The 144,179-nt window shown below is 37.6% G+C and overlaps 1 protein-coding gene and 1 pseudogene across 1 annotated transcript; one reads left to right on the forward strand and one right to left on the reverse strand.

The window, feature by feature from the left end:
• Nucleotides 1-5,295, reverse strand: part of LOC100729529 (matrin-3-like) — a 10,408-nt pseudogene extending 5,113 nt beyond the window's left edge.
• Nucleotides 5,296-12,161: 6,866 nt separating this feature from the next.
• Nucleotides 12,162-101,656, forward strand: Npffr2 (neuropeptide FF receptor 2). The gene is made up of 4 exons (XM_003467532.5): nucleotides 12,162-12,314; nucleotides 83,077-83,411; nucleotides 86,955-87,054; nucleotides 96,141-101,656. Exons 2-4 carry the CDS (start codon nucleotides 83,084-83,086, stop codon nucleotides 96,868-96,870), a joined length of 1,158 nt encoding a protein of 385 aa, XP_003467580.1. The 5' UTR covers nucleotides 12,162-12,314; nucleotides 83,077-83,083; the 3' UTR covers nucleotides 96,871-101,656.
• Nucleotides 101,657-144,179: the final 42,523 nt, after the last annotated feature.

A 144,179-nucleotide genomic window follows, 5' to 3' on the forward strand; every position in this document is an offset into this window, starting at 1 on the left:
TTGTCAGCATAAAAACAAGAAGTAGAGAGGAGAGTAGTATTGTGGGTTCTCCTAACTGTTGTTGTTTGGAGCCATTGATTCTCCTGGAGAACCTTGTCATGCTAGTTCCCCTGATATGAACTCAGCTGTTATCCTTGGAGGAGTTCAGGACCTTGTGCTGTGAATGGCTGCAGTTCACTTTGGGGGAGCTTTAGTCCTTACTTTGAGCATTGCTTCCTGACCCTGGAGAGGAAGGTATGTATATTCAGTCTCCAGGAGAAGCTTGTCATGCTGGCTACCATCTACTTGGCTGTTCTCATCATTGGAGGAGCTCAGGACCTCATCATCACTGAGAATGCCTGTGGTACTTTTCAGGGGAGCCCTAGCCTTTTGGGCATTGCTTCTTGGCTCCAGTACAGAAGATTTGGCCAGCTCTCAGATCCATCACCCCACTGGCTCAGACTTTCTAGCTTCACCACTGACTTTTGGGCCTTCCCAGTGCAGATCTGTGAAACAGACTTGCCTGAGTCATCATTGTGGGCCCTAGGTTTTCAGTTGAACTCATCTGGGATCTTAGCTGGATATCCTAGGTCTTTAGTGTGTGAGCAGATTTCCTGCATTTTCTTTATTTGGAGCCACTGATTCTCCTGAAGAGCTTGTCATGCTGGCTCCCCTGAGTCGCTGAGTGACCATTACAAACAATAGTATAAATTATGTGTCTTGTATGTAATTGTTCTCCTTGCAACCCCCTAACTATAACAAATGTTTAGGAAAGAAAGACTATAAAAATAATATTTCATATATAATATATTTTATATTATATCAAGCACAGTGTGTACAACTGATCATTGTTATTGGCCTTGCCACTTGTTAGTCATCTTACCCATTTCCACACTGTGCTCTTTAGAAGGAAGTCACCATGGGCAGTTTCAGAGATGTGGGCTCTCTATTGACTTCACATCTCTGTCTTGTCTCTCTATAGAATTCAATGTAGTGCTACTTAATCATACAATAGCAGTCTGCACTACATTTATTTGTGACCACATTGGCTATCAGGTGCTCTTTTGGTGTAATGTAAGTGAACTACAACAGGCTTGTGGCTACAGTAGTTTTGCACTGAAGAAAGTCAATCTATTTCTAGACACACAATCTAATCAAAACGGATCAATATGATATTGTTCAATAATTCTTTTTTTCTAATTAATTTTGAAATTTCTCAAGATAATAAATGCATCCAATATGTGGTAAATTCTTCAGATTTATATACAGAGTAACTTTTAAAAAGACATTAATAGATAATTTGGAATGAGGTCAGTATTCTAATAAAACACTTGCTTTAACACTAGATCAGATAGAAGGATATTTCTAAATGAATTTATTGTTTTCAGGGGTGCCATTTATAGAATTAGATATAAGTTGATTAAAAATACATTACTTAAAGAAAATGTTAAAATAACCTAATTAAAATTTCATTCACATTTAAACTTCTTATCACCTACATCCATTGTTGGAATGTTCAAAGAGATAAGTATTGGCAAATTATTCCTTCAAAATCATTTAAACCTGAAAACCAGGTTTCAAATTTATATACAAAGTAACTTTTTAAAAAGACATTAATAGATAATTTGCCTATTTCCAGACATTGTTTGTGGCCACAATAAGTAATGCTGAACAAAGCTCTTCTGGCTTTAAATTACAATAAATCACAACACAGCACATGTAGGTGATCTTTTTAAAATAATATAAATCTTATTTTAGTCTTCTAAGAAAACATCTTTGGTGATTATAACAAAATAGTTTTTAAATTTCAGAAAATTAGACATTTACTTTGTAATAAACTCAGATGTGTAACCTATCTTGCTTTTAAAATGGAAGTTGATTCAAATATCTTTTTGTCTTCCACATTTTAAAAGAATAAAGTGGAGCTTAAATATTTATCAGTCAGCAATTTGGAAGACCATTATGAAGACTAATGGAATGTTATTTACACTTTAATGACGAACATTTTATCCAAATAAAAGTAGTCTGCATTTTACATCCCTTAAAGCTAGTGGTGGAGAACATTATTCATTCCTGAAATTATAAAATTATTTTCCCTAAGTTCCTAAGGGAAGAGGTTCATAGACTCAAGAGAGAAATATAAAAAAAGGGAAAATAATGACATCTATCTATCATAACTAAAACCACCAATGATGAATCAGAAAATTAACAGCTACATTTAAATTTGATAGAACTGCAGGAGGGCGGGTGAAAAGATAAGAAGTATGAAATATAAATGACCTTTATTTTAAGAATGCGAGGAGAGACCCCCGAGCCCCTGGGGTGCGGCATCTCCCCCCGGGGTCAGCGATCTCTCCGTGGAACACGTGGAGTGGAGGCATACATGTAGCTTAGGTTAGGGGTGGTGCTTGAGGGGCATTAGGGATGCACAGGTAACCCATTGGCATTCATTTGGCACCAGAGGTAAATTCCAAGGGCTGGGGGAGATGGAAATCCTTGCTTCCGTCTGAGGCTTTACTGGCTATAGTGTCTGGCCTGGGCCAAAACTCTTTCATATCCCATCTTATGATTATTATAATTAGGAAAGGGGGTGGAGATTTCTTTTTTTACTGATTCCTACTGGAAGGGGGCACTGTACTGGGGTCTAGGGGAGTCAATGGGATGACAGTTGATGCCCATGTAGAAGCTGGTGCCAAGTGTTCTAGCCAGGACAACTTTATCACTGGTGAATGCACATATTAGACTGGAAAAATAAAGAGACAAGATATTATGAGGAGGCATGCACTGTCATATTTAAGGACCCAGGTGAGGTAGAAGGAAAGGTACCTTTGATTTAGATATGTCATTTTATCAAGACCATGTTGAGGTAGAAACATTTCCACGGTAAGGCAGAATTGTGAAAAATAAATGTGGGGTTAGGAGAAGTGAAGTTATGAGAGGTGACTACTCCCCCATCTGAAAGGGTAAAAGTTAAGATGGTAGGTAGGTAAGGATTGTCTCTGGTATGCATAACATTGGAGTCTTTAGGAAATACTGTTAAGAGTCCTGCTATAAGAAGAATAAGAAACCAGAAACTGAATTGGATAACAAAACATGACAGCCTGAGAGTTGTGGCTTTGGGGCCTTTGCAAGGCAGAGATGAGTAGGCAACAGGATGGTTAGATCTAAAGCTGGAAGGGCACCACTTAGCCTGAGTGATGTGAAACCAGGATGGCAGTCTAGCAACTTTGATCACTGTTGAGGTTGCTAAGCATATCAGGTATGGGTCACTTTAACCTGGTTGTAGTCATTGGAATGATTTGCTGTAATAAGACTTTAGTAAGTATATCATCAGTTCTCCTGGTTGTAGGAAAGACTTTATGTATCCTGAAAAAGTACAAACAAAGGTGAGAAGGCAAAATTTATCTGTCAGTCTTGACCAGGGTTGTCTGAGAAATTGATGAATAATAAAGGAAAGGGGTGATATATCTATATCCCTGAGGAGAGGCTTACTAGTGATAATAGGGGTAAGCTGTTGAGGCCTCAGTGTCTGGGTCAGCCTGTAAAAATACAAGGGAATAAAAAGAATTTTTAAGATTTAGGGCTGTAGAGTGAGTGGTGGAGGGAAGATTTGGCACCTGGGTGGATTGGGAAGAAGCAGTCTGGGACCTGCAGGAAATAGGCCCTGTTTGTAAATGGCATAGGTTGACCCTCAACATCCCCTTAGAGAGATTGAGGGCTTACTATAGCAGCCTAAAAACTCAGGAGGAACTTTGTACATATGGTCTCTATGTCCACAAGTACAGAGAATGTCTTACCTGAGACTTTTAGTGGGACTTGGGACCCTGAGACAGACACCTTAAAGTGGGCTGCTGTTGGTCCTGAGCCCTGTCAGTCTTCAGCAGCAAGTTTCAGCAATGAATCTGGCAGTGTTGGCATTTCCTGTTAGGGCTAGAAATTAGGATGGCTTACCCACTCTCTGGTGGCTAGGATAGCCAGTAGCCCTGGGGTAAGATCCCAAAGGAATGCCAGGATGGGGCACTCTCTTGCTCAATGTCTTCTGCTGCATTTTGAGGCATGGTCCATGGGGGGACCCAGGCAGCTCCACCTTGTGCCAGTTTACCTGTCTCAGAACTCCAAGTGTCACTGTTATCTCTGTTGTTTAAAATATGAAAAGCCATATCAAGAAGGTCTCTGTGGAGTTTGAGGGTCAAGTTTTGCCTTTTTGTTTGGAATTTGGACTTCAGTAGAAGGTATCTGTAGAATTAAGTAAGTATGCAGGAGTCAAATATAATCAACAGGGTATTTATAATTTTAGTAATGGCTTCTCATAAGGACAGGTCCAGAGAATTTTAGGAACTGACATGTCATTTATGTCATGTATAAGTATCTCTTTATGTTGTTAAAATGTCTAATGCCATCTGATTTTTGGAGGATGGCCTGTTTAATTTTTACCTTTTTAATTAGGAGAGAAATCAGCTATGGTGTCATTTAATATCAGTTGAGTATAGTTAATTATGGCTCAGTGGAGGGCTGAGCCAGGGCAGGCAGACAGGCTGGGAAAGGTTTAAGTTTGGCTTCTGCCACAGTGTTGGTCTTGTTGTTTTGTGTGTATCATATAACCCCTGTTTTGGAAAAGAGCTAGTAGTTCCCAGCAAATGGAATTTATAATTATTTTTTTAATTTTACCACCAGATCAGCAACTATGAATGGTCTTAGTCATATGAACTTTAGTTGAGGTATCTTATATAATGCTATGGAGATTAATAAAGGCTTTAATTGATAAACAAGGTGGATAAAATTACCAGGTGGCCACTTCCCCATCTATCAGCCAAAGTCTTGTCTATTGCTGGCGTATTTGTGGACCAAGAAATAGGATCTCTGAGCTGAGCCTTGAGCTGCTGTTTATCTGTGCTTGTGGTCAGAGCAGTGCTTGTGTTTGGGGGTGGAGACTGGTCCAGCACGCAGGCAGAGCATGCTCAGTGTGGGGTGGGACATGCAGAGGGAAGGTGGGGCAAGCACTGGGACTAGAACTGTCCCGGAAACACACGTAAGACAGGAGGCAGTGGTGGCAGGTGTGTGGCACATGGGGAGGCGGAGCTGGGAGGCAGAGCTGGGACACGACATGAAGCCTAGACCCTACATGCTGGGACCCTGCACCGGGCTGGGCTGCTCAAGGAGATGTGGCGGGTAGCTGGACCGACACAGAGCTGAGCTGCCACGTGGAGCCAGAACTGCTCGGAGTTGGGGCGTGCCATGAAAGCCTAAAGCAGCAGTATGTCCCAACACTGTTTGGGTGCACCTCCCCATCTCAGCGGGGAATGGGTCAGGACGCATGGTGGGGGCGGGGAGGAGGCTGCGAGGAAACAAAGGGATGCTGGCGGGAAAGGTCACACATTCCCAAAACAAAGGCTTAAAGATAGAGAGTTTTGTAAACTTGTCCTCAGTGTGATAAGCCATAGATAGGTATGGTTTTTTGGGGGTGGGGGGACAGGAAGTGGTCCCCAAGATAAAATTTGGTGTGGGGTCTGGCCCACGGAGTTATAGCCAATGAGGCAATGGACTGTGGTCTACTAAGTTTAAGTCATCACTTTTTACTTGTTTTAGACCAATCAGTATTTTGGTTCCAAAGCTCGTAACAATTGGCCATCACCAATATATATATAAGTGGATTTTTTCCATGGAGTTGGTAACAGCTCTGCCCATGAGAACTTAAAAAGCTCTGAAGGACATGAGCGTCTTCCAGTGTGGACACAGGTTGGCCCAGAAAACTCTGCCTTGGGCTATCTAAGGATGCAAAAATGTCACACAAACCCATGGAAAGGGGGAGAAAACCCGCCTGGGGCCTGGCCCAGCAGCAATCTCTGGGGATTGTTCACTGGGGGTAAATTGGGTCGGGGTTGTTTGTGAACCAGCAGCGACAAGTTTACAGCTCCCGAGTGTAGAAGTGAGGAATTAATGCAGGATGTAGTCCGGTACTGGTCCTGAACGGCAGGGGACTCAAATTGGGAGGGTCCCAGGAGTCTCTTGTCTATCATATGCCCAGGGAACCATATGATAGAAGTGTGGGGGCGGGCAGCTGAAAAGATAAGAAGTATGAAATATAAATGACCTTTAGTTTAAGAATGCGGGGAGAGACCCCCAGAGCCCCTGGGGTGTGGCATCTCCCCCCAGGGTCAATGATCTCTCCGTGGGACACATGGAGTGGAGGCATACATGTAGCTTAGGTTAGGGGTGGTGCCTGAGGGGTGTGAGGGATGCACAGGTAGCCCATTGGTATTCTTTTGGTGCCAGATGTAAATTCCTAGGGGTGGGGAAGATAGAGTCACAGGTAAATTCCTAGGGGTGGAGGAGATGGAGCTCCTTGGTTCTATCAAAATTATCTAGTGAACCAGGCAGTGTTACATGTCATAGGCACACAAGTTTTTAATAGTCACAAAAATATCGAGAAGACATTGTTGTTATCTCTAACAGATGAGGAACCCCATCACAGAATGCTTAGGGATTATCCAAGCTAATAATTATGGAAGTAGATTCAAATCCAGGTAGTCGGCTCCAGAGACACGTCCTTGATCATGTGGCTCTGCTGCTTCCTAAGATTTTACTTTTGTCCAAACAATTGTATACAATATTCATATCAATCTCTCTCTTCCAGTAGTTCTAAGCAGCCATTTTACGCCAATATAAATTCTGAGTGCTGGAGGTTCAAAAGTATTAAACTTGAACCCAGTTTCTTGGAGTTTTTCTTTAATGAGGGAAGCAGATCAACAGATACTAGAATGAGATGCAGTAAATGTTAATAGATGAAAGGATGAAGTGCTTAAGGGGTGTTGGAGACCACTATGAAATGGCTCTGAGAAGGATTTAAAATTGACTAGTTGGCATTCTGTGTTTATCTGTGAGTCTTTCTTACTCCTCGGCCCCTTTCCTGGAGAAGGGAGCTGATTCATAGTAAGTAAACCTCTATAAGTCACTGGTCCTGGCTGAAGCCTGCAGTTGCCTGTGAGGCCAGAGATACCTCAAAGGGCAAGATAAGGCCACAGCTGAAGACACCTTGGCTCCAACACTAATTAAGTAGATAGAGACTGCAGCTGAAGTAATCTCATTCCTGCAGTCGCACTCCTACCATGTCCTCATGATAAGACAGTGCTCCTGAATTGACATGATTCATTACTTGGAGACATCCTTGAAGTGATTCCCAAGGTCCTGCTCATTGCCTGTGCTTTCCTCAGTTTCCCCGCCCTTTGTTTTGGACCTAATAAAAATGGGTGGTCCAGAGAAGTCTTTGCTTTGGCCTCATAATCTCAAACTCAGGTAAAAGGTTTTGTCCCTCCTGGAGCCCTAAAATCATACCACTTGTCTTATTTTGTTTAAGCCTTCACTATACACTCATTTGGGAGATTGGGGATTTAGGGCAGGACCAATAAAGGGGCAGAAGAGAAGGGCTTTCTCCTTAGAGTAAATCCAGGACCACAGAGAGCAGATACTGATATCTGGCACTGAGTAAGCCTGGCACCTTTCCTTTTTTATTTTCTTTTTTAGTAGTACATGTTTGCAATACATAATGATTGCATTCATTGTGTGTCATTGGCACACGTACATGACACATTTTAATTCTTTTTACATTCCTTTCCCCACTTGCTTCTCTTGGTCCCATTTCTACTTGTGGAATATCTATCTCCCTGTTTCTCTTTATGTATCTTTTATTTTGCTTTTTAATTTATTTATGCTTTGGGTTTCTCATAAAAGGAAAAACATCATGTTTATGCTTGTATGTCTAATTAATTACAATTAAGATTTTGGTCTCAAAGTTCATCCAATGACTCTTCATAGCAGAATTTATCCTTCTTTATGGCACAACAGCACTCCACTGTATAAAAGCCTCATATTTTCTTTATCGATTCATCTGCTGATAGAAAGATAGCCCACTTTCAAGATTCAGTTGTTATCAACTGTGCTGCTAAAGACATGGATGTGTGCGAATCATTGTAATACAACATCTTTATTCTTTGTAGAAGATGCCTAGTAAGGGAATAGCTGGGTTGAACACATTTGAGGATGGAGCTCACATAGGTAGAGTGCAAAGCTCAAAGATAGACTGATGAGAGATGGGGATGCAGAGAGGTAGAAGACAAATCAGAAACTGCATTATATCTGAATCGTGCATTAAATATTTACACTCTGAAAGTAATATGCTTGAAATGTCTATTGTCTTTTGGTAAACCAGTCTGCTTCTGCTGTTTCTCTTTTGAAAATAGCATTGTAAAATACTTATTCACTGAGCAAGGCAGGAATATTTAAGATATTTCAAAACCTCTTTTGACATCTAATGGGTCTGAAAGCACATTGATTGTGTATCCTAATGACATATACAGCCTTCCAACCACCTATATTCCTCTCAATCTAGGCTGCTACTTATTTCATTGGACACGGTCCTCCTGCTCATTCTCCTTCTATTGTGCTACAGTTGTAGGAACCAACCATTCTAAAACACAAATTCATTTATGGCATTACCTTGCTGTGCTCCTGCCAGCTTGAATCACCACTGGCACACACCTGATGGGTCTGTGTTGAGAGCCATTGAAACTGGAAATTGAACAGGGGTGCAAGGCTGCTGCTTGGCTGGGGCAAGATAAGATAACAGCTGAAGACACCTGGCTGCAACTCCAATTAACTAAATAAAGACTGTAGCCGCAGGCATTTCACCCCTGTAGTGAATTGCATCGTGGAGATCTCCTAAACTGTTTCTCCTTGTTATCATAATTTGTTGCATGCAAAGTCCTTGAACCACTCCCAGGGTCTGTTCAGTTTCTTGTGTTATTTGAAAAAAAATAATAAATACAGGCTGCCCAGAGACATTCCTTGTCTTAGCCACCAGAGTCCTAGAACTCTGTAGAGGGTTTTGACCCTTCTAGAGCCCTAAAATTGTACCACTTATCTCACTTATTTAAGCCCTTGCTGAACATTTGTTCGGGAGATTGGGGCTCTAGGATAGGTCCCCGACAGATCTCTTCAATGCTGCCCAATGGGACAATCTTGCACATACCACTGGTGATTCAGGGCTGCCTGGCAGCCAGACATATGAATTGCAGCCTGCTACATACATGTTAAATCTTCAGTGGGTCCCTATGGCCCTCAGAAAGTGTCTGCAAATCTTGAGTACACTCAGATGTTTACCTTCTGTCTCAATCTGCTTTTCCAGGCTTTTTTCTCTGCTACTTTACATATACACACGAACACTGGCACCAGCTACAGTGAACTACTTACAGTTACTCTACTGTAGAAATATATTTCAGTGTCTGCCTCACCTAATCTAATTTCAAAGCTAAGCAGTGCAAAAGTTAGCTTGTGATTTTAGGGAAAGTTATTTATTCTCAGAGACTGCATATTTTCAGCTACATAAGAATATAAACATTAAAAATAGTGACCATTGAGTGAAAAGGTAAATGTTAAGTATTTTTTCTGATGTTTGCCAAACATTTAGAAAATATCATTTTATGACATATTTTTTTCTTCCCTCTATTCATTTAAATATGCTGTTGTGCTTGTTTGGAATAATTTTTCTCTGCCAGATTATTTCTTATATATACATCAATATTATTTGACACAACAAATGACCAAAGTGTTGCCTCTGAACTCCTAATGCTGAAAGGATCTTGTTAAACCTTTCCATAGAACCTCAATTTTAGCACAGCTTAGGGGGACATAACTGTTCATTTACCTACTTCTGCCTCCTGGGTGAGAAACATTCTTTGTCCTGACTGTGCTCTAGAATACATTAAATGCTCAGTAATTGTTTCTTGAATGACTAATATTGACTGTCATAAGATGCTGATTTATTGGCTTACCTGGTATCTCTTTGCCAATTTTTGCTAACTTTTCAGGGCTAGCAAAAATCAAATGTTCTATGCATTTATTTATTCATTCATTTACCAAGTATTTGAATAGATTCTATTACAGTTAAGCACTTTGCTAAGTTTCTATGATAAAAACAGCAACAATTGCACTTACTATTGTTGTTTATTTATTTGGGGGAGGGACCAAGAATTAACTCAGGGCCTCACACTTGATAAGATAGTGGCTCAAGGTAGTGGCTTGAGTGCTATCATATTTAAGCTAGCAATGAGACAGAAAGAAGTGCCATTAAAAAGCTAAGGGATAATGGGTTAGAAAGATGACCATGATCCTAGGTTCAGATGTGCTGAGCTTGAGGCGATACTGATGACCACTGGCAGCACTCAGCAAGAGTCTGCTCCTCAGGGGCTGGTGAGGTATATGAATGGGTCTTCCCCATACCCGAAACTGAGGCCAGTAATGGGGAGGAAGGCTGAGTAAGCTAGGCACCCCAGCACTGAACCTTAAGAAAGCACCTGTATTAAATGGTTGTTTTATTATAGGACACAGTGAGTCTATCAAGGAGACAAGAAAAAGAGTAACAAGAAATGCAGGGTAAGTAAACAACAAAAATACAGAAGACTGTCATGAAGCAGATGCCAAGAGAAGAAACCGTTTCAGGAAATGGAGTTCAAAAGTGCCAAGTGTAACATGGACTGTGAAATATCTCTTGTGTTTATCAGCATGGAAGACTCTGATGATCCTGGCAGTGCTGGATATGACAGTCAAGAGCCAGGCTCGGGCTGCATGAGCAATGTGCGAGGAGATGGAGGAAGGTGAACAGCAGAGATAGATCTTGGTTTGCAGCATGGGTGCTCCTGGGAAGAAATGATGTAAATATCCCACTTGCAGCATTGAAGCAAACAGAAATTCTCTGCTGTTCTTAGGGATGGAAGATTGAGTGTATTTAAAATCCAGGTCGAACAACTCATTCCGCTGCATTAGGAGAAACACACGGGACTGGGAGCTGAAATGTGGAGAGGCTGGGAGAAAGCTCCAGAGATCAAACTCAGGAGGAAGGCAGACTTTTACTGAATCCAGTCAAAACGCTTCGTTGAATGAAAAAGTGGGAATTGAAGCAGTCCGTGGGGGTGTTTAAGAAAAACACAGTGAGAGACAGGATGCTTCAGGCCTTCCCTAGTTCCATCTCATTTTTCCTGCATATAGATACATTGTAACATTTTCACTGAGGGTTGGGGGTCAGATCAGGATAGAGGTTCTTGTAGTACAGTTCTTCATAAGACATACAAGTCAGTTCACAGTTTAAACGATTATCATCTGATGAGATTCATGTTTAAAAATTTGTAATGAAAGTTCTGCAAGCTGGACATTACCTCACTCTCTCATAAAAATCCCTGCCACCCTTTCACCCATTCTGATGACTTTAAATGGTGGCGAGAGGATGTAAGGAGAGTGGCCCGTGCATGCTTTCTTACACCTGAATTGATGAATCTCAGAGTGTCTTTGTTTTCAAAGCTTTACTTCACACAACTGAAGCATACTCAGCCATTCCTACTGACGGTTACCGTGATTCATGGCTTTGCCTTCCCTGACTTTCTGTGCCTTTGGTAGCTTGATAAAGTCTGTTATCCCTACCTTGAATTTTAACCTGCTAAAGTCTTGGGAGATATTGTCCTTCTTTGATCCTCAACAAAGTCATAGTTCAAATTTAACACACACACACACCATGGGGGTCTAGCGGAGAGAACAGGAGAACCTGCAACTTTAATCTAAAACTAAGCAACCTTAATTTAAAAATTAAAAAAAGCTCTAGAGCTCTCTCTCACAGGTAGCCTTATCATCTGTTCCACATGTTCCAGTGATTTAGGCAGAGACACACAAGAGCGAGAGATGCATTTGGTTTTTCGAAATTACTTTCTCCTTAATACTGCCTCCCTGATGTTGGGCAAGTGAGCCGAACTTCAGGGCGGTGCGTGGGTGTGGATTGGAGACAGCTGGATAGAAAAAAGATAGACAGACAGACAGACAGGTGTATTTCTTTTCTTTTTGCACTACCAGGGATTGAAGTAGGACGCTCGCACTAAGCTGCATCTCCAGTCTCTATCATCTATCTATCTATCTATCTATCTATCATATCTGTCTCTATTATAATCTTGAGACAGGGTGCTATGAAATCGCTAAGTGGTGGAGGCTGGGTTGAACTGGCACAGCCTCGGGAGGGCATGCCTTCCAGGGTGCCCACCCACGTCTGTGCAGACCTCAGAGCGCTGAGCCCTGGAGTGCGCCCTGCCCTCCCCTCCCACGCGCCGCGCTGCGCGCCGGCTCTGAACCGAGCGCTGTGACTCAGAACGGAGCGCGGAGGGAGCGCCTCATTTGCTTCTGGGGCGCCTGGTCTGCTGCTGGGGCGCGCCTGGCTCCACTGCACACCCGTGACCTGCCGGCCAGGAGGGACGGAAGCGGAGGGTTGCTGGGAACCGTCCGCGGGCTTCTACGCCAGGCAGGTAGGTGCGCGGCTCGGTGGACCCCTGTCTTGCGGGGGCGCGGACCTAGGTCGTGGGATCCTGGGTCCTGGGTCCTGGGTCCTGGGTCCTGGGTCCTGGGTCCTGGGTCCTGGGTCCTGGGTCCTGGGTCCTGGTCCTGGGTCCTGGGTCCTGGGTCCTGGGTCCTGGGTCCTGGGTCCTGTGGCCTGGGGTCCCACGAGGACGGCGCCGCGCTCCGCAGACCTCCAACCTGGACTGCACCCTGCCAGCCCGGGCTCTTCCCGGCCATGTGGGCCCCCTGCCTGGCCGCCGCGCACCAGCTGCCCAGAAGCGCAGCTCAGCGCATTTCCTCTGGGGACAGAGGAGAACGTTGTCAGCTCTGTTTTGTTAGAAATACAACAGAAACGGAACGCATTCGTTTATTCCTCATCTTCTCCCAACTAGGCTGTAGATATGTGAAAGATGGTTTTTATTATAAAGAATATTAAAAATAGCATGTACTGCTTTTTTTTTTTTTTCCATATATAAGTATTCAGTTGTTCTGACCAGGTATCTGGATTTCTTTTACACAATCAAACCATTTTCAGTTGGTAACCAGGGAGGGGCGAGGGTGGTCATCTGTGGTTTGTAAACTAAAAAGCATGTTTCTGTTTTCAGCTGCAATCCTAATTAAACCAAAATACTTTGGGTAAAATTAATGATATTTTAAATTATGGCTAAATTTGCAAAGTTGCTATAAAATACAAATAATACCAATATTCACCAACAAAGTTGAGTGCAATTGTATTTTGAGTCCTAGGAATCTCATCTGCTCAAAGCTTCTTAAGGTTGATCATTCAGTTTAAGAGCAACTTCACCACTTACAGTGTGATCTGTAAAGATACATGTTAGTATCAAAATGGATAAAGTAATAACTTGAAATGTGTTTCATTGTTGCTTATATTAATGCGTTACTCATAAGGTGCTTTTTGCCCATAGGTTTTCCCTCAAACCCATATAATTCAACAAAATCTTTCTACCAGCCACTCTTGATGTCGACTGGCAACTTCGTCATCTATCTGCATATTTTCTGGCATTTTTGATAAATTTTATAAGTTACAAAGAATTTTAAAGTACATATCAGAAAAACACTGTTTGAATATCATGATTCTTTGACCATAGCTTTATTTTTGTTACACTAGTTACCAATGTTCTCTTTCACAGAGATCAAAAGCTGCAGAATGTTTAGGTATAAGTTAACCATAACCCAGTGATAGATTTAGTCCCAGAAAATTGATTCATTTGTGGCAGCTGTAATGGTTCTTGTGTGTGTGTGTGCGTACCTCTGTGATGTTCATAATCTTTTTCACTATATTGCATTATGGGTTTCCAAAGTAATCTGGTACAAACGATTAAGAGAACTTCATTCCCGAAGCTTCATATACTTAAAGATAATTGTTTTGCAACACACCACTCACATCAGTGGAGCAGTGGAATTGATTTGAGTGAACTCTATCATGCATACACAAAACTATTAGAAAACAGTTTCACATTCCTAAAACATACATTGTTAATAATATCAAAAAATTGTAGTCTTAAATGAACGAATTTTAAACTGTTAACCAAGCTGATTTTTCTTTCCTTTTTATTATTTCCCCTTTGATTTTAAATTCCAGTTTTATAGGATAAGCTGGCTTTTAAGTACGTTTTTCAGTTGCCTTGAAACTGAAAATTAAGAGTTCAAAACCTCCCTCACTCTGTTAGACTAACAGGCAACTGGAAACATCCTGCCCCAGCAGGGGCCTGCGGTGGTTACCACGGCAGAAGGCTGTCAGGAATGGCTGTTAGGGCCTTTGCAGTTTTGAAATATAAGACTCCCAGAAGTGAAGCAGTCCGGTTCTCTCCTGGCAGACCTCTGACTGACTCTCTGTCTTAGTTCAGACCTTAACCTCTCTGACTGTCTAAGACTGCTCCTTAAAGGGTGTTTTCGATATGACAGAATTTCCTAAATTTCCTGTTTCTACAGTAGAAAGGCAGAGAATCCAGAAGGAGCAGGCACAGAAGTTCCTGCCTTGACACTTGAGAGCCACTGCCCCAGACCAGGGCCTGAACCCCATGCCCTCCAGCTACCTGGAAAAGAGGCTAGTTCAAAATGAGAAGGGATCAGTCTGACTGTGCAGGATGGAGCATCAAATGAGGTTTCTGATTATGAGCAAAACTCAGGGTCCCTCCTGCATCTATTACCAGAAACCACTTTATAGCAGGGGCCAGGAAAAGAGAAGGTGAGAACCTCAAGCGTGTTTTGAAGCGTTATGATCTCAGCCATTGTAGAAGCACAAAAGATAAATGGATTTCAGTGCCACCCAAGACTGAGAAAACCTGCCATGTTCTAGTTCCCATGTCCAGCTAGGTCTGGCCTTTTGTTACAGCTAAGCAAACCATCTACATTGTAAAACGGTCGTTATGTAACAACACAGCCGGATGTCACCATACCAGTAATTCAGAGAAAGGAAGAAGACAGACAGACAGACAGACAGACAGATGGAAAGAAAGGCACTCTAAACCACCAGAAATACTGGTCCTCCTAAACTAATTGTTGTCACTAAAAATCTTAAAATTTCCAAATATTATGAAAGATTATTTGTTACTTATTTTCTTCTGAGACTATTGAAAAAGTCTCATTTGGGTGTCTTCCTGGAATTTGGGTTCCTTTGTGACAGTTGCAGACTAAATCACTTTCTGATTATTATTGAGACATAATACTCCACACCCGCAGTTTAAAGGATGAGTGATTTATTTTAGATCACAGTTTGTGGAGATGTCAGACCATAGTCAGCTGGCTCCAAGGCAAGGTGGCTTGGCAGAGGAGGAAGTCCATTTCAGGGTGGACAAGACGAAGAAAGGAATCAAGGAATGAGGAGGGAGATAAAAGCTCCAGACCACACCCACGGTGACTCACTTTTTCCTATCAGGCCCCCCTTTCACCATCGCACCCAATTTTAAACTCATCATAGACTAATCCAGCTTCACACGCTGATGATCCTGTCACTCCTTAAAAGCCCCACATGTGAGTACATGAGGCTTTGGGGGTATATCTAGACATAAAATGTAACAAGCGCCTTCTGTAATAACTGATTTTGTTCTCTAGAGGCCTCAGTTAATTAGGGTTTTCAGCACTCCAGCGGGTCCTCCAAGCATATTAGAACATTGCAGTTATGGATGCACGCACTGGATGTTTTCAGAATTTAGAAAGCATTGACCAAATTAAATAAAATAGTAATAGCTAAGCTATATTGAGCTGTAACTTCATGTACAATATCTCATGTAATCCTCATGATTTTAGAAATTGGATGCATTCACAGTCCCTATTTTGTTACTAGAAACTGAGTCTTAGAAATAATCTTCCCAAAATAAGTGTGTTTACTAGATTAAGGAATGAGAATAATGAATTTATGTATTCCTTCAGTGCACACACTTAAATTCCACTCTGCAGAGCTCCCAGTATGTGTTTACAAGAGTTTATAATCAAAGTACTTGTTATTGCACATTGCAAGCCTTTCCAAGAAAAAGCTGATAGCTAGGAAGAAAGAAAACTGTTGAAATATTTAATAAGCAGGAGAAACATTGTAACATTTCTTCAAGTGCTCCTACCTGGGTCCTGTAACAACAGACTTGTAGCCTGGAAGTTGGGTTTAGCCTGTATATATATTTTCATAACTCTGAGTGCAGATCATTTTTGTGATCTATCTCATGGTGGAAAAAAAAAATCAGTCCTGATCCGTGGTGCTGTTTTGTAGTCATTCCAGAAGAGTGTTAATTGTTGTTGTGTGGTGTTGATATTTTCTATGAGGTCATCAATTTGGAATGGTCACCTGTGATGGTTCTGATGGACTGGTCAGCAAGTTTAATCACAGTAATGGAACTTCATTGCAGAATGTTCCGTGGTTAATTAATGAGTAAGTTCTAAACTATTAACTAGTTAAGCTTTATCCAGCTGGCCAGTTAATCGACTAGACTCTAGCTGTTCAGTTTTCTTTCTTTTTTTTTTTTTTAGAGAATAAAACAAAACAATAAAATGAAATGAAACGAAACAATGAGAAGGAGCTTTTGTCTCAAAAGCAAGGCAGTAGAAAATCAACAATAGTTACTGTATTGCACTTGTTATACTCTGAAGTTGCTCAGACCACCAGATATAGGCATACAAACTCAACCAAACAATACAAGCAATAAATTGTCTTTTTTACTTCAGTTGCTATCATTTCAGGAATTTCAGGTGTGTGACTCTAATTTCTTTAGTGTCTATGCCTCCTGGACTTGTTCTGGGTGGGTTGGAAGTCTGAGATTCCACCTTGCTCCTTCGTCTTGACATTTTCCTGTGTTCCTGCGAATTAGCCTGTTGCTGAGTCCCAGGTCGGGGGATTGGGCTGGGCACCTGGGTTCCTGCAGTCCGAGGTTGCTGGGGTGGCGGAGAGGTATGCATGGCAGCTTACCAATGCTCCCTTGATGGCAACAGGGCCAGTGGCTTCTGCTCCTGGCCTGCCCCAGTGGGCTTATTGAGGTAGGGGGAACAGGGCTTCTTTTCTGCACTTAAGTTTTCCTGAAAATGCTGTCTAACGTTGGCTGGATTCTCAGAACTTGATGTGCTTTTGAGAGTGCCTGATTCACAAATAACTTTTGTTTTGTTCGAATTAACTCTACTAAATTTAATTGTTCTAAGGAATTTTCCTTGGAACATTGGATTATTTAGGAGAAACCTAACATTGCTTCAATTTAGCCTCACAAAAATGCCAGTTACATTGGATTGTGGTTGATATTCCAATTTAACCCTAAGAAATTAAAGCAAGTAAGAAAAGGATTTCAAATGAAGAGCTTACACCTGGTTTATGATTCTTGTGTCCAGGTGAGTGGGAGGTGTCTGATGCATGCTGCTGTTCCTCTCAAGGCCCTCTCAGATACACCCTCCTCGATAAATGTAACCATCATCAAAACAGAAGCTTCCTGTGTTCTCAAGATCTGTCTTAGACTCACCGTCTTCCCTTAGAATAGGGGATCTGACTGTAAGTCTGTAAAGGATCTCATTTAGATTTCCGAAATCTAACTTTCCCATGCCAGCACTCGGGGCACCCTGGAGTTACACTGGATGTGGGCTCTGTCAGAATGGAGCTCCGTCTCATAGGACAGTGTTTCTAATAAGCTGGGTTCAGTGTTTCCTTTGTGCCCTTCCCATAATTTCTCATTCTTCTCTCCCGAATTTCCCATCTCCCTCAGGTTCATGAAGGGTGTTGTCCTCAGGTAGCCACTTCCATCAGTTATGTTGCAGGGCTTCGGGACTGGAAGTCTTTGGACAGAATCCTGCTTCATTGTGTTGTATACACTTTCTTTAACTGGAAAAGCTACCGTGAATAATTTCTCACTAAAGGGTGGGTTATACTTCTGAAACTAGCAGGCTGAGCTTGCTATGCATTCATGTACTACAGACCCTAACCTGAGTTATACCAAGTTTCTTGACTCTGAACTTGTCTTTCTTGGTATTTTAATTAACCAGCAATTTAAATCCATATTTTCTGCTTGAGTTAGGACCTGAGCTGAAGACTCTACGGTACCCAGAGCTGTGTGCGCTGAGTCCCCTTCCTTAGCTCGCTGGTCTTTTCCCCACCTGTCTCTTCCAGCCTTCAGTGGCCTCCCTCACTGCTGTTACAGTTTATGTGCCGGCTGTCTCCATGTCGGCTCATGCTTGGCCTCTGCCTTGAGATGAGTTCAGAGGTCCGGATCACCCATCTCCTCTGTGCCCCTGCTGCTCCTATGAGAGCCACCTTATGGCTGCTGCGGTCTTACACTGCTCTTTTTCTCTTTAAATCATGTTGCTCATCGACAAATGACAGTATTTCCCCAATCTTTGGGTGTTTGTTGATGTGCTGGCTTGAGAAGTATAAGGAGGAGATTGAGGGGGTCCCAAGTGGTCCTCCTGAGAAATACGTGGTAGTCTAAGACGAGTATCATCAATGACACTACTTCTACATGTCTGTAAGAAAATTTTATTTCCATTTTCCCATCAAGTTCTGCATCTTTTTGCAGGTCCAGGCAAATTGCCAAGCCTCAGACTCAGATGGTCCAGTTCCTCCTGTCTATTTTTTTTTTCTTTCTGTTTATTCTAGGGAAGACCAACTGATAGATATTTTTTCACACTCATAAAGAACAAATTGTGATAAAACTATTGACTATACTATTCTATATATTCAAGTTCCATAATATCTGAGCATGTCAATTTATAAGAATAATCTAGTCTGTCCAAACCCTTAGAAAGACTAAAATATAAAATGGTACATTTATTTTTGGTAAAATTAAATCTGTCCATTTCATTATGGTGATACCTTGATCCCCAGTTTTGGAAAAGACAATCATGTTTGGATTTGTGTGGGAAAGAGGGCATGGTCATGATTGTTACCTGATGCAGAATTTACAAACAAACAAAAGTTTGCTAAATATTTTCATTGGTTGGCAAACAAAAACAAGAATGGAGGTACCACGGTATTTTCATTGGCATGACAAATTTTCATCTTAAAATACTTTATTTTTAAAAGTAGATATTATGGAGCTTTGTATAAATACACTAAATAAACGTCTGAATCATTCCTTCTTCATTGCATGGCCTGGGTCTTCTCCACAACCGTGACACAATAACCCGATTAGCAACTGAGCTCTAGTTTTCTGAATCTTCTCATGCTTTGCAACCATTTGCACAGATGTGTACAAACATGATTACACACATTTTTGCAACCATTTTAAAAAATACACATTTTTTTACTTATTACTACATTGTGAAAGCCCTCTGTCAAGAATTGTAGATAAAATTCTATTTTAAATGATTGTGTACTATTCTATGATATTAATAGTATATTAATAGAATAGTAACACACAGTAATTTCCACCATTCCTACTTGATAAGAATTCACACTTTCCAACTTTTTAGTCCAATTTTGACACAGAAAAGGTTATGATAAATAAAAATGGTTATTTAAAAATTGTTGTTACTAATAATTTTTATTAGTCATTTTTCTTGTTACTGAGTCAAAATATCCAATACTCACAAGTTAAAGGAGGAAAGAGTTATTTCAGCACATAGTTGGTAAGAGGTTTCAGTCCATAGTCGGCTGGTTTCAAGGCAGTGAGACATGGCAGAGCATAACCAGCCCCCAGCAGGGTGAGCAGGAGGCCAGAAGCAGGAGGCTCCCCTTCCTCTTCGTATTCCACCAAGGCTACAAGCTTCCTGGCTCTCCCCCAGCCTGCCCTACAGGGAACATCTAGATGCAAACCATAAAGGAATTTTCTCAAAGTATAATGCATGTTGCAGTATTGCTTTTAAAGTATTATGAATGCTGATGTTTTTAACCAGATTTTGAAACTCTTCACATGAACATTGTATCTTTTTACTTTTAATTTTCATATTAACTTGAATGTCTTTAAGTACTTGTGAAGTCAGATATCCCTCATGCTTTTTCATTGTAATTGATGTGATTTTCCTACTCACATTCAACTTGCAGATTTTAGATTTTATTCAAATATGCTTTTTTTCAAGTAGTCTTACTCTTAAAGAATTAAACAGTGATACTTAATTTTAACATGAACTTAAAATTATATGGTATAAAATAATGGATCAATTTTCACATGTCGTAAATGTATTATTAAATATTTCTTTCTTCTCTCTGACTGAAATTTCACCTTTACTGCATATAACACTCCCCACATAGTGGGACCTCTGTCTGCAGTCATTCTGTCTCACTGCTGTATGCCTTCTTCTATGCCTCTGTCAAATTTCTTTGATTACTTTTGTCTCAGAGTATTTTCTTATATCTTACAAAAGTCTTATTAGTGTTCTTCACAAATCCTGTTTTTATTTGACTTAATTCTTCCTTTTGACTTTTTATCCTATTCCAAAGCAAATAATGTCATTTCTGTTGATTTTTCTTTTCACCAGATGAACCATTTGTCTATCCACATTTTAAATGCAATTATATTAAATTTATGTTTTAATATGGGGAGATTTATGTATTGATGTAAATTGACCCTCAAGGTATTAAAATATTTATTCTAAAATGTAATATGTCACATTTTCAGAACTTTAAAAAATTTTCAGTGGGATTTTATATTTTGCGTTATTTATATTCCCTTTCTTGTTAAATTTATTTGTATGTACTGTATATTTTTATTGTTGTTACTAATCTGTGAGAAAGGCTACTTTCTTTGTCTTTTTTTAATATTAACCTATTTTGATTCACCAATTAAACACTTACTGCAATAAATACTGGAGGCTACTTTTTAGAATATATTGTTATTTTAGAGTAAAATCATATTATCTAAAAGACAATTTCATCTCATCCTTGTAGTGTTTCTGTGGCTAGAGAATGCAACAGTCTTGCCATGCCATGCTCATTATAATCACAGAATCAAAAAATGAGTAATAATGCAGAATAATGAGACAAGTGACTATGACTACCAAAGTTTTGGCTATAGTATTAAAAAGTCTTACAAGTGTAGTTTACAGTATTTTGTTTTTGCTTTGAATAACCTTTTAAAATATTTTCCTTTATTCTTACGTATACTTTTTATGAAAAATACCATATTTTATTATCTATTAAGATGATCAGATAATATTGCTTAATTAGTTGATGTAACAGATTATGTTAATATTTTTTCTTGACATCTAATCACACTGCTATATAAATATATAATTTGTCCTTGATACAGCTTTTGATTTTCTTGATTATTTTATCTGTAACTTTGTTAAAAAGTCTGCCTTTGTATATTGCTACATTATATTTGATAATTTAAAAAGCCATCTTTGTATTCTCTGGATACATAAATGATATTGATTATATATTTATGCTCCCATTGTATTGCAAACTTTTTGTATAATACTTAAATTTACCTTAATAATTTAAAGAATTTTTTGTTTAGAATATTTTAAATAATTTTCAGGCTCCTTAAAGGTTACAATGCATTTGTCTTTTGAAATATCTAATTATCACTTAATCATTTCACATTTATTCCTCTAATTCTGAAAACTGTGGTTAAACTGAAAATATTGAATCATATATCCCTATATTGCAATTGTTGTCATAGGTATAAGTAATATTAAAATAAATTATAGTCAATCCTATCTATCTGTAAGTTCCACACACAGGGATTCAACCAACTACAGATCAAAAATATGCCTGTCCTGAACATGAACAGACCTTTCTCTTTATTCTTTAAGCAATCCAGTGTAATTAAAAATCATTTGCATTTTGTTAAGTATGATAAATAATCTAAAAATGACTTAAAGTGTACAGAAGGTTGTACAAAATCTGTGTGCAAACTAAACCATTTTATATTAAGAATAGGATCATTCGCAGGAATTGCTACCTACATGATATCTTGGAATGGATCAGCTGTAGATGTTTTATTCTAGGGTGATATGCAGGTGTTTCCATTTTTATTTTTAATTTTGTTCTATTAACTTTGTCTTTAATAAGGTTTAAGAAAAGTTGATGGTGTTTTCGACTATCTAACTTTCAAAAATACATTATTTATCGTTTCATAAATCTATTTTTATTATCTCTAATTTCTCCAATTTACTGATAATTTTTCAAATTTCAAGTAAATATTAAACATTTTTATTTTTGTCATTCCTACTAATTACATCTAAATATAAATAAATTGTCTTAAAATCTTTTTATAGTTTCTTGAATTGACATGCAAGTCTTTTCATTTTTTTCTAGAGTTTCAAATTTTATCTTTTTATATTTTACTGCATGAGCTTTTTTAGAAATGTGTTTGTTACTTTCCAAGTAGTAAGAATGTGTTGTTCATCTTTTAATTATTTTCAAATTTATTACCAAATGACCTTATTTATGAAAATTGATTTTTAAACTCAATAATCTTAAGCATTTAAATTAAAACAAGGTATATTTTTATATCCATAATCATCTAGAAAATTTTAGAAAATATGCAGATATATTCTTACTTAGTTTGATCGTTTTGAAGGCAATCTGATCTAGTAAAATTTAAATATATATGCTTAGTATATGTACAGGAGACTTGTGTAAGATGTTAAATACAATATTTTTATGGCTAAATACAGGAAATAATTAAGCCATTGAGTAATTAACACGTGGTATATATGATAAATACTGCAGTTAGGATGCAAAGAAGCTCACTTGCCTTTGTTAGATGAAATGGAATATCTCGGGATGGTTTAATTCCTGGTGTTTATAACACTTTGGGTACTTATTTATTCTCCCTTGATTGCAATTCTTTAAAGCTTGGCTAGTAATTCCTACCTCAAATGTTAAGATCTCAACAAATTACTCTCCATAAAGTATTTAGAACAATACTTCTGCCTGTCACACCGGAAGAACTCAGAAAGTGATAATGATATTATCATTTTTTAGAGAGTAAAAAGAATGAACTTAATCTAGCTGTTCAAAGTAAATCAATCGTTAGATCATTACTGGGTTCAGAAGTAAAAAGCTACATATTAAACATGTGTTATGGTAATTGAAACCAAACCCCCACAAATTATCAGATTATAATGACTATAAAAACATTAGAAGGGATAATTAAAAACAATAGAATGATCTGCACTAAATGCAAGATAATGCTTGTCTGATGCCAAAGGAAGAAAACATTAGGAGGCTTTATTTTGTTATATTTGTTTTACAAAAATCACCATCCTGAGACAAAAATGTTAGTATTTTGCAGGACATATTTCACATGTTATGACTTTTATAGTTAATTTTTTTTCAAAAATTCAAATTTAAAAATTTAAATTTAAACTGAAAAATGAAATAACATGTGAAAATGTTGTATCAAATGCAAAAAGGTTTCAGTGTATAATCAGCAGGTTCCAAGGCAGGATGATGTATTGAAGAGGGCGAGCAGTTCATGGCAGTGGAAGGAATCAAAAGCAACAAGAGAGAGCAGGACAAGTCTCTTTCTGTGCCTTAGAGTAATGCGGTCTTCCAGGATTAGGAAAGTGCCAACCCAGTCAGTGGGCTGATCCTGCAGCCAGCCACCTGCTCTCTCAGGTCCTCATGCATGCAGATTCCTTAATTGCCACTGACATTCCCTCCCAGCATGTGTGCATCCTCTGCCTGAATACAACCCATCCTCTAAGTTTTTATGTAATCTTTTCCAGCAGGCCTTCTTACTCTTCTCCTTTTTTATTACTAAATTTCTGATTACTTTTTACACTAGAGACACAATGTGTATTTATAAATATGATTCTTATTATTTCACTTATGAGGATAGTCTCAAGTTGCCTCCATTTGCCTATGAAGGCCTCAAGATCATTCTTTTCATAGCTGAGTAATATTCCATTGTATAAAAATACCACATCTTTGTCACCCACTTTGTGGTTGATGGACATCTTGATTCTTTTCCAAGATTTAGCTATTACAAATTATGTGGCTATGAACATGGGAGCACATATATCACTGTGATATGACCTTTTTAGCTTTGCTGGGGAAATACCCAGGAAGGGAATAGCTGGGTTGAATGGAACTTCCAATCCTAGTCTTCTGAGAAATCTCCATAGTGATTTCCACAGCGATTGCACCAGTCTGTTCTCCCACTAACAGTGGAGCAGTGTTCCTTTTTGCCTGCAGTCTCACCAACATTTGTTATCAGTTGATTTCTTGATGGCAGCTATTCTTTCCAGAGTGAGATGAAATCTCAGTGCTGAATTAATTTGCATTTCTCGAATGACCAATGATGGTGAACATTTCTTCATGTATTTATTTGCCATTTGTGTATCTTCATCTGAGAAATGTGTGTTCATCTCAGATGTCCATTTTTGGAAAGGCTCTTTGAATTTGGGGGGCTTGATGTTTCTAAATTCTTACATGTTCTGGGTATAAGTCCTTTGTCTGAGGGGTTGCTGGCTAAAATTCGTTCCCATCCTGTGGGTTTCCCATTCACTCTGTTGGTGATCTCTTTTGAAGGGCAGAAACTTGTCAATAATATGATATCCCAGTTGTTGACTCTTTGAAGTGTTTCCCGGGAAGTTTGCATTTTGTTCCTGAATTCTCTGCTTACCCCTGTGTCTCCAGGGAGGTCTACCTACCTTGTCTTCCATTAGATTTAGTGTTTATCTTTTGGTATTTGGATCTTTGATACATTTAGGCTTTAGTTTTGTGCACGGTGATAGGCATGCATCTAGTTTCAGTCTTCAGCATGTGAGAGCCAGTTATTCCAGCACCATTTATTAAAGAGGCTACCTTTCTTCTGGTGAACATGTTTAGCCCCTTTGTCAAATATCAGGTGGCTGAGTGTCTGTGTAGTTGTGCTTGCATCTTCTAATCTGTTCCATTGATCTTCAGGTCTATTACTTTGCCAGTACCATGCTGATTTTATCTCCGTTGCTTTGTAGTATATTTTCAAGTCAGGAATTGAGATGCCTCCTTGCCTTTGTTGCCCAGAATCGTGTTTGCTATTCTCGGTTTCTTCTGTTTCCACATGAATTTTAGGAGTGTTTTCTCTAGATCTGTGAGGTATGTTAATGGTATTTTGATTGGGATTGTGTTAAATCTGTGTAACAGTTTTGGGAGTATGGCCATTTTCACTATGTTGGTTCTTCCTAGCCAAGAGCAAGGAATATCCTTGCATTTTCTAATATCCTCTTCAATCTCTTTTTTTATTGTAGCATAATTTTCAGCATATAGGTCTTTTACATTCTTAGTTAGGTTCATTCCTTAGTATTTCACTTTTTAGATGCTATTTTGAAGGGCAATATTTCCATAATTTCTCTCTCGGTGAGTTTTTTGTTTGTGTACAGGTATGCTGTTGATTTTTGAGCATTGACTTTATATCCAGATACACTGTCGAATTTGTTTATTACCTGAAGTAGTCTTTTAATGGAGTTTTTTTGGGGGGGAGGTCTTCTATATAGAGTATAATGTCATATTCCCCCCTTTTCAGTACTTACTGCATGAAATTTGGTTTTTTTCTTTCTTTTTCTTTAATGAGGTTAGCTAGAGGTTTGTCAATTTTGTTTATTCTCTAAAAAAACCAGTTTTTTAAATTCAATCCTTTATATTGTGTTTTTAGTTTCAATAGCATTGATTTCTGCTCTGATATTTACAATTTCCTCTCTTCTATGAGCTTTGGGATTAACTTGCTCTTCTTTTTCTAGAAGCTTGAAATGAAGTATTAGGTTGTTTATTTGTGCTCATTCTGTTTTCTTGATATGACAATTTATTGCTATATATTTCCCTCTTAAGACTGCCTTCATTGCATCCAACAAGTTACAGTATGTTGTTTCCACATTTTCGTTGAATTGTAGGTATTGTTTTATTTCTTCTTTAATTTCACCTGTAGACCACTGGTTGTTCAAAAGGTTGTTATTTAATTTCCATGTTTTTATTCAAGTTTTGCCATTTCTTTTGCCATTAATTTCCAGTTTCAGTGCACTATGGTCAGATATTATGCATGGGATCATTTCAATAGCTTTGCAGTTACTTAAGAATGTTTTATGGGATAATATGTGGTCTATTTTGGAGAATGTCCCATGTGCAGCTGAGAAGAATGTGTATTCTGATGTGGTTGGGTGGAACACTCTGTAAACATCTACTAAGTCCAATTGCTCACAGGTATAAATCAGTTCTATTATTCCTTTGCTGACTTTTTGTCTGGTGGATCTGTTTATGACAATAGGCTGTTAAGGTCCCCTGTAATAACTGTGTTCTTGGGTATTTGGTTTTTCATGTCCATTAGTATCTGTCTTATATAGTAGGGTGCTCCCATATTTGGTGCATATATATTTATAATTGTTAGTTCTTCCTATTGAATTATTCCAGCTAACAAGTATATAATGACCTTCTTTATCTCTTATAATCATTTTAGGTTTGAAGTTCACGTTGTCTGCAAATAGAATACTTACCCTAGCTTTTTTCTGGGTTCCGATTGCATGGAATACTGTTTTCCATTGTTTGACTTTTAATCTGTGAGTTTCTTTTTGGGTCAGATGTGTTTCTTGTATAGAGCATATTGTGGGATCATGTTTCTTGATCTATTCTATTAACCTATTTCTTTCGATGGGTGAATTGAGGCCATTTATATTTATGGATATCACTGTTATGTACTGGCTTGGCTTTGCCATGTTATGTTCCGGTTGTTTGCTTTCTGCTTTTCTCCTTGTTTAATTGCTTGTCCTACCTGGTGATTTCTTTCTGTTGTTGTTCTGGGGACTGTGGTCATTTATATCTGTATCTCGTATTCCTTCAGTACTCTTTCTAGGGTTGGTTTGGTGCATGTGAATTTCTTCAGTTGTTCTTTTTCATGGGAGTATCTTGTTTCTCCATTAAATTTGAATGAAAGTTTTTCTGGATACATGAGTCTGGGTTTTCTTTCAGTGCTTGAAATATCTCACTCCAAGCTCATTTTGACTTGAGGGTTTGTGCTGAAAAGTCTGCTGTCATTCTAATGGGCTTTCCTTGATAGGTGAATTGTGTCTTTTCCCTAAAAGGTTTTAGTATTCTGTTTTTGTGGTGTATGTCTGAGACTTGAATTATTATATGTCTGGGTATAGGTTTATGTTGATTGTGACTGTTTGGCATTCTATATGCCTCACTTACCTGCCTATCAGTTTTTTCCCCATGTTTGTGAAATTTTCTTCCATTATTTCTGTGAAAATTTTGTTTATGTCATTTGCATTGACTCCTGCATCTTCACTAATACCTATTAATCTTATACTTTTTTCTTTTGGCATCATCTTGAAGCTGCTGGATTGTCACTTTGTGCTGCTTTTTTATTTAAAAAGTTTGTCCTTTAATGATTACTAATTGGGATCCTGTCCTCATGATCCAAACTCCTATCCTTAGCTTCATTTAAATGGTTTTACCAGCTTTGAATAGAATTTTTTGTTTCTTGGATGTCTCTTTGAGTTTGTTTCATGAATTCTGCTTGTTTTCTATATTGTTAGTTCAAGGTTTCAATCAGTTTCCCATGCTCCTGTGCTTTTTTATCTATTTCTTCTTTAGTTGCACTCCAGAACTCCTTTACTAAGGTTGCCATTTCTACCTTTTTTTTTTTTTTTTTTTTTTGGTCTTTTTTCATTTTTATCAGTACCGGGGATCGAACTCACGACCACCTGCTTGCAAGGTAGGTGCTTATGCCGCTGAGCTAAACCCCCAACCCCTTATTTCTACCTTTACATGGGAGAGTACATCTAATTTGATTTCCTCTATAGCTCATGGAGTTGTTTTTATTTCACTTGCTATCTTCTCAGAGATTTTCGGTGTTTTACTTTTGAATTCCTCTATTTCAGTGTCTCCTGTACTTGCTCCTGGTCACTAGATGTTTGAGACTGTATTTTGATTTTTTGTTTTCCCATTTCCCCCTTTCAAGTTAACATTTGGTCCTTCAATCCCAGTTGTGTCAACTGTTGGTAGTGTGTATCTTGGGGTCCTAATGTAAGGTTGATGTTTGTTCAACTGCTGGGTCCCACAGTGAATAGGTGGGCCAGTCACCTGACTTCCCACTGCAGGGCTGGTTGGTTGAGTTCTATGTTCCTCTCGTGCTGTCAAGCCTAGTGGTAATGATTTTAGTTCCTGCTACTACTTTATCTTCAGGTTATTCCAGGTCGCCAAATCTCCCTGTCTAAAGTATTTGTGTCGGATGAGGCCCTACTGTGTCCCTATTGTGTCCCATGTGTCTTGTAAGCCCTTTTGATTTTCACCTTATTGGCATAGTCCTCACCCTGCCTGAAGTGCAGGAAGGAGTCACCCACACTCTTGTCAGACTCATCAAGGTCTTACAGTTAGTTGGAGGGAGCTTTACTACTGGATTATCTACCCACTGTACACATGTATTTTAGGGGCTTGCTCACCACACTGACTGGAGCCTGCTGAGTTCTGTTTGGGGGTGAGGCAGTCACTGAATCTCCCTTCAACCCCCTGTGGTCCAAGGTTCTGGGAGAAAGGGTGGGAACTCTGGCTGGAGTTCCCTCATCCCACATGGTCATCTGTGGAATTGGTGGGAGTCACAGGAGAGGCCCACATCTCAGTGGGCGCTGTGTGCCTCTGGCTGGAGTTCCCGTGTGCCGCAAGGTGGTCTGTGTAGAAGGCGGAGTCGCAGGAGAGGCCCGAGTCCAGGCTGCCCTGTAGACCTCTAGCTGGAGTTCCAGGGTGCTACCTCACTCTTCCTGACATAAGCTCCCACACCGCCCGAATTCTCTAGTCATACGACTCCTCCTTATGATTACTTGCTTGGTATTTCTCTTTTATGTGGCCTTGTTAGCATGAGTATTGGGTTTATGTTTTCTGGGTTTTTTTTCCCACAGAGGAAGACATGGATTAGGTGGACAAATAAAAATAATAGAGATATGTGCTTGTTACTAATAGGTTTCACTAACGTTTACAATGTATAATTGCCTCTTTTTCATACACCTAAATTTGAAATTAGAGATAGATGCATTTAGGATAGATGTAGGCATAGAGAACTGGAAGATTGAAAATTCATAAAGCTCCTGCCAGAACTTGAGTTTCTGGAAGTTTTCAGAGGGTCAGGAAGTGGTGCGACAGGAGAACTGCCAGCTGCGACCCCAGCTTCGTGTCTCGGGAGTGTACACCCGGGGCATACAGAAGCTGCTGCTGGTCCCTGTCCACCCCTGCTGTCTGCTGTGGACAGCAGTGCTGGCCGCTCTTCACCTCCACCCCAGCTTCACCAGAGCACAGTCAGAGCTTTACCCAGAGCTTTGCTGGCTGACTAACTTCAAGGCAGTGGCTGAAAGGCATGAACATCCTGATGAGGATGAGAGCTGCATGGAGTTGAGTAATTGTGCACATGCACTTCCCAGACCTTGAGACAGGCAGTGCCTGGCTTCTGAATTGTTGTGACTGTCTCTCATGGAGATGCAAATGTGACCAGAATGTCACCAAATTTAGGAAACCTGCTGTTTACTGAATCTATCACTCATTCCTTGTGAATTAACTGTCTACCTTTGATATCCAATAATCTGAAGACCAATTATAAACTGAGCAACTATCAGCACAGCTTTAATATACTGGTAGAAGTGAAACCCAGTTTTAAAGAAAAGCATAATACATATTACCTATAAAAGTGAGGAGAAAGTACTAATGGTTAATATAGCCTTTCTGTGCCTGGTCGTACATCAAGCATTTCTCACTTCACTCAGTGTCCATCTGATGTCCATTCGACCTCCGTAAGAATGTTTACTCTTTGCTTCTTTTCTTTTTCATGCAGTTGATTGCTCTACACTTTTATGCTTGATGTGCCGCCTTGCTTCTCTTCAGTTGTACTACTGAACATGGTGTTAAGAACATTTTCCAACCTCAGAAATGCTTTCACTGTATGTTGAAACAAGCTTATATTCCACTTGAAAATGGCTAAATCACTTCAACTCTATAGTAATCTTTTTTCCTTTTCTTTTTTTTTTTGTGCCTGTTGAATGAGTGGCACTATAATCCCATGTAGCTAGATGAAATTTCAAATGTGTGTTCAGCAGAGCAACTGTTGGATGCTCTAGTAGTTGTACTTTTGCTTGGGAACTAGAAATCTAAACCAGAAGAGCCCAAAAAACGTGGACTGGAATAAAAAAATTTAAAATTTAAAAAAAGTCTAATGGGCAGTTGGGTTATTGTTAGGACTAGAGAAGAGAGCCACCACTGCTTTCATACCCATGTGCTATCCAGGTATGTTTATTCTGCTGTGGAAACAACAATATCAGTTACGTTTTGAAAAATCCTGAGCCTTTTATAGGACTGGAATCATTGAGTAACACGTGGCTTCTCAGTGAGCAAGTCTACTCCTCCATCCTTACATGTTCTGAGTAATTGAGTCCATAGAAGCAGTGAATCCCTGGGAATCATCTGATTGGGTTTTTTTCCTCTTGTCCTATAAAGTGCTTTTGGGTTGTCTTAGTTACCTTCCTGTTCTTGATCACCCACAACTTAGTAGAGGATAGGTTATTTTAGCTCACAGTTTTAGTTTATGGTCAGCTGGCCCCAAGGCAGGAACAGGATGGCAGAGGGAAGAAAGCATGCTCAACATGTGGCAGTAGAAAGCAGAGAGGATGGAGAAGCAGGGAAGGGACACTCCCTTCCCAATCCTGCCTGTGGCTACCTGCCTCTAACCTAAGCCCACCTCCTAACAGCAAGTCAGCTAAAAACTGCTGAGGAGTATGATGTCCCCAGGATCCAGTCACCTTCCAAACACACGGGAATTTGTAGGAGCTTTTATGTGGATCAAAAGCAAAATGAAACTGAGTAGTGCATTCGGTAAGTCTGTTGTTGGTAGGGCTGAAAAAGCATTGAGATTGGAGAGGCAAGTCCATAACAATGATGAGTGCATTTTTCAGGAACAAATTTACCACAGTGGAATTAACCAAATCAACCTTCACAAAAAGAAACTTGAAGCCATACATTATCTCCATGGATACTTAGGGTAGCTTAGGAAAAAGTCTGACTACCTGGAATATGTTGTGTTATATACTTGAGTACTGAGAGGCTTCATTTGCTAGCCATTCGTGTGCAATATAATTTCACAGTTAGTGGTACTTTTAGTTATTTGATCAGTATCCTTTTTTCCCCAGTCCTCCAATATTGCTGTAATAACAATTTCTGATTAATCATTACATAACTGTGTCATTGGCAGTGTCTCATGGCAGAAACTGTACAGCCGGATGTACTAACCAGTTCACTATCCACCAGGAAGGCTTTCTTCCTCTGAGCCCATTATGGCCTCCCTCATGTGCTGTAGCCATCATTTTCTGATTAGTGCCATTACATCCTGTGGAATTACTGGAATTCCACAAGTGTGGATGGATCTCAGTGCAGCATAGATGTTGGTACACCAGGAGTAAAAGTGATGAAAATGTGAATTTTCTTATAAACAGCTTGTAATTCAAGGGCACTTAAGTCCAATCACATACCAGTTCCACTTTAAAAAAAAAACTGAAAATGCAAAAGCACAATGCAAAAATAAGTTCACATGGTCATTCATTTTTTGATTATTAGCAATTCTCTCTCAGCCTAAGCACAGCAGCAAGGTAGTAACTTCACAAGGAAATTCATTGTTTTTGTTAATGAAGTTTGAGAGTACTGTGAGCTCCTTCTAGAGATACTTTGTGGATTCTTGTTGTCCTGGACATAGAACTAACCAATAAACATGTGAAAGTTAGCAAGAGTTTACATTAGGTGCAGATAGGAAAAGAATATGTTCTTCAGAGTGAGTGTAGGCCGATTAAAGGCAGGGGAAGGGTGCTTTGCAGAGGGAGAGACTGCAATAGCCTATAGTGGTTGCAAGATTGATGGCAGAGGTCATTGTTCTCCCCTGCTCCTCAAGCTGTGTCAAATCTAAAGCATTTTATAAAAAGCCTCAATTCCTCTGCATCAGAGGAATTGAATGTAGCACTTCCTGTTGGGCCCATTTTCAGGTCTTGGACTCTTTTTACATGCTTGTGTCCTGGATTTTTGTGATGAGTGATGCCCACTTCTCTAGCTGGTTGATCATACTCTCATCTTGCCTCATTTTCATAAGGGAATATGTATTTGCTATAAAATTCTTTTTTAAAAGTTTTATTTAAAGAAAAAAACAGAAAAATGGTAGAAATAATACATAATTAAAAAATAAACAGTAAGAAATCACTAGTTGATAAATTACATATTATATTAGCTCTGCATTTCTTAAAGAATGCCAGAATTTCTATACAGAGTTTTGTCACAGATCTTCAAACACAAATGGGTCTCTAAAATCTTAGGGCCCAAGTGGCTCATACCACAGATGAACTTACTGCAAAACCGTATCTTGCCCAGGCAACACTCACATGTTGCAGCTCCAAGGGTTATTTCACAAATATGCCAATAAAAAGTTCATTAGCAAGTACTATTTTTAGAAGCAAAATAAAACCAAATGTGAAAATAAGCCTGATGGTTGTTGAGGATTAGAAGATACAGCAGCTATCTTCACATGTAGAGGAAATAAATATTCTTAGACTCCTCTCAGAAAATCCATCAAAGAGGCAGATTCTTTAACTTTCTCACAAGGTAGTTGGAATTATTTCCTACTACTGGTACCCACGTGTTTTAACGGAGGATCTAATAGCTGAGTCGTGTTCACCAAGTCTGATTAATATATTTTCAGCAATTTAGGAGTTCAGCAAAGTCCCTGCGAGCTAGATTTTGTCAGGCTAAGAACAGACCCTTTATCCCTGAGATAAGGAGTGAAAATAATACTCCCCTCTCTACATGGTGAAAACCAGCTAGCTATTTGACGAGTTTAATAGTCAGTATGGAGAAAGGTTCTTGTCAAGCTAAGAGCCTGCACAGACTCCAGTAACTCTAATAAAAAGAGTATTTATAGAATTTCAGTGAAGGAAAAACTAAGTGATTGAAACTTACAGGACGATCTAGATATTCCCCAAGCCAGTCTGCCTCTTCCATCACAGACAGGTAACTGAGTGGGGATGTAAAGGCAATAAGTTTCTGCATTCCCCCACGGACACGGTGGTTGCTTTTGCCTTAATATTCTGGTGGTGTGACCTGAGGGAGGGAGGGCTGGGGTTGTGATAAGTGATTATAGGAAACCTGGATGCATCACACCAACTTTTGTTTAAAGGAGCATCATGGGATACAGGGGGAGGATATAATGTTCACATTTACTTTTTAGAAGTATCGCTATTGATAATTAATTGTAATTTTATGAGTATTATACTAAACAATATGTACTTAATGGAAAAATAAATTATCAATACCATAAAATATTTAATTTTTAGTAACAGGGCCCTTTCTGCTCCAATAGCATTTACACTCTGAGCTAGAGAAACAGTATGAAGATTCTTCCAATCGTGGAGTTCAAAGATTGTGTGGCAGTTAATCAGTTTGTACTTGGGAACTGCCTTGTTTCTTTCATCATTGCTGAGATGAAATACTGGGCACCTGCAAGTGAAAGGAAGGAAGGTTTATCTTAGTTCACGGATTCTAACCATCTCAGTCCGTAATTGATGGACTCCCAGGCAGGTCAGTGTGGCAGGAGAAGCCGTCTGTGGCAGGGCAGGACAAAAGTGACAGGCAGCAGCAAGCCTGCCTTCTGTCTTTCCCTTTGTTCCATTTAAGCTAAAAGCATAATGGTTGGTGCCACCCACATCCAGGATGGGGGTTCCATTGTTCACACCCAGAACTAGGCTAAACTCACATATCACACACCCTTAATCCCAGTATGACCCACCCTAGCTCCAGCCACTTTAAAAAAGCAAATGAGGCTTTCAGGGGGCATCTAGATACCAACCGTATCAGTACTGCAGGAGTGAAAAGGCCAGGGAGTGTTTGCAGTCTCGTGGATTCCAGGGGACACACACCCAGGCTGCAGATCCCTATTGCCTGGGCCACGTAAGCATTCACTCTGACCTACAGTCCGGAGTCATTTTGGGAACCTGTGCATAAGCAGTGGCTGTCTGAGAAAATGAAGCTACTTTTTTCTCCACATAATCATCACCCTACAGCTAGCTGAGTTTTCCTTCACTAAAATATTCATGAAAATGTTTACAGTAGGGATATATGGATTTATTTATACCTTATCTTTTGAATTTTCCATATTCTTGCTGCCTATTTTGAAATACAGTAATTTGAAGAAGTAACTGTTTCCTCCTTTATCCTGCTGTGCAACAGGGAAGGCAGCCTTTAAAGAAATTGTTTTGCAGCAAATAAGGAAGAAAAAGATTAGAGCATAGAAATATTCTGAAGGTAAGTAAGAGAAATGTTAACAGTAGAAAGCAGAAAAAAATTTCAATCACTCCACACGCAGGTTTTCAAAACAAAATATTAGCTACCATAAAAAAAAATAAACGCACCCTGCTGTATTGCTTGAAACAGGCAAGAGTGATTATCTCTTATAACCGTATTTGCCTCAGAACTAAATGAAATAAATATTTTCTAGCTGAAAACTGTAGGGAAGGCAAAAAAAAAAAAAACCTTCTGAGAAGATTTAAGTTACTTTAGAAGAATTCACTCTTCCACCTGTAATATGCTAAACACTTGACTGGGTGTTGAGGATACAGGCTTGGCCAAAGGAAATGATTGTTACTCTATGAAATATAGAATAAAAGCATATATAAGAGGTGAGGGAAAAATTATCTATACTGTCAGAGAATGATTCACAGAAAAGGAAAGAAAGCTGTCTTAACTTACATTTGTAGCTTCCCAGGTGGAGAAATGAATTGCAGTAGTGAACCAAAGGCAGTGAGATGTGACCCATCGTGCGGCTCTGCTGCCAGGGCACAGGTGCACTGAACAGAAGATGAAGGTAAAATACAGTATCAGAAAGTGGCATGATAGTTGTCTACTGCTCCGAGAAAAGTTCCCTCAAATTTAGTTGTATAAGACAACAACTGGTATCTTTATGGGCATTGGAACTTGAGCATGAGTTTACCTATGTAAATCCCAAGTTACCAGTAACTTGGGATCTCTCAAAATGTTGCCACTGAAGGGCTGTCACCTTAACAAAAAAAAAAAAGAGAGAGAGACAGAGACAAAGAGAAAGAAAATAGGAAAAAAAGGAAGTAAAAGGAAGGAAGAAAGGAAGGAAAAGAAAGAGGGAAGGGGAGGAGGGAGGGGAGGAGAGGAGAGGAGAGTGGAGGGGAGGGGACAGTGGAGTGGAGGGGAGGGGAGGAAGTCTAGAGGTTCCATCCAGTAAACAGTGGGTTACTCAAGGGAATAGATACAAGGAGTCAGAGATCATTGAAACTGCTTGAGAAATGGCTTTCTAAAAGTGACAAAAGGAAAAGAGATGGGTGTTTGGGAAAAGTGCAATTGATGAGTTGGACAAGTGGCTCATTACAATGGAATCTCTTGTGTTCCAGGCAAGAAATGGGAATGCTTCGGTGCCACATTGTGCTCCTACTCAGAAACACTAATATGTACCTGTTGCATGGGGGTGGGGTGGGCTAGAAAATCCCCAGTGATCCTCCCCCGCTTCTGTCCAGGTCCTAGTCCTCACTATGGTAAAAAGTGAGGAGATAAGCAACACTGGCTCAGAGTCGAAGCTTATGGCAGAAAATGACGAAGTCAGGGTCCATCGGAAAATGAGAAAGTCAGAATTGAAGTGATGTAGAACAAAAGTTTATTTATGATTCTGTGAATGTGGGAAAAAGCTATCTTATAGCAGAAAATTGCTTGAAGGTTGGGGTACCTGAGCAGGGGCCAGGAATCAGGGAACCAGGGTACTCACAATAATAGGGATAAGCTAGTTTCTAAAAATATGTTTTACTCTTGTAATCTAGGCATATCAGGGTCTAAGCATTTGTTTCTAGGGTAAGAAGATAATTGGGGGGCTAGGAGTTTCCCAGTGCATACATGCAATAATTTCACAAAAGGTAGATTTCTCATTAATAGTACATAATAAGCTTGTGATAGTTGTACAGTTGTCAACTACCCAGTGTTGTCCTATGTCACATATTCCCCTCTAACTGACCTTATACACCTGTCACCAAAGAGTTTTATGAGAGAATAACATCAGGTGCCTTAACAAAGACCTGCCACCTTGCAGGGACAACTCACAGTGATAAAAATGCTTGTTCCCTATCTGATGTCCTCATAGACATAGGGCTGCTGAGGGACACCTGCATCCTGACCAGACTGCCCAATAGGAGCATGCACATCAGTGGGAAAAGGATGGATGGGAGTATCCATGAACCTAAGTGTCCAGTGGCCAAGAGAGAGGGAGATAGAAAAAGGAGAGATCTGGGAAGGAGGGAGGGAGGGAGAGAGTGAAGCAAAACAACCAACTTAGGTGGTTAGGAGAAAAATAGCAGGCAAGTTGCACAAAAACTTCAAGGCCAGTTTAAAAGTTAAATTAAGGAATACAGAGAATTTATAAAAGGAAAGCAATCTTATTTTTGAATCAAACCATTCTGTAGGCAGATGGAAAATGATGAGATTCATTAAAAATGAAATTAGTGACCTAGAATATTGTTAAACAATTCTCTGAAAATAATCAGAGACAAAATAGAGTCAGATGAAAATAAGGACTTGTAATATATAAATAATATTAACTATAAAAGAAAGAATACTGAAATATCAGACAAAAGAAATTATTTGAAATAAGAGAAATAGTCTGTGATCTGGAAGAGATTTTGTTTCTGAAATGAAATGAAGTTCTAAAACAGTTAATTCTGTACAAACTGAGTTCCTAGTTTTAAGAAAATTGAAAAATGAAGTCATAAACCAAAAGGAAGAAGTTAGGAGAGATTTTTTTAGTAGAAGTAAGCGGGAAAAGGCTCCTTGTTTCTCCAGGAAGGGGATCCAAAAAGTAGACTGACTGCTCTGTCCTGGGCATTTTATGACTAAGCAAAGCCCAGGAATTACTCAGTTGTTTAGTAGACACTTAACTCAGGTGGCTTTGTGAGTTTAAAATGAGCAATCAGAACTTATATTCTCTAACCCAGTTACTCAACACGTAAGGTTTAAAGGAAACTGGGGTTTGATTCATGAGAGATTTCAGAGGGAATCAGGAAAACAAAGGTGAAAGACATGGACAGTAATTGCCAGGTCACTGAAGTTTCAAAAGGGACTTAGGACTTTGGCAACTAGACTGTTTTGACAACTTGGCCATGTGTGGTACATTTTGATAAAGAAACTGTTTGAACGTTCCCTGTGTCCTGAGACTTAGAGGAAGGTTCTATTTAAAGGTGGCAGATTAATCTAATGGAATTTCAGGACAGCTTAACATTTTGGGCCATGGCACAGGTATTACTGGCTGCATTGTAGAAATCTGGATAATTATTTAAAGTATAAATTAAATTGTTGGATGTAAAGCAAATTAGTGATATGATAAACTTATAAGTATGTTTATGACCAATAATTACATTATTTCAGGAATAAATGACTATATTGATTAAATTTCATGATATCTCTATGAAGTTTTCTTCCTGTATTTCTGCCACTTATGTATGGTTACTGTCTTTAAAATCCTCAAAGCAGTAAATGAAGAAGGTTAAGAAAATAGTATATGAGCAGAATGGAACTATCAAAGAATACAGAAAACCTAGAAACAAATCAGAAGCAAATTCAAGGGCTGAACCATGTAATAACTAAAAAGGCACTTTTTAAAATTATGCATAAGAGTCACCAAACTCCACAATAGGGCATGTATGAGTAATAGGAAAAAACAGAGATTTAATGCAAGTGAACAGAGCCTGAGGAATCTGTAGGGCACAGACAGGCAGACAAAACAGTGCATTTGGGGGTCCCAGGAGAGAAAATGAAAGAAGAAATCCCAAGTTTGTATTAAAAACAACATAAATATAAGCATCTATGAAGCTCAGTGAACTCTAAGCAGTGATGTCTCGGAGATCCAAGCTGACACACATTGTAATCAAAGTAAATCAACAACAAATCAGAATTATGAAAGCCGCATGGGGGAAGTCACCACCTACAGCAGAGCATCAATACTTAACAGCAGAAGCTGGAAGTCAAAAGGCAGCATACTGATTTATTCAGAATGCTAAAAGAAGATATCCAAGAGTGCAGTGTCTCACAGATGATTTTCAGAATTGGGGAAAAATGAAGGCATTCCCATATAAGCAAAAACTGAGAGACACTATCACAGGTAGCTCTACCGTATAAGAAATACCAAAGAGTTGAAATAAAAACATTCAGGGCTGTAATTTGAGGCCATATTTAATTTTGCTTTATACTTTTTATTTTATATGTTAGGGGACTATTGCATTAAAATATTAATTCTAGACGTAGAGTGTACAAAGATAAAATTTTGTGACATTAAGAATGAAAAGTGCATAGAGCAATTGAGAATTTTAGACTCAAACTTTGATGGGCTGAGCCACCAAACCACCACAGACACATAGGCCAGGAATCCCCCAGGTACACAGGCTTGTGCACACCTTTGACTGGTGAGTAGTCAGCAAGACCAGACACGTGGAAGAGTCTGAAGCAGCAGCCAAGCCCAGCACTGGGCTTTGGAGAACTCTGCCAACAGATAACCAGTCCCAGTCGTCATAGCCTGAAGCCAAAATCAGCTCCATACTCAGGACAAATCCCATGGCAAACTTTCTGGGAGTACACAGCACGTGTCTGGGATCTGACATGGACACTGTCACAGAACTGTGAACACCAGAGAGATTGTGCTACTTTTATCCACCCTTGTTTGTCAGATGTGACTATCCTTTTCCTGCCTGGTTGTATTTCACCTTGTTTTATTTAGTATTTTGTGGCTATTTGTGTTTTTGTGGGTTTTTTCCCTCTTACTGGTTTCCATCCCCCCTTTTCTTTTTCATTCTTCTCTTCCTGCTTTTTTTTCACTGTTTAGGTTTCTTACCTTTCTTTTTTGTTTTCTTCTACTGATCCTCTTTCTTTTCTCAACTTACCTCTTGAATTTAAACTTATAAGTGAGGAAACATTGTCTCTTCCCTTTCTTTTTTTTTTTTTTTTATTTAAGAGGAAAAAGAGAAAAACACAAAACAAACCAAAGCGGCGTAAGGGTACACGCAATACAGAACTACAAAACAAAACAAAACAAAAAAACATAACAGTAAGAAATTACCTGCTAGTAGATTACACACTATCTTCTTGAAAATAGTTCCTCAAATCACAGTATCAAAGAACACAAGGTGGACATTCAAACAAGGAGACTGCAAACAGCTGTGTTCAATGTTCCAAAAACATTGATAAAGTCAGCTATTTAACACCCCCAAACATACTTGCTGTTATATCCGTTAGAGCTCTTTTTCTTTTTTTTTTCCCTCTCTTTTTTACAACAAAATTTACACATCTTGGATTTTATTACTCCTTAGTGCTTATTACTTTCTTTTGGGGGGGGGAAGAATACAGTCAAATATGGCAAAACAAAGCTGTCAGTCAATGATAGACATAGCACATGGTGTAGAACAGAGTACAAGTTTATCAACAATGGTTATCAACGTTGTCCCTTGTTTCCTTAAAAAGAATTGTCTATCTTATTAGATATTATAAAGTTGGACAAAACAGTAGAGAACAAGACCAATAAAACTTAGGCATTGTAAACATTACAGGACTTCCAAAGAAGACAATAGTCAAACCAGAATGGGTATCTTAGTGAATCTTATTGTCTTCAAAGTAGTTGCCTATGTCTTCAAACTTGATACTATCATATAGAATGGAACAGAGTCTAATCAGTCAAAACAAGATCGTGGGAGTACTACAGGACTTCAAAACAAGTTAATAGGAAATCGAAAAGAGTTACTATTTATATATCCTATTTTTTTTGAATTTTTTCTTTAATTAAGACAAACATAAGAAATGACTAAATAATTTTTTTTTGAAACAATAAGGGGGAGATTGAGATAAAACAGGACATAACAATATAACAATAGAGGTCACAGCATGACTGTTTCAACAACCTAGTACTTCACCACCTTATAACCTGACTTAATAGTAGTTACCATAGTGTCTTTTTCCTTGAAATATTTGGGTAAAACTTCATATACTCTAGCTTCAAATATTTTCATATCAAGAAGCCCAGAATAAAGCCTTTCTAATTAATGAGTGAAAACTTTATAAGGCTTCAAGGCCACCTAATGGGGAATCATGATTACCACATATTTTTATATATTTGAATCATTATTTACATTAGGGAAACTATTCGGTATTCACACATGCGAGATTGATTTATTTCACTAATGAGTATGGTCTCAAGCTGCGCCCATTTATTGATAAATATCTCAATGTGATCCTTCTTTATAGCTGAATAATACTCCATTGTATAGAAATACCACAACTTTTTTATCCATTCCTCAGTTGATGGGCACTTGGGTTGTTTCCAAGATCTGGCGATTACAAATTGTGCTGCTATAAACATAGGTGCACATATATCACTGTGGTATGATGCTTTCAGTTCTTCTGGGAATATGCCTAGAAGTGGAATAGCTGGAATAAATGGGATTTCCAGTCCCAACTTTTTGAGAAATCTCCAGACAGATCTCCACAAAGGCTGTACCAGTCTACACTCCCACCAGCAGTGCAGGAGAGTTCCTTTTTCCCCACAGCCTCTCCAGCATTTGTTGTCGGTGTTCTTGATCCTGGCCATTCTTTCAGGAGTGAGATGGTATCTCAGTGTGGTTTTAATTTGCATTTCTCTAATGACCAATGATGATGAGCATTTTTTCATGTATTTATTTGCCATTTGCATTTCTTCATCTGAGAATTGCATATTCATCTCAGATGCCCATTTTTGGATTGGATCTTTGAATTTCGGAGGTCTGAGTTTCTTTAATTCTTTATATGTTTTAGACAAGAGGCCCTTGTCTGAGAGAGAGTTCACTAAAATCTTTTCCCAGTTTGTGGGTTTTCTTTTCACTATGCTGGAGATTTCTTTTGACATGCAGAAACGTTTTAATAAGAGGTGGTCCCAGTTATTGATTCTGGGAAGTATTTCCCGTGCGGTTTGAGTCCTGTTCATGAATTCTTTACCTACTCCCATGTCTCCAAGGTTTCTACCTATTTTGTCTTCCAATAGATTTAGTGTTTCTGTTTTAATATTCAGATCTTTGACCCATTTAGATTTTAATTTAGTTCATGGTGATAGACATGGGTCTAGCTTTAGTTTTCGGCAAATGGAGAGCCAGTTTTTCCAGCACCATTTATTAAAGAGACTGTCGTTCTTCCAGTGAACCTGCTTGGCTCCTTTATCAAAAATAAGGTGGTTGAGTGTGTTCGTAGTTGTGGTTGTATCTTCTAATCTATTCCACTGATCTTCGACTCTGTTTTGATTCCAATACCATGTTGATTTTACTACTGTTGCTTTGTAGTATAACTTCAAGTCAGGGATTGTGATGCCTCCTGCTTTGTCTTTGCTGCTTAGAATTGCCTTTGCGATTCTAGGTCTCTTCTGGTTCCAGATGAAATTTAGGAGTGATTTCTCTAGATCTATAAGGTATGTTGATGGTATTTCTATTGGGATTGCATTGAATCTGTATAACAGTTTAGGGAGAATGGCCATTTTCACAATGTTTGTTCTTCCTATCCATGAGCAAGGGATGTCTTTCCATTTTCTGAGATCATCTTCAATTTCCTTTTTCAGTGTATTATAATTTTCACTGTATAAGTCTTTCACTTCTTTCGTAAGAGTAATTCCTAAATATTTCATTTTTTTGCTTGCTAATGTGAATAGTCCAGTTTCTCTTATTTCCCTCTCTGTAATTTTGTTGTTTGTGTATAGGAATGCTATTGATTTCTGAGTATTGATTTTGTATCCAGCCACATTACTGAATTTATTTATTGTATCTAAGAGTATTTCAATGGAGTTTAGGGGGTCTTCTATGTAGAGTATCATGTCATCTGCAAACAATGATAATTTAACTTCTTCTTTTCCTATCTTTACCCCTTTTATTTCTCTTTCTTGCCTAATTGCTCTGGCTAGTACTTCCAGTACTATATTAAATAGGAGTGGTAATAAAGGACATCCTTGTCTTGTACCCAATTTTAAAGTAAAGGCTTTCAATTTTTGGCCATTTAGTATGATGCTGGCTGTTGGTTTGTCATAAATGGCCTTTATTATATTGAGGTAAAGACCATTTATTCCAATTTTCTGTAAAGTTCTTATCATGAATAAGTGTTGGACCTTATCGAAGGCTTTTTCTGCATCTATAGAGATGATCATGTGATTCTTATTTTTGGCTTTATTGATATGGTGGATTACATTTATTGATTTGCGTATGTTGAACCATCCTTGCATTCCTGGGATGAATCCCACTTGGTCATGGTGTATAATCTTCTTGATGATTTGCTGGATCCTATTTGCCAATATATTTTATTGAGGATTTTTGCATCTGTGTTCATTAGGGAGATTGGTCTATAGTTCTCTTTTATAGTTGGGTCTTTCTCAGGTTTTGGTACTAGAGTAATATTTGCTTCCAGGAATGACTTAGGAAGGATTGCTTCCCTTTCAATTTCATTGAATAGTTTGAGGAGTGTCGGCATTAGGTCTTCTTTATATTTCTTGTAGAATTCTGCAGTGAATCCATCTGGGCCTGGGCTCTTCTTGGTGGGCAAGGACCCAATTACATTCTCAATTTCATTAGCAGAGATTGGGTTATTCAACAGTTTTATATCCTCTTGATCTAGCTTTGGTACTTCATATGCTTCTAAGAATCTGTCTATTTCTTCTGTGTTATCAAACTTTTGAGAGTAGAGGTTTTCGAAATAGGTGTTGATGATCCTCTGTATTTCTATTGGGTCTGTAGTGATTTCTCCTTTTTCATTTCTTATTGCATGAATTTGAGCTTTTTCTTTCCTTTTTTTTAATAAGGTTGGCTAGGGGCTTATCGATTTTATTTATTCTTTCAAAGAACCAACTCTTTGATTCGTTGATTCTTTGGATTGTTTTCTTAGTCTCTATTGCATTGATTTCTGCTCTGATTTTTATAATTTCCTCTCTTCTTTTGGCTTTGGGCTTGACTTGCTCTTCTTTTTCTAGCTGTTTGAGGTGTAGCATCAAGTTATTTATTTGTATTCGTTCTGTTTTCCTGATGTGGGAACTCAGTGCAATAAATTTTCCTCTCAGAACGGCTTTCATTGCATCCCACAGATTCCGGTAAGTTGTATCTGCATTTTCATTTTCTTTTAGGTATTGTTTAATTTCTTCTTTAATTTCTTCTGTGACCCACTGATTACTCAAGAGTGTGTTATTTAGTTTCCATGTGTTTGCGGAATTTTTGCAGTATCCTTTGTCATTAATTTCTAATTTCAGAGCGCTATGATCCGATAATATGCAAGGGATGATTTCAACTCTTTTGCATTTGCTTAAATATGTTCTGTGAGCTAATATATGGTCTATTTTAGAAAATGATCCATGTACTGCTGAGAAGAATGTGTATTCTGATGTTGTTGGGTGGAACATTCTGTATATGTCTATCAAACCCATTTGTTCACAGGTGTGATTCAGTTCTGTTATTTCTTTGCTCATTTTCTGTCTGGTCGATCTGTCCCTTGGTGTCAGTGGTGTATTAAGGTCTCCTGTTACAATTGTGTTACTGATAATTTGAGTTTTCATTTCTGTTAATAATTGTTTTATATAACTGGGTGCTCTGGAGTTTGGTGCGTATATATTTAAGATAGTTATCTCTTCCTCTTGGAGTTTTCCCCTTACGAGTATGTAGTGACCTTCTTTGTCCTTTATGGTCATTGTTGGTTTAAAGTTCATGTTGTCTGCAAACAGAATGGCTACTCCTGCCTTTTTTTGGATTCCTGCTGCATGAAGAATTGTTTCCCATCCTTTGACTTTCAGTCTGTGAGTATCTTTCTGGGTTAGATGGGTTTCCTGTAAACAGCATATGGTTGGATTTTGTTTCTTGATCCATTCTGCTAGTCTGTTTCTTTTGATTGGTGCATTGAGACCATTTACATTAATGGTTATTACTGTTAAATGCTGGTTAATTGTAGGAATGTTATCTCTCTGCTGTTGCATCTTTATCTTTCTGTTCTGTTTAATTATTTGCTTTGCTTAGTGGTTTTTTCCTTTGTGTATCTAAACTGTCTTTCAATATTTTTTGCAGGGTTGGTTTGGTGTTCATGAAGTTCTTCAGCTGTTCTTTGTCATGGAAGTATCGTATTGCACCATCTATTTTGAATGATAGTTTTGCAGGATATATCAGTCTTGGTTGGAAATCATTTTGCTTTAGGATCTGGAATACTTCACTCCATGCTCTTCTTGACTTTATCGTTTGTGCTGAGAAGTCTGCTGTGATTCTGATAGGTTTTCCTTTATAAGTGATTTGTCTTTTCTCTCTGACAGCTTTTAATAATCTGTTCTTGTGTTGGATTTCTGGGATGGTGATTATTATATGTCTGGGTGTAGTTTTATTTTGGTTATGACTGTTTAGAGTTCTATATGCTTCACTGATCCTGATGTCAGTTTCTGATCTCATGCTTGGGAAATTTTCAGCTATTACTTCTCTAAATATCCTCCTGACATCCTTCATGTTGTCTCCCTCTCTTTCATTAATCCCTATCATTCTTATGTTATTCTTCTTTGCATCGTCTTGCAGTTGTTGAATTGTTGTTTCCTGGTTCCTTGTTATTTTCAAAAGATCTTTCCTTTCCTGTTCACTAGCTGCAATCCTGTCTTCAAGGTCTGAAATTCTATCTTCACTTTCATTAAGGCGGTTTTTACAACTTTCAGTGGAGTTTTTTTATTTCCTGTATATCTCTGTGCATCTGCATTATGTATTCTGTTTGTTTCTTATATTGCTCGTCTAGGGATTCTATCTTTTTGTTTAGTTCCTCCAATTTTTTATCTGTGTTTTCTTTAGATATATTTAGAATCTCTTTCATTTCTTTTATCATTTCTTCTTTTATCTGGGAGATTATTTCGAGTTTGAATTTCTTTAAAGCTTCCTGGAGTTGCTTGTCAATTTCAGTGGCTATTGTGTCCGATATATGAGGTGGATGGGATATATTTTCTTCTATATACATCGCTCCTAGGGTTTCTTGAGATGGGCTGGAGGTTTGAGGTTGTAATTTGGTCTTTCGTTTTGTCATTTTCCTATATTTCTGTGTTTCAAGTGTTATTTGAAAGCTTCCTCAGGATCTGTTGAAAATCCCCTACTATGTTTGGAGCTACTGGGACTCTGGCGCCGCGCTACTCCAAGCCATTAGGCCTACAGAACCAGTGGCCCTCCTCTGCCTGCTCAGAACTCCGCAGTTCCAGACAAGCTGGGCCTCAGGGATACTGTGCGCCCACCTGCCCCTTGGAAGCTCCACAGTTCTTCAATCGCAGCCGGGTTAGGGTACTCACCACAGGCCGCAGTGCTTCAGGAACCTGTGGACCCTCCCTGGTTGCAGAGATATCCACAGTCCTCCAGACACATGGAGAGGCCGATGCAGGCACCCCAAATCTGCCCAGCTCCTCCTCTGCAGACCAATGGCCAGGCGCGGCAGCTAAACAGGCTGGGCTAGGCTGGTAGTGTGGGCCAGCCCACCTATGGGGAGCTCAGCAGGTCTCCAAGTGAAGCCGGGAATGGGGAGGCTGATGTGGAAGCCTCAAACCCACCTCTCCCCTTCACTGCACCTGGAAGCCTGAGGGAACTCCAGCAGTCTGGGTGCAGATATCCAGAGTCCTCCAGACATGCAGAGAGGCCGGTGAGGGCACCCCAGATCTGCCCAGCTCCTCCTCTGCAGGCCTATGGCCAGGCGCGGCAGTTAAACAGGCTGGGCTAGGCTGGTAGTGTGGGCCAGCCCACCTATGGGGAGCTCAGCAGGTCTCCAAGTGAAGCCGGGAATGGGGAGGCTGATGTGGAAGCCTCAAACCCACCTCTCTCCTTCACTGCACCTGGAAGCCTGAGGGAACTCCAGCAGTCTGGGCGCAGATATCCAGAGTCCTCCAGACATGCAGAGAGGCCAGTGAGGGCACCCCAGATCTGCCCAGCTCCTCCTCTGCAGACCTATGGCCAGGCGCGGCAGCTAAACAGGCTGGGCTAGGCTGGTAGTGTGGGCCAGCCCACCTATCGGGAGCTCAGCAGGTCTCCAAATGAAGCCGGGAATGGGGAGGCTGATGTGGAAGCCTCAAACCCACCTCTCTCCTTCACTGCACCTGGAAGCCTGAGGGAACTCCAGCAGTCTGGGCGCAGATATCCAGAGTCCTCCAGACACGCAGAGAGGCCAGTGAGGGCACCCCAGATCTCCTCTTCCCTTTCTGATTACTCCTTCACCTTCTATTTCTCCTGTGTCCTCCAGTTTCCCAAAACTCAGGAGCTCATCCTTTAACCTGAGCCATAATTCTACTATGTTTGACCTCTTTCATCACTTTATCCTGTCTTCTACCCATCTTAACACTTCCCCCTGCAGCAGTATAAGATCACTGCACTAAGGGAACAATATCACTGCATACAAGTGCACATTATATGTTTGATTTTGTTATATAATCTTAGAGTTTGCTCCTGTGGTCAGAGATAGCAGATTAATGGTTACCATAGTTTGTCAGTAGTTATGGTGAACTTGAATCTATAGTTATTACTAACCACGCTAATTTAGCCAGAATGTCATACATATTATAGTTAGTTTTTCTCCCCTGTGTGAAAATACTATGATTGTATGGGATCGTAATCATCACCACAGTCTGGTACCAAAGAATTGGGTGCTGAGCCAAATAGTAACTTTGCATCCTTTACGAATTGGGAAGGTAGATCCTTGGGATAGCTATAAAGAACCACCTATATCAGAGGAGATCCCTGAAGAACAGACATTTCCTAGGAAAGTCTCAATATTAGTGATAAAGTTATATATCATAAGACATTGGCAAGCAACAGCACAGAAAGTTAAATAAAAAAGAGAAAATATAAAAATCACAAGATGCTGAAGCAAAATGCAAGCTCAGACCTTCAACTACCCAGGACAAGCCCAGAGCACAATGAGATATTGAAGTTGAAAGTCAAACCCTGGAAATTTCTGAAATGATCACAAGAGAAGTGAAAAAAAAAAAAAAGCAAGTGAAAGGGGCTACAGAGAAAATAGTCTCTCAGGTAAAAAAAGAAATAATGCTTAAAATCAAAGATATTAGGGAAGGTATAAAAAAAGAGATGAACTTAGAAAAATGGTGGAAACAAAAATGAGCAACATAGAAAAGAAATGAAATCCATGAAACAGATCCAAACAGAAATCCAAAAAAATTAAAACCTCCAGTGGATGTATCTGCATCAGACTCAACAAAGCAGAGGATAGAAAATCACATTTTGAAGACAAAATTGCAGCCAGTGATTATGAAAGCAAAGGTATCTTAAAAATAGCAAGAGATCATGAAAAATCAATCCAATAGCTACAAGATGCTACAAGAATAACAGAAGATTATTCTGCACAAATACCAGGAAAAAAAACCACAGAAATAATGGCAGAAAACTTCTGAAGCATGGATAAAGAATCTGATATACAAGTAAATGATGCATGCAGAATCGCAACTATCCATGATCAAAATAAAACTATGTAAAGACATATAATAATCCAGATTCCAGATTTCAGCACATGAACAGAATAAAGTTGATAGAGAAAAGAAACAGATCACTTATAAAGAAAAGCCCATCCAAATAATGGCACACTTCTCAATACAAACTTCAAGTCAAGAAGAACTTGGAGTGAGTGACCCTCTCTCAATCTGGGGAACTGGGCAGCTGGAGATCAGTATCTGTGCACCATCCTGAGCCCCAGGAGTTTAAGATCATCACTTCCAGTGGTCAAGGAACCTCCCAGCTTCCCGCTACAGTCCGGCTTGGTACATTTTCAGCCTGCCTGGGCAATACTCAGGGACCCTCTCTCAATCTGGAAAACTAGGTGGCCTGAGTCACAGGCACCGAGTGCATAGAAGACAGTGTCCAACAGGCCCAGGGGAAGCCTTGGAACAACACTTGAAACAGGGAAATATAGGAAAATGACAAAATGAAAGACCAAAATGCAACCTCAAACTTCCAGCCCATTTCCCAAGAAAGCCTTGGAGCTAGGTACATAGAAGAAAATATATGACATACAACTGAAATACCTGAAATAGTAGCTCCTGAAATAAAGAAGAAACTCTAGGAAGCTTCAAAGGAATTCAAATTAGAAATAATCTCCCAGGAAAAAGAAGAAATGATAAAAGTAATGAAAGAGATGCTGAACACATCTAAGAAGACACAGTTAAAAAATTAGAGGAACAAAACAAAAAGATAGAATCCCTGGATGAACAATATAAGAAACAAACAGAATACATAAAGCAGATGCAAAGAGACATACAGGAAATCAAAAAGTCCATTGAAAGTTGTCAAAACCATCTCAACAAAAGTGAAGATAGAGTTTCAGACCTCAAAGAAGATTGCAGTTAGTGATCAAGAAAAGAAAGATCTTTTAAAATTAACAAGTAATCAAGAAATAACAATTTGGTTTGGGACCCTCGCACCGTCTGGGTGCAGTGGAACAGCTAGACTGTCTGGGGCACCTGTATCCACCTCCCTGTGTGTCTGGAGGACTGTGGACTTCTAAGCAAGCAGGCAAGCACCACCGGTTCCAGAGGCCCAGTGTCCTAGGGTAAATGCCCTGCACACTTTCCCCTGAGCCCAGCCTGTTCGGGACCCTCGAGCCTTCCGGGTGCAGTGAAACAGCTAGGCAGGTCTGGGGCACCTGTATCCACCTCCCCATGTGTTTGGAGGACTGTGTCATTCTAAGCAAACAGGAGAGCACCACCAGTTCCAGAGGCCCAGTGACCTTGGGTAAGTGCCCCGTGCACTTTCCCCTGAGCCCAGCTTGTTCAGGACCCTCAAGCCTTTGGGGTGCACTGGAACACCTACGCAGGTCTGAGGTGTCTGCATCTGCCTCACTGCTCTGACTGTGATTGGAGAACTGTGGAGTTCTAAGCAAGCAGGCAGTTGCCCACTTTTCCTGGAGCCTAGCTTGTTTGGGGCTGTGGAGTTCTAAGCAAGCAGGCCAGCACCACTGGATCCAGAGGTCCAGCGGCCTGGGGTAATTTGGTGCCAGAGTCACAGGAGCTGCGGGCATAAAAGTGGATTTCCAACAGACCCTGAGGAAGCTTTTGAATAATACTGAAACACAGAAATATAGGAAAATGACAAAACGAAAGACCAAATTAGAATCTCAAACCTCCAGCCCATCCCAAGAAACCTTAGAGCAATATATATATCGAAGAAAATATATGCCATACACCTCAAGTATCAGACATAATAGCAAATGAAATAAACAAGCAATTGCAGGAAGCTTTAAAGGAATTCAAATTAGAAATAATCTCCCAGGTAAAAGAAGAAATGATAAAAGAAATGAAAGAGATGCTGAATATATCTAAAGAAGACATAGTTAAAAAATTGGAGGGACTAAACAAACAGAATTCCTAGATGAGCAATAAAAGAAACAAATAGAATAAATAAAGCAGATGCACAGAGATAATACAGGAAATCAAAAATTCCACAGAAAGCTATAAAAACCACCTCAATGAAAGTGAAGATAGAATTTCAGACCTTGAAGACAAGATTGCAGCTAGTGAACAGGAAAGGAAAGATCTTTTAAAAACAACAAGAAATCAGGAAATAACAATTCAACAACTGCAAGATGACACAAAGAAAAACAACATAAGATTGATAGGGATTAATGAAAAAGAAGGGGATGACATAAAGTACGTCAAGAGGACCTTTAGAGAAGTAATAGCTGAAAATTTCCCAAGCATGAGATTGGAAACCAACATCAGGTTCAGTGAAGCATATAGAACTCCAAATAGTCATAACAAAAATAAAACTACACCCAGACATATAATAATCACCATCCCAGTAATCCAACACAAGAATAGATTATTAAAAGCTGTCAGAGAGAAAAGACAGATCACTTATAAAGGAAAACCTATCAGAATCACAACAGACTTTTCAGCACAAACAATAAAGTCAAGAAGAGCATGGAGTAAAGCATTCCAGATCCTAAAGGAAAGTGATTTCCAACCTAGACTGATGTGCCCTGCAAAACAATCATTCAAAATTGATTCAGAAATAAGATACTTCCATGACAAAGAACAGCTGAAGAACTTCCATGATCACCAAGACAACCCTGCAAAAAATATTGAAAGACAGTTTAAATGCACAAAGGAAAAAACAACTAAGCAAAGCAGATAATTAAACAGAACAGAAAGATAAAAATGCAACAGCTGAAAGATAACATGCCAACAATAAAACAACATATAACAGTTATAACCATTAATGTAAATGACCTCAATGCACAATTAAAAGAAGCAGACTGGAAGAATGGGTTAGGAAACAAAATCCAACCATATGCTGTTCATAGGAAATACATCTAACCAAGAAGGATACTGAGAGACTGAAAGTCAAAGGATGAAACACAACACTTCACGCAACAGGAATCCAAAAAAAAAGGAGTAGCCATTCTCTTTGAAGACAATGTGAACTTTAAACCAATAATGATCAGAAGAGACAAAAAAGGTCACTATATACTTGTTAGGGGAAAACTCCAAGAAGAAGAGATAACTATCTTACATATATATGCACCAAATTCCAGAGCACCCAGTTATATAAAACAAGTATTAACAGAAATGAAAAATTATCAGTAACATAATTTTAACAGGAGACCTTAACACACCATTGACACCAAGGGACAGATCAACCAGACAGAAAATCAGCAAAGAAATAACAGAACTGAATCACACCTGTGAACAAATGGACTTGATAGACATATACAGACTGTTCCACCCAACAACATCAGAATACACACTCTTCTCAGCAGTACATGGGTCATTCTCTAAAATACAGCATATATTAGCTCACAGAACATATTTAAATAAATGTAAAAGAGTTGAAATTATCCCTTGCATGTTATCAGATCATAGCGCTTTGAAATTAGAAATTAATGATAAAAGATACTGCAAAGAACCACAAACACATGGAAACTGATTAACACACTCTTGAGTAATCAGTGGGTCACAGGGGAAATTAAAGAAGAAATTAAACAATACCTACAGGAAAACAAAAATACACATACAACTTACCAGAATCTGTGGGATGCAACGAAAGCCGTCCTCAGAGGAAAGTTTATTGCACTGAGCTCCCACATCAGGAAAACAGAACGAATGCAAATAAATAACCTGATGCTACACATCAAACAGCTAGGAAAAAAAAGAGCAAGCCAAGCCCAAAGCAAAAGAAGAGAGGAAATTATAAAAATCAGAGCAGAAATCAATGCAATAGAGACTAAGTAAACAGTCCAAAGAATCAATGAATCAAAGAGTTGGTGTTTTGAAAGAATAAAGAAAATTGATAAGCCCCTATCCAACCTTATTTTAAAAAGGGAAGAAAAACCTCAAATTCATGCAATAAGAAGTGAAAAAGATGAAATCACTACAGACTCTATAGAAATACAGATCATCAACACTTTGATAACACAAAAGAAATAGACAGATTCCTAGAAACATATGAAGTACGAAAGCTAGGTCAAGAGGATCTAAAACTGCTTAATAACCCAATCTCTATTAATGAAATTGAAAATGTAATTAAGTCCTTACCGACAAAGAAGAGCCCAGGCTCAGATGGATTCAGAGCAGAATTCTACAAGAAATACAAAGAAGACCTAATGCCGACCCTCCTCAAATTCTTCAATGAAATTGAAAGGGAAACAATCCTTCCTAGTCATTCCTGGAAGCAAATATTACTCTAGTACCAAAACCTGAGAAAGACCCAACTAAAAAAGAAAACTATAAACCAATCATCCTAGTGAACACAGATGCAAAAATCCTCAATAAAATATTGGCAAATAGGATTAAGCAAATCATCAAGAAGATTATACACCATGACCAAGTGGGATTCCTCCCAGGCATGCAAGAATGGTTCAACATGCATACATCAATAAATCCACCATATCAATAAAGTCAAAAGTAAGAATCACATGATCATTTCTGTAGATGCAGAAAAAGCTTTCAATAAGGTCCAACATTCATTCATGATAAGAACTTTACAGAAAATTGGAATAGATGGTCTTTACCTCAATATAATAAAGGCCATCTATGACAAACTAACAACCAGTATCATACTAAATGGCCAAAAATTGAAGGTCTTTACTTTAAAATCAGGCACAAAACAAGGATGTTCTTTATCAGCACTCCTTATTTAATATAGTACTGGAAGTCCTAGCCAGACCAATTACACAAGAGAGAGAAATAAAAGGGGTAAAGATAGGAAAAGAAGAAGTTAAATTATCATTGTTTGCAGATGACATGATACTCTACATAAAAGAACCCCTAAACTCCATTGAAAGACTCTTAGATATAATAAATAAATTCCGTAATGTAGCTGGATACAAAATCAATACTCAAAAACCAATAGCATTCCTATACACTAACAACAAAATCACAGAGAGAGAAATAAGAGAAGCCACACCCTTCACACAGGAATTACCGTCATGAAGAAAGTGAAAGACCTATACAGGGAAAATTATAATACACTGAAAAAGAAACCAAAGATGATCTCAGAAAATGGAAAAACATTCCTTGCTCACAGACAGGGAGAAAAAATATTGTGAAAATGGCCATTCTCCCAAAACTGTTATACAGATTCAATGCAATCCCAATAAAAATACCATCAACATACCTCATCCATCTAGAGAAATCACTCCTAAAATTCATCTGGAGTGAGAAGACACCTAGAATAGCAAAGACAGTTCTAAGCAGCAAAGGCAAAGGCAGGAGGCATCACAATCCCTGACTTGAAGCTATACTACAAAGCAACCGTAGTAAAATCAACATGGTACTGGAATCAAAACAGAGCTGAAGATCAATGGAATAGATTAGAAGATACAACCACAACTACAAACACACTCAATCACTTTACCTTTGATAAAGGAGCAAAACAGGGTCACTGGAAGAACAACAGTCTCTTTAATAAATGGTGTTGGAAAAACTGACTCTCCATTTGCCAAAAACTAAGACTAGACCCATGTCTATCACCATATACTAAAATAAAATATAAATGCATCAAAGATCTGAATATTAAAACAGAAACACTAAATCTATTGGAAGACAAATTGGGTAGAAACCTTGAAGACATAGGTAGAGAATTCATGAACATGACTCAAACTGCATGGGAAATACTTCCCAGAATCAATAACTGGGATTACCTCTTATTAAAAAGTTTCTGCATGTCAAAAGAAATATCCAGCATAATAAAAAGAAAACCCACAAACTGGGAAAAAATCTTAGTGAACTCTCCCTCAGACAAGGGACTTCTGTCTAAAACATATAAAGCATTAAAGAAAATCAGCCCCCCAAAATTCAAAGATCCAATCCAAAAATGGGCATCTGAGATGAATACACACTTCTCAAATGAAGAAATACAAATGGCAAATAAATACATGAAAAAAATGTTCATCATCATTACTCATTAGAGAAATGGAAATTAAAACCACACTGAGATTCCATCTCACTCCTGAAATAATGGCCAGGATCAAGAAAATTGCCAACAACAGATGCTGTAGAGGCTGTGGGGAAAAAGGAACTCTCCTGCACTGTTGGTGGGAGTATAGATTGGTACAACCATTGTGGAAGTCAGTCTGGAGATTTCTCAAAAAGATGGGATGGGAAGTTGCATCTGACCCAGCTATTCCACTTCTAGGCATATTCCCAGAAGAAATGAAAGCATCATACCATAGTGATATATGTGCACTTATGTTTACAGCAGCACAATTTGTAATTGCCAGATCTTGGAAACAACCCAAGTGTCCATAAACTGAGGAATGGATAAAAAAGTTATATTTTTATACATTGGAGTACTACTCAGCTATAAAGGATGATCACATTGAGATATTTATAAATAAATGGGTGCAGCTTGAGACCATACTCATAAGTGAAATAAATCAAACTCACATGTATGAATACCGAATAGTTTCCCTATTGTAAGAAATGATTCAAATATATAAAAGTATGTGGTAATGATAATTCCCCATTATGTGCCTTTGAAGCCTTATAAAGTTTTCACTCATTAATTGGAATGGCTTTATTCTGGGCTGCTTGAAATTATTACCTGTGATGAAATGAACAGCTATTTTGAAGAAAACAACACATCATAATAGCTAGTGCTGATTTAATATCATCTTGTTTTGAAGTCCCACCAAACTGTTGTTCTTCTGTCTCCATTGGTTTTATCATGTTGTATCTTACTGGATTTTATTATATGTGATAGTATAAACAAAAATTTTTATAGGAAAAGAGATAATATAGAAGCCATTGTTCATTTTCCATTAGCTGGTTCTAAATACCCTGTAATATTTTCATCCACTTGAATGGTTTCACACTGTCTTGATAGGTTTGATGCTATAGTATACAAAGTTACATTCAAATATTTCAAGGAAAGAGACACTATGGTAACTACTATTCAGTTGGGTTATTTGGTGGTGAAGCACTAGGTTGCTGAATTGTCATGCTTTGATCTGTATCATTATGTTGATATGTCCTCTTTTATCTCAATCTCCCCCTTATTGATTAAAAAATTTTTTATCTTTTATTTTATTGTTTTAATTAAGGGAAAAAATCAAAAAATTAACCCAATATATTATAGTAAGTTTTTTTATTTCCTATTAACTTGATTTGAAGCCCTGTATTACTTCCACTATCTTGTTTTGACTGATTAGACTCTTCTGTTCTGCTTGATAGTATCAAGATTGAGGGTATAGGCAACTACTTTGAAAGCAATAAGATTCACTATGATGCCCATTCTGGTTTGAATATTGTCTTCTTTTGAAGTCCTGTAATGTTTCCAATGTGTAGGTTTTTTTGTTTGTTTTGTTTTTTGTCTTTTTCCTTTTTATCGGTACCAGGGATCGAACTCACAACTGCCTCCTTGCAAGGGCAGGCGCTTATGTCACTGAGCTAAATCCCCAGCCCCTCAATGTGTAGGTTTTATTAGTCTTGTGCTGTACTGTTTTGTTCAATTTTATTATACCTGATGATATAGGCAATTCTTTTTAAGGAAGCAAGAGGCATTATGGTAACTATTGTTGATAACCTTGTTTTCTGTTTTTACATCATGTGCTATGTCTATGCTTTGTTTTACCTGACTGCTTTGTTTTGTCATATTTGGTTTTATCCTCTTCAAAAAAAAAGTAATAAGAACTATTGGAGTAATGTGTAAATTTTGTTGTTAAAAAAAAGAGGGAAAAAAGTGCTCTAAAGGATACATCTGCAAGTGTGTTTAGGTGTGTTAAGATAGATGACAATGTTACTTAGTTTTTGTTGGATCACTGAATACAACTATTTGCAGTCTCACTGTTTGAATGTCTACTTTGTATGCTTTAATCCTGTAACTTAAGCAACTATTTCTAAGATGACAATATGTAATCCAGTAACTAGTGATTTCTTACCTTTTTTGTAATTCTATATTACTTGTACCCTTATACTCTTTTTTTCTTTTTTCCTTTAAATAAAAAATTAAAAAAGGAAATAACTATTCAACAGCTGCAAGATGATGCAAAGAAAAAACAATAAAATATTGATAGAGATAAATGAAAAAGGGGCAACACAAATTATATTAAGAGGATATTTAAAGGAGTAATCACTGAAAACTTCCCAAACATGAGAATGGAAACTGACATTAGGATCAGTGAAGTATATAGAACTCCAAATAGCCATAACCAAAATAAATGTACACCCAGACATATAATAATCACCATCCCAGGAATCCAACATAAGAATAGAATATTTAAAGCTGTTAGAGAGAAAAGACCCATCACCTATAAAGGAAAACCTATCAGAGTCACAGAAGACTTCTCAGCACAAGCAATGATGTCAAGAAGAGCATGGAGTGAAGTATTCCAGATCCTAAAGGCAAATGATTTTCAATGTAGACTGATGTACCCTGCAAAACTGTCCTTCAAAATTAATGGAGAAAAAAGATACTTCCATGACAAAGAACAGCTGAAGAACTTCATGATCACCAAGCCAACCCTGCAAAGAATACTGAAAGACAGTTTAGATACACTTAGGAAAAAACAACTAAGCAAAGCAATTAAACAGAATGGAAAGGTAAAGATGCAACAGCAGAAAGATGAAATATCAACAACAAACCGATATGTAACAGTTATAACCATTAATGTAAATGGTCTCAATGCACCAATTAAAAGACATAGACTGGCAGAATGGGTCAAGAAACAATATCCAACCATATGCTATCTACAAGAAACCTATCTAACAAAAAAGGATACTTACAGACTGAAAGTCAAAGGATGGAAAACAATACTCCACTATCTTTTCCTGTTCACTATCTGCAATCTTGTCTTCGAGGTCTGAAATTCTATCTTCATGTTTGTTGAGATGGTTTTGACAAGTTTCAGTGGAATTTTTGATTTCCTGTATATCTCTTTGCATCTGCTTTATGTATTCTGTTTGCTTCTTATATTGTTCATCCAGGGATTCTTTTCGTTTTGTTCCTCTAAATTTTAAACTGTGTCTTCTTTAGATGTGTTCGGCATCTCTTTAATTACTTTTATCATTTCTTCTTTTACATGGGAGATTATTTCTAGTTTGAATTCCTTTAAAGTTTCCTGGATATTTAAAACTATCTTGTTTTGAAGTCCCATAAAGCTATTTTTCTTCTGTCTCCATCAGTTTATCATGTTGTATCTTATTGAATTTTATTATATGTGACAGTACAAACAAAATTTTTTATACACAAGGAAATAATATAGATACCATTGTTGATTTTGTTAGTTGGTCCTAAATACCCTGTAATACTTTCATTCTCTTGGTTTTACACTGTCATGTTATGTTTTGTGCTCTAATACATGAAGTTATACTCAAATATTTCAAGGAAAGAGACACTATGGTAGCTACTGTTATGTTGGGTTATCTTGTGGTGAAACACTGTGTTGCTTAAATTGTTCTGTCCTGACCTGTGTTACTATGTTGTTATGTCCTCTTTTATCTTAATCTCCTTCTTTCTTTAAATTTTTTAATAAAAAATAAGAAATACATGTTCTATGGCTTATGTCTAGATGACCCCCCAAAGCCTCATGAGGTCATAGGCTTTTTTTCACAGGTGGCTGAACCTACAGTATGTGACTGATTTGTATTGCAATGTTGGGACTGAGGGTGGGTGATTGCTGGATCAGCCCACTGATAGGATTGGAATCACCCTAATCCCAGTAAATTGAATACAATAAAAGGGCAGAAGGAAGTTGGTCTCCTCTTCCCCTATTGCTTTTGCTTCTTCCACTGCCATAAACTGTTGCTTTTGGCCATGTGCCACCCTGCCTTGGAGCCAACTGATTATGGACTGCAGCTACAAACTGTGAGCTGAATAAACCTTTACCACTTTAACTTTCGGTGTTGGGTATTTTGTCTTAGCAATTAGAAAAATAACTAAATATGATTTTAGTTAAGTTTACCACTCTGAAAATTTTGAAGAAACTAATTAGCATTCCATATATACTCATCACACATTTGTTCTCCTTCAGGAATATATTCAAGTCTTCAACATTTTAATTCACAAACAGATTTTTGCCATAAATAAATCACATTGCTAAAAGATTAAGACACTGTGTAGAAAATTTGGAACATAAAAATAATAGTAATTATAACAACTTTTATTTTAAGTGTTTCACTTCCTTTCACCACACTCAGGGGTATGTGGGTTCATTCTCCTTAGCCATGTAGTTCTTCACAGAAAAACCTGACTACTTGGAATTGAAGACAAGGTTGATGAAATCAAAGTGGAATAATCTAAATGTCAGATTAACAGGTTTGGACCTTCTGGTGAGAGAGCAAATCTCTTTAAGAACAGCAGGGAATTTGGGGGAATGAATATGTCAATTTAATATACTGGATGTGCAAACTCAGCAAGAATGTGCAGGCACAGATGACTTACCAAGAGTTTGCATTCCTTTAGGGCCCAAATCTCTGATTTAATTCATAAAATCTGCTCAGGACCACTGCTTCTAGAGTCTTTCTTGAAGATTAGAGAGCTCATTTCAGTGGGCCACACAACGGCTAATCTAAAGCCCATTAATGATTTACCATCAAAGAGACATATGAAGGCAGTAGCCTTCTGTTTAACGAAATGAAACACTGAATTAGTTGTAGTGCCTTGTCATTTCCAAACTACATTAATAGAAAATATTACCTATTAATAATCTATGTTGAATTGCCTTCATTAGAAAATGTGACCTCCAGATAAATCTTATAAAAATAATTTAAGGAAAGCATAACTCATATAAGACATATAAGTAAATGGCTTATTATAAATGGAAAATATTGACATGATCATCCACCTTTCAGATGAATACTATGTATGGTTTTGAAATAATTATTTTAAAATTAGCATTTATTTAGAAAGATGGCAATGTTTTGAGGATTAGCATTCTTGAGGTGTATTTAATGAGCAGTTTCTCTGTAGTTCCCTAATATAATGAAAAGGTCGAGGAATCATAACAGCCATGACGTTGTAAAACGCAAACGTCACACTTTTTACCTGGATAGAGCTATGCTGCACCCACGGGAGCCTCGTGGTATACTTGATTCTTCCAATTCCTGCAGGTAACAAATCACTCTTCCTCAAGAAGTAAAAGAGACAGCATGGAACCAAAGATCTTGGGATGTCCCACTGGATCTAAACTCTCCTTCATAACAAGTGTATTACTTTATCTTTTATTTATCTTCTTTTCCAGTATGGAAAGTTGTTTTATAATTGGTTGAATTTTCCCAGACAACCAAATTCTGGCTGTCACCTTTTCTTTAATGCTTGTAAGACAATGTATGATAACACCCTGATTGACGATGTGAAATGATTTCAAGACTATCAAACTATCTTGTTTAAATACTCGTGTCAAGTTTTAAACAAAATCAGTCGGAGTCCTATTTCAAAATCTCAAACGCTGTATAGTTGTGAGTGCAACAGTGGGGACTTGGGAGCCTTCAGTTACATTCCATGTTCCATGTTCCATGTTCCATGTTAGGAAAGCCTCAGAGCTAATGTATTTCCACGGTGCTTTCTCTGTGCTTCTCTTAATATGATCTTTCTAAAAAATATAGTATCACTGGTTCCTGGAAATGGTTTCTCCTATAGAATGATTGTAAGTGTAAACCCAAAAGGCTTCTATGAAAGGGATATTCAAATTATAGAAGGTTTAAGACAATTACATATACAGAATATTGTTAGGTACTGCAGCATATACCTCACATCATTCTACAATCCAAATATTTATGCATCATATAAAAGAATTATAATCAAATCTAGTACAATGGCAAATATATTAAGGTGTTAGATTTGTATTAAAATATTGACAATATATGAAATATGATTTACATTTAAATTTTTAAGGATGCATAAGTGAAATACCTAAAAACTTTCAACACAGTATATGTGCTTTAAAAGGTGAGTTGAGGTATGCAAAAAGTAAATAAAAAACAGTGAAGTTTCCTTGAATGGTGTAAAAAGGCATGAGTGTTAGGTGTGGGCACATGTGAAGGAAGGTTAGCTATGACGATCTGCAGCAGGAAAGCAGCTGGAGAGAGCCCCTGCCACAGATAGTTTCTCCACACGTAGAGGATGATGGGAGAGGCTCACAGCGAGAGAGTCAGTGTCTCTGATGAGGCAGGAAAGCATGCCACACAGTAAGATAAGCTTAAAACTCTGTTAAGCCCCAGGCATAGCCTGTGACAACCCCAGAAAGAGAAGAACCTCCTTCACCTGCCTTTCCTGACTGAAATTCTTCCCGCATGCTTGGATTAAATGGAAACTGAGGTTGATAAAGTAGGGGAGGACACATTGTAAAAGAAGTCTGGAAAAGCCAAAGTATCTTTCTTGTTGGAAATTTAAATTTTTATATTGAACTTTGATTTAAAATTAAATATTAATTGTCATTTTGTTATCAGTCAATAATTAGGAAAACAGTAGATTCTGCTGTAAATATTGCCTAGGGGCAGGGAAGACGTTAACTTCAAAAATAGCATTAAAAGCTCAACATTATATAAACATTTGTTTTTACATTGCATCTCATAAGTCATGATTGATAAATGCAGCTATTGTACAGAAATAAAATTATTTTAGTCCTATGTGCTTTGGACAGTTGATATCCACCTGTGTCTCCCATCACAGTGGCTCAAGAATTCTCTGGATGTCTATGGTGTGTATAATGTGTTTCCTTTCCTTTTCCTGTCCTATCTTCACAGCTGATCTTTTCCTCCATGAACCCAAATATAAGCACCCAGGCCCTGAGTTAGTCAGCTTTCTGTTGTGCAAATCAAATACCCAGCACATACAACTTCAATGTGGAAAGATTCATTATTTTGGTCAAAGTTTTAGAGATTTCAATTCAAACTGGCTTCCTGCAAAGCAGGAATGGCCTGGCACAAGGGTGTCGTGTAGCAAACTTGCCTGCTTTCTTGTGGCAGGGAAACAAATTGGAACAGTGCTGGAAGGGAACAGTTCAGAAACCAGACCCGGTCCCCAGAGTTACAGGAGACACCGCAGTCACTGCGCTTTCCTAACCCCTGGGTGACTCCTCGAGCCAGTCAAGTTGATAATCCAGATTGAACGTCATAGGCCCTGCCCCTAGACATTTCAAAGGTATAGAATTTTGCTGATAATTTGCTATTAGAAGTGAGAGAGGATTTCCTGTATAATATAGAAGGCAGTTTAAAAACAAATGTTAGACATGCTACATTTAAAAGTTCTTTAGCCATATTCTTTTTTTTTTTTCTGGTACTGAGGATCAAATTCACAACCTCAGGCTTACCAAGCAAGTGCTTGAACCAGCAAGCTAAATCCCCGGCCCTCTTTAGCCATATTCTTATTCTGAATTTCATTCTGGTCAGTTCCAACCTTTGAGTTGCCCACTCCTGTGCGTTGCTGACTTTTGCCGTCTTTGGAGATCCTTCTGTATGACTCTTACCTTTTCTACCTATTAATTGTGGGGTGCAAATCAGATTATCTCACATCTCCCAGTTTACTTTCCCTATCTATTCAGTTGTGATACTATAGCTACCTACTTCCTAGAATATGAAGATTAAATGTGTTGAAACATGGAAAGCAATCAGTATTGCTCAGGGTAGAACAAATATTTAATAAAGTGTTTAACTTTTTCTTTGTGTATCCTACTCATCAAAGTTATGCCCTAGAACAGGAACGGCAAATCTTTACAGATGAGTGCTGACACTGAAGCCCAAGACCCACTTATTTACTGCAAAGTGCCAACATTGCAAATAAACTCGAATACTGAGATTTTAGTTTACAAAAAAAACTACTCATACATTAACATCTTTTGTTTTAAAAGAAGAACAGATAATGTGGCTGTCACAAGTTCACCACCACTGTCCTACAAGTAAGGAAGCATGGGGGACCTTCTCTTATGAAGAGAAGTCCTCAAAGAATTTTGCTAAGTGAAATATTTCTCACCCCAGTAGATTTTGCTAATCACTTGAAAATAATGTTATTTTTCTTCTGGAATATTTATTTAAAAACATAAAATAATTAAAATATGTTATGTACATTCACCAACTCCTTTGAATCAATATAATAATTATTACTGAAAACAAGTGCTAATAAGATAAAAAGTTTAAAAATATAAACTAAAAATCCTAGAAAAAAACAAAGTAAAATATTTAATATGTATGTTTCTGGATCTGGTAAAAGGTTGTGGAAATGTTTTGATTTTGTGCATATTCTATTTTATGGGCAAAATTTAAATTACTTTAGTAGAAATTAGAGTTTGTGCATTATTATTCTTTCCTAATTTCAAGGATAAAGCCAGTCAAAGAGCTTAGTAGAAGAAGATGTGGGATATTTAGGGTCATTCTAGAATTTGAGGCAGAAATAAACATATCAACTAAACTTTAATGAAATACAATTCCTTCTTTCCATATCAGTTATTCGGTTCTATCCAGGGTAAAATCCGAGGCATTCAGATAAGATTCTGTGACATCAGCAAAACAGTAGAATAAGTGTGCAGATTATGAAATACCTGTGTTTTATACTCTGGGATTGTGATATTTTCCAGAATCATAAATCCATAAATTTTATATTTATCTATTTTAATCAGTACTTGGGAATATCTTATTAAGAATTAGACAGATAACACATCATTCTAGAGAATTTTAATAGTCTTAAAGTTCAATTATGGTCATAAAGACACTAGTCTCAATTTTCAGTCTTGTTTCATTTGGTATACTGGCCAGTTGCTTTAACATCTTTAACAATCAGTTCATTGTTTGAACTCAGTTATTGTCTCCTTACCATACATTTATCAAGCTATTTTTTGTCTTACTCTGTTTATGTTATGTATTTAGATATTAAGTACTATATTTATATGGCATATCACTTATCTTACTGTATTTAAAAAAATATGAACAAACAGAAGAGACTAAAATTTACCATCAAAATTGGTACTATCTGATGAGAAGAATAAGGCATGTACATAGTTCAGTTACTATATTAAACTTTACAAAATTGAAGTTTTTTTAATATATCTTTCTATCTCAATTATGTTCACTTCAATTGTACCAAGTTGGTGGGGCTTTTTTTATATGACTTGCTAAGGACAGTGTTCAGTGTTTATAAAGTCAAGCTTTTCCTCTAGACAAACCTTTTTCATCTGTGGAAAACTTTGACTCAGTTTCTCAATGCAATTTTGTATTCTGGATAATATCATTTATTTCATGTGGTTTTCATTTAATCCTATTTCTGAAATTGCAAACCTTTTTAAACACGTCAGATGGATTGCTGTAACATTTGACATATCATACATTAGGAAAATTCACAGTATTATTTGAGGCAATGTTTCTCTTCTTTCCTTCCATTTGTAGAAGGAAACCCAATCTTTTATCTTAAGAGAAAAGAAATCCAAAGCTAGGAGTGTAGCTCAGTGCCAGAGTATTTGCCTACATTCATTAAGCCCTGAACTTGATCCCTAATATCACACACACACACACACACACACACACACACACACACACACACACACAAAGATTAAAGGAACAAAACAAAAGAAATCCAAAATTTTCTTCCAATAGTAGCCAATCATCAGAACCATACCTATCAATAATGCCTAACAGTGTTGCTCTCTCTGCCCTGTTTTGATACCAGGGAAATTACAAGATCACCTCTTTCCCTGATGCTGAAATCAGACTGTCTCTTTGTCATTTGCTACATCTGTTCTGACCCAAGTTCTTCCCTAAGTAGTTGAGCTTTCCAACACAGCAGGCATGTGATTAGCTACAGAGCCAACAGCAGCAACAGCCTTGCTGAGACCCCTTCCTGGGCAGGCCTACAGGTACAGGTGGAGAGCTTGGTACACAAAGAATCATAATGCTTTCCCATTCCTTGAAACAGTGCTGTATAAAAAAAAAAAAAAGAAAAAAAAAAAAAAACTTCAAGAAAACCTTGGCATGATGCATGGAGAAGATATTACAGTGCACGTTTTAGTCCAGTTGAGCAGACATGACAAAATATCTTAGCCTGGGTAATGTTTAGACACTAAAATTCTGTTCTTTATGATTCTGAAAGCTGGGAATTCCAGGAGCAAGGCACTGGCAGATTCAGTGCCTGTCGGAGATCCTAATTGATGGTACCTCTTAGCTCTGTCCTCATTATGGGAGAGGCAGAAACATTTCTTCGGGCATGTTATGTAGGGATATTAATCTTGTTTATAAGGCTTTTACATTTTTTAGCAAATTACCTCCAAAAATCCCCTCAGTATAATTGCACCCTGGCTTGGATTTCAATACATGAATTTTGCATAGCATGCAAACCTCCAGATCACACATCCCAAGGTTACTGACCATGGACATTATATTTAGAGCAGATCTCTTGAGTTAATTTAAATTGCCTATTGAAACAATTCCTAGTTTTCTGCTTGTCTTATCCCCTGGTAATCACTGTTCTCTTTTGTCCTTCTCTGAGTTTAACTAATTCAGATATCTGATATAAGTGAAATTCTGTAGTTCATATCCTTCTGTGCCTTACTTCACTGAGGGAAATGACTTGCATTTCCACCTGTGTTGCCATAAACAGAAGGATGTGTGCATCCTTGCTAAGTGCTCCCATTCCTGCTGTCTGGGAGAGCAGCCTCAAGTCTCATTAGCCCATCAATGGATGACCTGAATGCCTACATCCCTGTTTACTGTGAGCACCGGATAGTGAATTGTAGAAATCTGGACAAAAGATCTGCCTTCGTCTAATCCCTTCTGAGTCAATAACTGGTTATATCTAATAGTTATATACACGACAAAATTTAATTCTTCCTCTACTCACAGGAGTTTCCTTAAGTAAATACCATTTCTCTGAGTGTATATCAAGGCTACAGCTGAGGTCTCTTTGAACAGCACAGCTCCACCCCTGTGCAGATTTTCTTTTCCCTTCTACTAGTTCTCCTATGCAAAGTGTTTCACTACTGATTTACAAACATACAGTTCAGAAACTTGTCAGTGAATAAGGCCACTTCTGACAGCAATTCATGAGACACAGAGCACGCACTGTTTGAGTTGGAGAAGTCTATTGGGTGCTTTGTTTCCCAGCCCTACAAGACCATGACCCAAACAGTAATTCTCTGCTCTGAACTTATCCACCACCCAAAGTGTGCTCCTCCATATCACGATTCCAAATTAGAAGTGAACTTCTTACAGTACAGTTACATTTCTATTTGAAATGTCTTTGAGCCTCAGATTCTTTGATGTCTTCTTTTGGTGTAGGAAATTTTCAGTGATATTCATTAATGAGCTATCCAATGCTTTTCAAATAGTTCATTTGGAACAGCTGTCATGGGCAGATTTTGTGCACAAATTATAGCAGGTCTTCATTAAACTTGGTTTGTTTCTTCCAGTGACTCTATGTGTTTCTGTCTCAAGCATATCTAATGTGATCTGACTAATTAGTCAAATTATAAAGTCCTAGTTGAACTTCTTGTATCACAACCATTTAGGGACCATTCAGAAAGTGTTTCTACACAAACCACAATGAAATTCAATTATCTTTCTGATGCATTTGTGAAGTGAAGCCTGTACAATTAAACAACGACAACAGTAACAACAAAACCGTAAAAGCTGAAGCAGGCCCTACTGTCTTGTTCATTGGTAGATTGTAAGAGATACATTTTTTCCTTATGATTTCAAGAATGACTGTGGTTTCTGTAGTCCTTATAGTTCCCAGAATTTTCACTGAGCCTATTAGCATTTATAATTTCTTCCCTCGTATGAGTTTTGGGCTTGACTTGCTCTTTTCTTTCTAGAAGCTTGAGGTTCAACATTAGTTTATTTGAGCTTGCTGTATTTATGCTATGTGGGAATTTACTGTTATAAATTTCCCTCATAATCTTGCTTTAATTGCATGCAATACATTCTGGTATGTTGCGCTGACACTGTCATTTAATTGTAAAAAATGTCTAATTTCTTCTTTTTTAAAATTTTAAGAGAAAAAAAGTAAAGCAGAAAAAGGATAGAAATAATACAGAATTTTAAAAAACAGTAAGAAATCACTAGTTAATAAATTACATACTGTCGTCTTAGAAATAGTCTTCTGAGAAATCTCCATAGTGGCTGCACCAATCTACACTCTACCGACAGTGGAGCAGTGTTCCTTTTGCCCACAGCCTTGCCAACATCTGTTATCAGTTTATTTCTTGATGGCAGTTCTTCTTTCAGAGTGAGATGAAATCTCAGTGCTGTTTTCATTTGCATTTCTCAAATGACCAGTGATGGTGAATATTTCTTCATGTATCTATTTGCCATTTGTGTATCTTCATCTGAGAACTGTGTGTTCATCTCAGATGCCCATTTTTGGAGAGGGTTCCAATTTCTTTTTAATTTCATCTGTGACCCATTGGTTGTTCAGGAGGGTGTTATTTAATTTCCATGTTTTATTGCTGTAGATTTCTCATTACACTATGATCTAATAGTGTATATGGGATAATTTCAATTCCTTCACATTTACTTAAGCATGTTGTATGAGCTAGTATGTGATCTATTTTAGAGAACTTCCCATGCACAGCTGAGAAGAATATGTATTCTGATGTTCTGGGGTATAACACCCTAAACATCTATTAAGTCCATTTGTTCACAGGTTTGGTTCAGTTCTGATATTTCTTTGTTAATTTTTTTGTCTAGTTGATCTGTCTTTTTGTGACGGTGGGCCATTGAGGTCCCCTATTACAATTTTATTAGTAGTTATTTGATTTTTCACATCCATTAATATTTCTTATATTATAATTGGTGAGTATATATTTATGATTGCTATCTCTCCTTGGGTTTTCCTCTTTACAAGCATTTAGTAACTGCCTTTGTATCCCTTGATCAGTCTTGGCTCAAAATCCACTTTGTCTGCAAGCAGAATAGCTACTGCTGATTTTTCCTTTCACATGGAATATTGGTTCTATTCTTTGATTTTCAGTCTATGGACTAAATGTGTTTCGTATATGCAGCATAATGTTGGATCTTGCTTCTTGGTCCATTCTGCCAATCTCTTTCTTTTGATTAATTGAGACCATTTATGTCAATGGTTGTAATAATATATATTTACTTATCCTTGCCATTTTATTTTCCTGTTATTGGCTCCTTTTCTTTGCCCTATGTTCAAATGCATGCCTTTCCTGTTGGATTCATTCTTTTGGGGTTCATGGATTTGTAGTCTTCATTATCTCTTCTATGATTTTCGTCATAACATTTAGGAGTGCTATTTGGTGGTCATGAATTTCCTCAAGTGTTCTTTGTCATAGATATATCTTATTTCTCCATCAATTTTGAAAGATAGTTTCACCTGTAGAGAATTGTTTCTCTTAGAGTTTGAAATTTTCCACTCCAAGCTCTCCTTAAAGAGTTTCTATTGAGAAGTCTGCTGTAATTCTGATGGGTTTTCCTTTGTAAGCAACTTACTTCTTTTCTCAAACAGCTTTTAATATTCTGTTCTTATATTGAATTTCTGAAATCCTGAATTTTTTTGCCTTGGGGTACATTTTTTGCTCATGGCTACTTGTAGTCTTATTTGCCTCACTTATCCATATGTCAAAATTTTTTTTTTCATGCTTGGGAAGTTTTCTGCCTTTATGTCTGTGAACAGGTTTGTTATGTAATTTGTGCTATATCTAGCTTTGTCATTGACTCTGGTCATTCTTATGTTACTCTTCTTTGCACCATCTAGCAGCTCTTGGATTGACTTTTCCTGGCCCCTATTTTTAAGAAATCTTGCCTTTCATGATCACTAACTGCAATCTTGCCTTCTAGATCTGATGTTATATCCTTATATTGGTTCATTCTGCTATATATATTTTCAGTAGAACTTCCAATATTCTGAATATCTGATTAAATCTGTTTCATGGATTCCATTTTTTTTTCCTATGTTGGGCATTCATGGTTTCCATCACTTTCCTAAACTCTTACTTTTTTTAATCCTTATCTTCTCTAGATTCACTAATCATGCCTTTATTGTGATCATCTCTGAAGTCATGTGAGAAATTCTTTCTGATTTGATTCTTTTCTACAGCCTCATTCATTCAGTTTGTTACTTCCACTATTCCTTCAGAGAGTCCCTGTGGGTGGCTCGCAAAGTGTTCCACTTTATTGTTCCTTAGTTTCTTGGAACCAAGGAGCTCTTGAATGGCATCTTGCTTCTGTGTCTTCTCATTTTCTTTTTTTTTAAGTTTAATTCCTTCATTGATGCTCGTAAATTGTTTATGGTAGGTATCTTTAATGCTAGTATGGAGCATCCTTAGGAAATAACTACTTCTCAGTGATTTTTTTTGAGATGCAGCTGGCTTTAGGTTTTGAATCTGTTCCAAGATCCTACTTCTTCAATTTATTCAGGATGAAAAATTACTGCCTATTTGGCTCAGCTCCTGGTTCTTTGGCATTTGCCTATAGTATTATTTATGACCTTCAGACAATCTCAGTCTTGGCATACAAGGAAAAACAACTGATTAGAATAATTTATCACCTTGGCTAAAATAGTACAACCAATATTAGTGTCATCAAGCATACCCTAGAAAATGACAATCTATACTAACTACTAATTTGACAACATTAACCATATGAACTAGATTTGTAATTATATAACAAATAAAACAAGCCAGAAAATTGTGTACGGTAAATATTCCCTCAATATGGGAATTTTATCCTCAGACTAGAAAATTTAAGAGAAGTTAGGGGGAAAACTAGAGAATCAGATGAAGAGAAAGGCGTTAGAAGCAAGGCTAGAGGACAAAGAAAAGTTATACAAGCTTTGGGAAGTGGTGAAGAAGACAAAAGGAAAAGAAGGAAGAAGAAACAAGAACAGAATAAAACAACATAACTAGAAACAGTGTCCTCAATTGTACAAAAATGAACAATTGAGAAAAAAATAGAAAAAATAAAATTAAAAGAAGGAGAGAAAGCTAGGGAAAAAAATGTCCACTTCAGGAACTGTCTCTGCTGTCACTGGTTAACTGAGAGAACAGAAAGAGCTCAGATTCATGTTGATTGATCTCAGCAAGCCTGCAGTATAATCATGGCACTGGCAGATAATTCCAGCAAACTGGGGCCTTTAGTTCCACTGAAGTTCAAGATGTTCCTGGTTTCTGGCTGTGAGGCTGAGACCCAAGACTTTCATCTCAAAACATCTGAATGCCTCCTGCCAGTTTGAGCTTGGCTCCCTGAGCTGCCAGCTGGAACTCAGCAGAGTCCCCTGACACTGGGAGCTGCCAGATGGAGCCAACTTGCAGCTGTTCTGAGTTCTGACTTCCACTGGCCCCTTCCCAAAAAGGCAACCAGCCAGTTCATTCTCCTTGGAGGAATCTGAACCATAGTAATTCATGAACCACTGCAATCCATGGTGCTGACTACTCTGTTCCACTGGTGTATCTCGCTGTGGATTGCACGTGCATTTCTCTAGGGTTGCCAGTAGTCACCATGCATCCGCAGGGCCCAGCCACCTCTCCCACACTGAGTGAGGGTTCAGGAAGAAAGTCACTTGCCACCTCCCTCTTCCGTGCTGTGATCCCTCTCTTTGCTCTGTGTGAGCTCTAATTCTTGCTTCAGATGCTTGGAGGACCTACTTCATCCTTCTGTTCCTCACATTACTATATGCCAGAGTACAGATTCCAAGTGTCAGAAGGGCTCTCTCTGCTGCTCCCAATTCTACCATCTTCCCAGAAGTCAAGAACTTTCTACTTTTAATTAGAGTTTCATCATTAGATTTGGATCTCTCAGATTACAAAAGGTGGTACAGAAAAAATTTAATAGGAGGTGGAAAGGAAAACCAGAACAGTCCTTTCTGTCCAAATGCTCACGTTATTATACTAATTTCCTGGGAGAAACAGTACTGATGTGTCACTTAATGTTGTGCTTGCCTAACACATCCTGAGTTTGATCCCTAGCATTGCAAAGGAAAACAAGCTACAGATTTTCTTTTCTTTTCTTTTTTTTGACACTACTTTTTAATAAAATCACTTAAATAGTCCCACTCAGTTGGACGGGTTATTATTTCCTTTTAATTCCTCTACTCATGTTCTTTTTTTAAATGCTCAGATCTCTTTGTCTCCATGTAGTGCCTGAATATTAGCTGAGAAAAGCAGTCTATGACTGTCTCATGAATATTCTCTTGACTGTCCAACAGCAAGATGACATAAGGAGCACAAATGAGGAATCTTCAGATGCCAGCATCTTTTATTAGTCTTGTCAGGAGCATGAATTTAGTATATGTATCTATACACTCAGCTTGTGGTCACTTGTGCTGCCAAAATTTTCTATAGCCTTGAAAGATCCCAGACATTGAGATAAGTAGCACAGTTGCCTCTTAGGAGGGCTTCCTGTGCATCTGCTTTCACCAATTGGAGCACCTTGGTTTTTATATAAAATGGGTGTGCCGGCTTGCAGAAAGTTGCAGCCATTCTAGATTGTGTAGGTCTAAATTTAATTAAATAGCCCTGGCAGTTTAAGAATCCTTGTAAGTGATGCTTCACCTGGCTTCTGCTGGTATTCTGTCAAATATCTGAAAAATTTCACAGGCTATCCTTTGGTCCAGCAAGCACCTGATCTTATCCTCCAGTTGTTTGTAGGTAGCTTGAGTAATCAATGGCTTTTCTTTTGTTACTTGGTGGAGAAATATCTCACTCCACATAGCCATAGACGTGCAATTAGATCTTCCACAACTGGAAGAAAACATCCTCACGGCACTCTCCCATAGGTTTCACATTACCTGGGGCCCTGGGGCTAGAAATATTTCTGTTCCCCTCTTCAAACCACCTGTGTCAGTCCACTTAGCCCTTTCCCTCAGATCTACACCTACTCCTCCAAGTCCTGTTCCCTCAAAGCTTTCCATCTCCTACTCACACTGGGTGGGTAGTCTTCTCTACTTTAATTAAACCTTCAGGACATTTTCACCTAGTTTTTGTTACTAGAAGATTCCCTTAGCCCTTATGATTTGCTGTACTGAAATGAATCCTGCTCACATTGCCAATATGTCATTTCATAAAATGGCAGATCAGGTGATAGAGAGAGGAGGAAGCAGGGAAAGGGGATTAAATAATAATTAAGATGTCTTATAAACATGTACCAACACCACACAATGAACGTCAACATTAGGTAACTGTAAGCAGGTACTAATAAAAAGTCTTACCCAGTATGAAAGTTTACTAACAGCTTCAAGAATACTTAGGCAATAAAGTGGATCAGATAAGCCAGGGAGTGTCTAGACTATGAACTTTCCATGTTTGGGAAGTAGTCTCTGTTTCAAAGATAAGATGGAGCCCAGATGAATCTTTGATAGTAGCCTTACAACAGAAGAAATACTTAGACTATAAAGACACATTTTCCAAGGAGCCTGGCATCATAAACTCGTATCATTTACTTTATGTAGGCAACCTTTAAGCAAGGAATCCTGTTTAAATATATTTAGATTTCCTTGAAACATACTATTTGCCCAGAGGCCCAGTTATGATGCTGACAAGGAGATTGGACTGAATTGCTACCTCTCTTGTTTTTCCTCACGGTCAGAAATGTGTGATCAGTCAACATCTTAGTTCCCTACAAAGAAAGGATGCATTGCGTGAAAGTCAGTAAACTTTCAAAAACTAAATACCTAACACCCCATTTAAAAATATCTTAATTTCTGTTCCCCTAAGCCTCCTCTCATGCTTGTTAGCATTCACTGCCTCTACTCAAGAGTTCCCGCTCTCTATGGCTTAATTTTATGATTAAAAGATAGATTATTTTAAGTGTTAGCAAGTGTCCGCACAGTAGTTGTAATACAGATTGGTGTCACATATGCACCAGGAGTGATCTCTTGAAGTACAGGATGGGTCCTACTTTTCCTACAAGAATATAGGAAGTTTTCTCATATATTGCTTTCAGAAATCTTGTTATGATTTGATACTGTAAATAATACATAGATGCTATTGCTCTTATTTTAATTATTTGAGCACAGCATGGATATATTTGTGCTATAAGAAGATTGAAGGAATGATGAAAATTAGTAAAATGTACAAGCTTCATATTACAATCCTCTTTTATCCCTGGGAATAACCACTTTTAACAGACTTTTTTATTGAAAAAGAATTTTACTGTTGACATGCAACAATGTATGTTATAGATAACATACACTGTGTCAATGTAATTAAATCTTGATTCATTATAATGCCCATATTTTATTATAGTTCTCTGGGAAACAGAAACATTGAAGCTACTTCTAGGATTTGGAGGTAAATTTATTTACATCAAGGCACTGACCAGGATCATCAGGCCCTGATCTCTGGTAATCTAGGGCTTATATGAAGTTTGTAAACAGGATGTATACAGAAACAGAGTACTTGGCTATCTTTGAGTGATTATAATATGCTTCATAGTGACAAGTTATGCATCATAGTGAGCAGCCATTTCTAAGAAACAGAAAAAAGACTGTTACCTGGGCAACTAATAGAAACTGAAGCATACTGCTGGGAGTGGGGCATTTTCTGCTATGATAGCACGGAATGTAGTGAAAACTCTAAAGTTAGACTGTTTGGCTTTAAATTTTGATTCTTATTCTTTCCATTTGTTATTTTGTGGACAGACACTTTCCCCTCAGCTTCTTCATTTAAAATAGGAATAGTGAAAACCACAGGACTTCCTCAGAGGGTTAAATAAATTAATGTGCCCTGAAGTTCAGAGCAGAACCTGCCAGACCTCAAGCCTTAGGGTTTTTGTCTTTTGCTATTATTAAGATAACCAAATTGTACATTTAATTATTAATAGTGCTGTAATTCCCTTAAATTTTGTCTACTCATGGCCAATTATATTGTTTTAAACTTCTTGCAACAACGTTACAACAAATATAATATTTTATGCATTTTTACTCATGGATGCATTCATTTCATTGTTACATTCCAGTAAAAAGGTCAAGTAGAAATTATGTTATTTTAATTTGACAGCTATTGTCAAGTTAACTTCCTGTGAACCTTTTCAGCTTACAGGTTGCTGACCCTGCATGATAACATCTGCTTCCTCTGTGCCAACACCAGCTATCACTGTTCTTTCTCCTCTTTGCTTGTGTGACTGATGTGGATCTGTGCTACTAGGAGTGTGTCGTCTGTGATCTCACAGGAAAGGGAGCACTTGTTTTTGCCTGGAGTCTTAGTTTCAAGTCCTGTGAGCATGTGCGCCCGATCTGCTGGCAAAGGTGAAGCAGGGACCTGCTTCATGCAGCTCCTCTGAAAGCAGTTTTCAGTTTATCTCAAATAATTCCTCTCCTGAATTTGTGTATTGTGACCCTGACCTTGAAGTAGTCTTGCAAACACTCCATTTTATAGTAGTACTTCTCAGATGCATATCAAGCCTCGGCTTTCCCCAGGGAGTGCTTCTTCCTTTTGTCCCATCTTATAGTCTGGTCTGCTCAGAGATTTATGAACATTTTCTAGCTTTTCATGGTGCTCTGTTCTTCATCCCCAATGAAGCTATGCATTTCTTTGTTTTGAACTGTTATCTTCTTTACACTTTGAAAAGCTGTTATTTCATTAAAGTGATTCTTTAAGCAGGTCACTGAAATCTGGTAATTTTATTTTCTAATGAACTGATTTTCCAGTAAACAAATGATCGTTATTTTATAGTTTATACGTCTACTAAAGTAATGAAAAAAATTAGATCAGGACACCCATAACAACACATTTGATCTACTGGCTTTCTTTACTTTGTTGACATTACTGTATATATTACATGTCAGTATAATGCCTGACTATGCTTTGCAATAAAGAAATAGAAATTTTCTTAGAAATAGTTTTTTGTGTAGTGCTACACAGAAAATATATATCTTTATTTACATATATATTATTTACATAATTACATATTTCACATATCTTTATTTACATATATATTATTTCAATAAACTGCATTCTAGATTCATCATTGTAGTTTTTGTTTTTTTATTCTTTTTTATTTTAAAGAAACAAAATAGAAAAAAGTATAGAAATAATACACAATTTCAAAAAAATTAAGAAATCAACACTACTTAATATATTACATTGTTATCTCAGAAATAGTTGCTCGAGTTACAAAATCAAAGTACAAAAAATGAGCAATCAAACAATGAAGCACAAACTATTCTTTTTTATGAACTAACAGAGAATCAGTTATCTACCTTTCACACTTCAGCATATACAGAGTTATATGTGTACACCTACCAGCGGTTCTTTTCTTTCAAGGACTTTCTTTCCCTTTCTATTACAATATCTATTATACATTTTGGATCTTGTTACTTTTTCAGTTTTTTATTTTTTTTATCTAGAGAGACAATATGATATTTACAAATGTGAGTGTGATTTGTTTCACTTAGGAAGATAGCTTCAAGTTGCCTTCATTTATCTATAAAAGCCTTAAGATCGTCTTTTTTATATCTGAGCAATATCCCATTGTATAAAAATGCCACATCTTTTTCATCCATTCTGTGGTTGACAGGCATTGTGGTTGCTTCCAAGATTTAGCTATTACAAATTGTGCTGCTCTAAACATGGTTCCAAATATATCATTGTGACATGACATTTTTCAGTTTTTCTGGGAAAATAACCAGAAAGGGAATACTTGAATCGAATAGGACTTCCAATCCTAGTTATTTTAGGAATCTCCATACTGATTTCCACAGTGGCTGCACCAGTCTACACTCCCACCAACAGTGGAGAAGGGCTCCATTTTCCCCACAGCCCTGCCAACATTTGTTATTGATTGATTTCTTGATGACAGCCATTCTGTCTGGAGTGAGATGAAATCTCAATGCTGTTTTAATCTGCATTTTTTAAAATGACCCAGTGACGGTGAACATTTTTTCATGTATTTATTTGCCATTTCTATATCTTTTTCTGAGAAACGTGTATTCATCTCAAATGCCCATTTTGGGAGAGGGTCTTTGAATTTGGGGTACTTGATGTTTTTCAATTCTTTGTATGTTCTGGATATAAGTCCTTTGTCTGAGAGATGACTGGCTAAAATTCTTTCTCATTCTTTCAAAATTCTTCTTTTCAATGTGTTGGTGGTTTCTTTTGTAGTGCAAAAACCTTTTAATAACATGAGGTCTCAGTTGTTGATTCTTTAAAGTACTTCCCGTGCACTTTGCATTTTGCTCATGAACTCTTTGTCTACTTCTATGTCTCCAAGATTTCTAACTACTTGCCTTCCAGTAGATTTAGTGTTTCTGCTTTAATATTTAGATCCTTGATTCATATTGACTTTACTTTATTGCATGATGATAGACATGGGTCTAGTTTCAGTCTTTGGCATGTGGAGAGCCAATTTTTCCAGCACCGTTTATTAAACAAGCTATCCACCTTCCAGTGAACATGTTTAGCCCCTTTTTCAAATGTAAAGTGGCCGCGTGTCTTTGTAGTTATATTTCCAACTTCTAATCTGTTCCATCGATCCTCAGGTCTATTACTTTGTCAGTGCAATGTTGATTTTATCACTGTAGCTTTGTAGGATAATTTCGAGTCAGTGATTGAGATGCCTCCTGCCTTGTCTTTGTTGCCTAGAATTATCTTTACTATTCTAGGTTTCTTGTTTCCAAACGAATTTTAAGAATCTTTTCTCTAGATCTGTAAGGTATGTTAATGGTATTTGGATTGGGGTTGCATTAAATCTGTATAATAGTTTTGGGAGTATAACCATTTTCACAATGTTGGTCCTTCCTAAACAAGAGTAAGGATAGATTTCCATTTCCTGACATCCTCTTCAATATCCTTTTTAGAGTAGTATAATTTTCTGCATGTGCATATTTTATATTCTTTGGAAGGCTGATTCCTAAAGTATTTCATATTTTTGGATGCTATTGTGAAAGATATTATTTCCATAATTTCTCTCTCAGTGAGTCTGTTTTTTGTGTTTAGAAATGCACACAATTTTTGAGTGTTGACTTTGTGTCCAGCTACGCTGCTGAATTTGGTAATTAACCCTAGCAGTCTTTTGATGGAGTTCTTAGGGTCTTCTATGTAGAGTAGCAAGTTATCTTCAAATAGTGATAGTTAAATTCTTCCTTTCCTATCTTTATTCCTTTTATTTTTCTCTCTTGTCTGATTGCCCTGGCTGGTATTTCCAGAACTGTATTGAATAGGAGCAGTGATAGTGGACATCCTTCCCTTGTTCCTCATTTTAGAGTGAAAGTTTTCAGTTTTTGTCCATTTAATATGATGTTGGCTGTTGGTTTGTCATAGATGGCTTTTATTGGATTGAGGTAGATGCCCTCTATTCTGAGTTTCTAAAGGGTTTTTATCATGAACAAGTGGTGGACTTTAACTGAAAGCTTTTCCTGCATCTATTGAGATGATTATGTGATTTTTGTCTTTGAATCTATTGATATGGTAGATCATATTTATTGATTTGCATGGTAAACAATCCCTGCATTTCTGGGATCAGTCTCACTTAATCGTGATATATAATCTTCTTAATAATTTGCTACATTCTATTTGCCAGTATTTTATTGAGAATCTTTGCATCAATGTTCATTAGTGAGACTGACCTGTAGTTCTTCTTTTTGGTTGGGTCTTTCTCTGGTTTTGATATCAGAGTAATATTTGCCTCCCAGAATGAATTAGGAAGAATTGCTTCCCTTTCAATTTCATTAAAGAGTTTGTGGAATATTGGCCTTAAATCTTCTCCAAATTTCTTGTAGAATTCAGCTGTGAATCCATAGGGACCTGTGCTTTTCTTTGTTGGTAAGTTTTTAATTAAGTTTTCAATTTCAGTAGCTGATATCAGGTTTTTCAAAATTGCTATATCTTCTTGGTTGAGCTTTGGTGGTTCATATGTTTCTAGCAATCTGTCCATTTCCTCTGTGTTTTGCACTCTATGTGAATAAAGATTTTCAAAGAAGTATTCATGATCTTCTGAATTTCCATGGGATCTGTAGTAATTTCTCTCTTTTCAGACCTTATTACATGAATTTGTGTTTTTCTTTCTTTTTCTTGATAAGGTTGGCTAGAGGTTTATTAATTTTGTTTATTCTCTCAAAGAATCAGTGCTTTGATTCATTAGTTCTTTGTATTTTTTTAGTCTCAATTGCATCAATGTCTACTCTGATCTTTATAATTTCCTCACTTCTATGGAGCTTTGGGTTTGAATTGCTCTTCTTTTTCCAGAAGCTTGAGATGTAACATTAAGTTGTTTATTTTTGTTGACTCTGTTTTCCTGATGGGACAATTTGTTGCTATATATTTCTCTCTCAGAAACACTTTCATTCCATCCCACAGATTTCTGTACATTGTATTTGCATTTTCATTGAATTGTAGGTATTGTTCAATTTCTTCTTTAATTTCACGTATAACTCATTGATTGTACTAGATTGATGAACAGGAATGTCTTCAGTTGGTTTGTTAGGGAAGTATCTTATTACTCCATTAAATTTCAGAAAAAAATTTGTAATCTACATCAATCTGGCTGTAAGTTGCTTTCTTTCAGAGCTTGAAATACTTCACTCCAAGCTTATCTTAACTTGAGTGTTTGTGCTGAAAAGTCTTCCATGGTTCTATTGGGCTTTCCTTGATAGATGAGTTGTGTCTTTTCTCTAAACAGCTTTTAGTGTTCTGTTATTATGCTGTATGTCTGGGATCTTAATTACTATCTAACTGGGTATAGATTTATTTGGTAATGACTGTTTGGCTTTCTATATGTGACACTTCTCCATGTATCAGATTCTTTCCCCAAGTTTGGGTAATTTTCTGCTATTCCTTCTGTGAATAGTTTGACTATGTCATTTGCATTGACTCCTGCATCTTCATTGATGCCTATCAATCTTATATTGTTTCTCTTTGCATCATCTTGAAGCTGTTGAATTGTCATTTCATGCTGTTTTGTGATTTTTAAAAATTCTTTCCTTTCATGATTGCTAGCTACGATCCTGTCCTGAAGGTCCAAAATTCTATCCTCAGTATCATTCAAATGGTTTGGTCAGCTTTCATCAAAATTTTTAATTTCCTGGATTTCTCTGAATTCATTTCATGCAATCTACTTCTTTTCTGTATTGTTCATTCAAGGTTCCATCATTTTTTTAAATCTATGTCTTCTCCTGCAATGCTGAGCAACTCCTTTATTAAGGTTGTCATTTCTGTCTTTACATAAGAGATTAATTGTAATTTGATTTCCTCTTTAGTCTCATGGATTTGTTTCTTTATTTTACTTGCTATCTTTCTGGAGATTTCTGATGTATGACTTTTAAAGTCTTCTATTTCAGTGTCTCCGTGTTTCATGCTCCTTGTATATTTGTTCCTGATGGGCTAGATGTTTGAGATTGTGTTTTGCTTTTTCATTATGTCATTTTCACCTCTTGGGCACTATTTGGTCTTCCAATCTTACTAGTCTCAACTGTCAGTAGTATGTGTCTTAGGTTCCTACTGTGTGGTTGATGTTGTATAATTGCTAGGTCTCACAATGAAGGGAAGGGCCAGTCACCTGAATTCCTCCTGCAGGGCCTGTTGGTTGAGTCCTATATTTTTCTTAGACTGTCTGGCTTAGGGGTATTGATGCAAGTCATCCATTAGTTCCTATTGTTACTATGGCTTCAGACTGTTTCGAGCTACCAGACCTACCTGGCTATAGTGTGCACCTGGGCTGGGACCCTACTGTGTCACTGGCTGTTTCATAGGCCCTTTTGACCTCCTCGAGGTTGGGGGAGGCCTGATCAGCACTCTCCTTAACACATCTGGTGTTCTCTGTATGGAGGAATAATTCACCTACACTTTTGCCAGGCTTGCCAGGTCCTACAGCTGGGAGGGACTTTGCTACTGCTCCTGTTAGCCACTGAGGTCCTCTATTTGAGGAGGAAACTTCATCACACTGTCACAAGCTCACTGAGATCCTCTGTGTGGATAAGAGGTTACTGAGTCTCCCATCAATCCAGCCATCCACTGCTGTCCACAGTCAGGGGTCAAGGGAGAATGGGCTGCTGATGATCTGTGGCCATCTCAGGTCCAGGGGGTGAGAAAGAAGGGCAGCCAGTGATCTGTAGCTGTCCTAGGTTCTGGGGAAGGGCACCCAATGATCCATGGCATCCCAGGTTCTGGAGTCAAGCTCATCATTCTAGTTTGTAAATGTTTATGCTTAAAGTTATTTAATTCCAAGCTTTCGTTTTTATTCATGATTTTATCACTGTAATAAAGTCAGTGAACTTAAATATGAAAATTAGAAACTTGGTATGAAAAATGTTGTATTGACACAGGAATTAAAGGAGCAGTTTAACATTCAGAGATATAAGAGGCATTGAATTAATGGGCTCATTTCTTTTTGTGACCATTAGTCAGATTCAGCCTTCTGTGAAAACAGGTTTATAATTCTCTGTTATGTCTCTCTGTTTTACATTGCCTTGTTTACTACACTCCTTTTATGAGTGCTGTCCTTTCTTTTGGTCTTATACTCACCTAATTTCTTTTTCTTTCTTATCCTCCTGCTAACTCACATTTTCAAGTTTATTTTTATTTTCACGGTGTGCATTGATTTGAATCATTGACCTACTTTTGAATATCTAGTAATCTGATTGTTAAATGGAAATATAAAAGGCAAAATCCACAATTTGTCAAATTTGCCAATTTTCATTGTGTATTTCTATTTTGGTTAATTTCAAGCAGCTAACATAACATGATTGGATGCAATGCATACTTAGACTATCAAAGCCATTATGAACAGAAGTGGGTACATCATTATCTGTATTTGTATTATAAGATGGCTAAGTCTTGGTTTACTTCTTCATTGTATTCCTACTTCTTAGAACAGTGCCTGCCAAATAGTACTTCAGTTAAATTATTAAAGGGCACACTGATTAAATGAATGGCCTTGAAGTTAACTAAGATGATTGTTTTTCAGGCAGCATATACTTGGGTCTTACTGTTTTATTTTTGTTCATTTGGCTGCTCTGACTTTTCACTGGAGAATTTAATCCAGTTATAAGGTAATTATTGATAAGTAAGAACTTACTACTGTCATTTTGTTACTTGCTTTCTAATTGTTTTGATATTGCACTGTTTCCTGCTGTCTTATTTTTTTGGACTGATGATTTTCTGTGTTGGTATGTTTAGAATGCTATTTTTTTTTGTTCTGCTGTAGATTTTGCTGGTTTTTATCATAAGGCTTACGCAGAACATCCTATAACACTCAATATCAAGCCAACAATGACAAATTTATTGCATAGAACAATGCCAAATGCTACTGTCCCACATACATTTTGGTTTTGGGTTTCAGAATTTATATCATTTTGTAAAGTATATTCCTTGAGAATTTATTTTAGCTACAGATGTTATTAATAGTTTTATCTTTTAATGCAATAACTAGGGATAAAATTGCTTCATGCACAATCATTAAAGACGTACAATTTTCTGAACATGGGGCTCAGAGAAATCCTCTGTCTCTGGCATTATGCATAGTTGCAGGAGGGGAAGGACAGTATAGCCAGCATGAAACTTTGCTTCCTAAACTAGTTTAGATACAACTCAGTTCTGTAAATCACATGGGTGCCTTAGGCTAGTTGCCAAGCATTGGGGTTTTTGAAAAAGTGTTCAGGTTTCTAGGTAACTGCTGGTTAAACTTATCTGGAAAGGAGGAAACATTTGACACCCGAGATTTTCTATTCTGTTGCCTTGCTGAAGCCACTCAATATAGATGTTTCATGTCAATAAATTTAATTCCATGCACTTTCTTCCTGCAGGTTTCATTTGTATGTATAGTATTTCTGTATGTTACATACACATATCTTCAAGTCTTTGCATGAGTGATTTTAGAGACACTGACAGAGAAGCTTTTAATTAAGCTGTAGACTGTCTCAATATCAGGTTCTGCATTACAAGACACACCCAACCTGACCATGTAAAGTTGAATGCATCTACTCCTACTGAAATTGCTTTCTTTTACTCTTTTCCATCCCCGATTCCTCATATTCACTGATTTTCATTTTTTATCTTCAGATGTAGAACAAAGAAGAGTTTTTTAAAGTTAGAAGGAGTAGATGGTAAATTAAGAAAAGTTACTAGAGAAAGATGTCCCTTTATATTACCTTGCTTTTAGCAACTTACTATCATGTTACTTTTCTCCATCCTTAAAATACAAATAGAAAAACATCCAAAGTCAAAGTATCAAAAGCGATGACTACATGGCTTACAACTTATTGTAATATGTAGAGAACAAAGATACCCATCAAAAATGATACAAATCTGTGCTTGGTGAAAGATAGAAAATGCTAAGGGAGAATGAGATAACTAAAAGTCTCCATCTTCAACTAACTAGGACCAGTAACAGATCCATTTCAGCTTATCTATACTAATCCACCTTGCATAAAGTAACTGCCAAAATGTCAGTATGGGAGCCTAGTTGTGTAAGTTCACTATCCAATTCACTTTTTATTTATGAACACATATAACCTGCTGTGTAGCCAATTAGATGGCTCTCCATGCAGAAAAGAGTTAACAAGAGACTGAAGCTAATATCCTCATAAAGGTCTCTTACAAGTTTGACCCTTGATAGAAGTCTGGAAATTTAAATAGTAAAATACTTCCCAGCATCAATAGCTAGGATTACATCTTATTAAAAAGTTTCTCCATGTCAAAAGAAATCTCCAGCATAGTGAAAAGAAAACCCACAAACTGGGAAAAAATCTTAGTAAACTGTCCCTCACACAAAGGACTTCTGTCTTAAACATATAAAGAATTTTTAAAAATCAGACCCCCAAAATTCAAAGACCCAGTCCAAAAATGGGCATCTGAGATGAATACACAATTCTCAGATGAAGAAATACAAATGGCAAATAAATACATGAAAAGATGTTCATCATCATTACTCAATAGAGAAATGCAAATTAAAACCACACTGAGATTTCATCTCACTCCTGAAAGAATGGCCAGGATCAAGAAAACCAACAACAACAAATGCTGGAGAGGCTGTGGGGAAAAAGGAACTCTCCTGCACTGTTGGTGGGAGTGTAGACTAGTGCAACCAGTGTGGAGGTCACTCTGGAGATTTCTCAGAAAGCTGGGATTGGAAGTCCCATTTGTTCCAGCTATTCCACTTCTAGGCACATTCCCAGAAGAACTGAAAGCATCATATCACAGTGATATTATGTGCACCCATGTTTATAGCAGCACAATTTGTAACAGTTAGACCTTGGAAACAACCTAGGTGTCCATCAACTGAGGAATGGATTAAAAAGTCGTGGTATTTTTATACAATGGAGGACTACTCAGCTATAAAGAATAATCACATTGAGATATTTATAAATAAATGGACACAGCTTGAGACCATATTCATAAGTGAAATAAATCAAACTCACATGTATAAATACCAAAGTCTCCCTAATGTAAGAAATGGTAAGAGTACATAAGAGTTCATAGTAATCATGATTCCCCATTACATTGCTCTGAAGCCTTATAATGTCTGCATTAGTTTTAATGGTTTTATCCTAGTTTGTTTGATTTTATTATCTGTGATAGTATGAATGGCTATTTTAAAGAAAAGACATTAGAATAGCCAGAGCTGATTTAGTATCATCTTACTCTGAAGTCCTACTTGCTTTTGTTTTTCTGTTACCTTTGGTTCTATCCTGTTATATCTTATTGGGTATTATTATGTGTGATAATATAAACAAATTTTCTATGGAAAATGAGATAATATAGTAACCATTGATTGTTCTCTGTTATTTGGTTCTGAAAGCTCTGTAATGCTTTCATTCTCTTGAATGGTTTTATACTGTTTTGTTATGCTTGATACTATTGTATATGAAGTTATGCTCAACTATTTCAAAGAAAGAGACACTATGGTAGTTATTGTTAATTATGGGTTGTCTTGTGGTAAAATGCTGTGTTACTTGCATTGTTCTGATCTGATCTGCTTTGTTATGTCCTCTTTTGTCTTGATCTCTTTAAAATAAAAAAATTTTAAAAAGAAACTGTTCTCTATACTGATGCAGAATTTCCTGAGAGGAAATATTTTAATGTATCTTGATTATACAAACAACATGATTTATGTACTGAATATCTACTTTCTGCCTAGAAGTCTGGAATTGTGATACATCTAATACGTATGATAATTTTTCACTGAAAGCCTAAGGTGCTGTGTATCTATCTAATAAACTTCCTTGGTAGACAGTGCTTCACACTTACTGTCACAGCTCCTTGCTACAGGAAGTAAGTTTGCCAGGTATTACATCACTGTTGTAAAACCAAGAGCTTATGTTTGGTTTCTCTGCTTCTTCCCATGTAAATTTTTCCTGTGCTGATTTTGTTCTATATCCTGTACTTTAATAAATAGCAGATATAAATGGACTATATACTGAATTTGAAACTGGGAGTGGTCTTGGATGCTCCTCTGATACAACATTTGATTTAAATGTCCACATTAAGATATGTGGATTCTAAATAATTTGCTAATACCTTCTGTGTGAATGTAAGTATGGTAAGTGAGACTGAGACAAGTAGCCAATCCAGATTTTAAGAGATTATTAACATGGTGGCTGTGCCTCTGTATAGTCATTTCTAAGAAGAATATTAACTGATTCAACCTAGAGTAAGGTAAGTACAAGAACTTACTTCTATGGACATTTTGAAAAGGCAGATTCTACATATTATTCAGAGTATCAGGTTTGTAAATTAGACCTATGAAGACAAGTTGGTTTTGACAGATTAAAGTACAATTGTGATGGAAAATAAAATACATTAGCAATTGTTGTGTATGACACAAAGTAGTGTTTTCAAATGCTCTTAACTAAAATCCAGATACTATGAACACCTTATTTATGACTCATTTTCATATAAAACTGATGGACTGTTACAGGTCCATCAGAATTCAATAATATTTTAAAATGTTCTTATTATTAGTTCTATGCTCTGGTTATTTCTAATTGTTTTTCTTTCTATATCTTTTTAAGGTCCATCATGAGCAAGGCATGGGACTCAAGCACTTTAGAAAACTCGAATCCCTTGTGGAGTGCCAACGGCACACAGCATCATCTGGACTCAGATGCTAACATTACCTATGTGAACTACTATCTTCACCAGCCTCAAGTGGCCGCAGTCTTCCTTATTTCCTACTTTGTGATCTTCTTCCTGTGCATGGTGGGAAACATCATGGTTTGCTTTATTGTAGCAAAGAACAAACACATGCACACAGTCACAAACCTCTTCATCCTAAACCTAGCAATAAGTGATTTACTAGTTGGCATATTCTGCATGCCTATAACACTGCTGGACAACATTATAGCAGGTATGTTGAATTATGTGCAATGCAAACATGATATGAAGGAGTTTTGCCATGTACCATTGTAGCCAGGCCAGGATCCTTAGTTCATTCATAAATATTCATAGCATTCCAAAAACTATTCCAGGTACTTATCCTCATGAGCTATATATTCTAAAGGAGGAGACAGACAATAAATAGTCATATAATTTGAGAGTACTTTCCAAGAAAAAATAAAGTAAGTTACAGAGGTAGTGATTCGAATTTGTTTTTTACAGAGAATTTAGTGAAGGTCATCAAAGAATGAGATCTAGCACTTTGTATCAAAACCTTTTAATTTCCTTAATAGAAAACAAGTCACATGTAGCAGAGCAGAAATATTAAGTATATTATGGATTATAAAATAAAAGGAAATGTCTGAGTCAATCATAACTTCAAAGAAGTTTGAGTCTAATATAAATAGATATAGAGGCTCTGCTGTAGTTAGTAAGGGAGGTTTCTAACAGTTTTTGAGAAAGATAGAGCAGCTGCAATGATCTGTTCCAAATGCGGCAGTTTACATGTGCAGCGTAAGTCATTCCTCATTGTGAGGGTAGGATGCCTCCAGGTGGTCCTTCTGGGCCACGCTCGTGCTGATGTAGCACGGCTTTCTCTGCTGCAAAGCACAGGAACAGCATATTTCCAGACCCCAAGAGAATTTGACACATAGAGTATGTGTTACATGTATGAATGAGTAGGTCATTCATATATCAAGACTCTCATGTTACAGTCTGAAAAATAAAGGAATCGTGCCACAACGAACGTATCAGAGCAGCATGAGGCATATCCTAGCTCTTAGCCTTTAAGAGCTTTCAGTATCTGCTTGGCAAAGAATAGGAAGGGAAATTTGTTTCTGTAGTTTCTCTGCTTCTTTCCTTTCTCTGGAATAAGACTTAAAGAGAATCCAGAGTACTTCTTCTATCAGTCATGCACTACAGACTCTGAGTTTTTATGATGTTTATCATTAAACAAATATTTTCTGAGCAGGTAGCATGCTCAAGATACTGTGCTTGACAAAAAGAGTTTGAAAGAATTAATAAACAGTTATTGTTCCTCAGGTAAGTCACTTTGCTAAGAACTGCTCTAAATATTCTCACCCGTGAACATTTTTAAATCTTTTTGTGTGTGTGTTAGTACATGTTTGAAATACGTATTGCTTACATTCCTTGTGGAAAGTTTTTACAGGTGCCTAACACATTTTAATTCCTTTTTTGTGTAATTACCCTGTCTTACCTTTTTGATTTCCACACTTTTTGTCTTTATTTTGGGTAATTTTTTACATACTTCTAAGTAAAATGCTTTCTCTTCAATGTGCTGTCTTCAAACTATAGATCATTTAAATTTTGTTCTTATAATTCACTTCCACTGTGTAAATATAAGCATCTGTTCGTAAACTTCACCTTCTTTCTACCAATGTAACAATACCGTAGTTGTAATTTAAAACAATAGCCAGCGTATATGTTTGTATTTTACATGTTTGTTATTCTTGCCAAAGCAGTGAAGTTCTCAGATAACAATTTCACTGGAAAAATGCTTGTTTCCTGACTTTACTGAAGACATCAGTGAGTGGGAAAGAGACACGAACTCTACAGTCCCAGCACACGTGCTACTAAGTCTGAGAGGCACCTCTCTGTGAGAGCAGAACAGAGAAAGTGCCTCTAAGGGGCTCAGAGATTTTTAAATAGCATTTTTGGTGGGACTTTGAGGGAATGGGCTGAAAAAACACAATGCTTGTGCTTGCTGTGACCTCAGTGAAATGAAACTTACATTTCTCTAAAATGGTGAGTGAATTGGTGGTGTCTCTGATGCAGGCTCTATCGATTGTGCTTTGATTGATGCAAGTACCCTCTACTTACCAAGTACCCCGTGGTTTTAGTTTCATGTCAGCACCTTAGGTATACCCAGGAATCGATGAGACATGCCTGTGAAAGTGGATGATACTGCTCCTTTTCATCATCTCTGTGCTCCAGCCTTGTCTTCCGGATGCCCGCTCTGCTAGTTCTTGGTTCCTTCTTTCCTGAGAAATGGACATTGAAATAAAACATATTTGAGATCTTCTATGTTTGCAAATATCTTTATTCTGTCGTGATGCTTGATTACAATTAGGTGCATGAGGAATTCTAAGTCTAAGCAAATTTCTCCCTTTGAAATTTGGAAACGTTGCTCTTTTGCCACAGCTTTGAACTGCGGAGTGATGGCTAAAGGATTTGTTGACATTTGACTCTGGCGCCTTTTACTCATGATTTGTATCTTTTATCTGTGAAAGTTTATACACTTTTTATCTCTGGTTTTCTGAATTCTAAGAAATATGCATTGCAGGGAGTGTTTTCATTCTATATTTATTGCAGTGAGCACACACTGGCCATTCCGATCAGAAAGCGGATGCCCTTCCACCCTGGGGGATTTTCTTGCAGTTAGTTATTTTCATTTTTCTTTTGTCTACTTTTATTAAGCACAGACTGAAGATTCTGAATTCTACTTATTTATATTTTTTCTTTAACTTTCTGTCCTTTATTGTTCAATTTCAAAGACTTTATCAACTCTCTCTTTAAATTTTATATTGATTTCATTTCTTATATCCCAAATTCTTTGTGCTATTTTTATTTTTTATGTTTGCTATACTACCAGGCCTGTTTCATGGACAAGCTGTGTTTTACCTCTGATTTTGTTGGTAATGTGGCCTCAGCCTTACTTTTATAACTGAAGCTTCCTTTGCATAACAACTACTTGGTGATTCGTTTTTCATAGCGTGGCATATATGGCTGCCTGGAAGCTCCCTGTGCTTGGAGGTTGAAGTTGGATCATTACTGGCTTTGTAGTTTTGGAAAGTTACAAAATTACAAAATTTTGGAAAAGCATTTTTCATTTTGGAAGTAGCTATTGTGTAAATTGTCTTTGACATTACATATAAATGTACTCTGTACATAATTTCAGAGTCTTCATAATTCATTAAGCATATTTCCAAATTAGAAAACCAACAATCCTGATTGTTTCACTTATTTATGGTGAATTGTAACATAAGGGTTAATTGTATGGCTTCTGAAAACCTGTTGCCTGAGTTCAAATTCTTAATGTGTGAGTATCTAGCTAGTACATTTCATTTATTGTTTGTTACATTGTCTCTAAATACCGCGAGGATACTAAATCCTTCAAAAACTTGTCATAGGGATTATGTATGAAATACATGTAGAACACACATATTAAAGTGCATGGACTGTAGTAATTGTAAATTTTTTTTGGTACTGAGGATTGAACTCATGACCTCGCGCTTGCCAGGCAGGCGCTTATGCCACTGAACTAAATCCACATCCCCTAATAACTTTTTTTTTTTTTGTAACTGTAAATTTTGACATAATCATTAGAGTACTGAAAAGGGGCTCTGGAGAAATTAGTGAAAATACTTGAAGACATTAATTATTGTATGACCCCAGTTAAGAACATGGTTGCATTATTTTTGATTTACATATTTCCATTCCTTTTCTCAGTGCAATGACAGTGATCTTTTCAAATACAGCTCCATTTCCCTTTCAGGATGGCCATTTGGAAATACAATGTGCAAGACCAGTGGATTGGTCCAGGGAGTATCAGTTGCAGCTTCAGTCTTTACTTTAGTCGGAATAGCAGTGGACAGGTGAGTTATCACGATATTCTGAATCCAGCTAAATGGATATGATATATGGGAATAAAACTCCCAACCTACCACATGTCCAGTATGAGTTCATGTTCTCTAAAACTGAAGAATGAATTTAGGAACAATGGAGGTTAAGAGTGGAATATATTTATTGGAGAAAGAAAGCATCTGTCTGGGAGAAAGACAGAAGGGGTCCAGAGTGGGTTGCCAAAGACTGTCTTTTCTAGGGACTTTTATAGAGTAAAATCGTGAGGTGAGATGGATCCAAAGTAAGGAAAAATGGGAACTCACAAGGCAGGCATAAGGTGGGACAGAACTGTGATCAACCAATAGGATTAATTCCTCAAGTAAAATTGATTAAATCAGGAGCAAATGGAGAGGTCATGTAGTGAGCAGGCATGTTTAACAGCAATGACTCTTCCTGCAGAGGGGTGGGATGGTGACTCCTGACTTTTTCAGGGTGATCATTTCAAATATTTACACAATTATTTACATGACATTTTAACTTATTTCTAAGAGTATATCATATTCTTTGTTCATTTGATTTATAGTTTTAAGAAAATAGAATTTAAATATCATTCAATGTATGCCAAAAATATAAGATTTACATTAAATAAGAGATTAATGATGTCTGAATTTGCTACATATTGTTAATCTTACTATGATTCTATTTAATTATCAAATTTATATGTTTCTATTTTTACACTACTATATTAGCTGTCCCATTACTGAGACCAGACCTAGGGATTTAGCTCAGTGGCATAAGCACCTGCCTGGCAAGTTGCAAGACTGTGAGTTTGAGCCCCAGTACAAAAAAAAAAAAAAAACCTGATACCTAGAATTTAAAAGAGAAAAGATTTAGTTTTGTGATTTGGCAGTTTCCACGTGGGTTAGCTCCAAAGCGGAAATGGTATCTTGGGAGTGCGTGGAAGAAGATAGCTGCTTGCCATGTGGCATCCAGGAAGAGAGAACAAAATGGAAGGAGGTGGGGACAAGAATATGCCTGTCCAGGTGATGTCCCTTATGAGCCACCCTTCCATCCAGGTCCCTTTTCCTGATACCACATGAACTACTGAACTTTCACCTTCCAAACATACATTGAGACTGTGGAGGACACATGAAACCATAACATCCCACTTCTGGCCCTAAAAGATTCATATTCATTTAATGCTATAAAATTATTTAGTCCTTCTCTAAGGGTTAGCAGTATTGAAAAGTTAAGTCCAAAGCCTCCTGCTACTCAGGGCGAACTGCTAGCTCTGACTACCTGTAAAATTTTAAACATTAAGTACTGTACCCTAGCAAAAAGAGCTTCCTTATGTTTATATGACTTGGTTTTTACTTGGTAAAGTTGATATGATTTTTAAAAACCATAAATATACATATATATGTACACATATATTCACATTTTAGCCAGAAAGAAAGATACTTTTTAAAAGGCATGCCAAGGTTGCAAGTAATCAGTTGAGGACTAGAACATTAAACAAGGTGCCACAAAAGACAAGACCAACATTAAAGACACAAACGAAGATTTTTCTGTCCCCAGTTTGACAAGCTAAAGGAACACAAACAGGCCCCAACACCCCACACAGACATAGGTCCCCCACACAGGCCTAGGCCACACACACGGGCCTAAGCCCTACACATGGGCGTAAGCCCCCACATTACAAGCGGGCAATAGTCCCCGGAGTCTGATGCAGAAGGAGCCCTAGCTCGTCTGCAGTCACTGCGCACATCCAATTACAAAGGGGCAAAAAAAAAAAAAAAAAAAAAAAAAAAAAAAAAAAAAACTCACACAGGCCCAAAGTTATGAATGGACCCCAAAAGCCCTAAAATACATAAGGGGGAAAAAGGCCCCCAGCAGAAGTTGTCTCATTTTATCTGCAGCTACAAATATGCACACTCAGATTACAAACAGGCAGAAAACCCCAAATACTTACAGATGTTTAGCTGATCGATCGGTGAAAAAATAATTTGGAGGTGTCCCCCAGTAATCCCAAGTGAGCCTCCAAATCTTGTAATCCACAAATGAGCCCCCAAACTCAAGTTCAAAAAATGAGGCAAAAATCTATTTTAAAAAAGCAGTGCTGATTTATTTTATCCTGGGCCCAGTGACACAGTGCAGTTGGAGATTGCAAAAGCTGTGTGTTGCTCCTCTATACTTGTGGTCTTTAAGTACATATCACAATTTACAAAGTAAGGGGTTATGGGCATGAATCAGGAAATCTGCTAACGAGGAAGACCTTTGTTTTCCTTAGCAGAGAACAGAGAAACCTAGCAGTAATTAACAATCCTTTGTTAGCTTATTTTAGCACCACATCTGTTATTTGAAGAGGACATATCAATTAGGATAGGTTTTACAATTCTTTACAGAGGAGAGCATTGATTAACCTATCAATTAGGTCACCCAGAGAGGGCAAAGAAAAACACATACAGAACAGTACGCCGTGTTACAGATATTTTTGTCATATAAACATTAGGAAGCTCTTTTTGCTAGGGTGTAGCATTAAGTACTTCCAACACAGAAAGGCACAGAGTAAACCTTTCTATTCTAAAAGGGAAGGATAGAAGTATAATCAAAGCAAGACCAAAAATCAGCCCAGCAGTGCAAACATTGAAGTCTGCAGTGGGTGTTCACCACTTGGGTCAGGTTGCAGTGAGACATGAACTCAGGGGCCTCGCAGCCCTACAAGTTTCCTGCAGTTTTGCAGAAGACATTCTGAACTCCTGGCATCTCCAATCTCCTGCTGTTCCTTTGGCTTCACTATCACAATTTCATGCTTCACTCTAAAAGAGATACAGTGCCTGGCCTTCCAGGTATTTCTTTGAAATTTGGATAGAAGCTTCCATGAATCAAAAATTTATGCTTCTGCATGCCTGAAAAACAACCAACATGACTAACGCCACGATCTGTCACCAGTTCAAGCAGTAGCCTGGCATCCTGAGTTCATAATTGCAGTAGCTTCTGATTGCCTAGAAGCTGAACTCTCAGAAGCACTTGCCTGGGTGGCCCTGTGTGAGCAGGGTGCCCTGGGGCTGTCTTCTTTATGCAAGGAATTTCAAAGGAGCTTATTCTTTTGCACCTTTGAACCTGCTGTGGGTGGAATCTGGCCAATTTCTGACATGCATTCAAGCTTTTTCCTAATGCCTTGTGGTAAAGTCCTTGGCTTCTTTTTAATGCTGATTTTGGAAACCACACTTATTTTGGCCCCAATTTTGTAGGTATTCATTTCTGATGAAACTGAAACTTTTCACATCTTTTAGGTCTACTTTTTGTTTTTAATTCTCATTATCTTACTAAAAAGATATTCAACAGTACATATTCCATAGCCTGAATATTGGGCGGCCTTGAAATTTCTTCCATCAGATCAATCACTGCCTTTAATCTGTCTCCCACACAGACTCAGGACACTGGCAAAATATAGATGAATTTCCTGCCCCAGCATAGCACATGTGCCCTCTAGTGCAATTGTCAACGGAGTCCTCTTTGCCAACTGAAACCTTCTGAACCTGGCCTTCACTGTCTGCATTGTTGTCAACATTTATGTCTCCTACCAGAAATATCTACTGGGCTATGCTTATAGCATTCTAGAGCTTCTCTAGTCCATATATCTAAAGTGTTCTAAAGTCCTGCAGAAGACAAATTGTAAAAGTTTCAAAACCACACGTCAGGTGCAGCCAGAGAAATGAGCACACTCTCCTATCAGTTTTCTGTACTAGTCATGTTTTCCTTTGCTGAGAAAAAGTGCCTGACTCTCACTACTTGAAGATTGGCTTAATAGCTCCTCATTTAGGTGTGACTGCAACACACAAGTGTCAGTGTGGAAGGGAAGGGCGAACAAAAGCTGCTGGCCTGATGGCAGCCAGGAAACACAGAGAAAATCAGAAGGATTCAGCCATGGCTTGGAATCACGAAAAAACAGATGTTAAAAATAACAAAAGATCAGGAAACAACAATTCATCAACTGCAAGGCAATGCAAAGAAAAATAACATGAAACTGGTAGGTATCAATGAAAATAACAGGAATTAATACAAATGACATAAAAAGACTATTAACAGAAGTAATTGTACAAAATTGCCCAAGCATGGGAACAGAATCTGTTGTATAGATAAGTAAGTAAGCGAGGCATACAGAACTTCAGTTAGCCATGACCAAGTCAAGAAGATATAAAAATTCGGAATAACCAAATATCAGTTAATAAAATTTTAAATGTAATTAAAAATTTACCAATAAAGAAGATCCAGGGCCTGACAGAAGTCAACAGAAAGTTGACTTATACAACAAATTTAACATTTAATGCCAATACTCCTCAAACTCTTTAATGAAATTTAAAAGGAAGCAATTCTCTCTAACTCATTGCTGGAGTGAAATATTACCCTGATACCAAAACTAGACAAAAGCCCAACCAGGAAACAGAACTACAGGCCAATCTCCATAGTGAACAAAGATGCACAAATCCTCAATAAAAAAACTAGCATATAGAATGCAACAAGTCATCAGAAGAATATATATCATGACCAAGTAGGATTCATTCCAGGAATGCAAGGATAGTTCAACATATACAAATCAGTAGATTTAATACACCATATTAACAGAATCAAAGAGAAAAAAATCACATGGTCATCTTAACAGGTGCAGAAAAAGCTTTTGATAAAGTCAGCAGTCGTCCATGATAAAAATCCCTACAAGAAATTAGACTAGATTGTCTTTACTTCAATCTGATAAAAGCCATCAATGAAAAACCAACAGCTAACATCACACTAAATGGACAAGAACTCAAAGTTTTACTCTAAAATCAAGTACAAGACAAGGATGTCAACTATCACTACTCCTCTTCAATATTATGCTGGAAACATTATCCAGAGCATTTAGACAAGAGAATTATAAATAATAATGATAGTAAAGGAAGAAATTAAATTATTATTTGCAGATGACATGATATTGTACTTAGAAAACCCAAAATATTTTATGATTTAATAGCCAACTTCAGTACTACAGTTGGATATAAAGTCAGTACTCAAAAACCAATAGCATTCCTGTATACAAACAATTAACTCACTGAGAGAGAAATCAAGAAAACCACACACCCTTCACAATGGCATCTCCAAAATGAAATACTTAGGGATCAATCTAACAAAGGAAGTAAAAGATCCATGTATCAGTTACTCTGAAAAAGGATAATGAAGAGAATATTAGAAAATGAAAAGTTATCTCTTGATCATGGATAGGTAGAGCCAACCTAGTGAAAATGGCCATACTCCCAAAACTTTTATACAGATTTAATGCAATCCTGATCAAAACACCATTAGCATATCTCACAGAACTAGACAAACACTCCTAAAATTCATTTGGAAGCAAAAGAGACTGGAATAGGAAAGGCAATCCTGGGCAACAAAGGCAAGGCAGGAAGTGTCACAATCCATGACTTGAAATTATACTACAAAGCTACCATGATAATATTAGCATGGTACTGGCAAAGAAACAGACCTGAGGATCAGTGTAACAGGTAACAAGTTACAGACACTACTAGAAATACACTCAACAACTTTATCTTTGATGAAGGGACCACATGTGTTCACTGGAGGAAAGATAGCCTTGTTAATGACAGTGGAAAAAACTGGCTCTCTACATGACAAAGACTAAAACTAGATCCATATCTGGCAACATACACTAAACTAAAGTTAAAATGAATCAAAGATGTAAATATTAGAATAGAAACACTAATTGTACTGAAACAGAAAGTAGGTAGGAATCTTAAAGACACAGGTGTAGCCAGAGAGTCATAAAATCCAAATTGCAGGAGAAAAGGCTTCAAAGAATCAACAGTTAGGATTTCAGCTTGTTAAAAAGCTTTTGCACAGCAAAAGAAATTACCGATAGAGTGAAAAGACAGCCATCAGAGTGGAAAAAATTTTAGCCAATGGTCTTTTAGATAGAGGATTTCTCTCTACAACATATAAAGAATTGAAAAAATTCAGATCCCCTCATCAAATTCAAAGACTCAATCCAAAAATGGGCATCTGAGATGAACACAGAATTGTTAGATAAAAAATAAAAATGGCAAATAAATATATGAGAAAATGTTCAATATAAAAAAATGGCTATCATCCAGAAATCAACCAATAAGAAATGCTGGAGGGGCTGTGGGGAAGAAAGAACCCTTCTCCACTGTTGGTGGAACTGCAGACTGATGTAACCACTGTGAAATCTGTATGGGCAGTCCTTAAAAAGCAAGGATTATAAGTCACATGTGACCAGTGTATCTTCTGGATATATTCCCAGAAGAATTAAAAACATTGAACCACAGTGATATATGTGCACCCATGTTTGTAGCAGGGCAATTTGTAATAGCTAGATCTTGGAAACAACTCAAGTTCCCATCTTCTGAGGAATAGATAAAAAAGATGTGATCTTTTCATACAATGGATTACTACTCAGTCATAAAGAATGAAACATTAGGGACTTTTATAGGTAAATGGATGCAACTTGAGACCAAAACTATAAGTGAAATAAATGAGACTCGTGTGTAAACTTTGTATTGAATCCCAGTTGTGAGAAATCGAAAGAGTAAATAAGATCTACAATGTACAATAGGTATTTTGAAATGGGAAGAAATTGTTTTTTAAAAAAGGAACTAGGATGAGGGAAATTAGAAGGAAAAGACAGAAAAATACTGATTAGCTATATTATTAGTGTCTCTTAGTTCATTGAAAGGAAAGATTTGTGCGAGCATTAATTGGAGAATTATGCTCATATCTTGTACTTTGAGTAACTTCTTTGATTCTGACAGTATTCAGTGTATTAAATATTGCTATTCTCGTATTATTTTGTTATGAAATTCTGTTTTACTTTTTTCTATAAGATTCAAAAAATTTTAAAAATAATGCTGCAACATTATCTTCCTGGTGCCATGTAAAATTCTTCAATGGACCTTGATTTTCTCTGGATGAAAGCCAAACACTTCTAACACGATTTTAGTAACTATATACATGACATTTTAATTGTTTCTCAGCAAGGACATTTCTCCTCTCTTCATCTTGTTCACCTTTGTGTATGTGAAATACCATTGACTGATACATAAAAAGCAGACTACAGTTGTCTCTGTGAAGCTACTCATAATTTAAACATGAGTGAAAGGGAGAATTCATTGCTCAAAAGGTTAGAGAAAATCTTAGAGTTTAGGAAGGAATACATTACAAAAGAATGAGTTACAAGAATTACAAAAGAGTAGTCAAAGCCCAACCTAATTAGTCATTTTCTGAAAATCTGTCACATTTGGAGTTGCTCTCAACCACTTCAAGCTCTAAATTTCCTTACCTGCATATCAGGAAAGTAGTAATTTTTATAATATTTAATTGTACAGAATCACCCTGAAAATCAAAAATTAGGTAATGACTTTAAATAAATATAGATCGATAGGGTTATATAATGATGTGAGGATAATTAGCATAATAAGTATGAATAATAACAAAATTTTAGTCAGATGATTCATGTATGTTCTGCCTACTGATGTCAGTTAACTTGTTCACCTGAGGACAGAGAGTGTCCGGAAGGTTATAATCAGATCACATAATGGAAACTCTTAGACTATTACAGCTGTGAAAGCAGTTACCACACACACACACAGGTGGCTTAACACAAATGATGCTGTATCATCTCTTTGATTCTGTGGTGTAACGGACACCTCTTTGTGTTTCCTCTGCTCCATTTGTTAAAGCTGGAGTCACCATACTGCAGTGTTACCCTGGGACTAAAGCTGTGGCTAGACCATTCAAAATGATCAATCTGTCTTCCCTCAAGTCTAATTTTAGTTTTTTTGGATCCTAGAACTTGGATTTTAAAAGGTACCATTCCAAAAAAAAGACAAGCCTTACCTGTGAAACAGGCTTGCTAATATCCTATTTGTCAAAGCAAGTTTCATGGTCAAGTACACGGATTGCAGGTTGGGGGGCAGACAAGAATATCAAGAAGAAATGTTTTGTTGATGAAGACTATTGAAGCCCAACAGAGCGAGCCACCTACCAAGCATCTGAGCAGAAGCTGAGATCGTGAGCTCTGAGGCCAAACTACGTGTATTAAAATCTTGCATAAATGCTTTAGGTTTTTCATAGGAGAAAAGATGATATATATTAAGGGAACCATTTTTGATTTTGTATTAGCTTGATTTAAAGTCCTGTATTGCTTTCACTGTTTTGTTTTGACTGATTTTGTTCTATTTTGTTTTGTTTGATTGTATCATGTCTGATTGTATAGGCAACCACTTTGAAGACAATAGATGCTTTATGTACCCATTGTGGTTTTACTGTTATATTCTTTTGTTTCCATTGTTTTGTTTTTACTGATTTGATTCTGTACTATTTTGTTTTATCTTATTATACCTGATGATATGGGAAATTCCTTTGAAGATAACAAAAGGTATTGTGGTAGCCATTGTTGATCTCCTTGTATTTTGTTTTTAAGTCCTGTACCATATTCATCCTTTTGTTTTGATTGACTCTATCCTGTTTTGCCTCATTTGATTTTATTCTCTTCAAAATAAAAAAAGAGAGATAAAAGATGATGTTTAACTTTCTAAGTTTATGAGAAACTAGAAGGCAGACTCCTGGAGATGTATAGGGGAATGGATGGTGGGAGAGAGCACAAGGATAGAAAGCAGCTAAGATATGTTATATGGATGTAGGAATTCTCCAAAAGACACATCACTATTCTGTATTGCACACACATGCTAATATAATCCGTTATAAGAATGGGCACGAGTTCTGCCTTTTAAACACCTATTTGCTCCCATTGAAACAGAGGTGTTAAAGTGATAGCCCACACACGCAATGGAGCAAAATCTGAAGTAGAGTGTGAATTGGTCTTATTCACTATATGCCACTTTACATTCTACTTGTTCAGATTTTCAGTTAAAATCTATCTTATATATCACAGATGGAAATGCATGCCTCTGTACCACCAACAGTCACTTTCCATGCTTTAATGGCACGTTGGGCAGGAGGTCCTCACCTGTTTGCTTAAATATGATTCACATCTTTCTCAGGAGTTGTGAACCAGTGTCTCACTGATAGGTGCCTTTGCTTGCAGATTCCGGTGTGTGGTCTACCCTTTTAAACCGAAGCTCACTATCCAGACAGCATCTGTCATCCTTGTGATCATCTGGGTGCTGGCCATCGCCATCATGTCACCCTCTGCAGCAATGTTACACACACAGGAAGAAAAGTATTATCATGTGATGCTCCACTCCCAGAATAAAACCAGCCCAGTCTACTGGTGCCGGGAAGACTGGCCCAACCGGGAAATGAGAAAGATCTACACTACTGTGCTGTTTACCACCATCTATGTGGCTCCTCTGTTCCTCATTGTCATCATGTACGGGAGGGTTGGGATTTCACTCTTCAGGAACACGGCACCCCACACCAGCAAGTGGAGCCAGGAGCAGTGGCACGTGGTGTCTAAGAAGAAGCAGAAGGTTGTCAAGATGCTCCTGATGGTGGCTCTGCTTTTCATGCTGTCCTGGCTGCCGCTGTGGACTCTGATGATGCTCTCCGACTATGCTGAGCTTTCTCCCAGTGAGCTGCGGGTCATTAATGTCTACATCTACCCTTTTGCTCACTGGATGGCTTTCTCTAATAGCAGTGTCAACCCCATTGTTTATGGTTTCTTCAATGAGAATTTTCGCCGTGGCTTTCAAGACACTTTCCAGCTCCAAATTTGCCAAAAAAGATCAAATCTCAAGGAAGCCTTTGCTCTAAGAGCTAAAAACAACATGGCTGTAAACACATCCAGTCAACTTGTCCAGCAGCCTTCGCTGTGAAGCCTGCATACAGAGAGTTCCCTCTATGGAAAGTGTTGAAAACACGGAGCAGGAGAGTTAAGAAGGGGAAATTTGAGAGACGCTTCCAGTAGGAATGAGATGTGAAATGCCACAGTGTGATGATCCCATCCCTTCTGTGGGCTGTGAGTTTAAATACCACTGCCTTCTGTGGTTTCGTACTTCAATTATTTCTGATGTTCTACAGAAATCATTTATTGAAAGCTTTTTGGCAAAAATTTAAATAGTGAACAAAACTGGTCTCTTCATAAAATGAGTCTTACGATGTATAAAATATATAATGACTTGTACATGTGCCTGAAAATATCTATTTCTAAGAGGTTTCTCAAAGCCTGACCTTTCTCAGTTGAACCTTTTATGTGCAAGGCATGTGTATGTGTTCATGTACCTTGTGTGCAACACAAACACTCATCTTTCCCAAACGGTGATGGGCAGGGAGCACTTCGCGTGTAAGTCCATTTTGTCAATTCTCGCTTTGACTTTGGATCTGAAAACTTAGACTAGACTTTACTGATTTGTTTGTGTTTCTGTCTGTACTTAATTTCCTAAGAAATGTACTATATCACATGGAATTCTTTGCTATCACTTTTCTTATCTTTATCAGTTCATTTGCCTCAATCTAAAAGCAAGATATTGCAGGTTTTTGGTTATTTATGTCACAAGTGACTTCACCTATGTTAGAACCCCAGTATCAAATAAAGGGACACATATTTCATCAGATTTAAAAGTTTTTTTTTCCAATTTTAAAAAGGATTAAATTGGGAAGCATATATATTGTTCCATAAAAGTTACTGTTAGGTTTTTAATATTTTAATTAAAGTTTGTGATCTAGCTGAGCCCACATCTGTTAAAAACCTCCAGTCAACATCCTTCTAGCAGAAGCACCAATATAAAGAAGAAAATCCTTTAATCAAGCAGCAGCTGGCATAAGAATGATACTTCTTTAATGTACTTATCAGAGACATTTATGGTTACATGGAACTCCCATAGTGTACAGAAAGAGTATGAACAATCATCCCAAGTTTCCTACTGGGTACAGCATTTAATTAAGCACTCAAGGCTTAATAAATTAGTACTGTGGTTAAAAAGAATACTGTCAACTCTGGATTCTGCTATGTTACAATTGTGTAATGATAATCACTATAAATGCTACTTTCATCTGGGGTGAGATAGGCCCCAGGAAAATTGGAAATTGTAACAGAATAATTTGTTTGTCAAATAAGAATAAATCTCTGGACATGAAACTATCATATTTTCTTTAGCCATCTATGTGGTTCAAGCTCAAAGCTTTCAAAAGACCTTTGGGATAAAATTTACTTGAATTGAATTATGTCATATTTGAATATACAAGTGTTACCCTGCAATCAGGAAGGGCAACTTTTTGAAATCTAAATGCATAATTTGACAGTTTCCTCACCATGATTTCCTGAAATACAGTACTGTTTGCAGTTGGTGTACTTACACGTGGAAGCAGGTCTCACTTGCTTGTGTGCATTCTCACCCGGATGAGTGTTTGGCCCTCGCCTCTCATTTGCTTAGCCTTGCTCCCTGATTTTCTTTCCCAACAGAGGCCGAATCTCTCACTGAATCTTATCCTGGTGTTGAGCCTTGCGTCCTGCACCTCTTTATATAGTTGGCAGAGCTGTCTTCTTGAAGTCGACAGCTCATTTTTTCCCTGACTGAGATTCTCGTGGAAGCTCTTGCCTGTTAAAACATGTGCAGACACACCAAGGCTCTAGCCCTGCCTACTAGCTGCACTGACAGAGCTGTTTGCTAAACTCCAGTCAAGTTGAGATGGTCAGCCCAGATGGGCTTTTCTTTTTGATCACTTTTCTCTATTTCAAACTCACCTCATTTGCCTATCCATCCCTTGTGCAGGGTCCACTCAAATGCCACCTGATTTACAAAATCACTCTGTGTTCTTGCACCAGATGTGATTGGTCGTAGGCCTTGTATATTTCTTATGTGACAGCCTAACTTGTAGCCGTTGCAGCTTACGTTTGCAGCTAGTGAATTTTGAAGAGCATATGGAATTAAACCTCACTCATCTTGAACTCCTGGGCACACTTGGTCACAGTCAGTACATAGATGCTGAAAAATTGCCACAGGCAAAAGCTGGTGTGAGTTGCTCAAGGGGAAGATCTAATGCTGAACTAATAGGCTTCTGCCCAAAGATTTTAGCACACCTGTTGCATACGAAGAAAAGCTTTTTCATGCACTGGAATGACAAAGGTAGAAGATAAAGAAAACTAAAATATCTTGATCAACCATAATCTCATAAGAGTGTGGGTTCCAGATTCATATAGAATTTTTCCTAAACTGAAAGTTTAGGACTTGGGACAAGTGTTCTAATCTCTAAGGTAAGAATAAGTAACTCACTTGGTAGGCTACAAGTATAAATGATGGGAACAAGTATGTAAAATAAAACACAGAGTTATTGTTACTCAGAAAGGGCTAGATTGTTGATCATTTGATTATAGTGAGTATAATAATTTCAGTATCATGCTAAGTAAATTTTAATATGTTCCCTCACCCTTACGAAAGCACTCCTTGGTATATATAGTATATATCTCATTTTACAGAGGAGTACTTTCAATTTAAAAGTAGTTGGATTTCCTAAATTCATGAGCTTGAGAAATAGAAAATGAATTTGGAACTCAACTATATACAATTCAAAACTTTTTGTTTAACCTCATTTTTTAATTTATATTATATAATCTGTGGGTTATAATGAATTTTTTCTGGGCTTTTTACTTTCTTGTAACTATTTTTCTGATTATAAAAATAAAACCTAAAGTATTATAAAATAATATTCATTACTTACAGCTTTTTTTTTCCAGTCCAAGGATTGAAACCAAGGGTCTTTATACTGAGTCAAATCCTCAGCCCTCTGTTAAAAAAAAAAAAAAAAAAAAAAAAAAAAAGAAGAAGAAGAAAAAGAAGTTGTTTTGGGGGGAGTTTTTTTGTTTGTTTGTTTTGTTTTGTTTTTTTGAGACAGGATCTCACTAAGTCATTAAATTATCAAGATTGGGCTCAAGCTTTCGCAATTCTTGCCTTAATCTCCCAGAGTGCCAGGATTACAGGACTGTAACACTACATTCAGCTATTTACAGAGTTTCTGGGAAATATAGAATGGTACAGAGAAGAGAACGAAATTGCAAATAATCTCTCTATTAAGGAAAAAGAGATTAACCTCTTATTCTAACACTAAAAACTCTGTACATGCATCTTTGCCAAGAGTGCTCATGTCCTTGTAAAGGAATTATTGGGACATTTTGTAGCACTTCTACAAATACCATTAAGTCAGTTTTCAAAAAACCATAGATGTACTGTACAAATTTTGTGCTTGCCTCTCCTGTAGTTCCTTGATTTGTATTAAATTTCTTCAAATTTGCTTAAGATACAAAAAATCATTTGAATTTGATTTGATTACTAGTGTTCCATAGTTGACAATTGTTTTGAGTCTCTGATTTGTATTCTTCCAATCCTTGACCATTTACCCACAATATAGTTTTTTCTTTTCATATATTTAGACCTATCTGTAACCAACAATAGGCAGAAAAATCTTTCTCAAAACCAAAATTCAATATCATTTCCCTGCTTCAAAGCCATCAACAGTTGCATTTTAGGAAAAATCTAAACTGTTTACCAAGGCTAGTGCACTTTATTTTCTCTGCCCCTCAACCCTTCCTAGCATCCTTCACACTGCAGGTCTGCCCATTGCTCCTTCCACTGCCAAAGTCCGAACTGCTTTTGGGTCTTGCCAGAATGCCCCCTCTCAGCACACCCCCCACTCCGGCTCTGTGCACAGTCTGCCTCCTCTCCTCCTTCAGGGCAGCACCCCAGCTTCAGCTGAGCATGAATCCTTTTCTCTAGAGCAATCATTACTATCTGTAATTATCTTGAAAATTCATTTATTTAGTTGTGTAATATCTGCATCCCCTACCTAGAAATTAAATCCCCAGGCAAAGACTTTGGTCTTATTTTTCACTTTATCTCCAGTGCCCAAAACAGTGCTTGGCATATCACAGACACATGATAAAGACATGTTGGACAAACTAATTAAATAATTACAAATTTTTTCCTTTTTAAAATCATTTATAATTTTTATGAATATGAACTATATTTTAATTTCAAATGTTGAAATAAGTTGGGTTACAAAGAAATATTAGATATTTTGAAAAGTCGATGAGGTACAATGAAAATCACTTGCCTTGCTGCCACCTAGTCAGAGCCATCATCGCTACCACCTTGGCACAAAGGTATGTGCTCTTTTAATAAGCGTATGGTTCTGGAGCATGTGCTTTACAATCTTCTTGTTCCTCTAGTATAAAACATGTTCCATGTTAACAGTCTTCAAAATGTTTTCTTCGTTTCAATGTCATTTGTTATTTATTGAATGTGACTACACCTGTATGACTTCTTACATTTTAAAAACTCATGAGTTATGTGCACCTTGTCTAATATGGGGTATATTTACAGTTATCTCCAAATGGACCCCCAAGAAACACAACTGCTTGGCCAAAATGCATGCAAATTTCTCAATATTTTAATGTATGTTTTCAAATGTCTCTTAAAAATATTTTCAAACCCTGCAGCTCTGTTGGTGGTATAAGAGATCGTTCGTGTATGCTCTCACTGCAATTCTATAAAACTAGCTTCTATTGCCAGTTTGATAAATGAGAACTTCTTAAATCTCCATGTTTACCTTTTATTTCATCATTGTATGACTCAAAATTAAAACATAATCTTTACTCAGTTTGATTCACTTGTGATGATTCTCACTTTGTGCACTTTGCTTTCTCTTTAATTAATTCCTTATTAATGCCTCTTGCCTGTATTTTGACTGCATTGTTTGAATTTTTTCCTTAGTGAGTTATAAAAGCATTTCCTAGTTCAGAACCCTGATCTTTGACTATCAGATAAACTTCAACACTTTCCCTAATCACCCTGTTTACATATTTATGCACGGATGTAAGACCAAGTTCCATAAAATTCAGTGTTTTAAAGAAAATAGATGTTTATACATTTGTGATAAAATTATTCCTAATTTAGTAATCCAGATTAGGGAGACCTTACGTGAGAAACCACATTTCTTCCTTCACACTGCTGCTATAACCCCTAGAGTTTTTTTTTTTTTCCATACCAGTGATAGCACTCACAACCTTGCATATGCCTGGCAGGTGCTTGTGCCACTGAGTTAGATCCCCAGCACTACCCCTAGAGATTTGGATCAGCAAAACTTCATCTAATCTGGCCTGGCACTTGCTTTGGTCAATAAATTTATATTAGAATGCCACAGCTCTGCCTATTTTTGTATATTTTATGGAACTTGCTTATTGAAACAATGGAAGAGTTGAGTAGTTGAGATGGAGCCCATATAGTTCCTGAAGGCTGGAAATAGACGTCATTTGAACACTTCTACCTTAATGCAACACCCTTGTACCCACGGTGACTGCTGACCAGCGAGTGCATCCTGTAGCATGTGGGAAGGGAAAAAGAGGCTCCAGAGTAGGGACTTGTCCTTAAGTCAGGTATCTGGGAGGGCACACAGCCGCTCCTGCTCACAGACATCAACCATTAGGGGCTGGGCAATGTAGTCTAAACCAAATTCTACTGGAAGAGAACAGTTTAACCTTTACACAGTTCGAACTATTGCAGGCAGTTAAATTAGATACAAATTGACAGGGAGTCAGACAGGGCTAGGCTAGGGGACAGGGCTAGGCTGGGAGTCAGAACGAGGGACTCTCAGCCCCTTTGAGGGGCTCAAGGTGAAGATGCAGTGGCCAGGCATACATGCCTTCCTGAGAGTAAGAAATAACTTGAGATTGTGGTTGTTATCACCTGGTCCAGTAAAGTCCAGATAGACATCAGTCACCCAAGTGCATGACCAGAGCATCAGGACCCATCCCTACCCAAAAATGCCTTTGTTCTTTCTGTGTACCCCTGCTATTTGACCTGCTTACCTACTGGATCAATATTAGCAAGGTGACCAGTCTTTAACTGTGAAGGTTGGTTGTAGTTAGACCCACATTGTGACTTCACTGTATAAATTTCCCCTGACAAAGGACTTTAGTAGCAACACTGTCAGGACCCCTCTTGTCTCTCAGGAGCTATCTTTCAATAAATCTTCCCTACTCTTAACTTCCATTATTCCTTGCAATTCATTCTTCAATTTCCAGAAACATAAACTCAGCATATCTGACATCCAGCAATTTGGAGTTATATTTCTCTTATATCAAAACCACCAATTTTTCTGTTTCTTTACATCAACCTTAGCTTTGATTTTAGAAAATACTTTCAAGTCTTTACACAAAACGTTCATCTCTGAGGAATAATAGGAATAATAGATTCTTTACTTAAAGATGTCTATGTTTAGATGCTTGTTTGTGAATGTATGATTGTAATTGGCAAAAGAAACTTGACCGATATGATTATACTAACAATCCAGAGATGGGGGGTCACCCTAAATTGTCCAGACAGGCCAGCCTGACCCTGAGCGCACTTAGCAGCAGAAAAGCAATGGAGAAGGGAGAGCAAATCCTGCCTGCAGGGATTGGAGGGCTCCAGGGTGAGAAGCACCAGACCCTCGGCCTGGGCAGCAGAGGAGGGAGACAGAAACCAAAGAGCGACAAGGAAGCAGACTTCTCTCTGGGACTTTCAGGAAGAAAAGCAGCCCTGTCAATGCATGATTTTAGTCAGTTGGAATTCTGTTACACTTACAGTCTATAGAAATGTGAACCTATGCCTCCTGCTGCTGTGAACCAGTACATCTGGAGCAATGTTGCAGCTATGGGAAAAAGACAATTTGGATGCATGTAACTCAAAAGAGGTTGTTGTGGGCAGCACTTCAGTGTAGGTAGTGTCTGGGAGGAGGGCATTAAGAAGTGGCTGGGAGGATTTGCAGGAGCAGGTTAGAAAGTCTGGTTTGCTTGAACAGCCTCTTAATAAAAATGTGATTCATATCAATTCTTTTAGTAAAGAGCAGAAGAAGATGTGAAGTGTGGGAGAGAAAATTCACACGTATAGCACACGTACCTTGTCATAAAGGTACATGTAAACAGTTTGAAAAACAAGGTACCATTTGTGAAGGTTCAGCAGGATAGGAGGGATCCGATAACAAGTCCCAGGACTGATTCCCTGCATGATGTTAGCAGGTGCCAAGAATAACATGTGAATTGTCTTTGAAAGGTTTGTTGAGAAACACCCTGTGGAGTATAAAGGAGGCCTTCAGAACCATCGTGAGTGCAAGAGACCAGCTACAGAACAATGGAATTGCAACAGGTGACGCCTCTAATCAGCAAGGAAGGGTGTCAGTGAGGGCAGAGCCCTTCGTCTCAGTGAGTCAGTCCACGGCCTTCTTATCTGATCAGTCTTGCCTGACTGCTGGGATTTGGTGGATCATTTTTTTTCCTTACATTTTCTCCCCCTGCAAGGAGGAGAGTCTATAACTATGATCCTGTGCCCAAGTAGTCACTGCACTTGGGAAAGAGCTTCTTGCTTCTTTAGTGTCATAAGCCGACAAGTAAAGAGGAATTGTGCCTATCAGTGCCACCAACGTGGTAAATTTATTGCACCAATCCCAAATGAATGTAATTCACTTTTTTAATAAGTTATTTGGGACTGAGGATGTAGCTCAGTGGTACAGCACCTGCCTGGCAAGTGCGAGGTCCTGAGTCTGGTTCCCAGTACCAAAATACTAATAATAAAAATTAGTTATTAGATACATTTTAAAATTTTTATTTTAAAGAGACAAATATAAAACAAAGTTTCAAAACAAAATAATAGGAAAGGAACAATGGTTAATACATTGCATATTTTATCTATAATTACTCAGACTACAAGATATAGGCATTTAATTGTCCAAAAAATATTAGCACAAATTTTTCTTTTCAAAGAACTAAAAGAAATTAGTAGTATAACTGTCTTAACACACACACACACACACACACACACACACACACACATGTATTTCTTTTTCTCTTTTCTTCTCCTTTCCCCACATCTTACTCTTTCCTTGTAAACAGTTGCTTCCCATTTTGCAACATCTATTGTATATTCAGGATCTTATTTCCTCTTTCAGTTTCTCATACTAAGGAGACAACACAATGTTTACATGTGAGTCTGATTTATTTCAGTTATGAGAATGATCTCTGCAACTTACAGAGATGCCAGTCTTGCACCTGGCCAAGGAGCTCAAGTTTCGTAACTCCTGCCATCCTCACTGTCACTCATCCTGAGCTACCCTCTTCTTTACAAGATAATAAATTCTGGGAGAGACATAAGATGACCATGGTCCCAGGAACAGCAGCAGAGGAGGACTGCAAAACAAGACAGGCAACTGAATGTATGTGAAAAGTAGAGGGCCAGCAGCAGGTAAATAGCATGGCAGGGACAAAACAGTATATGATGGTTGTAACATTAAAGTAGATGGTATCAATTCAGCGATAAAAAGGAGCACAGGGAGAGTGGGTCATGAAACAAGATCCAGCAATATACTGTATACAAGAAACCCATTTAACCAGAAAGGAAATCCATAGACTGCAAATCAAAGGAGAGAATACAATTGCATCTTGCTACAGGGTACGAAACAAAGGATAACTTGCCCATCAACTGTGGAGTAGATAAGAAAGATATGGTATTTTCACACAAGGGAAAGCCACTGAGCTATAATATAGAATGGTCTCGAAGCTCTTGTAAATAAATGGATGCAACTGGAGATCACGTTCATGGGAGAAATGATTTGAACTTACACAGGTAAACCCCAGCATAAGAAACAGAAGGAGTTAGTGGGATCCAAAAAGCCCAATAGATATTATGACAGTGATAGAGGAGAAATGTCTAGGAGGGAAAAGTGGTAAACAATGTTAATTTCCTGCTGTCTTGTCTTGAACTCTTGCATTGTTTTCACAATTTTGTTAAGTTTGGTTTTGTTCTGTCATGTTTTGTTAGATTTTACTTTGATGGAATGGGCAGCTATTTTGAACATAATGGGATATATAGTGGTAATCATGGTTGGTTTCCTGTTATCTTGTTTTGAAATCTTATAATGCTTTCATTCTTTTGTTTAATTAGTTTTATTCTATTTTGCTTTGTTTGATTTTATTATGTGTGATAGTATGGACAGCTATTTTGAGGAAAATGAGACATTATAACAACCATTGTTCATTTCTTGTTATCTTGTTTTGAAGTCCTACGATGCTTTCATTCTTTTGTTTTGACTGATTTTAGTCTGTTTTCTATTATTTGATTTTAATATTTGTGAAGATATGGACAGCTATTTTGAAAGAGAGACATTATGGAAGCCATTATTAATTTCCTATTGTCTTATTTTGAAGTCCCACAATGCTTTCATTATTTTGTTTTGATTGGTTTTATACTATTTCGTTTTGTCTGCATTTATTGTATGTGAAGGTGTGGGCAACTGTTTTGAAGAAAACAAGAGACATTATGCTTGCATTGTTCTGTTATGATTTGCTTTGTTTTATTCTCTTTAAAATAAAAATTCTTTTAAAAATCCAAAGTGTAGTGATAATGAATAAAATTTCAGATAAATTTTTCAAGGGTTATGTTCCCCTCAGTATTTTTCTATCAGTAACTATTTATTACAGATTCAAAATTACTACAAATATATTTCCAAAAATTATAAATCTCTATTTGGAAAATAACTTTAAAAACCATTACAAAATAACTTTTAAAATATTGTCATCTCACAGTATTCCATATTAAATTTTATACAAGTAGATCTAAGCATTTTGGGGAAATCAGAAACATCCCCTGTGTTTGCCAGAGCTGTTAACTTGACACGCTTTTCCTGCAGCGCAGCCCTGTGGGAGCCTTTGCACAGGGCCTGGTCCCACACAGGAGCCACCTTAGACTGCAGGACCTTATCTACTCAGTGCGAAACAGTGCCAGGTTCTGACGTGTCGCCTCAGATGGGCTTTTATCCTGCAGCAGGCACTGGACTAGACCCTTTATGGGCTTTGTCTCATTGAATCCTTACCCACGATAAGCAAGTTATTACCTCTGTCCACCTCTCTGCCAAATGCGCGAGCTAAGTCTCAGAAGCGTTAGGTGTTTAGCATGGACAAGTATTCAAAGATGTGATTTTTTTCTTTTGTGTTTTGCATCCTGCCTCTGCCATCTAGTGTCAGTTGCTCAAATTCCCACAGTCATACAATTTCTCTGTCTGTTAAGTGAATCTAAGTCATTTGAGAAGTTAAAGTAATACTACATATAAATCCTTTATAACCACGTCTAGTGTGCCTCCACTTACCAAGAAGAAGCACACCTATCACGTGCCTATCATCTGTTTGTAAGAGGCCTGGCACTATTTTGATAAGACTCAAATTAAATGTGATTATTCCAAATTGGTCATTTGGAAAGTTATCATTAACAAACAACAACAGATTCTGTGCCAAACGTTATTGAAACTTACGTGCCAAAACTGATGGGGTTTGAAAACAGCAAACCCATGTAGTAGCTCTTAGCCATCAGCAGGAAAGGTGGATGTAATGAAAATAAATGAATAAAATTATTTGCAAAGTGGCAAAAATGCAATAATGGCTCATAAAACAAATTAAATTGACCTGCAACAACCATATTGTTTAATTTGTATAACCAGAAAAAAGTCAAGTGCTGACAGGCAAATTATTGTTCCGAGCTATTAGAACAGAAATATATTTTTTATCTTCCAGCTTCCATTTATGAACCTGTTCCTAGAATCAAAGCTTAAAGGCTGAAAACTGGCTGCTGAAGAAGTATGCTTACCACCGAAAGTACCTACGGAAACCTTTGCCCGACCCCTTTCCATAAGAGTTGCAGTCGTTGCTTACCAGTATACTGCAGAGTAAACTGACTGCAGAAGAGTGCACCCGGGTTTCCTGTGGCTGGGGAGCAGAGCTGTGACGGCTGAGTTCACAGTGCAGCCAACAGAGGCCAAGTTATTTTTTATTTAGAAAAAAAAGCAAAACAAAGAAAGAGTACAAATAATACAGAATTTCAAAAAAATAATGGTAAGAAATCACTAGTTGATAAATTAGATATTGTTATCTTAGAAGTAGTTACTCAAGTTACAAAATCAAAGCATAAAAGATAAACAGGCAATCAAACAATGACAGCACAAACTATTCTTTTCGATGAACTAGGAGAGAATTAGTGGTATGGTTAACTATCCTGAACACTTCAACATACATACAGTCATATGTGTATACCTACAAGTTGTTCTTTCCTTTTGAGCACTTTCTTTCCCTTTCATTATTATAGTATCTGTATACATTTTGGATCATATTACTCTTTCAATTTATTATTATTATTATTATTTATGTTTTATACTAGAGAGACAATACATTATTTACAAATGTGAGTCTGATTTATTTCACTTATGAGGATAGTCTCAAGTTGCCTCCATGTACCTATAAAAGCCTCAAGATCATCCTTTTTATAGCTGAGTAGTATTCCATTGTATAAAAATACCACATCTTAAGTAATTAAGAGTTCTGAGCCGAGCCCATAATACAGTAATCACATGAATCTGGAGAACTAATTCTGGAGAATAATCATCAATTATTCTTTTGTCCCTTGGTACATATTAGGCAACACTAGGCAACTCTAGATTGGCAGAACTTTCCTATTAATTTTCAAGTTTTTGTAGTAAAAGTCATTTTAGTAGAAAAAGCAATGTTTTCTCAAAAAATTGGAGGCATTCTAGAAGTTGGTAGTGGTATTAAGTTTAACTTCTGTCTAACATTTCTTAGAATAAATTTGTTCCCCTGGAAAATTTTAGGAAGGACAGTTTAGTTCTCCTAGATGTGGCTAAACACGCTTAAGTGGCTTCCTCAACTCTTGTGGCTGGTGCACACCCTTCCGTAATCTCATCCTCTGCATTACAGATGGGATCACTGACTGGCTTTCAAACAGAAGATTATGGCAGAATGGACTGGACCTTACTTTGATCCTTATGTAACATGAGACTGTCTTGCTAGTAGACTTATACTCTTTTACTTTTTGACTTTGAAGTGGCAGCAACCTTGCAGCCTATGGTCTCAGGGCAGTGAGCCATTGTGGTTTAGGTGGGGAGTGTTCCCCCAAAGTCTGACCAATTTAGAGGTTGAGTTGTGGAAGGTGACTGGATGGATCATGGGGGCATCCTACTCACCAGTGGATGAATCCATGGGTGAGTTCATAGTTGAATGTGAATTGAGAGCCTGTAGGGTGGGTCCATGTGTTACTTTCCTGGGTCTTTGCTTCAATCCCTGCCTCCTGCCCACCGTGATGTGATCAGCCTTCCTCTGCATCAGGCTTTTCCAATGCGCAGTTTCTGCCTTGGACCCTACTGGGGACTGCATCTGTAAGCCAAAACCAACCTCTCCTCCTTCTGCTATGGGTGTTGGGTTATGTGTCCCAGTGACAAAGAAAGTGATAAGATATGCACTTTCTGAAATGAATTGATTGACATAGATAAACTATGGTGATGAACATAATTTAATGGATAGCAGTATGTTTATGTAAAAATTGTCTTAAACGCTAAAGCATTTGGCTTTATTTGATTAGTCTGAATTCATCAGATTTTGTTTTGTTTTCAGTCAGGTTTTTCTTCATGGTAGGAAGATTGCTGCCAAATACTCCAGATTTACTTAACATAGGTTAGCAGAGTAAAAGAGGAGAGTTCTAGCATAGAGCCACATGGCCATCACTGGAAGAAATGGCTGAGGTAACCATTATGTGGCCACATCTGAAAAAGAGGGGAAGTTCTCCCTGTGCTTACATGAATAAATGTTACATGAGTTGGATAAAAGAATCCTCAAAAGAAAACTGAGATAGCAAGGAACTGTTACCCAAAGGAGAAAAATGAATCGTGAATTAATAAACAAAATTTCAGAAAACCTATAGCTGCAGAACCCGGTAAGCTCCAGATGATATTATAGCTGTGCAACGTTCAAAGTCAGCCTTCATCCCACACACTGGACTGTAAAACTCCTTCACCCAGGTCAGTACAGCCTAGTGCACACAACTGAAGTCACTCTTACACCACTTCCAAAGGGAGGCTACACACATTCAGGTCCAGCTTCTAAATCTACTCTGTGCCCTAATCTCATAATGATGTGACTGAGTTTTGATCATACATCTTTATATCAGGCAAGCAGCTGTGATAACTGAAAAACTCTTTAAATACAGAATATTAGAGGAAAAGTATAAATCATGGGGGCAAGCATGTGGGAAAGGTAAAAAACTATAAAATGACTTCTTTTTTTATTTTATTTAAGAGGAAAAAGAGAAAAACACAAAACAAAACAAAGCGGTGTAAGGGTACACGTAATACAGAACTACAAAAAAAAACATAACAGTAAGAAATCACCTGTTAATAGATTACATATTATCATCTTGAAAATAGTTGCTCAAATCACAGTATCAAAGAATACAAAGTGGACATTCAAACAGGGAGACTGCAAACAGCTGTGTTCAATGATCCAAAAACATTAATATAGTCAGCTATTTAACACCCCTAAACACACTTGCTGTTATATCCGTTATGTTTATAACAGCACAATTTGTAATCACCAGATCTTGGAAACAACCCAAGTGTCCATCAGCTGAGGAATGGATAAAAAAGTGGTGGTATTTCTATACAATGGAGTATTATTCAGCTATAAAGAAGGATCACATTGAGATATTTATCAATAAATGGGCGCAGCTTGAGACCATACTCATAAGTGAAATAAATCAATCTCGCATGTATGAATACCGAATAGTTTCCCTAATGTAAGTAATGATTCAAATATATAAAAATATGTGGTAATCATGATTCCCCATTATGTGGCCTTGAAGCCTTATAAAGTTTTCACTCATTAATTAGAAAGGCTTTATTCTGGGCTTCTTGATATGGGAATATTTGAAGCTATAGTATATGAGGTTTTATCCAAATATTTCAAGGAAAAAGACAGACACTATGGTAACTACTATTAAGTCGGGTTATTTGGTGGTGAAGCACTAGGTTGCTGAAACAGTCATGCTTTGACCTCTATTGTTATATTGTTATGTCCTGTTTTGTCTCAATCTCCCCCTTTTCTTTAAAAAAATTATTTAGTTATTTCTTATGTTTGTTTTAATTAAGGGGAAATTTTTTAAAAATTAGGATATATAATAGTAACTCTTTTTGATTTCCTATTAACTTGTTTTGAAGTCCTGTAATACTCCCACGATCTTGTTTTGACTGATTAGACTCTGTTCCATTCTGTATGATAGTATCAAGTTTGAGGGTATAGGCAACTACTTTGAAGGCAATAAGATTCACTAAGATGCCCATTCTGGTTTGACTATTGTCTCCTTTGGAAGTCCTGTAATGTTTACAATGCCTAAGTTTTATTGGTCTTGTTCTCTACTGTTTTGTCCAACTTTATAATATCTAATGAGATAGACAATTCTTTTTAAGGAAACAAGGGACAACGTTGATAACCATTGTTGATAACCTTGTACTCTGTTCTACACCATGTGCTATGTCTATCCTTGGTTTTGACTGACAGCTTTGTTTTGCCATATTTGACTGTATTCTCTCCCCCCCCAAAAAGTAATAAGAACTAAGGAGTAATAAAATCCAAAATGTGTAAATTTTGTTGTAAAATGACTTCTTTTTAATATACTGCTTGACAATCTGGGGCATTCTCGTTATCCAGGGGTGCATGATGAAAACTGGCCCACTCTCGTTGATATGAGCTGCAAAGAACACTCTGGGAATCAGAGGAGGTAGCAATAGCAGACCCTTATTTTTTGGCACAAGGTATATTATTTGCTTACAGTTTTTAGATCCTTTGAGTATAACAAAAGCCGCTTCTTAAGTCAAGGTTCTTGAGCCTGTTCCTTTCCACCCTCTTAATCATTAGCTCTTTCATCACTGTCTTTCATTATATACTTCACAACTACTTGTGATTCTGTGGGTTACAATGATAGAAACTGAATTTAGTTTTCTTTTTTAAAGCAGGGAATTTGCTAACGCATGCAACCTAATTATTGTTTGATAAACAACCACGTATGACTCAATCCAGAGCTTCAAGGGTGGAATAGACCTCACTCTGTTTGTGGCTCTGATTTGCTCTATGTTGGCTTAATTCCCAGACACATTTTGTTGTGGCACCTAGGACTCATTTATTAAAAGCTTGGCAACTTTAATGGAAATGGAGCTTTGCATCATCTCAAAATAGTTCAATAAAATCTGTGAATTAGGCTTTCTTGTACTAAATCCAGGCAATACACTGCTTCTGATAGTTCATTTTGTTTATAGTTTCATTCCTCCTGCTGGGTTGTTATACTGTTCCCTCACAAACCATGAGGTCTGAAATGGAGGCAAGAATGCTTTCCAAGACACACACACACACACATCCCAAACTTGTGGCATTCCTACTAGGAAACTGGACATTAACACTGGGCAGGTATATGCAGTTCGTGTCTCTGCCACACAGTGTCTTCAGTATGTGACTTCACATCTTTTCACAAGAGTAGTTGTTGGCTGATAAACAAGTTACCATCCAAAAATTGGGGCATTTATTCACATATCATTATGTAACATTTTTAATGAAAATGCAAAACCTGTCTGAATTTCCACATTTCTATCAGTAGTAACAGTTATGCTGCATCTGGGGTGCCCTCCTGCAGTGCTATGAGGCCAGTGTAACTGGCTCTACTCCACTCTCCAAAGATTACACATTTTGGGGAGAGGAGATAATGGACTTTTCAGGATTATGCTGATAATAATGACGTGCACAGCTGCTGGGTGGATCTCGACTTTCTGGGTAGAAACACCCTTAGACAGAGCACGCGGGCCCGACTGTCCTTTCAGAGATTTCCGTTCACTCCAGGGAGACCATCTGAATCTCTCTGGAGAGCACATTTGTGGTAAGTAAGAACTGTCTGATCTCAGCTGAACGTTAGTCAAAGACTGGTTACTGAGTAAAATTTGCTCATTAAGGCCAGTTAATACATTTCAAAAGAGTACTTTTAAGACAATCTGAAAGGTCAACCTAAAATAGTAAGTCACCTTGGATTCAGCCCTCACTATACACCAAGTAGTGTGGTAAGAACTTTACATTCTCTCCTGCATTTAACCCTCCCAACAGATGCAGAGCCCACATTCTTCCCATGAAAAATATGAAGCTCAATGGAGTCAAAAAAATTCTATCCCCAAATGAATTGGAGACCAAGATGGGATTTCAGGTTATCTAATGCCCAAACCCATGGAAAAGCCAATTTATCAAAAACTCGTCTTAAGAATCATTGTTTGAAGGAAAACATCTCCTGAAACCAAAACATTGTTTTTTGCTCAGGCAGTTCAGTGTTGATAACAAGCACAGATCAGAGTTGAAGCCTGGAATTTTAACTGCAGAATCCTAGCTGCATAACTGCAGACTCTGTACTGTACTATTCTGCTGTACATTTTCCTTATTGATTAAAGGGAAATAATGTATCACATTACTTGTAAAGATTAACTCTATCTGACATGTACTGAAAATTATGGTTATTATCAGTGTTAGCAGCAAATAATTTCAAGATGCTTACATTTATATATGCACAAAGTTATAATAACTATTTAATCTAAAAATCAGAGAATGTAAACACAGTGCATCAATATTTTAAAGTTTTAAACAGACTTACTAGAATATAAGTAACAGTTTTCTAGTCTTACACACTTCGGTCATGTTTTTATAAACTTTATCATGTAGTTATAATTATTCAAAACATCTCCCTCTTTCTGTTCATGAAATTTCAGATCTTTCAAGAAAATAGTGGTTTGTATGCTCCAGTAATTTCTTTTTGGACTCAGTGTATTGCATTCCATTGTTATTGTGAAATTCATATTCATAAGTTATGAAATGTGGAAATGTCTTAGATAAATAGTCTAAATTTTTTGTTTCGCTTTTTTTTGGTTGTGTTTTTTTGAGACAGGGTTTCTCTATGAAGTTCAGGCTGGCCTTCAACTCCCTTTGTAGTCCGGGTTGGCTTTCAACACACAGTGATCCTCCTGCCTCAGCCTCCAAGTGCTGGAATTACAGGTGTACACCACTACATCTGATTTAGATAAATATTCCAAAGTACTCTTTATGAAGATAATTTTGTAGAAGGCTAGAAGATTAATTACAAGTATAAATATATTTGACCCTAAGTAAAACCAGATAAAACCAATAGAAGATGACCATCAATTCAAAGATTTAACATGTTATTATAAAATTCATCATAATTAAATTTGGTAACTTTCATTACATAATTCTGATAATTGTGTTATTCCAGCAGTTATACGCAACATACCATTTCATGTTAGATGTACGTATGTTTACATTCCTTTTAATTTAAAAATAATTGTGTCATCATTTACTATCAAAACACATATGAAAAAGGAGAATGAAATGGCTCAAACAGCAGAATGATTTTTGTTCATTTTGGGACAGTGTCTCACTATGTGGTTCAGGCTGACCTTGAGCTCACAGCAAGCATCCTGCCTCAGCCTCCTAAGTACTGGAATTATAAATGTGCACCAGCACACCCACGTCAAGCAATAGAAATTTATACAGGAATATCTGACGACAAGCTCTCAAGAGTAAAGAATACTGTAGTGAAATTATGAGTTCAGAACTCAGCTGCGCCAAGATAAATTGTATGATTTTGACAAATTACTTGCTCCCCCAGGCATGCCTCCAGAGCTTGCAGTTATCAGCTCCCTTTGCTGCAATTTGGAAATAGTCACAGAATATTAGAATTTGAAGAAAGTTTAGAGCGTACCAAGTAAGACTCCATTTAAAAAACAGTAATTGATTTCTAGTCACTTCAGAAGACCAAGGTGCTGAGCAGAATTTACTTTCCACTTTATTGTATAATAGCAGTTTTACATGCACTATCTTCTTTATAGAAGAACATGAAGAGAAAGACTTGTAGTTTAGAAGTCTAAGCTTAGAGGCACCAGAATAGTTGGTGGCAACCTCCTGACAGGGCTCATGAGCAGCCCACCGTTTAAACTCCATGTGCACCATAAGAAAAGGAAAAGAAAACTAAAATTGCAACAAAAATTATTAAAGTTCTTCAAATACTGAAGCTAGAATAGAAAACAAGATGTTTTTATCAACAGAACACATGTTTTAGTAGGTCTAACATCAGTACACTTTTCCTAAATGTACTGGACTTTTCCATATTTTTAAGTAATTTGGGAGCACTTCATAACTTTAAAAATTAGGGAAGGACTAACAAGAAACAAACATCAGAGAACCTCTATGAGAACTTCAGACCACACAGTTAAGGGAGGTGTGCTGCATGCTGGGAGGTCCATGCACGGAGGGCAGCATTTAGCACAGCCCTGGGCCCGCGTGAGCTGCCTGAGCCTCCCCCTGCCCGGGGAGTCTCTACTCAGCTGGGCACCATCTGGGCTGTGTGAAAACAGTTTTTTACTAGTCTGACTGAATGAAAGCACTTATGGGACAGGGAGCAGCTTAGGTTTTAAAGGAGAAAAAAGCATCTATAGATAAAGGAAGACAGGAATGGGAAGAAGAAAACATTGAAGCATTCTTCTAAAGAAAAATTTTACAAAACCAAGGGTTTCCAAGATTATCAAGGTCTTGCTTGTTCAACACGTCTTCATGATTGAGAGCAACTTGCACACTCCTGAGCTTGCAGCTGCTGCTGGTGAATCATCTCGTCTACCTGCTTCTTCTGCATCTCTATATGTCTACAGCAACAGAGCCTGGCTCAGTTCTGACCATCTGCAATCCTGCATTCTAAGTGCAGCTCATCTGCAGGTCTGGCTGTCTGGAAGAACCCTTTGGTGCCTGGAGGAGAAACACTCTGTGCCTTTGTCTCTGTTATTGAACGCCCTTGAAAATAATAATAAATAAAAAGAGTTGTTGGAATTTGATGACATACACCAGCAACATGTATTTATACAAGATAAAGTACTAGTTTGCCAGAAACAAGGATAAATTTAAGTCATTTGTAGGAAAATGTATGTACCTTGAAAACAGTAAGTGAAACAAATCAGACACACACGCTTAAATATCAGATGTTTCCTCTTATATGAGAAACCAAAAAAGGGGGAGCAAATTAAAAGGTAAAGAATAGGAAATCAGGAGACAGGTCTTTCTCAAGGAGCAAAGGAAAGAGGATGAAAAAGGAACTAAGATGTGTTATGTGCATGTATTGGCTCCATACAAGGAATGTAAATATTGTGTACTACAAACAAAGACTAATTTAAAAAAAAGAAAAGACATAACAACGTGCCCTTTCACTCAAGACAGAAAATAAAGTATTAGAGTTCAGGCAGGCTTCTTGAGTTCTCAGGCCCTGTCTACAAGCACAGCTCAGCACAGTACATTATACTGCCATCTGTTGATATCTTTGTCTCCAAGTCAGAAAAGGAAAAAACCTGCCACTGTGTCCCACTGTGATAACAAGAATGGGTTTCCATGGGCAATCCCTCCTGCATGCACCTAGTCTCTGCTGATCTCAGGTAGATTGCAGGCTCAGCCCCTGCCGCAGCGCCTGCCACCTCCTTTAAATTTGGGCTATGCAATTTCACTCCACGTGCAACGGCAGGGAAATGTTTTCTTTCAGCGTCATCGAGTCTACATGGAGCACATCTGTTTAGATCTGAGTGTCCTTTTCAAAGCAGCCTCCTCTGTACACTACCCCACCACATCCACTCCTCCAAAACCCTTGCAAATTCAGCGTAGCCTGAAGCCTCCCTCAGATGCAGAAATAAAAGAAACTTGCATCTTGTGAATGTCAGACTTTGGGCACCTACCTGTCAGAATTTTACTATGTGCTATTATGTGTTGTTTCTTAATCATCCCATGCATTTTTTTTTCCTTAGTAAAATTGTAAGCTCGCTGCTTTAATAGTTACAGTCTCAGACTGAAAATGTCATACAGAATCAGAATGTGCTGAATTATGACCACCACCTGATACCAAAACAGAAAGTGGTTCAGCCACAGTCTGTGTATGCCCTCCTAAGGATGTTTGCTTCTATTTCCTGATCCCCTGTTTTGTAAAAAAGGAGAAATGAGAGTTGGGTTTCTTATGGAATAGAATCTTGAAATTTCTTAGGGTTGTATTAAATGTTATATAACCACAAGAGCTTATGATAACTCTGATTTCCACACGAAAATCGTTGGTTGGGTGTGGAGAATTTTAGAATCAAGGTGGCACAGCAAAAGTTGCACAGGTTTCAGGCTGAGGATTACGAGGGTTGTCAACAGAATCCAGTGTGAAGTGTGAATGCATGGAGGTGACTGTGGCCGTTACCGTGTGGCACCACCTGAAGATCCATAAGTCTGCCTTGAACACTAGTATTTTGTTTCCACTCTAGACTGAAAGGACGCTGAAATGTCAGGACGTGCACTTTATAGCCATGGACATTGGGTGGTTTTCCTAATATAAAAGGCAGATAAATAAGGCAGAAATAATAAGTTGCCTTAAGGAAGTCAACACACATACAAAAATATAGGCATCAGAATTGTAGTTGGATGTGCATTTGAAGATGACCTCAGGATGGAGATGCAATGGCCAGCCTGGGAGGTAAACAGCAGCTTGGGATTGCACTGAACCAGCACCACCTGGTCCACTGGAGCAGATAGGCCCAGATGCATAAGGGAGTGACCAGGGCATCTGGACTCTTGCTCTGCTCCCTTTCCAGGAACTCTTTGTTCTTTCCATGCAGCTTCCTCACTGGATCAGTATTAGCTAAGAGGCTAGCCTGGTAACCCTGTAGGTTGGTTGTAAGTCTGACCCACATTTTACCAGACTGATTTCCCTATATTATGACTCTGACCAAGGGCCTCTGTGGCCACCCACTTAGGATGCCTCCTTTCTCTCAGGAACTTTCTTTTAATAAACCTTTACCACTCTTAACCTCCACTGTCCCTTGGAATTTATTCTTCAGTTTTCAGGGTGCATGGACTTGGCACATCTGACAGGTAGCAGGGAGTTATAATTTTCTTATATCACCACTTTTTTTCAAGATTTTCAAATGAAATAACACACCGAGGAAAGAAAAAAAAAGTGGAATTAGCTTCTTAGAGTAAAAGAGAATTTTGAGAGCCTTAGATGCAACCTCTCTCTAATATTTTACATCAGAGCTCCTGCCCTAACAAGCACTGTGGAAACGGCCAGGACAGTGTGAAGACAGGAGTTCAATCAGCCAGGCAGAAACACAGCTGTTTTTTAAATTTGCACTAACAAATATTTGTGGGTAGCCACTGAAGCTGGAAACTGAGCACAGGTGTAAAGCCCAGGCATGGCCATCCCAAGAACAAAGAGTGCCTAGGGTAACCCACATGAAGAAGCTGCTTCAGCCCAGAGAACACCTATCACCAAGACAATCCAACCAGTGGGTTGCTAGGACAATGGGGTACCATATTGTTATAGGCAGCTGAATTAGTTAGAGATATTACAGACAGTCAGAAAAGGCTGAGCCCTTAAAGGAGCCAGTGCACAAGACCAGATACCTTGCAACCTTGGAGGAGACAGACACCTTCCACTGTGGGCCAAATCACAAGATCAAAGGCAAAACAAATGCAACCACATCCTGTGTTCAAACATCAGGGACTGACACTCTAAATAGGATCAGCTTGAGGAAATCAGGAGTCATCATCTTAACCCCCTACAGAAAGAGTCACTGCTCCTTAAGCATGCCCACTTGCTACATGGCTGACTTCCCCCATTTGTATCTAATTTGAACAATTTTATCTGAACAATTAATCTTATTGGCTGACCATAGTTCTGTCCCACCTCATGCCAGTCTGCCTTGTGAGTTCCCATGTTTTCTTCATCTTAGATCTGTCTCACCTTGTGGTCTTACTCTATAAAATTCCCTAGAAAAGACACTCTGGCAACTCACTCAGGACCCCTTCTGTATCTCTACTAGACCAAAGCTTTCTTTCTCTCAATAAATATGTTCTGCTCTTAACCTGCATTTCTCCTAAAATTCATTCTTCAATTTTAGAGAACAAGAATTCTACCAGATGTCTAGTAGATTGCAAGTTTCATTGCCTTTATCACTATGACAGTGATGCCTCAGAGACCATGCTACAACCCATAAAAACAATAACGCTAAAACCAACTTTGACACAGGATGCCCAGGAGATAGTAACCAAAAACAAAAAACCAAGAAACTAAATAGGCAATAAAAAGTATACAAAAATAACTAACTAAAATTTTAATAAAAATGGAGGACAAAAACATTACTAACATTCTTAAGCTAAAACACAAAAATATATGTTAATTATTGGTAAGATTTTGTCCTTTCCAAATTCTTTTTACAAGAGATCTCTGCTAATTGACCTACAACAATTCTGACTAGTCAATTTACAGTTATAAATTCTGAATTGTAAAAATTATTATAATTCAATTAGACTAAAAATACTTTTATGTGCACTTTGTTTATGTAAGGTGTTTGTCAGTCTGCCTGTGTATGTGTTGTTTGTTTATCTAGTCTGTCTGTAGCAATTGTTGGGAATCAGCTGAGCTAATGATCACTTACACTTATAAAACCAAAAGCACAAGTGCCCACACAGGAGTGCACAAGTAGCACAGGGCACCTGAGAAATGCCCTGAGGGCATGCGGTGCTGGACGTCAACAGGTAGTTTAGCACCGAGAACATGGGGCATAAGAAGTAAGCTAGTTTATCATAAAAAATACAATAAAGTCTTTGATTTAAAGATGCCTATACAAAGGTTTTCATATGACTATGACAGATTGTTATTAATACATGATATATTCATGTATTCATGCTTCCAGATGTATAAGTTTTCAAAAATGTAAAACAGAACAGAGATTGTTTATGGTGATAAAATTTTGTTTCAGATTCAGACCTCTACCTGAAGGTAACATGAATGCTCTGAGAGTGGGAATTGGTGAACTGAATTGAGAGTAGAGCTGACAGGGAACCCTGCATCAACCTTCGGTGAGTGAGAGGAACAGGGACCCTTCCATAGACAGGGAGGCTCCAACAGAGGACATTCTGGGACTGGCCAGACTGGTTAGAACAGGAAGCTACAGTGACTTTAGTCACATAGTCCCCTCTCAAGCAGGATTGGTGGGGAGCACTTGACCTGGGTGACGCCATGGACTGAGGCCCAATAGGCTAGCCCAACCAGGTCCCTGCGCCTAACAGTGCACCCTAAGGCAGTGAAGCCTTCAGTAGGTTGACCTGAAGGGGCAGGCCCATCATAGGCTGCATGGGTCTGTACCTCCTAGTACACTGCAGTGGGCAGGACCACGTAATCAGCACGCCTCAGACAAACTGAAACTGACAAAGATAGAACCTGGGCCTCCTATATATGCCTGTAGAGAAGGAACAAAACATATGAGAAGAGGAAGCAACAAGAAAGGGTCCTCAGTCCCCAATCCTGAGAACACTGATCCAGGAAAGGTAAATGCAAAGGAGAATGAGGACAGAAAATGTGCAATATCAGGCACAGCACCAATAGACATAAAGTGGTATCTCCAGAGCCTCATAGACGAGTTCAAAAATGAACTGTTTAACCAAGTAAAGCAAGATATAAGTAGAATAGTTAAAGAAATACTAAGCACTGCCCAAGAAAACACAGCTGGTAGAATGGAAGAACAAAAAAAAAGGGGGGAGAATTGTTTGATGGAGAAAATAGAGAAAACATAGAATACATGAAGCAGGTTCAAAGAGATTACCAGGAAACTAAAAACTCTATTGAAAGCTGGCATAACAACTTGAAAGAAACTAAGGATAGATTATCTCAACTGGAGGACAGATTTGTGATGAGGCAGTGGTAAAGAAATAGTAAGAGACAGAGAGTAGAAAGGCTTTTAATGCAGGCACAGGAGAGCTACAGGAGGGATTTGGGAGCTCTCAGTGAGAACAAAGAAGTGAAGCTACTTCTATCAGGGTTGGCTGGGAGGGAGTTTGGGAAGTGGACAAAATAACATATCAACAGCTGATATGAAGGAGCATCTGGCTGTGCAAAAGAGGAAGCAGAAACATTTACTGGGACCAGGGGGTAGAGGCTTGAGTGGTTGTGGAGTCTTGGGATTGGAGAGGGCTCGGTGCACACACACAAAGGGAGTGGGAGGTTTATTTCTGGAATGAGAAGGAGCATGCAGAAGTTACTACTGGAGAGATAAGTTGTTTTTCTGTGCCCAGTACCAAGCTGATGTCATGTTATAGTCAGCTAAGCCCCAGGCTAGCAAAATCCATCAATGAGAATGGGTAGCTAGAGAGGCCAAAGGTCACCTGCTAAATGAACTATAGAAGGCCTGCTCAAAGAAATGAAAGTCTCCCGGGCCTAATCAAAAAGCAAGTGTATTACCCTGGTCCCTGCATGAAGAGCCCTGTCCTGTGATTAATGCAGACATTGCAGTAAACAATGTGTAAATCCTTTGTAGAAATTAGGTAAGCCATAAACCAGAAAGCCTGCTATGCCTCAGTCACAGGAACTCATCCTAAGGTACAGAGCACAGCAATATGACGTGAAAATAACAAGGTTCTGTTCTGTCCTCAGCCCTTCAGGCAGTGAAGCAAATTGCTTTGTTGGGGTGGATCTCCCCACCATGCTGTAGGCACTTATGGTGCAATGGACACTTCTCTCTCAGATTCTTGAATATCCTTCAAAAGGATCTGTTTCCTCAGTACAGTGTTTCCACAAGTACCCAGGAGCCAAGCCTCTCAATTAGGCTGCAAGAAAAAGATGCATCAGGAAGCTTTTGAGACAGAAACTTGATGCATACTTCTCCACACACTGCTTGAAAACATTTCCTAATGAAAGTCTAATATTGTTGAGAAAGAAAAACCATAATCAGGTCAGCAATAGCATGCTAATCTGACCTAAGTTTTTTCAACATTGTTGAGGTCTCAGCATTTCTTTTTAGGCCTGTTAGTAATAGAGAAACGAGTCACACCCACTGAATCTTGGCCCTAACAGTTAAGCCTACCTTTTCTATGTGGTTGTCTTAAAATGCAGTCATCAATTAGCAATGTTACCTCTCAGTTTCTGGGGTTTAAATTCTGCAGGCACTGTACTTATTACCTACATTCTGACCTAAAGATGCGAGGACGTTTATCTTTGGAGGAAGGCATTAGTTTTCACAGAGGGTCATTGCCATTATCTAATGAATTTATCATGGGCAATGTGGGGCAAATGATGTTGCCATGTCCTCTTATTTGAGAAGTAGTATCTTGACTTCATTTCCACAGTGGGCTGTACCTGTTGTATCTGCTTGGTCCTATGAAAGGATGAGTGTGTTTCTGTCTGTCTTTGCAATCTCTCTAGTGAATTACCTATGATGACTATTACATTTTGTCTTATTGCTTATTGAATAAAAAAAAACCCTTTCTCTCTTCTACCATTCAAAGAGATTTTCTCAGATAGCAAGAGATACTTACGTTAGCTATGTTTTTCAAAATTCTGATAATAAGAATGAGATGAATTTGGCAATTTCCTGATTATTGGCCACCCAATATTCAGGGCAGAGGTATGGAATTACAATGTTTCCTTTTTCAGTTCTCTGCTCTTTTATGGTTAGAAAAACTATGTTCTCCAAATTGAAGACTTTTCTGGTGGATAAACTTGTATCACACGGATTTGAAAATCCCACCAGGATCATTATGTGCCAGAAAATAGAGAAAGCTGGAAATATTGCCTTAGGGCTTCCTCAGTGGAGCTAAAACCTTTCTGTCAGTGGTAAAAGGAGGCTAAATAAGCCCAGCCTTGTATTTTCTTTTGATTTGGGAGAACACACATATTTGCTAGGCTTTTGGTCTCCTCCTGATCTAGTGAAGTAGTTATTTATGTGAGAAACATCAATGTAACAAAATTTTTTAAGGATTTAGATAGAAAACGTATTTTAAAATGGAAGAGGAAAAACATGAATTCTTTCCCTTTGCAGGATGGCTCCTTCTGTCTTCAGGGATGTTACTCCCCACAGCTCTTCCTCCTCCGTGCCTCAACATGACTCCCACATCAGGGGGCAATGGGCTGCCAAGACAGGGGTTTCCTCGCTGACTTGGAGGAAGGCATGACCTCCTTTGTTCTGTCTTACACCTGCTCTGCTCCAGGACCCGGTGGTGTCTGTTTTCAGTTTTTCTGTCTAGGTGTTCCTTCTCATCTATAGCCCACACATGAAGACAGTCTACAGACTGAGCCAGGAAATTGCTAGAGGCTTTGGTAGATGGCTGTGCTTCCCTAGGAGGAGGAGTAACTGCATTCACTGCTTGGAAAAAGATAATCAAGCAAGTTGTTCAGTGGATGAATGTCATCTTGAGAAACCAAAATGCCAGTTAGATGCCCATTTTGCACTTTGGTTTTGAATCAGCAGCAAATCTGAGGCTGGCAGGATTCCCCAGCTTGCCATGAGCCTTTCTCACCAGGTTGTGGCACTCAGTTAAGGACATTTTTGTGGCTGGGCATGATGGAACCTGCCTGTCATACCAGAAGTCTCAGATGCTGAGGCAGAATGAACTCAAGTCTGAGTCCAGTCTTGGTAGTTTAGTGACTTAGCAAAACTATATCTCAAAATTAAAAATAAAAATAGAAAACAACAAAAGATTGCAGCTGTATCTCAGTGCAACTGCTCTGGGTTTCAATCTTCAATACTTTGCCTCAAAACCCCTGCACGCTACAAGCTTGCAGAGCACTCTGCCACCTTCTTCCACTGCTTTCAGATTACAGCCACACGTGGGACAGGCACTGGCTTATAGTGCAGAATCAAACAACCAGCGGGTGCTGGCTCTTTGATGGAATAAGCACATTGTGTGAGAAGATAACTATCTCTGGGGTAGGGGGTTCCAGGGGAAATGGCTAGATGGCACAACTGGGGAGATCTAAGATATTATTAGAGCTAGCAGGACAACTCCTAGCAGCCATCCTCAAAGCCTCTCCACACTGGCTGACCCCAAAGAAGCAGGGCTGCACATGGAGCACGAGGCCTTGCTGATCCATCACTGCTGTACCCTCCTTTCTCCAATGCATCTGCTGGATGCAAGGGCAAGTATGCATTGCTCTCTGTTGATAACCACCTTTGCATAGGAGGTTTCGCTAAGAATATAAATTCATGTTAGGAAAAAGGTGGTACTACAACAAAGACATACTTATTCAAATCTTAAATGTATCAATTTTGACATCTGCAGAAAAATAAGGAAGAAAATAAGCTAGGAACTGCTGTGTTATCAATTCAGTTAAAACTACCTACTAAAAGCAAGCATCCTAACTCTGGACAACCTCTAAAGGAGAAAGAGGGAAACTATGTCATTATTGCAAGAAATGGGGGCACTGGGGAAGGAATTATACAAAGAAACCCTGAAAGATGTGTGAATCTCAAAGATAAGGGAATCAAGAGGACACAGGAGACAAAACTTCCATTCAGAAAACAGAAGCCCTACATTACCAACTAAGAAAAGCTCAGGTCCAGATGGATTCACGGCAGAATTCTACAAGAAGTTCAAAGAAAGCTTAATGCCAACACTCCTCAAACTCTTCAATGAAATTGAAAGGGAAGCGGGCTGAGGATTTAGCTCGCACCTGCCTTGTAAGCAGGGAGTTGTGAGTTCGATCCCCGGTACCGATAAAAAGGAAAAAGACAAAAAAAAGGGGGGGAAGCAATTCTCCGTAACTCATTCCTGGAAGCAAGTATTATTCTGATACCAACCAGAGACAGATCCAACTAAAACAGAGAACTACAGGCCAATGTCACTAATGCAAATAGATGCAAAAATCCTCAAAAATTAATGGCAAACAGAATGCAGGAAATCATCGAGAATATTATACACCATGACAACGTGAGATTCATTCCAGGAATGCAGGGATGGTTCAACATACGTAAATCAATAAATGTAATCTACCATATCAATAGAGCCAAAAATAAAAATCACATAATTTGTATTGATTCAGAAAAAGCTTTTGATAGGGTCCAACACTCATTCATTCTAAGAACCTTACAGAGAAGTAGAATAGATGATCTTTACCTCAATATGATAAAAGCCATGTATGACAAACCAACAGCCAGCATCATATTAAACAGCCAAAAACTGAAAGCTTTTACTCTAAATTCATGAAGAAGACAAGGATGTCCATTATCATGACTCCTATACAATATAGAGCTGGAAATACTAGCCAGGGCAATTGGACTAGAGAGAGAAATAAAAGAAGTAAGGATAGGAAAAGAAGAAGTTAAATATCACTATTTTGCAGATCATATCATACTCTAGATAGAAGACTCCCAAAACTCCATTGAAAGACTCCTACATATAATAAATAAATTCAGAGAGAAATGGGACTTCCAATACCAGCTTTTTGAGAAATCTCCAGACTGACCTCCACAATGACCATGAACAGTGCCGGGTAGTTCCTTTTTCCCCACAGCCTCTCCAGCATTTGTTGGTGGTGGTTTTCTTGATCCTGGCCATTCTTTCAGGAGTGAGATGGAATCTCAGTGTGGTTTTAATTTGCATTTCTCTAATGAGTAATGATGATAAACATTTTTTTCATGTATTTATTTGCCATTTGTATTTCTTCATCTGAGAAGTGTATATTCATCTCAGATGCCCATTTATGGATTGGGTCTTTGAATTTCAGGGGTTTGATTTTTTTAAGTTCTTTATATGTTTTAGACAGAAGTCCTTTGTTTGAGGGACAGTACTCTAAGACTTTTCCCAGTTGTGGATTTTATTTTCACTATGCTGGATATTTCTTTTGACATGCAGAAACTTTTTAATAAGACGTAATCCCAGTTATTGATTCTGGGAAGTGTTTCCCATGCAATTTGATTCCTGTTCATGAATTCTGTACCTACTCCTAAGTCTTCAAGGTTTTTACCCAATTTATTTTCCAATAAATTTACTGTTTCTGTTTTAATATTCAGATCTTTGATCCATGTAGATTTTAATTTAGTACATGGTGAAAGGCATGGGTCTAAATTTAGTTTTTGGCAAGTGGAGAGCCAGTTTTTCCAACACCATTTATTAAAGAGACTGTCATTCTTCCAGCGAACATGTTTGGCGCCTTTATCAAAGATAAAGTGGTTAAGTATGTTTGTAATTGTGGTTGTATTTTCTAATCTATTACACTGATCTTCAGCTCTGTTTTTATTCCAGTACCATGTTGATTTTATTACAATTGCTTTGTAGTATAACTTCAAGTCAGGCATTGTGATGCCTCCTGCCTTGCCTTTGCTGCTTAGAACTGTCTTTGCTATTCTAGGTCTCTTCTGGTTCCAGATGAACTTTAGAAGTGATTTCTCTAGATGTATGAGGTATCTTGATGGTATTTTTATTGAGATTGCATTGAATCTGTATGACAGTTTTAGGATAATGGCCATTTTCACAATATTTATTCTTGCTATGCATGAGCAAGGGATGTCTTTCCATTTTCTGAGATCCTCTTCAGTTTCTTTTTTCGGTGTATAATAATTTTGTCTATATGGATCTTTCACTTCTTTTGTGAGCATAATTCCTAAATATTTCTTTTTATTTATTTTTTTTTGGTTGATAGTGTGAAGGATGTGTCTTCTCTTATTTCTCTCTCTGGGATTTTGTTGCTAGTTGATAGGAATGCTATTGATTTTTGAGTATTGATTTTGTATCCAGCTACATTGCTGAATTTATTTATTATATGTAGGAGTCTTTCAATGGAGTTTTGAGGGTCTTCTATGCAGAGTATTATGTCATCTGCAAATAATGATAATTTAACTTCCTCTTGTCCTATCTTTACCCCTTTTATTTCTCTCTCTTTTCTAATTGCTTTGGCTAGTATTTCCAGTAGTATATTAAATAGGAGTGATGATAAGGACATCCTTGTCTTGTGCCTGATTTTAAGGTAAAGGCCTTCAGTTTTTGGCCAGTTAGTACAATACTGGATGTTGGTTTGTCATAGATGGCCTTTATTATATTGAGGTAAAGACCATCTATTCCAATTATCTGTAAAGTTCTTATCATGAATGAATGTTGCAACTTATCAAGCTTTTTCTGCATCTATAGAAATTATTATGTGATTCTTACTTTTGGCTTTATTGCTATGGTGGATTACATTTATTGATTTATGTATGTTGAACCATCCCTGCATGCCTGGGATGAATCCCAATTGGTCATGGTGTATAATCTTGATGATTGCTGCATCCTATTTGCCAATATTTTATTGAGGAATTTTGCATCTGTGTTCATTAGGGAGATTGGTCTGTAGTTATCTTTTTTAGTTGGTCTTTCTCAGGTTTTAGTATTAGATAGAGTAATGCTTGCTTCCAGGAATGACTTAGGAAGGATTGATTTCCTTTCAATTTCATTGAAGAGTTTGTATATTGTCCACATTAAGTCTTTGTATTTCTTGTACAATTCCATAGTGAATCCGTCTGGGCCTGGGCTCTTCTTTGTAGGTAAGGACTTAATTACATTTTCAATTTCATTAATGGAAATTGAGTTACTCAGCAGTTTTTCATCTTCTTGTCCTAGCTTTGGTTTTTCATATGTTTCTAGGAACCTGTCCATTTCTTCTGTGTTATTGAATCTTTGAGAGTAGAGGTTTCAAAATAGGTATTGATGTATCTCTAGAGGTATTAATGTATTTCTACAATAAATATTCTGTATTTCTACAGAATCTGTAGTGATTTCACCTTTTTCATTCCTTTTTGCATGAATTTGAATTTTTTCTTTCCTTTTTTAAAAGGTTGTCTAGGGGCGTATCAATTTTATTCTTTCAAAGAACCAACTGTTTGATTCACTGATTCTCTGGATTGTTTTAGTCTCTATTGCATTAACTTCTGCTCTGATTTTCCTCCCTTCTTTTGGCTTTGGCCTTGATGTGCTCTTCTTTTTCTAGATGTTTGAGGTGTAACAGAAAGTTACTTATTGTATTTGTTCTGTTTTCCTGATATGGGAACTCTGTGCAATAAATTTTTCTTTGAGGACTGATTCATTGCATCCCATAGATTCTGGTAAGTTGTATTTGTGTTTTTGTTTGCTTGTAGGTGTTGTTTAATTTCTTCTTTAATTTCCCCTGTGACCCACTGATTTCTCAAGAGTGTGTTATTCAATTTCCATGTGTTTGTGGGATTTTTGCAGTTTCTTTTATCATTAATTTCTAGTTTCATTGGGCTATGATCTGGTAACATGCATGGGACAATTTCAACTCTTTTGCATTTATTTAAATATGTTCTGTGGACCAATATATGGTCTATTTTAGAGAATGCCCCATATACTGCTGAGAAGAATGTGTATTCTGATATTGTTGGATGGAACATTCTGTATATGTCTATCAAGTCCATTTGTTCACAGGTATGATTCAGTTCTGTTATTTCTTTGCTGATTTTCTGTCTGGTTGATCTGTCCCTTGGTGTCAATGGTGTGTTAGGGTCTCCTGTTATAATTGTGTTAGTGCTAATTTGGTTTTTCATTTCTGTTAATACTTGTTTTATATAATTGGATGCTCTGGAATTCAGGGCATATATATTTAAGATAGTTATCTCTTCCTCTTGAAGTTTTCCTCTAATCAGTATGTAATGACCTTCTTTATCTCTTCTGATCACTATTGGTTTAAGTTTACATTGTCTGTAAACAGAATAGCTAACCCCTCATTTTGGGGTTCCTCTTGCATGAAATATTGTTTTCCATACTTTGCCTTTCAGTCTGTGAGCATAATTTTGGGTTAGATGGGGTTCTTGTAGACAACATATGGGTGTATCTTGATCCATTCTGCCAGTCTCTTTCTTTTAATTGGTGAATGGACCATTTACATTAATGGTTATAACTGTTATATGTTGGTGTATTGTTGACATCTTATCTTTCTGCTGTTGCATCTTTATCTTTCTGTTCTGTTTAATTGTCTGCTTAACTTAGTGGGTTTTTTGCTAAGTGTATCTAAACTGTCTTTCAGTATTCTTTGCAGGGTTGACTTGGTGATCATGAGTTCTTCAGCTGTTCTTTGTCATGAAAGTATCTTATTTCTCCATCAATTTTGAAAGACAGTTTGCAGGGTATGTCAGTCTAGGTTGGAAGTCATTTTCCTTTAGGATCTGAAATACTTCTCTCCATGCTTTTCTTGACTTTATTGTTTGTGCTGAGAAATCTGGTTTGATTCTGATAGGTTTTCCTTTATAGGTGATCTGTCTTTTCTCCCTGACAGCTTTTAGTATCCTATTCTTATGTTGGATTTCTGGGATGGTGATTATTATATGTCTGGGTGTAGTTTTATTTTGGTTATAGCTATTTGGAGTTCTATATGCTTCACTGATCCTAATGTCAATTTTCATTCTCATGTTTGGCAAATTTTCAGCCATTGCTTCTCTAAGTATCCTCTTGGCATCCTTTATGTTCTTTCCTTCTTTTTCGTTTATCCCTATCAATCTTATGTTGTTTTTCTTTGCATCATCTTGCAGCTGTTGAATTGTTACGTCCTGGTTCCTTGTTATTTTTAAAAGATCTTTTCTTTCCTGTTCACTAGCTACAATCTTGTCTTCAAAGAATTGTCTTTGAAATTCTATCTTCATTTTCGTTGAGGAGGTTTTGACAACTTTCAATGGAATTTTTGATTTCTTTTATATCTCTTTCAATCTGCTTCATGTATTCTTTTTTTCTTATATTGTTTATCCAGAGATTCTATATTTTGTTTTGTTCCTGTAAGTTTTTAAACTGTGTCTTCTTTAGATATGTTCAGCATCTCTTTCATTTCTTGTATCATTTCTTCTTACCTGGCAGATTATTTCTAGTTTGAATTCCTTTAAAACTTCCTGGAGTTGCTTCTTTATTTCAGTTGCTATTATGTCAGGTATTTTAGGTGTATGGCATATATTTTCTTCTATGTATATAGCTCCTAAGAATTCTTGGGATGTAATGGAGGTTTGAGATTGTATTTTAATCTTTAGTTTTGTTATTTTCCTATATTTCTGTGTTTCAACTGTTGTTTTAAGGCTTTCCTTGGCCTGTTGGAAATCCTCTTCATTGCCCTCAGTGCCTGAGACTCTAGTCACCCAGTTCCCCGGATTGAGAGAGGGCAACTGGTGGTGAGGCAGGCAGGCCCGTGATCTGAGGAGCCAGTCGAGTGTAGCAGGAAGCTGTGAATTTCCTTGGCCAGTGGGAGCAATGATCTTAAATTCCTGGGGCTCGGGATATTGCAAGGACACTCACTTCAGTTTGCCCAGTTTCCAGGGCGCAGGCAGGCCCAAGATCCTAGGAGCTGGTCAAGTGTGGGAGGAAGCTGTGAAGTTCCTTGGCCAGTGGGAGCAATTATCTTAAACTCCCAGGGCTCGGGATCGTGCCTGGACACTCACCTAAGGCCACCTAGTTTTCAGAATTGAGGGCACAGGCAGGCCCAAGATCCCTGGAGCCGGCCAAGCATGTGAGGATGCTGGGAAGTTGGTGCAGGCAGTCCCAAGACCTGCTGAGCTGGTCAAGTGTGGCAGGGAGCTGTGATATCTGGATAGCTAAGATGATTACGCTATAAATTCTATAAGTTCTTGGAACAGAACCATTAAGATTGATAGGATTGGAACGATTTTGCCATAATCTAGAGGATTATAAGTAACTATATAGAAAAATCTATACTCCAATAAATTAAAATATTCACAAGAAATAACACTGAGAATCAACAAATGCGATCATATCAAGTTAAAAAGCTTCTTCCCAGCAAAGGAAGCAATCAACAACTTAAAGAATGGGGGGAAATTTTTGTCTACTATTTCTTTAGAGAAAAGAAATTTTATATGTAAACATATAAAAAATTTTAAAAATTAGACCCCCAAAACAAAACACCCAATCAAAAACTGGGAAACTGAAATAGACACTCCCCAGAAGAAGTACAAATTGTCAATAAATATATGCAAAAATACTTGGCATCTCTGGCTATTAAAGAAATACAAATTAGAACCACACTGAGATTCCACTTTATACTGGAAGAATGACTGTTATTGAGAAATCAAACAACAGCAAATGTTGGTTAAGCTTCAGAGGGAAAAGGAACCTTTTACATTGTTGATGGGAATGTAAACTAACACAGTCAGTAGAGAAATCAGTATGGTGACTCCATAAAGCACTGAAATTAGAATTTCCATTTGACTCAACTGTTCTCCCGCTAGGTGTCTTCTCCGAAGAGTTAAAACCAACATATTACAGTGATATATACATACCCAACTTGCTGAAAAATAGTAGCTAAATCTTGGAAGTGGCTTGTATATTCTTTAACAGATGAATAGATGAAGAAAATGTGGTATTTTTACACAATTGAGTACTATTATACCATAAAGACAGATTAACTTGTCATTCGTAGGAAAATGGATGCACCCTAAGACAATAATGTTTAAATGAACTAAGTCAGACATACAAGTTTACGTATCACACAGTTTCTTTTAGATGTTTTAAATATAAATAAAGATGAAATTCAAAATATATGATGGGAAGTAGGGAGATAGATCTTTTGCAAAAAAAAAAAAAAAAGAAGACCGAGAAATTGAATGGGGGGGCATGATAAGAATGATAAAGGAATTAAGATGTGCGGTGTACATGCACCAGCTTCTCGCAGAACTGTGATAATTATGTACTGTAAACATTTACCAAAAAAAAGCTATTTTAAAAATACACAGGCAGACAGTGTGTTATTAAGTTCAGTAGCTGCTGTCCAGGTGTTTTCACTAGAATTGATAATGAATATTTCATATAATAAAATTTACTGACTCTGAAATGTAAAGTGCATGTTATTATAATCAACTGAAGTCATTCATACTTAGACTGTGAAATGAGAAACATATTCTAAGATAAACAACACTGCCCTGCGACCTCCCTAATAACTGTAAGTTCTGTGTTAAAACTTAGTGGATACCAGATTTATAAGCTCCACTTTAATTGTGGTAATAAATGATTTTTAACTTTAAAAGTTACACAAAAATGGATAAATGAATTATAAAGGGACCAAAAATTATCTGACTAGACTAGAGGGGTTACCTAACAAAATAATTCCTGTACCATCATCCCCTACTAGACCAGGGCCACGGCAACTGTCTCTCACAGTCACGTGGGCAGAAGAGAGCTTAGCAAATTGCCTATGTCAGTGCCAAGGTTCTCATCTTTTAAATGTAATCTGACACATGCTCCTCTGTCCCAGTACGGGTGAAACACTAGGATAATAAGGAGAATAACAAAGCCAAGAGGCTTTATCGTATAACCTGGACTATAGAGTTCAGGTTTTACATGTTTCTCTAATGGACAAAGAGAAACTGAGAATGTTGACAGAGCAAAAAAGTAGTTTATGTTGGAATATGATAGGAATAAGTTTTTTCCAGCCATGAAGATAATATGTAACATAAATATATATGGATGATAACTTGAGGCTACATAGTATTCAAACTAAAGATACTAACAGAATCGCAGTTTGCACAGGGTACATGACTAACTATAAACGAACACAGTTTAGAACGTTTGAAAGAATGGGAAGAGAACAGTGGCACTGGGTTATGTGAAGGACAGTTGGAGCCTGGAGGTTGGTTAATATGGGGAAAAGATCAGTGTGGGAATAAACTATGGGGGTCTGGGAAGAGGAGTGACCCGGGTCCATGCATGGAGAGGACGGGGCCTTGGAACAGAAGTTCCCGCACTCCTGGAACGCTAGGTTAGAGCTGGAGCAGACTCTGCAGGACACCAGTCAGCAGAACTCAGAGCAGTTTGCTCTCAGAGATGTTTGCTGTGGGCACTGTGTCCCTTCTGCCCCATAAGATTGCTTAACCTAGATTAACGTGTGTCATGTAACAAACCATCCATTTCTGGCCCAGTCTCCTGATCAAAACTCCTAGACAGTATGTTGTGAACATTTTTTTCTGCATCTTTAACTCTTAGGTCCTTGAGTTACGATAAACCCCTGCAGAGGCCTCCGCTCAGGGCTGTCGCCCTCTGAGGCTGTCATGCTGGAGCTGCGGCACCCCCTCCCCAGGTCCTGGGTGACCAAACTAAGCCTCGTCTCTGAGTAATCATTTTCATCCTTGAGCACTCGCAGTCACCGGCTGCAATGATGAACATTTTCTGTAAGCTTGTTTCTCCCAAAGGCCAAAATAAGAAGCTGGAAATTCTATTTTCACTCGAATTAAGGAGATGATGACCATTTTTTACTCACTTCATCCTGTCTCTGGAAATCTGTGTGGAGTCAGTGTCCAAGCTTGGCAGCTCATGGCATCTGGGAACTCTAGAGCCTGTGAGATGCACGTGGGTGCTGGTGGCCACATCTGAGTTTGGAGAAATACAATTGAAGACCAGTGATTCTTGGCAGTTTAAACCTTGCCTGCATTAGTTGCTTTCTAAAGCTTTCAAACACATGGGTTGTTTGCTTTCTAGTTTTTCATCTGGGGTTAGTGGAATTGACTATAACCTAGTCTTTAATAGATAAAAGGGAGAGTCCTCAAAGCTTGAAAATAGTTCTTTGGATGATATATCTAGAATTTAGTTTTAGTTTGCATTTCTCATTTAAACCCAAATCAGAAGGCTACAACTATATTTGTCATTTTAGACCCTTTAAACAAATTTGAAGATAACACATGAACTTTTACAATAATGTATCAAACTGGTCTGGAAGAGTCCGTAATATTGGAGTAAAGTGTTCTTTTTTTTTTTTTTTTTTTGTCAAAGAACTTTCCAGATAATTCATTAACTTAGATTACGTGATATTTAGTTTCATGAAGTCATTTTCTCTGGGAAATATCTTCAGTTAAAGATGCATTACCAAAAAGCATTTATGGACTTCAGAAAGAAACCACACTGAATTAATGTGAAAAGTGTTCACAAATCAAATAAAACCATAAACTGGGAAGTTTTCATCTTTTTAAATTCACCATAAAATGAAAGAATTATTTACATAATTTTATTTTTCAAAAACTGTGCCAGTTCAGTAATTGCTTCCTGTAAAAGCGAGTGTAATGAGTGCTTTGAATATGATGCTCTGTGGCTGACAAAGACGCACCCTCCTCTCTGCAGCCCCCAGTATCCCTGCAGATCCAAGTGGTGCAGTTATGACCCAGAAGGAGGTAGGAGAGAGGAGTTCTGTCAATGTGAAATTATGTTGGATTCTTTCCTTTCTAACTTACCCGAAACACCTTGGCAAAATATAGAACTAATTCTTCCTATCAGGACTGATCTTGCCGGTTAATTCCCTGCTTTTTTAGAGTAACCATGTTCCATTTGACTTGATTTTATCTCTGTAGAGCAGGAGGCTCAGATACAGGAGGTGGGGTTGGTTATGAGAAGGCGCACAGTATGTCTGAGTCACTGCCCTGTTCAAAATACCTACTTACTCACTTCACCAGGTATCAGTATAGTGCCCAGAAAGTGTTAAGAACATAAAAGTAAGAGATATACATGTTTTCAAAGCACCTTATTATTTTAGGAAACAGGACCCTTTATAAAAATAGATTTCATAACTATAAAAATAAAGAGAATTTGTGTGGTAGCTCACATATTACACTATATTTTCACATGCAATATCTAATTTCCTGGCACAGAAATAATATTTCAAACAACTATTTTAAATGTATAAAATGCCTCGAGGAAAGTCTAATAATGGTGATATTTCTATACAGCAAATAAAGACAGAACAAAGACTTCACCTGAGGCAAAGAGAAATGTATTTTGTTTAGCTTACACATATTGAAAACTTCAGGGCTTCTTATACCACTAACTCCAGGTCCTGACACATCTAGCTCCAGAGGTAGCAATTTCCAATACCAAAATAAGACCCAGCACAGAGCGTAAATGACTAACATTCTCAGTATGATCTTTTACTAATGAAATATAGAAAGTTAATAGGGAAGAAAGTACTTCCATTTAAATGTTCTCCTTTTAATTGTACCGTAAATGATAACTTCAAGAGAAAATAAAACAATATTTTGAATATATTGTGTAATATGCCAGAAATTAGTACAGATAGCAGTTGAGTTAGAAGACCATTCCTCCTCCACTCACGTGAATGTGGGCGACACCCCAACGCCACCCACTTCTCCTTCCCGTTGTCTTCAGAGAAGCAGAAATAAAATAAGAAAGGCTCAGAAAATTCCAGAGCTCCAGGCCAGAGCATGCACACTAGATCTCGAGGCCTGACCTCCAGTGCCACATTCTCAACTCTAATCTTATGAAAGGGTTTTAAATATGGACACATCTCACGCATATAATTTATTCAGAGTTTACTCTGAGACACATGTGCATGCTTCCAGCCCCTAAAGTGACTCAGCAGCCTGTCAATCATTCCAGAGATCCAGTAGTGTGGGGGTGTTTTACATCTGACCACCTGATGGATCTGAGTGCTTTTCATTCCCCTATTGTACTGACACTGTTCTGCTGACACCACCAATTTTGGTTCTGTTAGTACAGACCTGTCCTGAGCAGCTCTTCCTCTTCAATGAAGGTGGCTGCTTTCTCTTTTACCTTTGTATGTGCATTTGCAATTCTTCAGTCACCACAGGTAAGAAGCAGAATCTATGTCAGACTCACCATGTGGGAGCAAAATTTCTACCAAAAATTACCAGAGTAATGCAAGGAAGTAACAGATTTTCAAACCTCTCCAACAGCTAAGTTTAAATTTCGTTTCTCAAGCTTCTCAAAGGTCATATCAGAGTAGTCTTCATGTTGTGCTCAGCTCAGAGCTCAAGCAGGACCCTGTGTAAGTTCTCTCAAGTACTCTTGAGGAGATGGGCTCACAACCCACTCTGCCTAGAGAGGATACGATCTTCCTCTGACCTGCTGCCATTCATCTTTTCAAACAGTGTCATGTAACCTCGATCTTCAAATTCACATTTGATATTCATTTTAATGTTTTTGAAATCAGAATGTGACTTCTAATCAATGTATACATTTGCTGAGGTTGTCTTACCATTGTATGACCTGTGGAAAAGCTATAATTGAATAGAAGATGTCCAGCATCGCTCATAAAAATGAAACACATTAATATCTATCTTTCAAGAAATTTATGATAACTCATGAGCCAATGACTATACATAAAACTAGATATGGAGGTCATGTATGTAACAGAAATCACCAAAATTGGTAATATATTGTCATCCTGCAGTTTTATGAAGCATACATTCAGATTATTCATCTTTCAAGTTTTGTTCAGAATCCATGCACCCAGCCAATGTTCTGGTCATCATCAGTTGTTTCCACGCTCTGGCCTTAGTACTCTGGGTCTCAGGAGCTGTGACTCTGAAGGATGTCATCTCCCCACTGGCGACTCCTTGCACTCTGTGTCCCTGACCATCTGACCTCAGCAGCTCCCTCCCCAGCCCCTTGGGTCCATCTTAGAGCCTTCCAACCTTCCACGTAGAGTGCCCCTCACCGCCTTCATCCTGTGGAGGTTAGTTACTGCGACCAGGCGTGAGGAAGTGAGTAAGGCATGTGGCTCTCCATTCCTTTGTTGATGGGCCTAGAGACGGTTTCCAAAACTTATCTGTTATAAATTGTGCTGTTGTAAACATAGATAAGCCTGTATTATTATAATAGGATGTCCAACCCTTTCTGGCAAATTCCTAAAAGGGATTAAATGGAATTTCTATCTTTAGTTTTTGAGGAATTTTTACACCAATCTCTGTATATTTGTACTACTTTACATTCCCACCAAAAGGGTAAAGAGGTTAATATTGCCAGCCTTGCCGGCATTTATACACAATGGAGTATACTCTGGCTCCTGGAGACCACGACGGTAAGTGCAGTAAGTCAGACACCGAAGTTTAAATACCACATGGTTTCTTACATAAGAGAATCCAAAGTATACATAGAAATCAAAATAAAAGAGAGATAATAGGCATTAGGGATTCTTTTAAAAGGAAGGGGAATAAGAGAAGGAGGCGGGGAGGAAGGAAAGGGAAAGTATTTTTTAAAAACAGAATGAAATAAAAATAGAAATAGGGCTTTTTCACATGGGAAGAGGATTAACAGCTGAAGGGAGCCAGGAAGGATGGAAGCAGAGGGGGCCATGAAAAAGACTGAAGATGCATCATGCAGACGTCCCACAATAAATGGAATCATGCACCCTGCAAATATGCACCAATAAAAATATGCTAATAAAAATGCAACTGCATAAAAATGTAGGAGACTGCCTATAACTGCTTTTATATCACACTAATGATCCCCAAGAATAAGAAACTTTTCTATTTTCATCATTTTAATATTCTTCACACCCCATCATACTTCTTATAATGCATTCAATAAATTAATAAATTACACAGAGTAACACATTAGTTCTTGAAATTGAGAAAAAGGATAGGTACAGTTGTTGTTTACACTGGCATAATTTTCATCTTATTCTGTCTATAATATTGATCTTTATGTAATTTATATATTAAATAACTTATTACATATATACTAAATTATAAGTTATTTAATATAATAAATATATTAAATATTATATGAATATATTAAATAATTAAAAAATAAAGAACCTTTGGCTGTAATAGATAATTTACTTTACGATGTTTTTAAACAATTTAAAAAGTATTATTTGTTACAAAAGTAAATGTTTTCAAAAATTATGAATAATAACCTCATAGAATAGCAGTATGGAGATAAGTTAATACTAAAAGTATTATAATTGAAATATCTGTTAATATTATGATAATTAAAGATACAGTTGTTTCCCTTAAAAATTGTAGCAATGATTTACAGTAACAACTTAAAAACTATAGCAACAAAAATATAATTTTTTCCTAGTAATAATTTAATAATTAGAATCATAAAGCTCTTTTATTTTCTATTTTTTGAGACAGGGTCTTGCTATGCAGTGCAGGCTGACCTTGAACTCATTATGTAACTCAGGCTGGCCTCAAACTCCTGGCAATTCTTCTGTCTCAGCCTCCTGGTCACTGTGCTTACAGGCCTGAACCATTATTACTCATTTAAAATAGTGACTCTCTGAACTTCCCTGTCAAATTCCTGTTTTTACCTGGAAACTCACCCTCACATGGAGCAGTTCCAGGAGGAGGCCTTTCCTACATTTAGGGACTAAGCATTGTAATTTGATCCAGTGAAATGATACATACAAAGTAAACTCAATGCAAGGAAAAGTTAGAAGAGTAATATAATCTGAATCTTCGGGGAGATTTGGGAAGCAAACCCAGGAAAGCAAACCTCAGTCATCATTACCACGACTGAGCAGGTGATGGCTTGAAGGACAAATTGTTAACAGGGGATACGGTTCTTCCTCCGTGTCAGACACAGGAGCTCTGCCAAAACAAAACAAATCCAATCCATGAAGTTGGGTCGTTTCAGGTCAACATGGACTATTGATTAACACTGAATCACAAGTATTTTTGACTATTTTGCAGCGACAGGCAGAGGTCTTAGATAAGACAGAGGTCGAGAGGCATCTGCAGACCTAACGCCCGCTCATCGCCTTGACTCGCCTGTGTGCAGGCCCATTTATAGTTCAATTCTGCATGCTTAGTCCTCCAGGCTGAGTTCAGTTTGACTTGGAGTAGTCTGAGCTGTGATTATTTTTAGTATAAGAACTAGACAATATTATAAGTGGAACCAGGAAGAAGGTAAGACACTTTAAGACACAGAGAAAAGAATGCAAGACCATGAAAACAATAGAGCTCCAGCTCTGGAGTGACTAAGAATTGCTGAGTATTGGCTTGTTTTCAACTCACTGCCTCTAGACAAAAAAGTGGTCTGAAAGAGTTGCAGGATGTGGATATAGGTGTTTGTCAATCACTATAGCTCATCAGGATAGCTTACAAATAAATGAAATGTTATAGTACAAACTCCAAAATATAATCAGAAAAGAGAATTTATAACTCAGTAAAAGTGCCTACAGTTTACGTGGTCAAACTTCCTCTGGGCTTTGACTTAATTATAATTTTAATGAACAAAAGGCCGAAACAGAGAAAGAACTCCTATGTATTGACGGGTGTTTGTTAATGTGTGACAGACACATCAGTGCTAAGTACCCTACATATATCATTTCATTTATGACTCTGTATAATCTTTGTTATGAGTCATTTTCCTTAATCAGAATGGAGCAAATGGATCCAAACTAAGCTACATTTGTGTAAAGTTCCATCTACGTATCACATAAATGAGATTTAAACCCGTTTATCTGCAGAGTAGTGGTGCTTTTAATTGAAATCTAGATCTGTGCACATGCACACATTTGTATTGGAAGAGGGGATGTTAACAAGCTGCCGAGAAAGGAAGGCAACTACATCTTTTATCAGATCACTAGGTGAAATAATGTACATTAAACAGTCATATGCTACTTAAAAGTGAATTAGTAGTTTTTTATTCTCAACCATTTTGATCCAGTCATGAAACAGCTGAAATAGCCTTTCCTGAAATGTTCTCTATTTTCTTTCTTGCTTTCCTGGACTTCTATTTAGAGCTCATTTTTGATGTTTTCTATTACTAAGTTTTGAATCCCTAACGTAAGAATAGTGCTTAGTTCTAAGTAAATGAACAAATGTCAAATGGCATTGCTACTGTATTGCCACAGTCATGACTTCTGTGAATATAAATCCTGTATCAAAGTTATTACTATCACTTTCTAAAATACCTTGCTTTTTTTAGATTTTAGATGTTCTATATGATGCATACTTTGGCAAAAAAATGGTCTATTTACTTTTATCACTCTAAAAATATTAGTGTTATATATGTGTACTAATTCCACACAATGAATATAAACATTATGTACCACAAACATAATAGTGAAAATCAATTTTGAAAATATTGGTGAACTCTTATTCATGTTAATAGTAGATCCAAGGGAATATAGCATAAAGAATACAGTTCAGTGACTGCCTTGATAATTCATCTTAAAGAATAGTCTCAGTAACAGTTGAACCGTAGTTAAAAAGAAGGTTGCTTAGAAAATAAGATTGTTGTGATAAATTTTCTCATTTTCCTTGTTACCTTATTAGATTAATCAAGTCTAGGTGGTTTAAGTCACTTAATAAATCCTCTGACAAATTTTTTTAATGCTAAAATAATTCTTTCCCTCTACTTTTGTGAAATTGTAATGTTATCCTTTATCTGCATAGAGAATGACACTGATTTATCTCCAGTGAAATGCACTTTCATTTTTTGAAACTTAATCAGTTCTTTAAATTGCCACCTAAAAAAAGTTAATTGAGCATAATAATCTACACCAAGCACAATATGAGATTTAATCTTTCTATAAAGAGTTGTACAATTTTGTAAAGACACATTTCAAGTACATTTTTCCCTGGAAAAGATTTAACATAATTTATTCAACATTTTGCTGCTACCATTGATATTGAAATGCAAATACTTCTATGTAATTTATAAAGTGACAAGTGTGGACTATTTTGAGGTTAGCTGCATCCAGAAAACTGCCAATTTATAGAAAGTACTTCTAATTTAATTCTATTCACATTACCATTTAATGTATATTGTCTGATATCGCTTCATTTCTTTCATTCATTCTTTCTTTCATTTGTTTTTTGAGACGAAGTCTTGCTATATACTTCAGGCTGAACTTGAACTCACTTATGTAGCCCAGCCTGGCTGCAAACTCACGGTGAGCCTCCCACCTCAGCTCCCAAGTGCTGGCATCCACCACCACACCTGGCATCCACCTAAATTTCTGCAAAGAAATTTCCTGCTCTGAACCCAGGAGCGCTGCCTCCTCTGCTAGCACACGGCACACTCAGCACACCTTGCTGGGTCACGTGCCCACTGCTGTAGCCAAGCTCTGGGCCATTCTAATCCCATTCCACAAGCTTCCCTAAATGTACCCACAAAAGTCCAGCTCAATGAATTGGCACTCCTCCAGATTCCACTTGGAGCCCCCAAATTCAGGCTGGCTGTGTTTTCCATGGGGTTATCACCATTCAACTAACAGTGTGTTTCTAAATATACTGCTACATATAACCAAATAATTTCTGAGAAAGTGGGTGGAAATAATGAGAAAAAATCACTTCTGGCACTGTATCTAAAAATTTCCCAAATATTTTACCTGTCACCTGCCCCGACACCTGCAACAGGAATGAACCCTATCTGTTATAATACTAAAATTCATTCTTTGTAACCACACCCCAGAGCACATTGTCTCAGCTAATATATATAATATATATATATATATATATATATATGAGAAAAAAGAAAAATCAAGAAGCAAACAAACAAAAAACAAGTCAAAATGATGACAAAACAACAACAAAACAATGACAATATAGGATTTTGAAACAAGATGATAGGACTTCAACAATGGCTATTACTATTACATACTGTTATTCTCAAAGTAATTGCTCAGGCTACCAGATACAGGCATGCAGGATTGATCAAACTATAAAATGTCCCTTTCAGCAGGTTTTTTTCCTGTTTACTACATCTTTTGTGACATTCAGATCTTACTTACTCTTTCAATTTTTTACACTTGTGAGACAATTCAGCATTCACACGTTCTAGTCTGATTTATTTCACTTGTGGGTATGATTTCTAGTTGCATCCATTTTCCTGTAAAACCTGTGAGTTTGTCATTCTTTACGGTTAAGTAGTACTCCATTATAAAAATATCACATCCTTTATATTCATTTCTGAGTTGATGAGCATTTGGGCTGTTTGTAAGATTTAGCTCTTATGAATTGTGCATCTATAAACATGGGTGCATATATATCCTTGTGGTTTGATGTTTTTAAATCTTCTGCAAAAATATCTCTATTCCTAGTTTTTTGAGGAATCTCCATACTGATTTCACAGTGGTTGTACCATTCTACACGCCCACCAGCAATGCAGAAGGGTTCCATTTCCCCATACCCCCACCAGCATTTGTTATTCATTGATTTCTTGATGGCAGTCACTTTCTGTAGTGAGATGAACTCAGTGTAGTTTTAATTTGCATTTCTCAAATGATGTTGAGCATTTTTTCATGTATTTGTCTGCCATTTGTATTTCTTCATCTGAGAATTATGTATTCATCTCAGATACCCATTTTTGAATTGGGTCTTTTATAAAAGATAAACTTTTCTCATCCTTACATAGTCCAGGAAGGTTTATATTTATAATCCCAAAGACAAGTCATTGGCATTGTAGTGAATTAATTCCAATGTACCATTCCCATTGCAACCCAAGGTAAGAGTAGACACTAAGATATATATAGTTATGGGAAGCCCAGAGGTGCTAAATTCAGGCAAGATGGTGGTTCACCATAACAAAGACCCTGACCCAGAGCCCAATCCAGGTTTTATTAGGTCTCCATGAGGGGAGTGGTACAAGAATGAGACACAGTGAGAGGGCAGAAAATACATGATTGCCATGACTACTGTGAGCTAGGCTAGGTAGGAGGTCTGAGATCACCTCTGTGACGTGCAGAGGGCAAGAAATGCAGAGAGAGCAACCTGCATAACACAACTAGATAGTATCTAATAATTTGGGGTCAGTGGTTCAGTTCTGGTACATGATCCTTTTTTCCCTGGGAAGTCATAGCGTCCTTTTCAAGGCTCAGTCCTGGCTGACAGTGTGGAGCACAGCTCTCCATCCCACGGGCTCAACCACTTATTTGGTAACACTGACCTGTTGCTTTGCTTCAGAGTTACACATAAGCTGCTCAACTAACTCAATTTACATTGCTTAAAGCCAATTAAAGGGACAAAGAAATAACCTAGCCAGCTCTGTACATATCAATACTTGGAGACAGGGCCAAATTCATTCAAAATGGAGATGGTTGCTGTTTTCAAGGACAGTTATCTGGGTGGTTCCCCAGTCTTTAAATTTGAGGGATTTGATTTTTTTTCAATTCCTTATATGTTCTAGATAAAAATTCTTTGTCTGAGGTACAGTTGGCAAAAATCTTGTTCCAACCTGTAGGGTTTATTTTCACACAATAAATGATTTCTCTTGATGTGCAAAAAATTTTTAGTAAGATGAGATTCCAGTTGTTGACTCTTTGAGGTATTTCCTGTGCAGTATGGTTTTTGTTCATGAACTCTTCTTGGCTTACCTGTGTCCTTGAAATTTCTACCTGCTTTGTATTCCAGTAGATTTAGTGTTTCTCTCTTAATATTTAGAGCTTTTATCCATTTTGACTTTACTTTAGTGCAAGGTGATTGGCATGGGTCAAGTTTAAGACTTCAGCATGTGAAGAGCCAGTTTTTCAAACATCACTTGTTAAAGAGGCTATCTTTCTTCCAGTGAAGATGTTTAGCACATTTGTCAAAAATAAGATGGGTGAGTGTGCCTTTGTGTCTGTATCTTCTGTTCTATTCATGAACCTTGAGGTCTGTTTTATTTCCAGTACCATGCTGCTTTTATTATAGCATCTTTGTAGTATAGTTTAAAGTCTGAGATTGTAATGCATCCTGCCTTGCCTTTATTGCCCAGGGTTGCCTGTGCTGTTGTAGGTCTCTTATGGTTCCATATGGAATTTATGAATATTTTCTCTAGATATTTGAGATATGCTATTAGTATTTTGATCAGGATTACATTTAATCTGTATTAACAGTCTTGGGAGTATGGTCATTTTCACAATAGTTTGTTCTTCCTATCCATGAACAAGGGATATCTTTCCATTTTCTGAATTCCTCTTCAACTTATTTTTTCAGAGTACTGTAATTTTCAATGTATAAATCTTTTACCTCTTTTGTTAGAATGATGCCTAATATTTCATTTTTTAAATGTCAACCTGATGGGTGTGGTTTCCCTTATTTTTCTCTCAGTGAGTTTGTTGTTTGTGTACAGGGATGCTGTTGACTTTTGAGTATTGACTTTGTACCCAGCCATACTGCTGAATTTGCTTATTAGGTCTAGAAAAGTTGATGGAGTTTTTAGGGTCCTCTATGTAGAGGTTATGTCATCAGTGAATAATGATAATTTAACTACTTCTTTTCCTATATTTATTCCTTTTATTTCTCTCTTGTCTAGTTGCTCTGGCTAATGCTTCCAGAACTACATTTAATAGGAGTGGAAATAACAGATAGCTTTATCTTGTTCCTGGTTTATTAAAAACTTTCAGTTTTTTACCATTTCGTATGATATTGGTTATTGGTTTGTCATAGATGGCGTTTGCTAAATTGAATTGAAGACCATCTATTCTGATTTTCTCTAAGGCTTTTTACCATGGCTGAGTGTTGGACTTTTTCAAAAGGTTTTCCTACATCTATTTAAATGATCATGTGATTTTTGTCTTTCGCTCTGCTAATATTGGATATTACATTTATTGATTTGCATATATTGAACCACCCTTGCATTCCTGGTATGACTCCCACTTGGTCATGATATATAATCTTCTTGATGATTTGCTGCATTGTGTTTGCTAGTATTTTATTGAGGATTTTCGCATCTATATTTATTGGAGAGCTTGGCCTGTGATTTTCCTTTTTCTGGTTAGGTCTT

This window comes from Cavia porcellus, unplaced genomic scaffold (genome assembly GCF_034190915.1).
Source record: "Cavia porcellus strain 051 isolate PalLab524CR breed Dunkin Hartley unplaced genomic scaffold, mCavPor4.1 scaffold_30, whole genome shotgun sequence".
NCBI lineage: Eukaryota > Metazoa > Chordata > Mammalia > Rodentia > Caviidae > Cavia > Cavia porcellus.

What these genes read in the sequence shown, in the direction of transcription:
- Npffr2 (XM_003467532.5), top strand. Translation starts at nt 83,084, where the DNA reads ATGAGCAAGGCATGGGACTCAAGCACTTTAGAAAACTCGAATCCCTTG. An exon ending in GCTGGACAACATTATAGCAG is followed by an intron (nt 83,412 to 86,954) that starts GTATGTTGAATT and finishes TTTCCCTTTCAG; the next exon opens with GATGGCCATTTGGAAATACA. An exon ending in GTCGGAATAGCAGTGGACAG is followed by an intron (nt 87,055 to 96,140) that starts GTGAGTTATCAC and finishes CTTTGCTTGCAG; the next exon opens with ATTCCGGTGTGTGGTCTACC.